The following is a 144,179-nucleotide window of genomic DNA, read 5'->3' on the forward strand; positions in this document are numbered from 1 at the left end:
CTTTTCACAGTCAGAAGATTTAGGTCAGAGGATTTGGAAACTAACCAGTTGATACGTGATCCTAAACTGATCCATAGATTGATAATTTCAAATCTTTCTCCCATGGGGGACAAGAAAGCTGAATAAATATATTATTCACATAAGCATGGTTTACTTCCTTGTAAAGTCTAAAGACTAAGTCCATTTAGAAAGTATAAGTCAGGAAATTCTTAAGAGTGTAGACTAAATAATCAAAAGTTGAGGCCTTTCCTTTCTACTGATGTGATATAACTAACCAACTGAGCTCGTCCAAAAAATAGTTTGTGTAGCTTTTTCAGTCAGTGCCAAAGAGGAAGGGAGAAAATGCAAGATCATGGAGCAGGCTAGAAATTATATTGCCACATGAAGACCTAATTAATTACTAATGATTCATTGGCTTCATAATGGAAAGGGGTCAGAATATATTGAACTGAAGCACAAAAGTTATTATGGACACTTGGTGCCTTTTCAGTAGCAGATACTCTGCCGATAGCCAATGTTTAAATTTAATAGTAACTATGCACCCGAAACGGAAAAGAAGTTCTAGTCCCAGCTCTGCCACCTACCAGCTGTGCAAACTTGGAGAAGATAATTCTTCTCTGGGATTAGTTTCCCAGTCTGTGAAATAAGAAAGTTGAACTAAATGATATTTGAGGTCCCTTCCAGCTTTAAAATTCTATAAATCTATTTATTGGGAACAGAAAAAGGAATAAGAAGGTGCAAAAACTGTATATTTGGGGTCCTGTAGGTGGGATATTTGGGTAGATGATAAAGAATGTATATTATAGTCGTCAACCATTAAGCTTGACCTGCATTTTTATCAATACATGAAAGAGCCTTTGCTAAGTTCTTAAAACATTATGCCAATACTGCTATGAATCACTGAGTTATTCTCATTGCTGTGTTTATGCCATCTACTACTTGCTGTATCTATAATCAGTGAAAATCCCATCTGGTGTCAAAATCCCATGACTTACATGAGATAGTAAGGTAGAATGAATACTGAAGTGACTGACTTTGTTAATCTGGGAGTAATTTTGAAGAGATCTAGAAATTTAGGCATACTAAATTTTGACTTTACCTTTTCTATAATACATAGAAGCTGGCATTTCTTTACTTCTACAGCTAGTATTAGGGCTATAAATGAGAGGATAAAAATGTTTTCTTCATGCCTTTAAAGTGCTTTCAATTCAATTTTCTATCTCTTAGCCAAAATTTTTGTTAATAAAAAGGACAGTATGATTGGTTACTGAAATATTTACACTTGCCTTTAGAATTTGGGGTTGGATTTTTGTTTCAAGAGGTATTCCTAATGCTTAAGGACTTCACACCACGAGCCAAATACTGAAGCTGCATTGCAAAGGACAGGTAAAGAAAGCACTGGGAAGTTTAGCCAGCCCCTCTTTGCTCTCTCTGTGTGTTGAAGATAGCATCTTTCAGAATGATGTATAGACCTAGTTCAAGAGGGGCTTCAGCCCTTCCACCAGGCTTGCTGCCTTTTCTGACCACATCCACCAGGAGGTTTTTGCTATATCTAACTACTGTTTCCAAATATTTTTGTTTCCAACTTTTGTGGGAAAGCCTATTTTATAAGTTGGAGTAGAAAAGAAGAGAAATTGGGTTAATAACAAAAAGGAGTGAAATTGAGTGATTCTGGTAATTCATCTGTCCATAGTGAAGAACTGACTAAACCCATATCATGGTGTGATGGGGTGAAAATTATTAATGTGTATATGTTAAACCCAACTTTCTCCTCTATCAAAGAGAGGTTGGCTTTTGTTTTCTCAGATTTTTACCATGCAACCTCTTCCTTCTGTGTTTGGCAAATTGATTTTTGGCCTTATATAATGAAGAATCAAGAAGAGAAAGAGCAAGAATACATGAGAGGCAGGTGGGAAGTATTTAGGCTGAATTCTAAGTCAATATACATAATAAAGTGCTTGGAGCAAGGGTGATATTGAGAAAACAGAATTGTTCTGCCTGAGGTCCTGGAAAAGTTGGAGGGGGTGATGAGTTGAAGAGAGAGACACTAGAGACCTGTGGAATATGATGGAAAAAAAAAACAGGAGAGAAAGTAGGATTTCAATGAGTTTTTCTGAATCCCCTTCATGGTTTTTGATTAGTGCCAGGATATGAATTATTTTTAAATTACTTTTGGTAGCTAGACTATGCCTTTGACCAAGACACTACTCTGACACTAGTCAACAAGGGTCCTTACTCCATAAAAGTTCCATTAATTTCATAAAATCATCTTTCTCTGAGGTTGAATGCCTTATCCCTGTAGATATGCAATGACACTTCATAGCAGATCTGACAAATTGGTTTTTCCCAGTAGCTAACCATCAAAGCCCTCCCTGAGGCTTAGGCCCTGGTGAGATGCAGTCTGATGGCAATAATACTATCCCTCATCCCTGACATTTGGTTAGAAATTTTAACTTTCTCCAGTGCTTTGACATCAATTTTCTCTTCTTCCATCTTCACGGCATCCCTATGAGGTAGGTAGGACCAGAATGCATATCTCTACTGTCCTTTGCCAGCAAGTAACTGGAAGAGACCACAAATCCTTAGACTCCTAATCTCTATTTTTTTTATATGTTCCTCCGATAATTCAACAAAAAATTGTCTGTGATCCAAAGGATAACTTGATACAGGAGATACTTGAGAGCAGATAAGGATCATGTTAACTGTCCATTCTTCTAGGTTTTCTGTGCCAGGTTTCTATATTAAGCCAGATCAACAGAAAGCAATTTACCTTAACCATAATATCTTAGCTTTTTAAGGGAAAAAGACTCCTACTGGCTTAAGATGTGACATTTTACAGCCGTTTTTTTTTTTTTTTTTAGGGGGAAGCAAAGACATTTCCACTTGAAGATTATATCTGTATCTTTTGTAAAACCACATTGTCCATTATAATAAACACTACTTATTATATAAGGAATGACATGATAAATTCCTCCTAGAATTCAGTGGCAGGGGAAAAAGTCTGTCTAGGCAGATGAACTCATAGTCATTTTACTTTTTTACTTGACAGAGAACGATGTGACTCAATTTTGTTGTTTTCCTCCCTTTCTACCTTAACTGCCAAGAAAGTCAAGAGTAAAATTTAGTGGTCAAAAACAGTGATTTATCATGAGGCTATCTAAAGCTTCTAATTCTGCCTCTCATTACTACTTGTCTGCTTTTAATTTGAATTGGTCTGTTTTCATGTGTTCTTAACATTTGAATACTGCTTTAGTCTATTTTAAGGAGGCATGTTAGAAAATCAAGAACCAAAGACTCAAGTGAGAAGGAATATCAAAAGACCATTTATCCCAATCCTTCATACAATGCTAGAAATATCATCTACTCTTCCTCATGACCATTCAGCCTCTGTCTGAATACTCCCAACAACAGATAGCTCACTGGGCTCCTGGGTGGCTCAGTTGGTTAAGCGACTGCCTTCGGCTCATGTCATGATCCCGGAGTCCTGGGATCGAGTCCCACATCGGGCTCCCGGCTCAGCGGGGAGCCTGCTTCTCCCTCTGACCCTCTCCCCTCTCATGCTGTTTCTCTCTTGCTCACTCTCTAATAAATAAATAAATAAATAAATAAAATATTTTTAAAAATAAATAAATAAATAAACTCCAGAGAGCTCACTATCTTTGAGACCCGTACATTCCTTTTTGGACATTTCTGATTACTAGAAAGTTTTTCCTTATGTTGACCTTTTGCCTCCAGCTTCCATCACTTGATTCAGATTCTATCTCTTGAGGCCCCATAAAACAAAGCAAAACCCTGCTCCCCATCTTATTTTTTCACATATATCAAGAGAGCTATCATGGCCCCCCTTAGTCCTTTAGTCTCTACCTCTCTTGGCTAAATATTATAATTCCTAAAATTGGTTCCCCTCAATGTTTCAAGGGAAAACCGTAGTAAACAATAACTGGATTCTTTTCAATGCATGAATCATCAAAAACACAAGAAATAACAAGTGTTGGTGAAGATGTGAAGAATAAGGAACTCATGGACTACTGGTGAGGATGCAAATTGATGCAGTCACTGTGGAAAACAGTATGGAGGTTCCTCACAAAAATTAAAAAATAGAATTCAGTGCATGAATGGGGAACATTTTTGCTATCAAAGGTTAGTAACCATCAAGAAAAAATAGCTAACCAACAGTGGTATAATAAAAATGTGACTTAATTTATCTCTGGAATTTTATGAGGGGAATATGAAAACACTACTGCTTTTCAGGTTAGAAGGAATATATTTAACCTCAACTTAATAAACATGACAAATACAAAATATACTTTTAAAATAATAGTTAACTAAATTGTATAAATATATCATTTTACATATCTAGAAATAGAGATAGAAAAGGGTAATAGGAGATAAACAGCTGTACAAGAAGAAAAACATGAAAGTAAAAAGGGAAAAGAGATAAAAATGCGCAGAGAAAAGTACACAGAGAGGCATAGAAACATTCATTTATTTATTTAGCAAATATTTATTGAGTGCCTTTTATATGTGTCAGGCACTGTGCAGAGTACGAAGATGACTCAAACATGATTCCTGTCCTCAAGAGGCTGTAACATTTACTATTTTCTCTAGATCAGAATATAAGAGAGACAAGTACACAAACAGCTATTTAGAACAAGTAAGTATTATATAAACATTAAAGAAGTATAGGTAAAATTATTATAGAAATTCAGAAATAGTGACATAATCACTACAGAGAAAAGGAAGGCTTTATGGAGGAAGTAATATTTGACTAGACTTTCAAGGATGGGTTGAATTCAGGCCTGTGGTGGTGGGAAGCAGGGGAGAAATTTTAGATAGAAGGAAAAGCATGAATAAAGGCATGGAATCAGAAAAGGTCAGGGGAAAGAGCAAGTAATAGGTTTGGGCTACAGCATTAACTGTAAGAGGAAGGATAGAGAAAGTTAGATTGGAACTTCACTAAGGAATTTATAAAAATGTACAAACAGTAAAATTTTTGGAACAAGACCTGAACTTTAATCCCAGGAAAGTACACTGAAATACAGACAGAGGTACACACAGAGGGAAAAAGTTACTTCTCTGGAGTAACATAACCACCTTATGACACTCTTTTGGAATACTATCATTATAAACCATGAAAGTAATGCTGTATTTTCAAATTATAGGCATAAATGAGGATATTCCATGTTAATGTTTGTCCTGTGGGACAGTAAGTAACTAAGTCAACCCAAATCTGACAATGGGGCAGGTTCTACAGACTCACAACTATCCCAACGAATTTACTCTGACTTTAGGTTGCTCCTGGCCCAAGAAGGAATACCCAAAAGAATAATCCTGTCTTGCTTCTTAACCACACTGCCACTTGTAAAGAACATAGCTCCATCAGCTAGCCCCCTAGAGGGCTCCCAGCAATTGCATTGCTTTTCCTTTGATCTCTCACTCCAGGAAGGCATGGTCATGAGAGGTTCACCTGGGACTATTCCCCATGATGGGCTCAATCACCCCTGAAGCAGCTGAAGTCAGTGAGCACAGGAGCTAAGTCCCTCTTTGGCTAGCCTATACTCACTGGGTACACAACTATGCCCACAACTCAGATTTCATGGTTCTGGAGGATAAAGGTTGTGTCAAAAATAGTAATCTGAATTAGTTCTTATCTTGCTTTGAAGTTCATGGGCTTAGTTCTCCTCCGACATCCCTCACTATATACTAGAGCTATTATTTGGATGATGGGCACAGTGAAAATATTCCTAAGATGTCCTCTGAAGTCAGGCCCCCTCTCAGATATTTTTGAGGCTAATTCTGTAAATGGGACTAAGGCCATGTACTATAAACTACAAGTGAATCCATAGGGTTGGGAAGAATTGGAGGTTTGCTTTCCATACACTTGGGACAAATCAACTTAGGAATATTTATGGCTATGGATAAGATCCTGTCTGCATGGTAGAGGTGATTTAGGAATCTGCAATCTTTTCTCTCTCTCTCTCTCTCTGGACTGTTATGTCAGTACAGTCACCTAGCTCAAAACACTCTCAACCAAAGTATTCCTGCCAAGCTTGTGCCCATATACATGGTTAGAGGTCTTATCCCAGGTTCTCTAAAAGAAGTGTTCCCAAGGTCAAGGGTTGTCCTTGATAACTGAGATCTCTTTTTGACCTTGGTAAGAGCAGTTCCTCTTCTACCAACTAGATGGTGACCATAAAAATATGACTTCTCTTCTCTGGACCCCAATATCCTTTTTCACATCTCAACAGGGTTGATGATCTCCAAGGCCCTTCCAACTCTATGATTCTATGTGCATATTTATCTGCTTGGAGTTAGGTCACCTTTGAAAAATTCTTAATGGCTCCTGGAGCCACTCTAATTTGCAGTAAGCCAAAGTGAGAATATAGATTAATGGTCACCTCTATTCTCAGTGCCTCCTTGAAAAAGATCCACTATTGCTTGCCTACAGCAAATTCAAATGGGAAAAGAGGTGAGATAGCAGGGTTTTTACAAACAACTCCAGAGAAACCCAAGCAACACACAAACAACAAATATATCATGTATTTTTTAAGGTAACTTGTGTTTGTGTCTGTGGTCTACCTATCAATTATCTTGACCTGAAAAGATGGCACGGACCAGAAAAGGGGTAAGAGAGAGTTTCCACTATTTTAATGGGCTAGAAGCAACCAACCAGATGGAAAATGTGCTTGATTAGGTCAACCAGCTTTAACAGGAGAACAGGTTAAAATAAAAGGTCAATCTACTGTGGCCTTTCATCTCATTAATACTTACTTGATTCAACTAAGTTTTTAAGTTACATCCAATTGTCTGATGTCACATAGACGTGACCACCCTGTGCATGAAGTATTACTATTTGGCTATTTGCCACCTCCCACTCCTTGCAAGTTGATTCCACTTGGATTAAGGATAAGAATGTGATGAGATGAGTAGATTGGTAATAAAGCTGTTTATACTAAGTCTAAGACAAGGTAGACAGAATGGGAGTCCTTGGAACAACACTTTTCGGTAGAGTATCTTTATGTAGCAAACCGAGTTAGAGCTCTCTGATGAGGTATAGCCATCTGCTCTCTCCTCCTGCTTAGCTATGCCAAGAGAAATAAGGAACGAGTGGATCACTGAGAGCTGTCCACATTCTAAGCAGATTCAGCCTCTACCACCAAAAACATGAGTAACGTGGCGAGCAATAAAATGAAAGTAAAACGGGCTAATTTGAGAATCAGCTGACTTAAGGTATTATTTGGCTGAGTGGGTGTTTTAATAACATGCAATAATCTATGAAGTGAGCCCAAACAAGGATAAAATAGAATAAAGGATCTAAAAGGAATCTGAGCAATTTAAATTTCCTATAAACCTTTCTGTGTTTTCTCAATTTTCTATAACGAACCTGCATTGCCATTGAGATCAGTAAGAAAAAAATCTAAAGGACTTAAATGATGTCCCATGGGATGACCATTTTGTAAAGTTACATTGTAAAGTACAGTAAAACCTCAAATAAGCAGAACCTAACTTGCAATTCATTAGCATTTGGCTTTCTTTTTCTAATAATCTATTTTGAGAAGAGACAAATCACAGGGAAACACGCAGATATAAGAGAGGTGATGAAACAAATTCAAATCTGTTTGAAAACATTATTCAAATTGTTTTCTAAATATTTTGTTTTGTACAAGGAATATAAGCTACAAAAGAACTGTGATAAAAAATCATTTTGGTCCCTCTTAACCACCAACTCAAGACACTGCACTAGCAACAGGTGAAGAGAGAAATAATCAGTTGTATATAAGAAGTAGGCTTTACCCCACGATGGTTCATGGGAGTAGAGAGTGTTTTTCTTCTCCACAGATAATTAAAATGCTAAGCAAATTAAAGAGAGCTTAGTTTTGGTCAATGCAGAAGGCCTTAATGAAAAAGAATACAAGAAAGAATAGACTGGTTTTAGATAGGGGTTCATGACAGAATCAAGCAAAGGAAGACGTGATCAGGCACAAGACAGAATCAGTAGGCTATAAAAGGTGGATTTGGTTGACATGCTGGACTTGAGAAATACCAAAGAGGGAAATAAGGGATAGGATCAGACACAGAGCTAATGGATCCTCCTCAGTGGGTCTTGTTGCTCAATATTTTGCAGGCCTAGCCCTGGGGCTATAGTTCCTGCACTAAAGGACTGGACTAGGTTTGGGAGAATCCTGATCCATGGAGCCTATAGCTGCAGCCCCATCCCCCTCCCTTGCCCTCAATGATCCTTCCAATTCATAATAGAGGGCAGTGCCTACCTCCTCTAGGAGAAGTGAAAGCCTCTGTTTTGAGTTGGTATCTTTCTTGGAAACTTCCCTTAGCCCTTGCCTCTCTAGAATTCTTTTTTTTTTTTTTTTGCCTCTATAGAATTCTTAAAAGCTCAGCTTTTGACTGAGACCTAGCCACAAGTAGAGGATGATATTTCATGTCTCCTTCTCCTCTGCCATGTCTAGAAAAAGGAATTAGAAACTCTGATCAAGGAAGCTGAAAGGCAACGTCAGCCTCTTCTGCATCCTCTTGAACAGCTTTAGCATAGTAAATAGACTACCTGAGGCTGAGAGAGGTTAAGCTTCTGTGAAGAGTCCGAGGGTGTTTGTGTTTTGACTGAAAGTGGAGGGGAAACTGCCAGGAAGAGCTTTTGACTTTAAGCTTAGATTCAGGGTGAGTTGATAATGGAAAAATTAAATATGAGTGAGAAAGGTATCAAATTATACACTAGGTATTTCTTTTTTAAAAAAGGCTTGTTCTAAAAGAATTAACTGCTTTACTGGCTGATATGTTTGGGTTCAGCTGTTTTAATAAAGAGATTATTTTTTATAATAAAAGGGAGGAAAACCTTGCTTAACTATTTTAAACATGCCTGTGACTTAAGTCTTATTGCTTTGGTCCATGTGACTGTGGCAAGCCACTGCCAATAACCCCTTGAAAGTAGAATCTGGAAAACTAAAAGCACAAAGTAAAAACAAATGTTCAAAGGGATTTATTTTAGGGGCCAGGGTAGGGGCTTGAAAGGCAGAGTGGGCAGGAGAAGGGAGAAAAAGAATAAAACCTAAAGGGAATTGCTCAATTCAATCCACTACTTCTGTATCTTTTACCCTGACAATATCTCTTACATCTCTTCCGTCATGTTCAGAATTTATAACCCTGAGGCCCAGTGAGCTACTCACCTATCTAGCGAGGACAATTCAATTATGTTGCTTAGATTCTCCTTACTTAGACAGGAAAAGAGACCATGACAGTTGTGGAAAGATTTTGAATAATAAGCAATAAGAAAACAAAGGAACTTCTTAGCCTTCAATTATCCAAACAACACAATTAACCAGACTCTTCTCCTCCCCCCTATTCCCTATGCATTCCAGTCAACTGAGGTCACAGTGGACTGGGATTCAGATGTATGTTTGCTGGAAGTTTTTTTCCCTGGCACTAATCTCATAGTATCTGAGTTATAAATTATACTCATTAAATACTTTCTAGAGATTCAAACGAAATGAAAAAGAAAACAAAGCGCCTCCTACTTTTTCTGTGAAAATAGAGACCTTCTTATCTTAGTCCAAGTTGGGCCTATTATTTTGGAATGACTAAACTTGGAGGTGGTTCTCTACCCTTCCTTAGGGTTCACATCCACTGCAGTTTACATTCAAATGGCCTTTTTGGTGATAGCTGTGTAAAGAACAAAACTTATGAAAGTTACTTCCCAGGGGCCCCCTTACACTGGAATTAGGTTCGAATAACCCCGCAGACTGGTCATCCTCAGAGGTATAGTCATTCACTAATTTCTTGCCCAAGCAGAACAATTTGTTGAACTGGAGTGAGCTTTTCCATTGCCTCACCAATAGAAGATTCCAATCTCACAGCCATTCACTCTTGGGGGGGGTGGGGAGAAAGAGAACAGAGTAAGTATACCTTCTCCATCCTAGGCCTTTCACAGGATTTTAATATGAATGACTCCAAGCCACACAATGCCACTCTACATGAAAAGCTTGCAAATTGCTAAACTTTCCTGGATCACTGAACAAATAAACATTATATTTGTCAGGTTTGCATTAGATGTTGCTATTTATAAGGGTTTTTACAAATTTAAGAAAAAAGGGGGCATGTTAATATATAAGTAATCCTCAACTTACTAATGAGATGTGTCCTAAACATTTATAAGTCAATGATTCGGAACTTGGAATGCCTTGCTCCATAGAAACTGTGTTATATATATGTAGTGGTCAGGTTTCTAGGCCAGTCCACAAAGGCTGATTTAACCCACATGGAGCAGTTATATTAGAGCTCTGGCAGAGGTCCTAGGTCCTGAGAGCAGAAGGAAAAGCATGCTTTCTTCCCATTCTTTGTGTCCAAAGAAAACCCAGAGCAAAGGTTTAAAAGTGGGGGAATCTATAAACTGACTTTCCCACTCCCATACTTGTTTTCACCCTTCTCCCATCTCCCAGGGATCCATTGCTCTTGTGTTGTCTGAAGACCTCCACTATGACCTTCGATTCTCCATAACTGCCAAACTTCCTCATTTCTCCTGGTCCCAACCAAAATGAAATTTCCAGGTGCTCCTGAACATCTAGCTCAGTTCACCTTCACTCTGATATGAGAAATTAATCACCCCTTACTCTCCAAAAGGTATATCTATGATTGAAAGGCTCATCAACCCCAAATAGCCCAGTTGGTGAAATTCTAGGGCAAGTAACTAGATGAAGTGATAACCTTTAGAAAGGTTTGAAAAGTGGTAGATATTTGGGGACATGAGGAAGGAGCTACTAGGGAGACAGCAGGGCCCTGCTTGAGAGGCAGCCACAACAGTCAGTTCACCAAAGCTGTGCCCCTTTCACAGCATCTTTCTTTCCTCCCGGTCTGACCCCAGAGTACACAACCAGTGATGATGAGTCAGCTGCAGTGTCTTCTATAAGCTCCAACACATTCTTAGGAACGGATAGGTTCTTGCACAGTGCCTACAATGCCTAGGCCACCCCACCAAAGGGAAAACCCTTCAAGAGCTTCCAAGACCTTTCTTGCTGTGAGAGAAAGAGAGACAGAGAGAGACGGACTGTGTGTCTATGTGTGTCTGTGTGTTTCCTTCCCCATGGGAAAAAATGCTCCTAGAAATTAGATGAATGTGTGTCCCAGCTGCTTAATCTGCTTGTATTGACCAATAGGAAAAAAACAGAGCTAGGCCCCAGGTGGAAGGATGGCAGAGGATGGTAAAGGGGGCTTCAGGGGAGACACATGTTCAGTACTGAAGCCTTTCTGAAGCATAAATAGTATGATTTACAGAGGGTACCTGTGATAGCTGCAGAAATGAAGATACCCTGGTTTTCCTTAGGAAAGAACCAGTCATAGAGAGCTGACAAAGTTAAACAGAGGTTAATGGGAAAACAGGAAGTATGTGGATGCGTTTGGTAGTTGCTGCTAGAATTGTGATTATTCTGAAACAAGGGAGCAGGAGTGTGTGGAGATGCCTTAATGTTTACTTCAGAATCTTGTGATTTCTAAGTATATGTAGAGGGAGCTATAGGCCTTAGGGTCAAAGTCTCCATAAAAGAGAAAATAAGAAAGCAAGATAGAGAAGAGATGCTGAGAGGAGCCCCAGAAAGCAATGGATTCCTCAGAGATAAATATATGGGGAGAATTCTTGATAATTAGGCTGTTGTTGCTGCTTCAGAATCATACCATTCTAGTAGGAGTAGGAGCAATGGGGGAAATTGTCCTGAATTCAAGCCAGGCAGTCAAGGAGTAAACAGTCTTATTTTGGTTGGCAATGCCAACCTCAGAAGGGATCAAGCAGTGCCTCCAGAGGAAATGACATAATATCCCCTCAAAGATGGTCTTGCCAATGGATCCTGGGAAAAGGGGGTCATCATAATATTGCTGTATTGCTTAGATAGATGTGAATCTCCAAAGATGTGAAGTGGCTCATCATGTGGTCCAGGTTCTTGACAATGAAACAGACAGGTGCTCCTGTCTGATAACTAGATGACATGGCCAGCCTTGTTAACATTCAAATGTGTTATCAGTGCAGGAGGCAAGGGTCTCTCAGGCCAGGGTAGCTGACCTCCCTCAGATGCAGCTCGCTCTGCAACTGGCCTCCCCACAAGGTTTTTGCTCAACTCAGTGGAGCTTGGAAATTCACCAACTTCATCACACTCTGCCAATAGAGTGTAGGCTGAGACTGGCACCCATTGCCAAAGGGAGCCCCAGCTTTGAAAATTTGGCAAACTCCTGTGCTCTGTTTTCCTGCTGGCCATTACCTTATGGCTTGTTTCTCACCAGCTGCCTTTCTGCTTTTCTTCTTTGGAAGGCTGCAATCTCCACTGGTTGTAAGCCATGGCCCACTTGCCTGTGGGGCAGGAGAGACACAAAAATAGTGAAGACAGTGGAGCAGACTAGGGCATAGGAAGACTCTAAGTGTGAACTCTACTTACCCATCTTTGCCCTCTGGTGGGGGCTGAGGAAGGGACTTCGTGAAGCCTTTTTTTCCAACCAGCCAGAAGGTCTCTTCTGTGCCTTTGCCCTTATTATAGAAAATACAGAAAATCTTAAATGTGCTATAACCAATTTTCCCAAAGATGTGCTTCTGATCAATGGGGTATAAGCATTCAGTCTGGCTCAGAAATTGCCTCTGCTTTTCCCTTATCACCACTCCCTGGAGTCTTCCTTCCTACACAGCTTCCTTGCTATATATACCTGTGCCTCAGGCAAGCTCCATAAGCTGACACAGCAGGCAGATGAAAAGTGAACACCATTTGGGGGAACCTGGGTGGCTCAGTCAGTTAAGTGTCCAACTCTTGATTTTGGCTTAGGTCATGATCTCAGGGTCATGAGATCAAGCCCTGCCTTGGGCTCCACGCTGAGCATGGAGCCTGCTTAAGATTCTCTCTTTCCCCTTCTCCCTCCGCCTCTCCACCCTCTCTAAAAAAAAAAAGAAAGAAAAAGAAAAGTGAACACCATTTGAAGCTGTCATCCAGATGTTTTGTCTACCCACTGCCACGCAGCTCCATCGTTGGGAACATGTTGTTGTTTGGCTTCATAGTAACCAAACATCTGGATGCTGAATTCAAGATTTTGTTTGTCATTTTTGCCCTGATCTTTTGGCCTTAGGCATCCCATTGTCTTTCCTGTCTAGAGTAGATACATTCAGAGTCTACCTCCCCCAAATACTCACCATCCAAAGGCTCTCACAAAACCCAAAAATTGGAATAGTAATGGAAAGCAAGCTGTGCAGGCCAGGGCATCCTGGCTGCTTAGAGAGGTCTACATTTCTGCAGTGTTCTTTTCTTCCTGCCAAGGGATTCTTACAGGTAGAGAGAGACCCCAGGGAGGCCTCCATCTACAGCCCAGTTCCTTGGTTGTCAAGAACCATGGGTATGAGAAGAGAAAGGGAGTGTAAACTCCAGCTGGTCACCCCAGAGCCTAAGTGATGACCTCAGAGGAGCCAAGTTTTCTGTCTCTGCTTTGCCCTCCCCTTTTTCTAATAAACCCTCCTCTCAATGTGTTTCACTCTCCTCCTTTCAACTGTCTTTCATCTGTTCTTTCATTTCCTCCAATCCATAAGGAAAAAAAAATGTGTTTACTAAGACTGAGAAAAGTAATGGGATGTGTTTCCAACTCATTAATCTGAAATATGGTCTCACTCTTGGCTGATCTCATTTGGAACAGTTCTAAATTGTTTAACTTAGAAATTCCAATTAGGTTGTCCCCCCTTTAAATATCAAATCCATTGTTCTCTATTTTACATCACATATATTCTTCCCTTAACAACAATGACAACAACCATAATAATAATAATAATAAGCACATTTAATGGAAGACTCTCAAATCATTTTGCAGATACTTGGTTCAAGGCTCGGAACAAGCCCACTATAGGCAAGTAGGAAGAAGTGAACAACTTTAAAATATACTCATATCCCTCATTCTTACATTTATTCTACCCTCGCTGTACCAGGTGTGGAAAAACAGAAATGGCTCTGTCCTTCAGGAACTCACAGTGCAGTTAAATAAAAACACTGTCAAGCCATGCTTTGGGCTCTAAATACAAGCCCAAATCTTCTGCCTCCTAAGCTCTTTTCCTCACAGTACCTAGTGCAGTGTCTCATACAGAACAGTTGCTCAGTAGATAGACTGTTCCATTCACTGGAAAACTCAACCCTTGAGCACTTGGAATACTCAGGTGTCAGTGGACCTCACTTTGCTAAAACATACTCTTAAAGGTCCAACTTGAGGATCCCAACCCCCAGGCACATTTGGCTGTTTGTCTTGAGATCTAGAGGCTATCAGGATAGTGTGCCAATCCCCAAGGGAGATTTGTGGATGCCAGGATTGTCCAGATATTTGGGTGAGTCCTGGGACACACACTGGTATGCCAGAACTAATGGTTGCAAAAGAGAATGGGAGTGTTATGGACTCAGGCAAGCTTCCAAATCAAAGAGTATGCAGGGGAGCCCCAGGGGCTCTCTGAGGTTTTGGAGCCCATCCAGGAGAATTCTTAGAATCCTAGCTCTCTGTTTACCCACCCTATTTCCAAAATTCTGCAGAAGAGAGAGAAAGGGAGGGAACAAGCTGCAACAACTAAAATCTAAAGCACACCCTTGACTTGTTATCAATCCCTAGGCAGTCCCAGAGACAACCCCCCCCACCACCACCAAATAATAGCATCTTCCTTTGGCCTGACACTTTTAAGACACTTTGGCATCTCCTGTCTTTTTTAATTCTCACAAAAACTCTGGAAGGTGCGTTTATTATTAACGTCATTCTGCAAATAGGGACACTGAGTTTCATGGAAATTAAATGACTTGTCAATAAGCAGGCATAGCTGGAACTTGAACCCAATTTTACTGAACTCCAAGTTTTATTTATTTTCTTTTTACTACGACTTAGCTATTTTTATTGAGGTATAACTGACATACAGCATTATATTAGTTTCAGCTGTATAATATAATGATTTGATATGTATATATATTGTAAAATGCTCATCATAATAAGTCTAGTTAACATCTTAGACTCCAAATTTTAAATGCTCTTCCTTCTATACCACATAATTTTTCCAACACACTGGAGTCAAGGGACAGGTCTAGAGGCCAAAAAGCAACTGTTGGGAATTTTATAGTTTGTGATTAATGAGCTTCCTGATAATCACAGGTCAGAAGAGGACTCTATGTGAAGAAATGGAAGCACAGAGAGGATAAAGTTACTTGTCCAATGTCACACATTGAGTCATTGATGGGACGAGAATTACAGACCAGACCTTCTGACCTTCATGACTCTGCCAATACAACCTCATTACTTCTTTTTATTCTTAGAGAGGTAGGTGGGGAGGGGCAGGAGGAGAGGGAGAGAGAGAGAGAGAGAAAATCTTAAGCAGGCTCCATGCCCAGCACAGAGACTGATGCAGGGCTCCATCTCACAACCCCGAGATCATGACCTGAGCCAAAATCAAGAGTCAGACGCTTAACCAACTGAGCCACCCAGGTGCCCCCAACCTCATTACTTCTTAGCTCAATTGCTGGTATGTGTGTGTGTGTGCACCTGCTTACTCATGTGCAAACTTGTGTATGTGAGTGTTGGGAGTTGACAATAGGGGTGGAAGAGGTTGGGGAAAAAAGAGAAATCACAAATAAAACAGGACTACTGCTTAGGGGCCTGAGAATCAAATACTATTTAGCCCCAGAATTCAGAGACAAGGTCACAAGTGTCCACCTCTGGCAAGGACATAAACTGGCTGAGAACAACCATTTAGGAAAGTCTTCTCAGAATGTAAATCTACCTAAGAGGCCCTAGTAAATACAACTGATAAGCCTCAAAATATACAAAGTTTCAGCAAGAAGCTTCGAACTTGTCAGTAAAACAGTAACTAAAATAGGATTCATGTAAGAAAAGAGGTAATAAGATGACTTATCACCAGGTCATTAGGAGAGCAATATTGAAAAGGGCAGAATTGGCCAGTTAAGCACTGATGATTTGTTGCCAGTAGAGTACAAAAGGGGGTTGGAGTGGGCAGGACAACTCCCCAGAGAGGCTGAGCTTGTCATCTCTAATGAGTCCTCCCCCAATCTACCTCAGCTTCCTCAGTTTGATGTCTTTCTTTGTAAACCCCACCCACCTAATTACTCAACTGCACTATGTTCTCTTCTCTCACCCAACCCAATCCACACTTTTTTTTTTTTAAAGATTTTATTTATTTATTTGAGACAGAGAGAATGAAAGACAGAGAGCATGAGAGGAAGGAGGGTCAGAGGGAGAAGCAGACTCCCCGCCGAGCAGGGAGCCCAATGCGGGACTCGATCCCGGGGCTCCAGGATCATGACCTGAGCTGAAGGCAGTCGCTTAACCGACTGAGCCACCCAGGCGCCCCCAATCCACACTTTTGATTCCCACTAGGGGAAACAACTTAAAGTGTCATCACCCCAATGAAGGAGATGGAATGGGAAAAGAGTGTTGTTACTGGATGTAATCCTTGAGCCCAAGAGAAGAGGCTCTGATGAAGGAATTTCAAATATCAGCCAGCTTGAAGGAGAGGATGTTTTCAACCATCGTCTTGGCCATCACACCTGGCAGGCTATCAAATGTGGTCCTTCTGACCCATGTACTAAAGCGATTTTTGCTTTCCAACAACACAGAGTGAATGAGGGATGGAAATGTTGAATCAGAATTTCTGAAGTGTACTGGTGATATGGTCTTATTGGGGATATATTGCATGCCCCCAAAGAACAAGGAATCTCCTGTCCCCCAGTCCTTACTATGTAATGTCCAATACCTGCCTCTGGTCAGGGGCAGGGGTACAGAGGCAGAAAGGATCTCCCATTTTCTCCCTTCCTTCTTTGGTACTTCTTATTCTCTTCTTCACATTGCCCCTTCCTTTCCCCTGGGGCCCCCTCTCTTCTCTCTCAGTATCTCCCTCTCCATCAGGAAGCCTCTACCACCTCAATAAGCATGGCCTGACATGGCCTTAGGGGAAGCCTCTCCCTGCTTCTTCCTCCAACTTGCTGTAGCAGGTTCCCAAATTCCCTGGGGTAAGGGAAATTGTGAAGCTGCAAAGGGCCCTTTTGAAGTAGTCCTGCTTTTGTACTCAAAACACCCAAAGATATAATGCTTCCTGACTGGAATGTGGGGGGCAATAAAAACCATGGGGTGGGGGCATATTTTACTTTTCAGTTTCAAAAGTGTCACCTCTTTAGCTCTTCAGCTTTTAAATGATGGAATCTGTGCCCAGCAATACAGACAGGAAAGTGCCTCAGGAAATAAAGCCACCTTTGTCCTCCTCTGCTAAGAAATGTCAATATATAGAGGGATCACAAAAGCCTTGAGTGATGTGATTCACTGTTCAAGTAATTTTGCCACTCCTATCATCTCACTGAGTTCTCTGCAGAGGTGGGAAAGGAACCTCTGTCCCCTCATAAATGACTCATCCCATCTGCTAGAAGATATTAGGATCTATTGGAAGAGACAAACCAGAATTAGCCAGAAAAGTAACTGATCAACCAGAATCAAGCCTTCCAACCTTTAACTTCTGAAATCCTTTTACACATAAATTGCCACCATTTGAGGAAGGCTTGTTAATGACAGGAACAAATTGTGCATCACTCAGTACCTGGGTTTTGCTTTGCCCAAGCATAATCACTGAGAAAATAATTTTCATGCACAATGGTACCGTAGAAAGGATACTGAGTGGGAAGTCAGACTTCCTGGGTTTTGGCCTGATTCTGCCATCAATTGACTGCGTGACCCTTACCAAGTTACTTCACCTCTCTGGGCTTTGGTTTTTCGTCTAAAAATGAAGAAGTTAGATGATTAGCTCTCTAGAGTCTCTTACAAATGGGGAAGTCAGGGGCTCTGGGGTTATCCAGAGGAAGATGAAAAGAATCCAGTGGAGATGGCAAAAAAGAAAGAAAGAAAAGGGAAAATTATCCTAATCCTGAATCCTAGATCAAGGGATAGTCCTAGCAGAAAGAAAAGGTGCTACAAAATGTTTGTCTTTCACAGGAACTGACTTTATTCCTCCTGGTCCTTTGGGGAAGACATAAAGCCTCTCTGTAAATGGAAGGGGGTCAATGGTGTGGATGAAAAATTAGAAATGTGGCCACTGAGCAGGCAAATGGAAAACCCAAACTCACTAATACTTTAGTTTATTGAATCATGTCTGGAACTGCCAAAGAGTAAACAAAATGGAAGTTAGAAGATCTAAATAAATAATAGTGCAGCTCATTGAAAACCCAAATTCTGGGCAATCCTTTGAGAAAGATGCGGCTCATAGTCTGAAAAATTCAGAAGGAGTTCTAACAATCCTCCTCACTGTGGCCATATTTTAAGGAGAAGAAAATCAAAGCAAAAAGGAACAATCTCTTGGGAACCACAAATAGGGCTGGAAATTCTGCCCAAATTATAGCTCTAAGTCTCAGACATCCAGGTAAACTCTTTCAGCAGACCATGACCTCTCCAGAAGCAGGTGTGTCCAAGTGGTTTGATTTAAAAAAAAAACAAAAACAAAGACAAAAGGACATTATACCCTGAGCTCTGTCGTTCCTCGAAGCTCCACTTCATAGCCTTCACTCAGAGCTCGAAGAATTGTCACGGTGCTGTGACTGACATGAATGCGGTAAGCTGTGAAAGAAAGACAGACATGACTTTGGATCCTTCCAGGTAAAATCAATGAGAAAATATTAATATAATAAATGCCCCCCACTCCTAAATGAATAAGACCCTAAGAAAAGTCCCTGAGAGAGAGCTTCAGTTGGGGTTTCACAGGAGGAGGAATGGGGAGTGGTGGCCCTCCTCACCAGGCCCAAATAAGGTGTTAGTTATAGCACCTATCAGCCTCCTAGACACTATCTCAGATGAAAGGCCATGCAATAGAAAGGTGTTAATTTAACTCGATTGTGATTGAGAAACTGGCTGCCACTACTGTGCTCTCAGCTGAAATGGGACCTCCTCAGAGGGAAGTTAGGTTTCAGCAGCTTCTTCTACAGGCTGCTGCTAAAGCAGAGCTCCCAAGGTCTACCTATCCTACTTAAGAGACAACAGGGTGTCTTTTTACATAGACATCCATACAACTATCTTCCAATATTGCTGCACTTAAAATAGAACGTCAATAAAAAATGTCCCAAGACCTCGGTCAACATTCTGTGGCAACTGTACATTTATAGCTTTCCTTTGGGTGGATGCATCTAGATACACACACGAATGTGTTATTTTCCAACTAGTGAGCCCAACCTGGGATAAGAGTGTTACATGGAGAACTACGACTAAAAATTTTATGTAGAAACTAAGTGTAATTCTTTGGTGAAGAACAATCATTTATTATTAACTCAGGCAGAATCCTTGACTTTCTTGAAAACGGTTATCCTATGAAGTAAGACCTGTTCAAGTTGAGTCTTAAATAAAAGTCCAAGACTTATTCCCACACACTTGAGAAAATAATTCTTTTAGAAGCTGAGAATAATCTAAGTAGGAAGGCATAGGCTGGAAAGAACTGCAAGAAATTTCTGCTATGTGTTCTTATAATACTTTCACATAATAACATAATAACTTTCCTTCCAGCTCAGTACTGTTGTTTGTATCTTCCTCACTAAGTCATGGTCACCCAAAACCTCTGCTCAAAAAGGGTTCCTAAAAGCCACCTGCTCGTCTAGGTGCCCCTTGCCAGCTCCGTGTATGCCATTCTAGCATCTGGTTGTCAGTCATAATCCTACTAGTGGGGAACACAGGTCAAAAGAGAGAGATAGCTCGTTCCAATGAGCACCCAGGTATGTGGCAAGGAGAATCACTCCAGGACTGGGTCACTAGTTACTTCCATTCCAGAATCAGTGAATTCAACTGGGCATAATGGAGATATTTAGGAAATTAATTTTTAATAGACCTCTGACTTGTCCTAGTCTCATATCCATCATGAGGCTACCTCTTTACAAATCTTCAATCAGGTGTGGAGCTTAATGCTCTATTTTGGTCACAGTCATTAGTTTCCAGAAAAGCACACTAACCAGCTCCTTTAGTGCTGAGACCACATGTGTCTGCTTCTTTGTGTCCCTCACAATGCATTCCTTGCATAGTCAGTGCTTAATAAACACCTGCTGTGTATGATTCACTCCATTTTCCTCTTCCTAACTCATCACTGGACAAGGTGCTGCCTAAATCTGAAAATTCAATTTCTGCTCTCAGCTCTATATTTCCAATGTGAAATGAGTGGAGTTTCCCCGGTGCAGACCAGAAGATGACTTCAGTCTTCTACAAGCTTACATCAGTCCAGAGTGCTGTGCCAAATCTGCATTGCGGTTCCATGATCAATTTCACTTCATCTTGGGTTGCACTTCAAGAACAAAGTCATATGCATGCAGCGGTTCCTGGATGACTACTTCCATGGCTTCTGCCATGTCTGTGGAGTTTGAAGACTTTCCCAGATGTCAGAAAATTTATTCTGACAACAGCTTCTAAGTTCCGTGCTGCCTCCTTAATCATGGCTTCACAGGCTAGATTGACTAAGACTGGACCCATTGTGCAAGCCTGTTTCTGCACATGAGTGATGAGGAGTGGGGTCAGATAGGGCACCACCCACTGTGATGTAGGCCACCATATCATCAGAGACTAGTTTGCGTAGACTGCTGGAGTTTGGGAAGAGCTTGTCTTGCCTAGTAGCTGTCAAAACCAGGGCTGCTAAGAGCTTAAGTGTTTTTTTTTTTTAAATAGAAAACCCATGAAAACTGTATATAGAACTTATTATCGTTTTCTATGCTTTCCTATATTAGCATAAACAGATTGCTTTGCTCAACCATGATAAAGGGAAAGACATGTTGTGATTCTGACATCGCCTTAGTAGTGGCCGTAAATAACCAATAAAGAGGTGCCGGCAACAGACAGATGGCATAAAGATTTGTACAGTTTTATTCTCAAAGAAGGCGAGGGGGAAGAAATGGTATCTTTGACACCACGCTTGTTTTGATAAAAACTAAAGATTTTATATACAGGCAAATTGGAATTGACTATTTCAGATTTCCAAGGTTCAGATTTTAGGTTGAGGGACTATTGCTAGCTAAATTCAAGGGGGCTATTTGATAAAACCAGAACTCCTAGGATCCTAACAAGTTCAGAGAGAGGACTAGAGCAGCAAACAGCAGTTGGGTGGGAGGCAGCTGATTCTGGGTGTGTCTCCACAAACTAAATGAAAAACTAAAAATGCCAGTCCCTTACTTTTTCTTTTTTCAACATGACTTCCCCACCAGGCTGGCCAATTTTTTTCTGTACCCAAGGGACATTTTTAGTTGTTTCGATCAAATTGACCGACTTTTTCAGTGTCACTTAGCTACAGCTTCATTTCTAGGACAAGAAAGGTACATGTTTAATCCAATATCACCCCCTACTGGCTTGCCATTAGAGACCAGGAAATCTGTGTATAAAATCTTATTCTTCTCAAATTATTTTTTATTTAAAAAAAAAAAACATTAAAACATCAGGTATCCTGCTCTTCTTCCCCCTCTTGAAAATCACTTTTCCAACAGTAGGAGGTTACCATCCCATCCCATCATTTAGGTACTCACGTAAGCCTGTTGATTCCATCCGAGAAGCTGTGTTCACAGTGTCTCCAAACAGGCAGTATCTGGGCATGGTGAGGCCCACCACTCCAGCAACAACTGGCCCTGTAGAGTAGCAGTCAGTTGGGGTTATAGTCAACAGGTATACATCCAATGCTAATAGAGGAACACTGCCAAGGGAAGGAATGTAGCTGCATAAAAGAACAAAGTTGCTACCAAATAGCTCTGGGAATCTGACGGAAGTCCTACAATGAGTAATAAACTCTTTGCCCTACAAGAAAGCAAGTTTATAATGATGCAGACATGACTACACTTCTGATTTACACTCTTGTTCCAAGTCACAGTTACACCCAAGATACTTATATCTGTCAACAGGGACAAATAAGCATAAAAGCCAAACCAGAAAGGCCCAGGTAGGAACTCAGGATCCAAGCATGTTTGTTGTAATAATAAAAAAAAATGTGACCCTTTCTTATGTCTTAGGGTAGGAAGAAGGGATCTCATGGGGCTATTTATTTCCCAAGAGAATTATTGCTAAGACAATTGGAAAATCTGAAAAGAAGTAGAATTGACTTTCAATCATTTGTGTTAGGGGCATGGACAAGCAGCATATATAGATAAGAATATATTCTATTTGCCCTTAGAATGTGTTTTGTTCTTACATTTTAATATGGCCATGTTAGGTGTTCAGACAGTGAACATTACTTGATAAAACTTCAGCAACCATACTGAAAACCTAATTCAGGAGTATCTAAAAAGTTCTCCACCCTTACTTTTCTGGCCTCTGCTCTCTATTTAAAATTGTTCAGCATTATGTTTTTGCTATTTCCTGAGTTAAAGAAAGTAATTAAGGGCACCTGGGTGGCTCAGTCAGTTAAGCGTCTGCCTTCAACTCAGGTCATGATCCCAGGGTCCTGGGATTGAGTCCCATGTCAGGCTCCCTGCTCAGTGGGGAATCTACTTCTCTGTCTCCTTCTGCCCCTCCCCCTTGTTCGTGAGCACTCTCTCTCTCTTTCTCAAATAAATAAAATCTTTCAAAAAAAGAAAGTTAATTGTTTTTGTTTCAAAAAGTTCTTTCTTTAATTTATAAGGATAAAAATAAGTAAGAACTACAAAACTTATGTTTTTCATTTTAATTCATTTCTCACCATTCATATGCATTCATTGAGTACTGAGCTAGGCACCAAGGGGAATAAAAAAGAAGTGTAACACATGGTCTCAGTTCTTTAGGAGTTTATAGTCTAATTAAAGAGAAGAGACTACTAAACAGGAAGTAATTAAGCAACAACCCAAGACAAAGTATGGTTGAGGTAAGATAAATGGTATAGAAGTGGGACTGGAAGTCAGCATACAAGTGGTAGTTAAATCATAGACATGAATGAGAGGAGAGTATGTAAGGGGAGAAAAACAGTGGGTGAAAGCCAGGACCTTGGGGAATATCAATATTTAAGGGACAGACAAAGACAGAAGAGATTATCAGACAATGGTAGAAAATGAAAGCCAGGTGGGAGTGGGTTGAGAAACAGAAATCAAGACGTGCAGAGAGCAAGGGGACCACAACTCAGAGCTTTGCAGAAAATGGGGGAACAGCCACAGTTAGAGAGCAGGAGTTGCCAAGACAGCCAGTGAATGAAATGGAGAAAAAGCATTCAGAGAGTGAGGAGCATGTCATAAAAGCCAGTTGAGGGAAGTTTTAGGCATAAAGTAATCAGGGGCACACTACCCTTTTTCTAGTCTTCCCTTGAGGCACATAGGAAATGTTGGCTCTAACAAGAAAGGTAGATTGAAAGGGTTTGGTACCTAGAACAAGGACTGCTTCCCACGGGGGTAGTGCAGGTGCTGGGAAGAGAGTGAAAGTTGGGTAGGCATAAAGAAATTAGGCAGCACTAGACACCTGGATAATTCAGCTGCCAGTAATCAGGGAAGCACTACCCTCCCCGACCTTTTCTAATCTTCTCTTGAGGCACATGGGAATGTCTTTTCTCACTTTAGCTGGCTGTGGTTACCTGAATGCAGGCCTATTCGAATCCGGACTGGCACCTCTGGCATGTGTCTCATCTTAAAGGTACCCACAGAGCTCAGGATATCTAGGGACATGTTTGCAATCTCAGCTGCATGCCGACTGCCATTCCTCTTTGGGAGGCCTGAGGCCACCATGTAAGCATCTCCAATGGTCTCTACCTGGGAATCAGGGGAAATAGAATTAGCAGGGAAATAAGTGTGTGTGTGTGTGTGTGTGTGTGTGTTTCACAGTTTAAGTGGTATGAGGGAAGCTTATTTCTCGTACAGTGAGGAAGATGGAGAGAGACTGTCAGAGGTTCAAGGTCTGGCTACATATTAGAATCATTTAAGGAGCTTCAGGGAAAAAAAAATTGATGTCTAGGTCCCACACCCATAGATTCTGACATACGCTACTTTGCAGTTTCCTGGCTGGCCCTCAGGAACTATCAGGCCCCAAGTAATTCCTGGGGGAAGGAAAAGGGACATTTCTGAGAGTATCCATAGATGTCCATGGAAGAACACCCTAGGAGAAGGTGCATAAGGCACTCCTCTAGCAAGCATCTCTCTCAAAGATTTGGTAATGAGCTAGGGCAGCCTTAAGGCAAGTATAGAGAAAGGGAAAGGAATGAGGTGGAAGAGACTGTTCCTTCTGCTTTGCATTGCTAATATGATGAAGTTAGTTTATAGTCCCTTGGGTATGAGAACGGAGTCTTTTTTCCATCAGCCACCCCCTCCTCTCCTAGTGCCACCTCTCAAAAGGGCAGCAGTATCTGCCCTCAGCTGCTTTGAGCTGGACACCTGTAAAGAAAGGCAAATCTGTATTCCTCATTTTCCTAAAAGACGTGTGCTCACTCTTTTAGGTGACTAGTAAGGTGAAGCATTTCAAGTAAATCCAAAAGATAAGTAACCTGGAAGGACTTCCATGAAATGTGCCAGTCAGACTGCTAGTATAAGTTTGGATCTAATTAAAATCCATGCTTTTCTGGAGAAGTGCAATAGTTAAGACCACGAAACTGTGATGTCATACTGCCTTGGTTAGACTCCCAGATGCACCATTTACAAACTGTGTGGCCTTGCCAAGTCACTTAACTTCTCTGTGCTATAGTATCCTTATTTGTAAAATAGGGATAATGACAGTACCTACCTTATAGAGTTTTCTAAGGACTGAATAACTTAATATATGCCAAAGCACTTAAAACCTACCTGGTGGATAAGGGCAAGCTATCATCATCATCATTATCATCACCAAACTGATATGTCTTGACACATGCCATGGGATGGTGGCTATGACTCAGCTCCAGAGAGAGTTTAGTAATCAGCAATAGGCCTCTCATCATGACTTTCTATATAGCCAATAACAGTGATGCTTTGAACCCATGGGACTTTGTACCTCTCCATGCTTCCATCCAGGGCCTCCCTTTCCTGGTGCAATTGGAGAAAGGGATCCCTGCACAGAGGAAGGCAACAGGTACAATGTGAATGTTATATGGGAGGGAGAGACTCACTGGCTGGCCATTATCAAAGAATAGTGGTTGACTCTTCCCCGAAACGAGTCAGTCACTCAGGAGCCCCACAGACATGGATGAGGAGATTAGAAGGGCAGGGAGCATGGGCACTACCTAGCCTTGGTGAGAGACTGCTGTGAGGGACTGTGGGCGGCATGAGCCAGCAGAAGGACACAGAAAGGGCAGAGGAGGTATAGAAAGGGGGCTGGTTGAGATTGGGTGGTAGCAGGAGAACGGAAACTGAAAACAAATCACCAGCTTTGTAATTCTGAAGTAACCTTCTCACTTCCATTTCAGATTATCAAGTGCCAGGGAGGTGATTCCAATTTTACAGGTAAAGAAAATGAAAACACAAACAGGTTTGGTGACTCACTGCTGGTTCAATTTTATTTTCTTTGCACTGTTGTTTTTAATAAGCAGGACTGAAAAATTAGATTTCATTTTTGGATTTGTATAGCCCTGCTCTATTCTGGAAACAGACCACTAACTCCCTACTGCAGCCACAAAGTACCAAAATATCCTATGGCCTCATCCCTAAGACTTCCACCAATTGTCTGAACAGTATCAGCTGCATTGATTAAACCAGTGGCTGTGTTACTGCCCACGCGGAATCATCTTTGATTTTAGTTTCAACTGAATTAGCTTTTGGTGATTTGTTTTTCTCTTCAGGCTGCTTGAGATCAACAAGTTAAGACAGGTAGTCTGATTCCATGGATTTTTTCCTCCACTGTGGTTTCCATGTGTGCTTCTTGATTAGTTTGCAGCTCCGGCTGATTGACAGGTATAATGTCTATTTCTGAGACCTATTTAGGTAGCTTGGCCTAACCCTGAGGCTCTCTACCTGACCTGAAAGGGCCCTGTCTAATCTGAGATAAACATACTGCCCTGTGTGCGATTTGAGAGTTGGAACATTTCAGACTACTGTGAAGGATCCAATGAATGGAGGTACTCATTCCCCAGCTCTACCTTGGTTCCTGGGACAGAGGAGCTGTCTAAAGTTTGGGATGCCTGGGGCATATTTCTCCATCAATAAGACAAGTATCCATGTTGCAGAAACGTGGAAATGGCCTTGCACAGCTATAAGATTTTTAGTCATTTTCTGCCTAGAGATAAGACAACACATAAAAGTCAAGAGTAAGGAAGCATGGCACCCAAATGAGTGAACGTAGCCATCTGTTCTCTGCTCATCTTCTGCAATCTTGGATAGGAAGAATGGAAATTGACAGCTGGAGGGGTGGGGGGAAGGTGGGAGCAGGGGGTTGCAACCTCACGGTTAATGACTTCCCTAGACCTCAGACCACTAGGTGGGCTCTTGGTTACCCTGTAGCAATCCCAAAGAGCCTCAGGTCTAATAGGTCTTTGACCCATGTGATGCCAGAGTTCCCTCCTGTATAAAAATGATACTTAAGGGAGCAAACCAAATTTTAACAGTATGTGTTAGAGCTACACAAGCTTTACCAAGATGAACTCTGTAGCAGTCACCAACTACAGGCAAAGCACCAATCCTTCTTCGGTCTCCCCTTCAGTACCTAGCATGATACTGCCTACACTGTGGTTACTTAGCCACTGAAGTACAATAACCCTTTTGGCTCCAACCTCTTCTTCGTCTCAGTTCCAGAAAACAGTTCAAGAGAAATCTGACTGGCAATCTTTTGCTTGGTTCATACTGTTATTTTGTAAAATGTGAAATTTTATGCATTCTGTCTGGCCTTCATTTCAAATAAGATACTAATGGAACTGGTATACTATTTAAATTTTACTTCCTTAATCAGAGAGGGAGATAAACCATGAGAGACTCTTAACTATAAGAAACAAACGGAGGGTTGCTGGAGGGGAGGGGGATGGGGGGATGGGGTAACCGGGTGATGGGCATTAAGGAGGATACGTGATGTGATGAGCACTGGGTGTTATACGTGACTGATGAATTACTGAACTCTATCTCTGAAACTAAAATAAATAAACAAACAAACAAATAATAAATAAATTTTACTTCCTACATAACAACATTCAGTAAAATTCCACCTTTTAATTTTGGAATATTGACATCATATAAAAATTTCCCTCTAGAATATACTTCTCTGCTCAATAACTTACCTTGTAGACATCATGACTGCCAATGATGGCATCAAAGAGTGTGTACAGGTCATTGAGAAGGTCCACCACCTCAATGGGCTCACTCATGGCTGAGATGGTGGTGAAGCCCACAATGTCACTGAAGTACAAGGTGACCAAGTCAAAGCCCTCAGGTTCAACCGTGCAGCCCTTTTTGAGGGATTCGGCAACTGATCTGAAAAGTAGACACAGCTATTCCTCAGAGGACAGTGGCCTCCCTGCATGCCACACACACATCTGCTAGAACACAATTTCTCCAAAATCACTGCCAAGTAAATGAGGAAGAAGATGTCGTCTGGATGAAAACATTAAATCTTTAATTTAGTCTATTAATATATTTTGAGTGCTTATGATGAGCCAGGCACTCTGCCAGATGCTGGAATACAGCACTGAACAGACAGCCCTGGTCTGTGTTTTTGTGGAGATTTTTCAGCTTTCCTTCTTCCTCAGCTGTCCCTTCACTCAGGGAATGATCCCAGGTGGTTGCTTTGCATGAGACCAGTTTCCCCAATTATCTCCTAGAAGATCATGTTACAACATGATCAGGTGCCTTGGAAATTTTGGAAACAGTATCAACAGGTAAGGCTTTGAACTAAGGAAGGAAAAACCTAGAAAAACAACTCTGCTACTGTCCTCTAGGAGCTCAAAGAACTGACTCCTTTTAATTGGTCAGCTTCCAGGCAAAGTCATGAAGTGACTCATAGAAAAACTGAAGCACCAAAAACTTAAATGACCAGCATGCTCCACAGGTAGTGGGAAATTAGGAAGGTGTGCTCTAGTTCCTTGGTTTCCAATTCATCTTTGATTTGAAGTTGTGACTCAAGCCTACTGGGAAAAGAGAGGGTACAGGACAGGGGGAGGGAACAGTTAGTTGATGGGTAATCTTTTTTTTCTATTTTTACTAGAACACACTGTTACAAGGATTCACACTCCTCAGGTGTTCACACATACGGGGGTAGCATCTGTGTTAGAAGCTTTTCCGTTTTCTGTTTTTCAATTTCCAGCTCTTCAGTCCGTTCCCGAATCAAATCTTCCAAGTTGCTAGAATATTGCTCCAACATTCGAAGCATGGAGTCAATGATATTGGTCTTCTTCCCTTTATTGAAAGTCTTAAACTGGAAGTAAAACAGAACAAGGAGCCAGGGGAATTTTTACTCTCCAAACTCAGAGATGATAGAGTAGGACCCCTTATCACAAATCCCTTCCTCTAAAATGCCAGGGCACAAGAAGTAAACCTAGATATAAATAGGAAAAGTCACCACTCAACCTCATTGTTACCCTGGCCCATTCACAGGGCTCTTTTTCCCTGAGTGGCTCTTCCCCCTACCCTTCTGGCTCTTTGAAGTCTGAGCAAAGGTGCTCTGGGAAGGATTCTCCAGCTCTCAGATGCTTTCACATGAGTAGTAGCCACTTCAAAGGCAATAGGATCTGGTCTTGAGCCCAGGCCATTTGTGAGTTGAATAAGGGGAGAGAGGGCAGGAGAGTACTGCTTTACCCTTCTGGATAATCAACCTACGAAGTCATCCTGACTTCTAATGCCACTGTGTTACCAGTTCTTGGACAGTGGATGGTTCCTTGACCTCTTAAATATGACCCAAGATCTACATGGTTAGATCTACCCCTATTTCTTACCATCTTACCATGGAAGTCCAGGAATAATGATGTGGTCTAGCACCTACCCTTCATGTCAGTCAGGCTCATGTAGAAAGTCAACTGGTCTTGCCCCATTCTATGCTCTGATCCTTTAGAGGTGGCTGCATGCCACAGATTTTTAATGTGCCCTCCTGAGGCCCTGTCCATCTACAGAGACAGGGAGCTTGGCATAGCACTGGAATCACGAGGGGGTAGCCCCTCCTTGCTGATGTGTTCAGCATGCACAAGGCTGTGTTTACAACAATAAGAAGACTGGTGGTAGTTTTGCTGAGCAGACATCTAGGAATCTTGTCCCAATGAACCTTCTTACACAGCTGGGCCACACATGCTCCCCTTAGCACTCAATGCCCCAAAGCTGATACCAGGGGTTTTCTTCTGAGCCTGGTCCACATCGACGTGTCTACCAAGGTCCTGCAGGTAATCTCAGTAGCCTGCTCAAATGTTTAAGGCTCCCCTATTGCCTAACCCGGGGAGCCTCCCTCTCCTCCTCTTCCCGTTTAAGTTTTATTAGCTGCAGGGAGTGGGCAGACTATCCTGGTCTTTCAGACAATTTAAACTTCCACCAAAGCATTTCAGTGAAGGCAGCCCCACCAATGTCTGTTTGAAGGCTGTATGACGTGCACTCCTTCTATCTATCACCAGCTTCTCTGCTGCCTTCTGAAATAACATCTCTAGCATCAACACAAGGGCAAATGCTTTTTCTCTTGCCTCATGGTAAGTTTTCAGAAATGTGACCTTCATGGTCCTTTGCCTTTTCCATACTATTGAATACCTGTTTGAGTGTCCTCAAGAAACCCAGCCAGGCTAATGGAGGCATTGTTAGTTGGGGACATGGATGACTACAAATGCAGGGCCCCTCGGGCTTTCAATCCAACTCCTTTTTTCCGCCTCAGATACCTGCCACTCACAAAGCATCTCAGTGCTGTACTCCAGCCAGGCTCAAAAGCCTCTCCACCAGAGCTGACACAGCACTCACAGAGAGCACCCTCAATTTTGGTATCCTGTAGTTTCAACAAAGCCCTAAGCTGCGTGTTCCAACATAAGAACTGCACCCTAGCTCCCCTTAGCAGGGCTCTCTCTGCCTTTTCCTCATTTCCCCCTTTCTATCCCCAACTCTAGGGAAAAAATTAGCCTCTTCAGAAATTTAGTATCTTAAGGAGAGAGTTTACCATTTTTTGTGCACTCTATTGCCTCAAGTAGTTCCCTAGGAACCTACAAAATCTCCTGCTTTTGTACTCCCCGTTTGCACTTTCTTCTGTCATGAGCATCTTTCGAAGACCCTATGTCTTTCCTAACCCCTCAAAACCACCTGGCATCACTTCAATGGTATACTCAGCAGAGTTCTCTGGGATCTCCAAAGCAAACATGGCTCTATGAGGACCTGCATCTATTCTATGATACCCATTTTTAACAGTCTCAATGCCATTGCCTTGCAAGTGCCCAGTGGTTCAATTCTATTTCTGAAAGGTTGGTTAGGTCAGGTTGGGGATGGTCTGGAACAGAGGTTCATATACAGAAGCACATTAAAATCAACCATTGCGCTCTTGGAGGATGTGCTGGGGATGCTCCAGTATCGAAGGCCTCCAAGTAGCCACCCCAATGCTTCCTCCCCAAGAGGAGTGATTTTTTTTTTTTCTCTTGCAAGAGCTTCCTTTCACAATATGATGAGAACCCAAGGAGTTAGTTTTCGGTAGGCTGGCTTTAGGATGACTTCTGGGCAGTGCTAAGATTCACAGAGTCCTTACCTGATTAAATATTTCATCAAAAGTTGGTCGCTGTTCTGCAGCTTCAGCCCAGCACTGCTTCATCAGCTGGAGACATTCTGGAGGGGCATACTCAGGAGGAACCACTGGTCTGTACACAGGAGGAGGCTTCTTAAGTCTGTCTATGATTTCTGTCCGGAAGTAAGAGGAGAAAGTTGTACAAATCATAGAAAGAGCACCAAGATTTGACAAAGATCATTGAGTTTTAGCAAAGAAAGAGGTTAACCAGGGAAAAAATCACAGAAAGGCCATCTCCTTTGCTTTTTCCTCAAGTGGCTTGAATGTAAATTGTTTCTGAGCAAAGGAAGTATTAGTCAATTGAGGAGGGGACAAGAAAATCAGTTGGGCCAGTAGTATCATTTAGGCACAGCTTTATCCTGCTTTTAGGTTTTAGGTTTTAGATGTGTCCTATCTGATGTCAATTCTAACACTATACCTCCAATGATCTGGCTCCCTTCACCTACCTCCAAATCATCTAAACTTTCCAATCCCCACAGTAGACCCACTTAGCCCTCCCTGAAGTCCCAGGCCCAGCCCAGATGCACACTGTGAGCCCTGCCTGGCCCCTAGGAAAGAGGATTAAGAACTCCAATAAATAGTTCAAGACCTCATCTAGATCCTCCTAACTGCTTGTCCTTGAACTTCACTTTCAGTGGAACATTTACCATGTATCAGACTATGGGCTAAGGACTTTGAATGCATTCTTTCATTAGATTCTCACTACAAACAGATGAGGTAGGAGCCCTTATTTTTATTTTACAGACGGTGAAAATGAGGAACAGAGAGAAAGTAAATTGTTCAAGGTCACATGGCTAGCTAGGGGTGCCTGGGTGGCTCAGTTGTTAAGCGTCTGCCTTAACAGGGTCCTGGGATCAAGCCCCGCATCGGGCTCCCTGCTCAGCGGGAAGCCTGCTTCTCCCTCTCCCACTCCTCCTGCGTGTGTTCCCTCTCTCGCTGTCTTTCTCTGTCAAATAAATAAATAAAATCTTTAAAAAAAAAAAACAAAAACAAAACAAAGTCACATGGCTAGCAAGTGACAGAATTTGAATTTGACCCCAGGCAGTCTCAATCTACTACATTGTCCCGCTTCCAAATGCCTCAGACTTCAACTGGGAGTTCCAAAACTCCCTATTCAGACCCAAAAGCCATTAGTGACTGAGAAGTCCAGATCAGGCAGACTGACAAAGAGTGAAAACTCCCTGGAAGTAGGAGAAAATAGTTAGCCTTCAATGTCCTCAGCAACCCACACTAGACCTCAAACTGTTCTCTCTGCTTCCAGCCTAGCCTTCTATTCTTCTTAAATTTATTTTTAAATTTAAATTTACATTTAAGTATTTAAATGTAAATTTAAATAGATAAATCTATTCTTAAAACACGAACCAAAAAAAAAAAAAAAAACCACACACACACACAAATTTGGCCATGTCACTTTCTTGCTTAAAACCCTTTCACGACTTCTCATAACACACAGGGTAAAATCTAAGCCCTATCTCTTCAGCTCATTTCTTATCCCTAACCCCCTCCCCACAGCCCCAACTCCAACAGGCACCAAACCTTGCTTGCCCCACCAGTGGGCCCTTCCCACCCCTATATTGGCTGTAACACTCCAACAGTGCTGCTTCATACCATAGTAAGTGCCCCCTTGTCTCCATGAAAGAAGGGGAGGTTGTTGCCTCTGACCTCTCAGCTCCTTCTGATATTGCACCTCTGCTCCTTCAACCCACGTTGACCCATACCAGTAATGGTTTCTCCATTGCAGCGCCCTGCTCTCAGTGTAATAGATTCCATGTGAACCAACCCCTTGGAGAGTGACTGCCCTCATCCACTCTCTGGTAAAGGGAGTCCTGATCTTTTTACCAGAACACCACTGAGTTGAATGGGTTACTTCTCCATTTAGGCCCAGCATAATTCATGCCCTTGAGGAGCTTAGAGTTCAATGGAGGAGCTATACAGGGACCAAAAATATGTGTTCTAGCAGATATTCCACACAGGTAAGCACAGAGGGGGCACCTGGCCCACACTGAAGAGGTCAGAGAAGGCTTTCCAGAGGAGGTGACAAAAATTGGACGAGGCAAAGTGGGGAGAAGGTGAGGGCATTCCAAGGACTATGAACAGCTCTCTTGAAGGCACAGAGGTAAGAGAGACCATGGTACTTTCAGTCATGTGGTTTAGCTGGAGTGTAGGGAGTGACAGAACATAAGCTTAGAGAGGTGGCTAGGGGCAGATTTCAAAGAGCCTTGTATGTCACGTGAGGAATCTGGGCTTCATTGACAAGTGATGGGGAACAGTTAGGGAGTTCTGAGTAGAGGAGTGATATGGGACTCTGAGTGGGGGCAAAAGATAGCTAAGTATTTTGGGTTTCTTTGTTTTGTTTTGTTTGTATTTTTTATTTTTTTATTTTGAAATTAAGTTAGACTTCCAGAAAAGTTATAAAACTAGTATAATAATTGCCTGTATACCCTTCACTCAGCTTCTTCTAATGTTAATAGCTTATATAACCATAGTACAATGGTTGGTACATTACTATTGGTACATTACTATTACTGTTCTAGTCTTTATTTGAATTTCATCAGTTTTATTCCTAATATTCCTTTTCTGTCCCACAATCCAATTCAAGACCCATATTGCATTTAATTATCGTGTCTCTGTCTCCTTCAGTCTGTGATGTTTCTTCATTCTGTCCCTGTCTTTCATGACTTTTGATAAATATTGGCCAATTATTTTGCAGAATGTCTCTCATTTGGGATGTGTCTGATGTTGTCTCCTGGGTAGATTGTTATGCATTTTTTGGCAAAAATTCCACAAAGGTGACATTGTGCCCTTCTCAGTGCATCATGTCACGGGGTACATGATGACAGTGTGCCTTGATCACTTGGTTAAGGTGGTGTCTGCAGGATCATCCTCCCCTAGTAAATTTATTATTTTTCCACTTATAATTACTACATATCTAGTGGGTTCATACTCTTAGATTATGCAAATATCCTGTTTCCCCTCAAACTTTTGCCCACTGATTTTACCATTCCTTGATGGATTGTGCCTGATAGGCAATCATTTTGATGAAAAATGAGGATTAAAGCTTATGGCATGTCATAGGGAAAGTATGGAAGGACCTTGCCATCCAGGCGCATCATGAGGGGTACTGAAATACCTGACAGGGAGTGTCTCAAAGTAGAGGAGGCTGCTAAAAAAACAAAAACAAAAAACAAACAAAAAAAATAGTCCAACATAGGTCCTGTAGGTTCTTGGCTAATGTTCCAGTTTGGAAAGGGCCAACTTCTTGGGTTGGGAAACTTCTTCAAAATGCCTAAATCTGTTTGGTTCTAAGTCCCACCTGCACACAACATGGGTTATTTGCAGACTAGCAGGCAGTTAGCACAAACACATAACTGTGTTCACTCTTCTGGCAAATTACAACCGCCTGGGGTAGGCTGATGATGTGGGTCATGGTGGGCCCCTAGTGGCCTTTTTTCACCTCCCGCTTACCTTTGGCAGGCAGATCCATCATGCAGAATGGGGTGCCCCGGACCATCACTTCTTGCATGATGATGGCAAAGCTATAGACGTCTCCTGCAAAAGAACCTAACCTGCTGCCCTTTGGGGCTCTCAATAGTTCAGGGGCCGTCCATAGCAACTCTGAAAAGAAAGCATTGTGTAATGAATGCAGGGAGGATTAACTGACAGTGTTTGCAATGCCCTCAAGGGTTCCAAGGGTGCTGTTTCATTGACTGCTTTATATTTTTATTAGACAGACTAGCATGCTAGTGCCCCCCACCCGGGGTCCAAATCTATGAATCTAAGAAATTGCACACAGAGAAAGCATACTACTCTCCCCACTCCAGGACCATGAAGGCAGATAGAGCGGAGGTGTGGGGCAGGACAGAGAAGCTCAAAGTAGAAAAACTATCTGGCACTTGCTTTCTTGCTCTCTTGAGCCTGCAAGTAGTAATTGGCAGGCTTCCAGGGAAAGGCAAGTGCACAGCCACTCCGGTTGCCATGGATTTGCTATTTGCTGAGATCTATATGTGTCTGGTAATTTGATTGTGCTGGGGCTCAGGGATTCACAAGTTGCTTTCTCCAGGTCTTCTCTAAGAGGATTAGAGGATCTCCAGGCCTCCTCTATTCCTCACAGAGCAAGAAGATGCAACAATTCCTTCAAGTCAGTTCTACAAATATTTATTGAGGGTCTACTATGTACTGGGCACTACACTAGGTGCAGGGATGGCACCAGAGATGAATTAGACCTTGCCTCTGCCCTTGCAGAGTTCACAGAGCAATGGGCAACACAGACATGTGAACCCCCTAACTGCAATACATGGCAGGGCTGTTTAAATAATATATAAAGAAATACACAGTGGGGCGCCTGGGTGGCTCAGCTGAGCGTCTGACTCTTGGTTTCAGCTCAGGTTGTGATCTCGGGGTCATGAGATCGAGCCCTCACCCCCCACCCCCATCAGATTCCGTGCTCAGCGTGGAGTCTGCTTAAGATTCTCTCCCTCTCCCTCTGCCCCTCTCCCCACTCATGTGCCTCTCTCTCTCTCTCCATCTCTTAAATAAATAAATAAATGAATAAATAAATAACACATTCACACATTAGTAATATAAATGGAGTAGTCAAAAGTGGGAGGGAGCATTTTACATGGAATCATATGAAATTGCCATTTCTATGGGTAAAAATGGTTGAATAATGACAATTCCATGAGGCTCAAACTAAAAAAAAAAAAAGGAGAGAGAGAGAGAAAACTGAGCTGATCAAATTAATCCAGGAAGGCTTCCTGGAAAAGTTAGATCTTAAAGGATCTTGTTAAAAAGGTCAAGGATGCTGTTTCCTAGAGCTGAGAGGGTAAGGGCTTTGCAGGGAGAAAGAACAGTACGTGCAAAAGAACAAGAAGTAGAAAGGAGCAAATTGCCGATGGGGGTGGTGGTAAGCAGATTAGCTTGGCTGAAGAGAAGGGCTCTGTTAAGGAATAATGAGAAATGAGAAATGGGGTTGATGAACTGGGGGAGGGAGGGTGGCTAGAAGAATGAGGGCAGAAGGTGAGAGGCCCTGAGAGCCAAATGAAGGCATTTGGAGTGAATACAAAAGGCAGTAGGGGTGCAGGAGCTGGAGAGGGATTTGATGAAAGCTGTATTCGTCAGATTAATCTGGCAACCGGCACAAGCTGGATTGAAGGAGAGAGGCTGGAGTCAGGGGGACCAGTTAGGAAGTTATTACAGTAGGAGCCCAAGGCGAGGTGAAAGGGGCCTGAATGGGGGTGGGGGTGGCAGCCGTAGGACAGGGAGCCAGATACACAGGAAGGCTATAATGGAGAAGGGAGTAACAGGGCTGGGGACGGACTCAATGTGCTCCTTGGCGGGAAAAGGTCTGGAGTAAACAAGGGGTTGAAGTCCAGAAAGGAAGGCTGGAGAAGAGTCTGCTGAGAGTGGGGGTAGTGGGGGAAAAGTGCTGGCTACCTTTTCATCTTGTTAACTTTGAGTATTGGGAAGGGAGCCCAGGGTACAAGTTCCTGTGAAGCAGGAAGGAGGATGGAAAGGTCAGAGATTATTTTGGTGTGTGAGTGAACCCCAGGAAAGAGAAACTCCCCCTGGAAATTCCTATTTTAAGCCAATGCTGATCAAAATGGTGGAAGAGGGAATTCTAGCCTTACCCCCAATCATGTACTCATCTCCCCTCCTTGTCCTCCAGGTGTCCCCAGCCTTTGTCACACACACACACCCCCCACTCTCCCGCCCCCGTGGAAGTCTCTGATATAGTCACTATAGTGGTTTTGCCTTTATGTCTTCTTGCCTAGGAGGACTTATATTTGCAAAGAACTCCCAAAGAGACTGAATGTTACTTTGGTCAAAGGAATGCATTTCTGACTGTGGGATTTCAGGAATACATTTTTGATATGGTTTGGAGGAGGAGGGCAGGAGGGTTATCTCGCAGCAAGGAAAATGCAGCTGTTTCTTCCGCCATCCTCTTTCCTATACATTTAAAAGCACAAGAAGGGAAAAAAGGACAGAACTCTCCAGTAAAAAGCTGGGTGATTAAATACAATCATTACCGAAGAGTATTTTCAAAGAGCACTTACATGTATGTTGTTAATGGCTAAAATGAGGCTTTATCTGTGCTATACTTATGTAATTGAAAGTGGACAGTAATGAATACACTTACAACCCACCCCCATTTCCCCATCCCCACTCTAGAGCCAAGTAAGAGCCACTACCTACCATTAGACTTGAACTCTTAGGAAAACTAGAAAAATTACTTTGGCTTGTTTAGCATCTACTGATGCCAGTACTAAGTCTGAGCCTTGCTGTGGTGATAAGAATCAATTGTGGAGAGCCAGTGCGGTGAAGCGCAAAAGAACAGAGAGCTGAAAGTCAAGAGACCGAGGTTCAAAATCTGAGCTTGGTCACTAAGTCGCTCACCTTACTGAACCTCAGCTTCCCCATCTGTAAAACAGACGTTGAGCCAGACGATCTGCAAGAGGCTCGCAATTATAAGATTCTATTAGCTCTGTCATCTATGGAGGAAGCAGCAAGTGTCCTTATTTCATTTTACTTCATCCATTCATTGATTCACCAAACATTTATTCTGCCAGGTACAGTGAAAGGCACTGAGCGAGGCAAACATGTTTCTTGCCTTTGCAGAGCTTATAGGTTGAGTTGGGAGAGAAGGCAGCTAATTAAACACGTAATACCAACAAAGTATGGTATTACAACAAAGTTCAAAGCCCTAAGGATCATAAAGAGGGAAACTTAGCTGAGCAGAGGGGGTCATGGAAAGTCTCTTGTTGAATCAGTGGTATTTAAGTTGAGCCCTGAAGAAGGAATAGAATCTAGCCAGACTCCGAGGAGTTTATAACAGAGTGGGAAAGGAAGAGTGTCCCAAGGAATGGGCCCAGCGTGTGTGACGGTCTGGGAGTAAGAGAGAGCCTGGGGTAAATAAACAACTGGAAGGAGTTCAGCACTGCTAGAGCCCAGAGATGGAGGGGGAGTTGATTAAGCACGAGAGGTCCACAAGGCCCAAACCACACAGGGCTCATAAGCCATGTAAAGGAATTTGAACTTTATCCTAAGAGCAATGGGAAGCCATTCAGTGCATTTTGGCACAGCTCTAACATGATCAGATTTGCAGTTGAGAGAACTCCCTCTGGCTGCGGTGTGTGAAGAATGGATTGTGATCCCGACTGCCATTGCAATTTGGAGAGTGAAATGAAACAGTAAGAAGGAGAGACAGAGAAAGACACAGACACACGCACGCACACACACGCACTTCCCCCCACCCCCATCCTTTCCCCACTCTAGGACCAGAGTTTCTTAAGTTTGCAAGTTGCCAACCTGTGAATTAAGTGGAACTCTGGGAAGTTGGGCATTGTGTTTTATCTTTTGTAGATGACTCATCTTGACAGGAAGCTAAGTACTTGCCAATCTGCAGCTGCTGTCCCCAACATCCTAGCCTTAATACCAGGCAACTACTCCAAGCTTTCAAATTGGAATTAGCCAAACAATAACCATAAGACTAAGTTGGCAACAAGAACAGGTCCACAGAAAGAGAGAGAGGGAGAAAAGAGAGAATGGTTTTTATTGTGATTACCGGGAGCTTCACGTCCTCCAAAGCATGGATAGGCAGAGAAACGAAGATGTTATTATAAGTTGTAATTTCGCTGCATATAGGGGCCAGTCTTCAAAAGACCTGAATTGACTTTCTGGAACTGCTGCTAAGTAGCTGTAGGACTTGGGAAAAATCTTGAGCCTCACTTATCTCATCTGTAAAATGAGAGAGTTGGACTAGATGCCTCCCCAACATTCAACCCATCCCTGCGCACCATACTGATGCTGCCACTGATGGCTGGGCGGTCTTGTCTGTATCTGTGCACGTGTTTCTCTGTGTCTTTCAGTCTTTGTTTCTCTCACGTCGGCAGTTTTAAAACTTACACTGCCAAAGATTCTTTTAAGAATATATGTTGTAATTTCGATCTGTCCCTCTGTCTGTCTTTTTTGGGTTGTCTGGTTCTCTGTGTTTTTGTGTCACTCTTTTTTCTTCACCCTGGCAATGCTGGTTAAATTTTTTTTTTTAAGATTTTATTTATTTATTCGTGAGAGACAGAGCGAGAGAGAAAGGCAGAGGGAGAAGCAGGCTTCCCGCAGAGCAGGGAGCCTGATGTGGGACTCGATCCCAGGACCCTGAGATCATGACCTGAGCCGAAGGCAGATGTTTAACCATCTGAGCCACCCAGGCGCCCTGCTGGTTAAATTTTTTAATGCCCAAATTTCCTCTATGTATTTAACTCTACTCATTCTCTCTCCTTACTCTTTCTTTTTCTTCCTTCCTCTCTTCTGTCAACTCATTTCCTCCTATTTCTCACTCACCCACTCCCAATTCCCCATCTCAGATTTCTCCCATTTCTTTGATCTGTTACGACCCCTACAGGCATTGTTTGGTGCTGTCACTAGGGCACTTAATAGAAGACAGAAAACACCAAATGCGCTTTACAGGCCTGCCTACTTATTTACTAGAAGGACACAGTTCTGTCTGAAGCCATCCCGCGCAACCCATAGAGTATTTACTTGCTGGGATCCCCCTCCTTGCTTCTTTCTCTCTGACGGAGACAGTGAGGGTAGGCTCTAGGGACATCCCATTCCAGAATGGGCTTTGTGGGGGTCCAGCTACCAAATTACCTTCCATTCAATCTGACAAGTATTTATTGAGCACCTACTGTGTGCCTATTGCTCAGCAAGTTCCTCCAGAGACTCCTGGGGTCTCCAAACAATACAGCCTAATCCTGCCACAGCAGGAACTCAACATTATTGCACCGGCTTTGTTCTGAAGCGTAGGCTGTGCTGAGATTACAGCCTGCAGACTTCATTCAACTCCTTTGGCTTGGAAATGAGGCTGAATTTTCAACAAAAGTGGGGAGTTGAATCAGCCTGAGGCTTTAATTCAGTGCATATTCTCATTTGAATTTTGGAGTTACCTTGTGTGCATCAGAAGGGTATAAATACATTGCTTACCTTCTGCAGAAGGTTCCTCTTGGGAGAGTCTTAGCGTTTCCAAGATGTCATTAAAGCCGTAATCTGTCACTTTTAGTACAAAACGCCCATCTACCACACAGTTCCGAGATTTCAACCTCCCATGAGCAAACTCTCTGTGGTGTAAGTACTTCATGCCCTGCAGATGATACAAACAGGATTTATTTAGTAACTTATTTAACTATTTTGTGCTTTTAGAGCCAGTTTCTGAGCTTGTTAATGGCATGAGCTATTATGGTCCAGAATTCAGTCTCTTTTTTCTTATATGCAGGCAAAGCAAAACTTTGACAAGAATTACTTCCAGGTCCCTTTCGGCTCTAAAATTTTATGCTTTTGATGAAGAATTGTATCTTGTGTGTATGGAGAATTGTATGCTATTGGGAGATTTATTAACATTTCAAACATAGGATGGATCCATACATATATAATTTCCAAGAATTGGAAGATTCTGATTTTCTCCCAAAAAGGTCTAACTCAACTTTCATCCACTGTTGGCAGTAATGGAAATTGGCACATCCTTTTTGGTGGGCAATTTGGCAGTAGATATCAAAATTGAAAGCATGCATACCCTGTGACCTAGGGATTCTGCTTCTCCTCTAAAGAAATGCTTGTACATCTGCACAAGGAGACATACACAAGAATGCTCAAGGCAGCTCCACTTTATAATATTATATAATTAAAAATACAATAAATATCTGTCAAGAAGGGACTGTCCAAATTTTGGTACATCCAAACTATGGAATATTCTGCAGCAGTTAAAAATAATGAAATAGATCTGTATATACTAACATGGAATCATCTTTAAGCCATAAAGTAAGTGAAAAATAGAAAGGTGCAAAACTACATAACAGTATGTATTTTAAAAAACAAACAAAATCTAGAATGTATGTAAACACACATGAAATGAATTGCAAGGTTAATCACCAAATTGTCAGCAGTGATTAACTCTGGGGGAGGATATGAGAGAGGGTTGAGTAAATGTCAATATTTTTCCCATATATACTTATATCTTTTGATTTTTAAATTTAATTTAATACATTATTTTTGTAATTAAAAAGAAGAAAGCTGAATACTGTTGATCTTTGCAGCTTGTTTGGCAACTTTATATGACATTCAAATGTGATCTATGAGGACTCTATCAGATGGGTTTACTCATTCACATATAAATAAAATTCATGTTCTGGTGCAATCATCTCAGAACTTTTTATGCTGAGCCTTTTTAAGTATCTGGCTCTATTTTGCACCCTGACACCCCTTTGTATTTGTATGCTTTACATCTTGTGCTCTCAGAAACTCTGCACTCCCCAGTACTTCCAAGATGAGTCTGCAGTGGGTGAGATTTCCCCCAGGGGTTGTCTAATGTTTGGGTTTCATTCATCATGGGCCTGAGAGGTCTGTCATTTAGAAGCTTCTCCCTTAACTCATGGGACCTTGCTTACAGGTTGAGTGGAACGAGTACTAGAATTGAAATCAGGAGATTTGAATTCTATCATCAGCTCTGCCACTTAATAGTTGGCTGATAAATATTTATTGAGCACTTACTATGTATGGCAGACACTATATAACAAAGTGTACTTCATTTAGCTTCTCTGAGCCTCTGTAAAAGGAGGCTAATCATACTTATTTTATGGAGAATTGGAATGAGATAATGTCTATAAAGCTACCTTGAAAAGGGTTAGGCCACACTATAAAGATCAAGACTGTGGTCAATATGCAAGAAGCTCAACAAGTCATTGCTTAACCAGTTCAGTCCCATAAAAATGCACATAGACACAATTTGCATATTATTTCCAGGAGTTCATGGACTCCACTAAAGCCCATCTATAGATGCATCCATGAACCCCCTTGACTTTCAATAGTCCCTGCCTCAGAGAATGAAAGTGCTGCCTGATAGACCCTATGATCTTTTGGCTTTCTGGTCATGCTGAGTTACATATCTACACTTATGCTGTGCAAAGACCTATCACCTAGTTCTAGACTGAACCACCTTTTAGAAGGTGAAAACCAGGATTTGAGGTTAAGCAGCACCAAAAGGTCTGGGAATGAATACTTTCCCACATCCAGAAAGCAGAGAAATGGGATGGAAGAAAGGGTTGCTTAAGGCAAAGAGTGCTCAATGGCAACAGAAAGCAAGGACAAATCTGGCCCTCAAATTGGGAGAAGGGGTGGGTCAAGTAAGTCCCTTTTATATCAGTACCTTAATAACAGATATGGACAAAGGGACTATGAGAAGGGGTGGGGGCAGACCTTGGGAAGGAAGGTAGAAGAATGAGATCATCACAATGATCCAAGGAAAATAAAATATCCCAAAACATTTAAATTCTAATCTATAGGGAAAATCCAAGATTTCCTCAGTCTTTCCATTAACCTTGATGAGATCGAGCAGAAGTGACGATTTAAACATCCAGTCAAGTTTCACATCCTGATTTGTCAATATGTCTTCTAGGCTCCTTCTGGAACAGAATTCTGTCACAATGGCAAACACCCCTGAATCATAGAAGAAACCCAATAAAGGGTTAATATTCTCATGACGCAGTTCCTTCATCTGGAAACAGAGGGAGAGAGGAAAGTCACAACTGTCCTGTCACAATTGGGGACCAGAGTTGAGGGCACATACCCTTCTCTTCATCCTTCCTATGACTGCTTGCTGTGAAAAGCTGAATTTTGGCCCACATGATCTCCAGTCCCTAATGTTAGTCCTGTGATTGTTATGTTATATGGGAAAAGGGAGATTATGCAGGTAGGCCTAATCTGATTACATGAGCCTTTAAATCAGAAGAGGAGGGAAGAGAGGAAGTCAGAGAGATTCAAAGTGTGAGGACTTAACACTCCGTTGTTGGCTTTGAAGAGAGAGGAAGGAGGCTACAAGCCAAGGACTGTGGGGAGCCTCCAGAAGCTGGGAACAGCTCTCAGCTAACAGCCAGCAAGGAAATGAGGACTTCAGTCCTATAGCTGAACAGAACTAAATTCTGCTGACAACCTGACTGTGCCTAGAAGTGATTTTCCCCCAGAGACTCCAAATAAGAGCCCCAAGTGACTGACACCTTTACTTCATCCTTATGTGACACTAAGTGGAGCACCCAGCTGATCCCACTTAGACTTCTGATCTACAGAAAAATGAGATAATAAATGGGTGTTGTTTTAAGCCACTATGTTTGTGCTATTTTGGTATGGTGATAAAGGTTCTACTCACCAATTCCACTGTGTCTGTTGGGGGAAGGGGTTCCCCACATAACCAAACAATTTTCCAACACCAGCTGGGTGTCCTATAATGCAACTCAATTCTGACACTATCTACCTGGAGATCGCATCAGAGTCCACAGGTTAAGGGTTCAGTCCTACAAGATTGCCTCCCCCCATACACACTTCAGACAATAGTCACAAGCCCAAGTCACCTGGGCATTTACAAACCAGCTATAGATTGGAGGTTCTAACACCCCTCACCTTGGGTTCAATTAATTTGTTAGAGTGGCTCACAAAACTCTTAGAAACATTGTACTTACTAGATGACCAGTTTATTATCAAAGGATATAACTCAGGAACGGCCAGATGGAAGAGACACATAGGACAAGGTATGGGGGAAAGGTGTGGCGCTTACATGCCCTCTCAGAACGCATGCCACTCTCCCCAAATCTCCACATGTTCACCAGCCTAGAAGCTCTCCAAACTCTGTCCTTTGAAGTTTTTATGAAGGCTTCATTACATAGACATGATTGATTAAATCATTGGTCATCCATGATTGATTCAACCTTCAGCCCCTCTCTCCTCCCCAGTAGTCAGTGGTGGGTGGGACTGAAAAGCTCCAACCTTCTAATCAAGTGATTGGTTCCCAGGCAACCAGCTCCCATCCTTAGGTATGATCCAAAAATCTCACTAACATAACAAAAGACACCTTTATCACCCTCCTCACTTAGGAAATTCCAAGGGTTTTAGGAGCTCTGTGCTAGAAATATGGATGAAGACCAAATATATATTTTTTACTATAAATCACAATATCATAGCCAGTGATAGAAAATTAATGCAATGGTCAAAGAGGGAGATTTTAGAGAGAGATCTCTCTTGGTATATTAAGTGAATGCTCGGGCTGTGGCCTTCTTCCTGATTCTTTGGGGACTCTAGAATGGAGCTTGGGGAGCCAGGAAGACTAAAGAAGTTTCATACTATGAAAGGTGGAATAGATTTTCTATTTGTGAATATTTATCTATTAAAATAAATAGCCTACATAAACATCAGGCCAAAATCTTCAAAATTTGTTTCAGAAGAAACATCTAGAATTTTGACTACATTTTCCCTTTGCATCATTAATTTTTTCACTAATGCAAGAATCATTTAGTGTGTGCCCACAATGTCCAAGGAACCGGACTGTGTGCTAGAGATGCAGAGTTAAACAAAATGAAATCCCTGTCCTAAAAGAGCTCATATTCAAACTGGGGGTGATAGACAAATAAGCTGACAGCTGTATTTTACTGTGAAATGTATTCTTATGGAAGGGGGGATGGCATGCTGGGGGAGCTCAGATATTTATTCAGCTTGAAGGATCAGAGAAGGCTTCCCTGAAGAGGTAATGTCTTGACTGTCATGGACAAGTTAAGAGTTGACCAGGTGAAGGTTACAGGGTGGGAGTGGCTGAGAGGGAAAGCATGTTATGTTGAGGAAATTGCAACAGGTTTAGGGTGGCCAGAACAGAGTGCAGGGAAGGAAGATGAGACACAAGGCTGGAGAGATAGGAACCACATCCCAAGCATCTTTGAGAACCTTGCTATGGTATTTGAAATTTATATTATGGGCATTCAATAACAGCTACCTATTATTCTTACTATTTAATAGGGGATGAGAGGGAAAAGGGCTCCATGATCACTTCCAGATTTCTACTGGTATTCCTAGGTAGATAGCAGTGCCACACACCAATATAAGGAATTCAGGGATGGTGCAGTAATGGATATGTTGGTGTCCCACCCATATCACCGTTACTGTGCATTCACCAGCCACTGTGAATGTTGGCTGATAACTCACAGCTGTCCCATTCTTGGGAAAATTGTCCTAGAGCCCAAACCAAATGGAAGCCAACTAACTTTAAAGGTTAGGTCCCTCCCACAGACCTTAGCCAATGACTGACTGCCTGGGGTTGGTACAAAAGTCTAACTCCCTAGCCTCAAGCTGGGACTCATGGTATAACTTGCACTCTAGCATTTCTCCCATGACATTGTACTGAAGCTAGTCTCCAGCAGAGATCACATACTTGCTGAGCTATTACTTCTGCCCTAACCTTCTTCCCTCACTCCCTTTCTCTTGGAGCATTCTCTCAACGAGTAATTTGAATAAGAAACTCCATCTCAGGCTCAGCTTTTAGAGAATCTGACCCAAGACAGATGGGAAAACAAAATTTTGGTGGTGGGGAAGGCTGATTAATTCAGTTTGGGACATCTTAAGAATGAGGTGCCTGTGAGACATTAAGGTGGAACTATTCCAAAGACAGTTCGATATTCAGGGTTTGGGGCTCAGGAAAGAAGTCTGATCTGGATAAATAAACTTGGGAACTGTAAGCATGCAAAGCATGGTACATGAAATTAATGGGAGTAGATGAGATAGCCCAAAGAAAACATACAGAATAAAAAGAGAAGAGGGAAATATCAAAATTAAAAAATGGAAAAGAAAGAACATCCTGAATAGACTTAGAAATAAGGCCAAGAAAGTGGAGAAAAGACTATTTAGAACAATATTAAGAACACCACAGGAAGAGTTTCAGGAAATTGAGGTAAATGCCAGAAAGAATTTCAGGAAAATGTTATAAATACCAGAGAAGTCAGATGAAGATGAAGACAGAAAAATATCTGATGAATTTGACCAGTGATAAATCATTAATTATAGAAACTTAACCTATAAATATGTTTACACAGATATACAAAGATATACACACATATATATTTCATGTGGAAAATAAAGGAAAGGATTAAATCACAAACTATTCTATTTTGAGCATTGGGAGTATGGTGGGACATTTATTGAGATGGAATACACTGACTTAGAATATGAACCTACTTCTCCAACAGGGTGATCCAAGCTGAGGTTAAATTATCCCTGGTGTGAATGGCAGCTATTGACCATTAAAGCTGCCTTTTAAGCATAAAAGCCTGCCACCCATTACAAGCCACTTAGTCCAATGCAGCTTAAACCAGCTAAGGCGGACATGGAAATTCAGCCCACACGTAGCAAAGTGGGCCCTTACTATTAAGGCTTTATTGTGCCATCTCTTATGAACCAAGCAGCCAAAACTATGGGATTCTAAACCTCTTTTGGAAGACAGAATACAAAGTGGTTATGTCTGTTAGCTATTCAACACAAATCTATTTCCTTTCTTATTGGGAAAACAACTAGTCCACATTTTACAGCCTCCCTTGGAGCTAAGTGTAGCCATATGACTGAATTTTAAGCAGTGAAATGTAAGAGGAAGTAATACATGCCATTTCTAGGTTAAGGCTTTTAAGAAGTAAATATATGCATTTCATGTTATTTTTCACTTGTATAGATGAATGCAGATGATGACAGGGTCCTAGGAGATGGCAGGGCCATAAAATGGCTATATCCTGGGTCCCTGAATCCGTATATTGGAAGGAAGTCACCTGCCAACAAAGAACACCTACCTTGTACTATTATTTGGATGAGAACTAAACTTCTGCTGTGTTTGAGACATTAAATATTTGGGAGTCTATTTGTTACAGAATCTAGCTTAACATTAGTAGCCCTAGCATGGAGAAAGTTCAGGCCCAGGTTTTCCCTAGATTGTTACAGTCATATGTCCTCAGCTACAACCAATAGATAAGAGCCCATATAGGAACCAGGTAGATACCTACATGCTGTCATGTCCTACTGATATTTTGGACAACCTCAGGAAAAAGAGAATGTCTGGAACACTTTTTTTAGCAAGAAGGTCATCTGAACATTTACTGGATAGGCATGTACTTTAATCCTTCAATAATAGGCCCCTAAGTGGTTATCATCAAATGTTCAAGAGTTAAATTGTCCTGTCTCCCAAAATGTTCGTTAGTACTGCATCTGACGTGTAACCTTTAAGCATACAATCACCAGAGAAACCTGCTCCTGAGTCAAGCATTAGCTTAAGTTATCTTAAAGATGCCTTTAACTGCTTGACAATGTTTCTGGGACATTGTAACATCAGAATAATTCCTACTTGCACTGCAGCTGCAATACTATCCTAGTGTTAGGTATGGACCCTTATGAAAATTTAATTCTCCACATCAGTGCCTGCCATTGCTTTATCAGCTGTTGGTACCTACTTTGGCAGTAAGATTTTCTACCTCCATGGACTAAATGGCTGCTATGTCTTCTTCCTCTATTTCATTTTGTTTTGTTTCATTGTAGAGAGCTGTTGTTCAAGACCTCCTACCCTTGTATCAGTCTATTCACTCTTTACCACCAGAGGTCAATGGTCATATAGTAGATATTAACCAGGTACTAGTGGAAGATTCCTGATGCTATGTTTCCTGCCAGTAACACTTCATTAATTTAACAAACATGTATTGAGTACCTTACTATATGTTAGGCCCTGAGGTAAGGGTTAGCGACAAATGGGTGAACAAAATATTATACGGTCCCTGACTTCTTAATTAAATAATTACATAAAGAAATATAAACTTGCAGGGCACCTGGGTGGCTCAGTGGGTTAAGCGCCTGCCTTCAGCTCAGGTCATGATCCCAGGGTTCTGGGATCGAGCCCTGCATCAGGCTCCTTGCTCAGCAGGGAGCCTGCTTCTCCTTCTCCCTCTGCCTGCTGCTCCCCCTGCTTGTGCTTGCACTCTCCCTCTCTGTCAAATAAATAAATAAAATCTTCAATAAAAAAAAAAGAAATGTAAACTTGCAACTCTGACAAGTCCTATAAAGGAGAGATACATAATCTAAGTATGTATAACTGGGGCTTTGACCAATCAGAGAGGTTGAGGGAGGGTTCCTGGTAAGTGACAATTGAGCTGGGAGCTAAAAGATAAGTGGAATTAACCAGGCAAAGAAGGGAGAGGAAAGTATTCCAGAGATTGGAATAGCATGTGAAAAGGCTCTGTGCTAGGAGCATATCACAATCCAAGGACAGAAAAAAAGCCAGTGTGGCTGATGCAGAGAGGGTAAAGGAAATATTGTGGTATGAGATAAGGCTGAAGAGGCAGGGCAGGGTCACACCATGGAGGATCTAATAGACCATTTTAAGTAGCTTTTTCTTGATATTAACAGCAATTAGAGGCACTTCTATACCATGTAGGATATAGTAAGTCATGGCAGACTACCATTCCCAATACCACAACATTAGAAAGCCAGATAAATTGCAAAAATATCATATTTTAAAAGATGACAAAGATATGTATAAACAAAACAAAACAAAAAAGGACCTGAAATTAAGAGGGGCAGGAGCCCTTCTGAGATAAGCAGATTGTTGCCAGCCATTTTCTTCCCTGGGGACATTTGCTAATCCTTGGAAAAGCTGAAGATCAGGTTAGCCCAGCTGAAGGGCTTTGCTGGGAAAAAGAGAAAATCAGCAAAATAGACCAAAACCCCCATAACATATGGACCAATATTTTTTAAACCATGAAGACAGTGGAGAGTGACCAAACACACAAATGGAGGTAAAAGTAAACCTGAAAAACACACTAAAATTGGTACAATTTGCATTTTTTGTTTTTGTTTTGTGAGACTGTATTCCCCAAACTGGACAAGACTTGAAGGTAGAAACTGTATCATTCATAATATTCAGCAATCAACCAAAAAGCCTTAGATATGCAAAGAAACAGGAAAATGTGACCTATACTCAAAAAAATAAAAGCAGTCAGTAAAAATCAACCCTGAGATGATATAGATGTTGCAACCAACAGAAAAGAACTTTAAAGCAGATATTCCAAATATATTTGAGGACTTAAAAGACAATATATGCAAAATGAATATACAGATAGGGAATATCAGCAGAGACACAGAAACTATAAATATGAATCAAATGGAAATTCTATAGCTAGAAAATATAAAATTCACTAGATTGGCTTAGGAAATGACAGAAAAGTCAATGAACTTGAAAGAGCAATAAAAAACACAATAATCTGAACAACAGAGAGAAAAAAGATTGGGGATAAAATGAGTAGAGTCTCAGGGATCTGTGGGACAATATCAAGCAGTCTAGCACATACAAAACTTCAGTTTCAGAAGGATACAAGAGAGAATGGAAAAGAAAAAAATATAAGAAACGGTGGCCCTAAACTTCTTGAATTTGTTGAAAGACGTCAATTTAAATATTGAAGAAACTGCACTGAACCCCAAACAGAAGAAACACAAACAACTTAGGAACATAATACTCAAACTCCTGCCATTTGAAAATCAACTTAAATATCCAAGAAGTTCAGTGAACCCCAAACAGATTAAATACAAAGAAAGCTACACCTAGACACATCATAGTCAGACACCTGAAATCTAAAGATGAACTTTTGAAGGCAGAGAATATATTTAAAAAACTCCTCATGATTAAAAAAATTTTCACAGAAAATCAGAAACAGGGACATGTGTGAAAAACCCTTCAGGTAACATCAAACCCAATAGTAAAATATTAAATCATTTTCCTCTTGAGTCAAGAGCAAGGCAAAGATGTCTTTCTTCACCAATTCTACTCAATATAATGTGAAAGCATCAAAACACTGATGAGAAAAATTAAAGAAAACTTAAATGAAGATCTATACCACATTAATGGACTAGAAGATTCAATATTGTTAAGATGTCCATTGTTGCTAAGTTGTTTTATAAATTCATACAATTATTATCAAAAGTTCCTGAAGCCTTTGCTTAAGTAAAAGAAGCTAATTCTAGAATTTATTGAAAATTAAAATGAATGACGCTATCCAAAACAATCTTGAAAAATAACAAGTTGGAGGAGTTTACACCACTTGACTTTAAGACTTACTCTAGAGTTATGATAATTAAGCAGTGTGATATTGGCAGTAGAGTACATTAATGAGTTTGTGAAACATAGTAGTGTCCAAAAATATACCTACATATATATAGTCATTTGATTTTTACCAAACTGAGAAGCTAACTCAGTGGAGAAAGGAAAGCTTTTTTTAAGCAGTTGCTGTAGGAACACTGGATATCTCTATGGAAAAACAGTGAACCTTGTTCACTATCTCAGCCCATACACAAAAAGTAATTCAAGGGGCGCCTGGGTGGCTCAGTTGGTTAAGCGACTGCCTTCGGCTCAGGTCATGATCCTGGAGTCCTGGGATCGAGTCCCGCATCGGGCTCCCTGCTTGGCAGGGAGTCTGCTTCTCCCTCTGACCCTCCTCCCTCTCATGCTCTCTGTCTCTCATTCTCTCTGTCTCAAATAAATAAATAAAATCTTTAAAAAAAAAAAAAAAGTAATTCAAGATGGGTCATAGTCCTAAATCTAGAATCTTGGAATAGGCAAGGATTTATGGGCAATAAAATGAAATAAAAATAAAATAAAATAAAATAATAGATTGACCTTCTTCAAAATTAAAAATTTTGCTCGTCAAGAGATACCACTAAGAAAATAAACAAGCCACAGACTGAGGAAAAATATTATAAAACATGTATCTGACCAAAGGTTTATATCCAGGATACATGAAGAATGTCTACAGTTCAAAAATTAAAAGACAAAAAACATCCCAGTTTTTTATTAAATGGCAAAAATCTGAATGGGCAATTCACAAAAGAAGATACACAAATAAGTTATAAACATATGAAAAGGTGCTCAACAACTTTAGCCATCAAGAAAAAGCAAATTAAAACCACAATAAGATACCATTTCACACACACCGGAAAGGCAAATATCAAAAAGATGCTGCTGAGAATTTAGAACAAATGGAACATCCATACATTTCTGATAGTAATGTAAAATGTTATAACCAATTAGAAGAACTGTTTGGATGTTTTATATAAAGTTACACTTGTATCTGTTCTATGACTCATTTAGTCTATTCTTTTTTTTTTTTTTTTAAGATTTTATTTTCTTAACTGATCTCTACACCCAACATGGGGCTCAAGTTCACAATCCTGAGACCAAGAGTTGCATGCTCTACCGACTGAGCCAGCTAGGCACCCTTCAGTTAGTCCACTCTTTAAGTATTTACACAAGAGAAACGAAAATATATGTTCACAAAAAAACATTAAAAAATTTATAGTTGCCTATTAAAAGATACTCAACATCACTAATTATCAGAGAAGAGCAAATCAAAACCACAGTGAGATACCATGTCACACCCTCTAGGGTGGCTACTATCAAAAAAATTTTTTAAAAATGAAAATAACAAGCACTAGCAAAGATATGGAGAAATTAAAAGCCTTGTGTACTGTTGATAGGATTGTAATTAAATGGTGTAACCACTGTGGGAAATTGTATGATGATTCCTCAAAAAATTAAAAAATAGAGCTACCATATGATACAGTAATCCCAGTTCTGGGTATATACCCAATGAATTAAAAACAGAGTCTCAGAGAGATATTTGCAAACCCGTATTCATAGGAGCACTATTCACAGTAGCCAAGCAGGGGAAGCAACCAAAATGTCCATCAAGAAATGAGTGAATAGCATACAATGGAATATTGATCAGCCCTAAGAAGGAAGGAAATCCAGTCACACGTTACCACAAGGATGAACCTTGAAGACATTATGCTACATGAAATAAGTCAGTCACAAAAACACCAATGCTGTATGATTCTACTTATATAAGTTGTCTAGAGCAGTAACATTCACAGAAACAGAAAGTAGAATGCTGTTAGTAGGAATTGGAGGGAGGGGAAAAAGAAAGTTATTGCTTAATGGAGACAGAGTTTCAGATTTGCAAGATAAAAAAGTTCTGGAGATCTGTTTACAACAATATGATTGTACTTAACAGAACTGAACTGTATATTTAAAGATAGTTAAGGAGGGCACTTGTTGTGATGAGCACTGGGTATTGTATGTAAGTGATGAATCACTAAATTCTATACCTGGAGTTAAAGTTGATTCTTTGAAGGAAAAAAAAAGTTAAAATGCTAATTTTGTGTTTTTTCACAACTAAATAAAGATTATAGTTGCCTTATTCATTACACCAAAAAACTAGAAACTAGCCAGGTGTTCATCAGCAGGAGAATGATAAACAAATTGTGATATATTTATAAAGTGAAATACTACTCAGTGATTTTAAAAAATGAACTAGTGTTACATTCAAAAACATGAATTAACCTTAAAAAGTACTATGTTGACAGAGAAAAGCCAGACACGTAAGAGTACATATTGCATTATTTTATTTATATGAAATCTAAGAATGGAAAAAAATACTAATTTATGATGACAGAAATCAGAACAGTAGTTGCCTCTGGGCTAGGGGCAATGACTGAGAAGGGAAATGGAACTTTCTAGGATGATGGACAGATTCTATATTTTGTTTTGGGGAGTGGTTACAGAGATGTATGCAATTGTCAAAATTCATTGAATAGAACATCTAATTAAACCTGAATAAAAAAACCTATTTTAAAAACACAATGATACTACGTAAAATAAGCCAGTCACAAAAAAAGACAAAGGCTGTATGATTCTACTCATAGGAGATAGCTAAAGTAGTCAAATTCACAGAAACAGAAAACAGAATGGTGGTTATAAGGAGTTGGAGGGGGGTGGGTAAGGGGAGTTGTTTAATGGATACAGAATTTCAGTTTTGCAATATGCAAGAGTTGTGACAATGTGTTGCAAAAATAATGTAAATATACTTAACACTACTGAATTGTATACTTAGAAATGGTAAATTTTGTTATGTTTTTATCATAATTAAAAATAAAAGTTTAAGAGGTGCCTAGGTGGCTCAGTTGGTTAAGTAAGTGTCCAACTCTTGATTTTGGCTCAGGTCATGATCTCAGGGTTGGGAGATCCAGCCCTGTGTTGGGCTCTGCACTGAGCATGGAGCCTGCTTGGGATTCTCTCCCTCTTTCTCTGCCCCTCCAACCCCCACCCCTGCTGGTGTGCTCTCTCTCTCTCTCTAAAAATAAAAATATAAAAAAATAAAAATTAAAAATTAAGAAAAAAACCAGTGAGGGGGTACCTGGATGGCTCAGTTGGTAGAGCATGCAACTCTTTTTTCTTTTTTTTTATTATGTTATGTTAGTCACCATACATTACATCATTAGTTTTTGATGTAGTGTTCCATGATTCATTGTTTGCGTGTAACACCCAGTGTTCCATGCAGTACGTGCCCTCCTTAATACCCATCACCAGGCTAACCCATCCCCCGACCCCCCTTCCCTTCTAAAACCCTTTGTTTCTCAGAGTCCATAGTCTCTCATGGTTCATCTCCCCCTCTGATTCCTCCCTCTTCATTTTTCCCTTCCTACTATTTTTTTTTAACCTATTAATGTATTATTTGTTTCAGAGGTACGGGTCTGTGATTCATCAGTCTTAAACAATCCACAGTAGAGCATGCAACTCTTGATCTCAGAGTCGTGAATTCAAGCCCCACCTTGAGCACAGAGATTACTTAATAAAAAAAAAATTGTTTTAAAAACCAATGAGATACCCCTATAAACCCACCAGAATGGCTAAAACTATAAAGGCTGACAGTATCAAATATTGCTGATGATGTAGAGCAAAGGGAACTCTCATAACTTGCATGCAGGAAATTAAAATGGGAAAAGGTTTGATAGCGTCTTATAAACTTAAATGTACACTATACTTTAACATAGAAATTCCACTCCTAAGTGTTTAACCAAAAGAAATTAAAATATGTGTCCATAAAAAGACTTGTGATTAACATAATAAAATAAAAATAAATAAATAAATAAAAGAGAGACTTGTAAAAAGCATATTCCTAGCAGCTTTATTGGAATCAGCCCAAATGTCCATCAACAGGAAAATACATAATTAAATTGTGCTGTATTCATACGATTGAATACTATTTGTCAATGAAAAGAACAAGCTATTTATACACACACAATAACACGGATTAATATCAGTTGGGGTGTTGTATGATGCCACTTCTATGAGGTTATAGAAGAAGCAAAATTAATGTAAGATAGGAAAAACCCTGGAACAGTGTTTCCCTCTTTGTGGGAGACACAAATTTACTGAAGAACACAAAGGAACTTTCTGGAAAGAAAGAAATGTTTCATATCAGGGTCAGCAATCTTTTTCTGTAAAGGTACATATAATAAATATTTTATGCTTTGCAGGTCGTATACTGTTTCTGTTGCATAATCTTTGTTTTCCTTTATTTGTTGTTGTTTTTACAGTCATTTAAAAATGAAAAAACATTTTTAGCTTCCAGGCTGTGAAAAACAGGCCATGGCCAGATTTGGCCCATGCGCCATAATTTGCTGACCCCTATTCCATATCATGATAACGTCTAAACTATGTGGGCATATCCCTTTATCAAAATGATAGATCTATAATATGGGCATTTCAGTGTGTACAATTGTACCTCAAAAATAGAGGACTGCAAAATAATAACAATAGCAATAATAACCAAGTTAGAGATGAAATAATAATGGTAGAATGTTGATAAATTTTGAAGCTGGGTGATGGGCATACGGTGTTTGGTTATATTATTCTGTTTCTTTTGTATATGTTTGCTATTTTCCACAATAAAAGTTTTTAAAAAGAGAAGAAAGACTTCCAGGATGTAGCTGAAGCAGTATTTAGAAGGAATGTTCTAGCTTTAAGTGACTATATTAGAAAATAAGGAAGATTTCCAGTTTAAAAAATTAAAAAGAGCAACGAATTAAAAACATAGAAAGTAGGGGCGCCTGGGTGGCTCAATAAGTTAAGTATCTGCCTTCAGCTCAGGTCATGATCCTGGGGTCCTGGGATGGAGCCCCATGTGTTGGGCACCTTGCTCAGCAGGGAGTCTGCCTTTCCCTCTCCCTCTGCCCCTCCCCCCACTCATGCTCTTGCTTGCTCTCTCTGTCTCTCTCAAATGAATAAATAAAAAATCCTTTTAAAAAACCACAGAAAGTAGAATGAAGGAAATAGTAAAAATATATAAAAAGCACACATACACTAAAGAAAAATCAACAAAACCAAAAGTTGATCTTTGGAAAAGATTTTAAAAATCCATAGTCCGCTAGCAAAACTGATCAAGAAAGCGAAAACACAAATTATCAACATCAAGAATGAAAAGGGGGCATCACTATAGATCCTAAGGCTACTTAGAAGATTGCATGAGCTTATTAGGTACATCTTTGTGCCAGTGAGTTTCACAGCATATATGAAATGGACAATCTTCTTTTAAGCCATAACTTACCAAAAGTGGTACAAAAGGAAGTAAAAGGTTTGAATAGTCCACTATCTATTCCAGAAATTGAATCTGTAATTTAAAATCTCCACACAAAGAAAAGAGCAATAGGAATCTATTTAAAGAGATTTAGGTAGAAAACTGACAAGATCAGATTCTATTTTGAAAAGACCACTTTGCGGGCGCCTGGGTGGCTCAGTTGGTTAAGCGACTGCCTTCGGCTCAGGTCATGATCCTGGAGTCCCGGGATCGAGTCCCGCATCGGGCTCCCTGCTTGGCAGGGAGTCTGCTTCTCCCTCTGACCCTCCTCCCTCTCATGCTCTCTGTCTCTCATTCTCTCTCTCAAAATAAATAAATAAAATCTTTAAAAAAAAAAAGAAAAGACCACTTTGCAAAGTGGAGAAAAGATTGAAAGTGATAAAAGTAGATGTGGAAAGAGTAGTTAAAAGACAATTGCCAGTGGTTGTCAGGCACTAGGGAGAGGGAGGTATGAGTAAGTGGAGCACAGAGGATTTTTAGGGCATTGAAACTATTCTGCATGTTACTATTATGATACACGTCATTATACATTTCTAAAAACCCATAGAACATACAAAACCAAGAGTGAACCCTAAAGTAAACTACGGACTTTGGGTGATAATGATGTATCAATGTATGTTAATCAGTTATGACAAATGTACCACTCTGGTTCAGGATGTTGATAGTGGGGGAGGCCATGCATGTAGTTTGGGCAGTGGGCATATGGGAACTCTGTACTTCCTATTCAATTTTGTTGTGAACCTAAAATGGCTTTTAAAAAATTACTTTAAAAAAAGACAATTGCAATAGTTCCGGTGGAAGTTGGCGGCTTGGAGCAGAATGGTAATAGTAAAAATAGAAGAAAAGAAGAACATTGAAGATTGAAGGAGCATGGAGAATCTTTGAAGTATGAGTTGTAGAAAGTGAACTAACCAATAAAGTATAATGGACTTAAAGGACAGTGGTAAAGGGCATTTTAAGAAGAGAAACATGAATTTATAGTGAAAACAATATACCTTGTTGCATGACTTTCTGCTACAATACTTGGCTGTTTGAGTGCAGGTGCAGAGAAAGTCAAGAGTTAGGATCATCCAGAATTTGGATTTTGTAGATGTGTTTGACCAGAAAGTCAGAAATAAGAATGTGTTCAAATGATGGATTATGGAATCTAAGATGGATACAAAACAAGGGTTTATGGGTTGGAAGAAAGCAGAAGTCAGTAGACAGGAAGACCTGCTGTAAAATACAGGCACGAGTGAAAGAAAAGGAGGATACAGTCAAAGAGTATGATGTCTGAATCTATGATTTTGGAGGTAAAGCATTTTCAGTAGCAATTATAGATGATGACAAAGCCGAAGGTATAATGATAGCAGTGGATGGCCAAAGTGGAATGGAAGAAAAGATGAGTACAGATTATATGGCAAAGAACTAAGTAGCCAAGGTGTTAGAATATGCCAATCGGCTGCAGATGATGGTGAAGAACATGAGCCTGGGAGATACTGCCTGATTTTCCTACACACATTTTTGCAGAAATTCAGGCCCTAAAGGGATGTTGAAAGTCATCAGTCCTTTGGCCTTCTGACTCCAGCTGTTTGCCTTTCAAGAACATCCATCTCATTGTGCAGGGCTCTTTTCTATAGCTGGCTCACCAAGATCTGCTTTCCAGTCTGGCTCCTGATAGCCAGTCCCAACATTTTAAGATCATGAAGGCACATAAGAGGTCAAGGCAGTGTTGGATGCATGCACAGTGATGGCACAGTCAATTCTGTCTCCTGCTTCATAAAAGCACTAGAAAGGAATTGGGGCCTTTCACATGGTAAATTCTGGAAAACTCTGTCCTTCTCCCTAGAGTTGAGTTGCTATCTGCACCTGACATGGCCACACGAGTCAGTAAGGGGACACGTAAAAAGATGTCATGAGAATAATGGGAGCCAGTTTTCTCACTATTAAAGAACTGAGTCACAACATGGAAAGGGTTAGAAAAGACAAAATGAACTCTGTGGCATTCAATTATAATTGGAAGTATTAATATGAATTCATGGTTTTAGATAGATGATAGATAGATTTGAATAAAATTAAAATCCATACATGCACGCTGATATAAATACATGAATAAATAAATAAATGGTAGAAAAGGTAAGGCTCTTTCTTAACACTACAATACCAACCGATAAACACAGAAAGAACCCTGGAGTTAGAAAATCAATGGGTACCTTTGAAACCAATATAAGACATTATATGTTAATTAATTGAATTAAAAATTTTTTTTTAAAGATTTTATTATTTATTTGAGACAGAGAGAATGAGAGAGAGAGCACATGAGAGGGGGGAGGGTCAGAGGGAGAAGCAGGCTCCCTGCCGAGCAGGGAGCCCGATGCGGGACTCGATCCCGGGACTCCAGGATCATGACCTGAGCCGAAGGCAGTCGCTTAACCAACTGAGCCACCCAGGCGCCCCAATTGAATTAAAATTTTAAAAATATTTAAAAAAAGAAAATCAATGGGTATTAAAATTAGTGAGCAAAAGTTTGATGAAAAGCAAGATATTTACACAGACTTAAAGTATCTGTTTACAGATTATGTGCTAATTACAATGGGAAGAAGATAGTAACTCTATACTGGAGAAATTTAGTAGATTTTGAGACCATCTAAACCAAGTAATCAAAATTAACATCACAGCTGGGACAATTGATATTGTGTGCATCCTGATATAAAGCACTGAAAAGGATAACACATCACTTCTGTAGTATTCTGCTTAAAGATGCATAACCTAAATCTAACCATGAGGAACATGGGATAAATCCAAATTGAGGGACCATCTACCAAATCACTGACCTGAATTCTTCAAAAAATATTCAGGTAAAGAAAAAACAAAGAAAGTCTGAGAAACTGTTCCGGATGAAAGGCACTAAGGAGACATGACAACTAACCATAATATGTGATCCTGGATTGGAAATTGGCCTGGGGAAAATTAGCTATCATGTATTTTTGACCATTGACAAAATTAAAATATGGACAATAGTTTCATATTATTGTATCAATGTTTAATTTTCTAACTTTGATAATTATACCATAGTTATATACAAGAATGCATTTTTTAGGAAATACACACTGATGTATTTAGAGATAAAAGGGCAGAATGTCTACACCTTACTCTCAAATGGTTCAGAAAAAATAATATACAAAAGCTTATAAACAGAGAATGAAAAGTAATTAGGCAAAATGTGAACAATTGCTTAATCTGGGTAGGGTATGCAAGAATTCCTTGAATTTTTCTTGCAGCATTTCTGTAAGTTTGAGGTCATATCAAAATCAAAAATTACCCAAAAATCATGGACACATTCTACCTTGGGTCAGTACCCATCTTCTTATTTCCATACTTCTAGTTAATCAGCTCCCCTAAGTTTGAGCCTGTTTGGCTCCCAACTTTGAAGTTAGCTCTCTGTTTAGCATTCTGGATCATCAAACCAGTGTGGATTGCCTATTCTAGCTCTGACATTGGTCCCCCTTCTGGATTCATCTCTCATTATTTTACCATCAGCTCCAAGCATCAAAACCACACGTAAGAGAAATACCAAATCATAACATCTCATCTGATCCCCGGGGATACATCCTGTCCACGGTGAGCCACATATCTCCCATTTCCTCCTTTCCTTTATTTTCTCACTTGTACAGGGCTCAGGATGTAGCAGGTGTCTGATTCATACCTGTTGGATTGATTTGAACTTGCCTGCTTCATAGATGTGAAGAAATCTTTTATTACTTTCCTAAAATTCCCACTCTCATGAGTCTGAAGGAACCAGAGACAGTCTCTGTGAAACATTTATGGACTCAAAGCTCAAGGAGGAGCCAAGATTTTAAATGGTTTGGGAGGAATCATCCTCATCCCTGCCTTATTTACACACTGCTCCCTTAAACAAACCATCCAAGGACTCTTTAAACATAATTGGTGGGACTGGGGAAATCACCATTTTTCTTATGCAAGTAGTAATTACAAGATGACTTTTCTAGGCCTGGCAACTGGAGATTTTGAATGATTATGGGATATATACTTAATAATAATCATAATAGCTACCATTTTATAAAGAAGCTATGTGTCAGAAAATGTGAAAGATGCTTTATGTGTATTATCTCTTTTCATCCTCATGCCAACCCTGGGAAGTACTTCCTTTACAAATAAGGAAAGTAAGGCTCAGGGGGGTTAGGTGACTTACCCAAGTTAAAATAGCTCTTAAGTGGGTAGAGCTGGAAATTGAATCCTTCATGTCTCTTTGATTTCAGAGCCCATACTTCTGCCATAGCATCATATCAAGCCAGTAACAACCCTGCAGTTTCTCCACACTGACTTGTTAAGGGGTCTTCCTAACAGCTGATGTTAGTTACTTTGGAGAAAGGATTAATTTTAGTGGGAATGTACATAAACCAGGGTTTCTCATACCATTTCAAACATATAACTTGCACTCGATTTGATGGACTTAATGTCTCCAAAACCTCCAGAGGGGAACTTTTTCAGCCACACCCAATCACCCTAGAAAGAAAAGGCAGAGAGGAATGATCAGACTTAGTTGCCAACAGCTTTAGAGCAATGTCCCTTCCACACGAAGGGTTTATAATCAGACCGTCAACTCAAACAGGTTTTGTTCTTCCTCCATCACCCTCCACCACATGGACATTGTGTATTTGAGCTAAAAATGAGGTCATGCAGGGACGCCAGGGTGGCTCAGTTGGCTAAGCATCAGACTCTTAATTTCACCTCAGGTCATGATCTTAGGGAAGTGGGATCAAGCCCAGCATCAGGCTCCATGCTCAGCGGAGAGTCTGCTTGAGATTCTCTCTCTCTTTCTCCCTCTGACCCTCCCCCACTCACTCTCTCTCTCTGTCCCAATAGATAGATAGATAGATAGATAGATAGATAGATAGATAGATAGATAGACAGATAGATAGATAAATCAAATCTTTAAATATGAGGTCATGCAGAGAAGTGAAAGGTAAAAATTCCAATTAACTAAAGACAGGAAACCATTGCAGGTATGCAGGCCCCAGAAAGGGAATGATACCACTCTGCAATGACTCCCTTCACTAACTGCAGAAAGTGCTAGGTCATTTCACTTATTCATAGCTAAGTGATATAGCACCAGGTCCCCTGCGATTAATGATGATGGTTGGTGGTTGCAATTCTTACTGCCTTGAGGCATCCATGGTGGGAGATGTAAGGCCGGAGATGTAATGCAGCAAATGTTTTCTGCATTTACCTTGCTCCATTTTTCTCTTGTGGGACAGGCCATTTTGGGGGCCTCTTATGCTTCAATCATAAACCAATTGGCTTCAATGTAGATTAAACATTTCTTATTTGGATGCACAAATGTACTACCGTAGTAATACAAGTAATCTGGACTCTTTCAGAAGTCTATTTCTGACTTTTTAAGTCCAAAGCAGCTATTTCTAAGGCTGCTGTCAAGTCAAAAACAACAATTATTTTATTGTCTTCACTTTAACACCAGCCCCTGATAGATAATTTTCTTCTCCTTGCATAGCCCAAGGATTCATCAGTCATCAAGCCCTATTTAGCTTCTGTCCGACCCAAATTTTTTAAAAAAGCAATACAAATATAGATTCCTTTTTCTCCCTGATAATAATAATGCCTTGCATTTGCACAGTGCTCTTTACCCTTCAAAGTGCTTTCATATCTATTACCTATAGCCTGGAGATTCCATTTCAGCCTGCACCAATTTGTCATCAGGTAGAGATAATAAAGCAGAGAGCTCTGTGCAGTCAAATTCCAAGAATAAGAGAGTGTAACCACTCTCTTATTAAGGAATATATCCAGCTGTGGCACTGCATCTGGAGACCCGCCAGAGGCAAAGGCTAATAACGGGAGCTGCGGACATCTGAGTTACACGCCCGCACCTTGGGTTAGAGGGTATCTTCGAGCCAAGGAGCTTGAAACCCGTTAACTAGGGAATGGCTCTCAGAGGCCTTCAGCAGCTGAACAGAACTGGGCCAGCCAGGTTCAGTGCCCACAGAGCCCACCAAGGCTAAGTCCAGGATCTGCGCCTGCCTGTAGCAGAACGGTCAAGCACGAAAGGCAGCCTTCCTGGTCTCTTGCTCAAAAACTCCCTGAGCGTGGCCCCAGACCAGCTGCATCATGGTCACCCGGAAACTGGTTAGAAAGGCTGAGTCTCACGCTCCAACCCACACTTAATTCCTTAATCACCGAAGTCATGAGGGCCAGACATGAGCTCAAAGTTTTAGCCTTCAGAGGACTTTGCCCTTTAGTGGGATCAAAGCCAAGGTTTAAGCTGAAAGGAAAAAAAAAAATTCTACCTGGGAATTCACAAAAGCAACAAATGTGTGGGAGATAGCAGTAGGCAATAAAGCCTCTCCAAGCACCTTTGCAACCATATTACTTGGCCATGGTCACTATGAGCTGTAATGGCACCTTCGTGCTAATTAGAAAGGGTGCTTTCCCTCGAGGAAAAATAAATAAATAGACAGACAGACATGTGAGAATATTATTTTACAGCCTGTGGCAGCCCTGCCCTGTTGGGCAGCAGCCCTGGCTGTATACATACGTGCGTGTACCACACTCTCATTTACTCATACATCCTCCAGACACCAGGGAACACATTCCACTCACAGCATGGCTGGTCTGCATACCACCGAGCCCTGCCTGCCAGGTGGAGCCCCTTTGTCAGGTTTGGAGTCAGGCTATAGAGGTGGAGGAGAGAAGCTGAATTTGGACCCCCAAGAATATTGGGCAGGAGAAAGGAGTAACTTCAAAAAAACTCCTGGGGAATAGTCAAGGGAGCGTATAATCAGGTGTGCATATGTTTACCAGTGACTATGTATGTGCATAGTCGAGTGTGCTAGTATAAATGTAGATATGAGAAGTAGCCCCCTCCCCTCCCCCCGATCTCATTCCCAAACTAGGCTGGGAGGTCAGAACCTCTTTGCCCACTCCTGCACCTCTAAGTTAGTACATGTCTATAATGTGAATAGCACCATCTTAAATATGGTGCCCTTGTGCAGTGCACAACCTGAACATCAGGACTGGCAGCCCTGACTCTGCCTCTAGCCAGTACCTGACACTTTCTTCCTGGAGTCAGCCTTATTACAGACAGGGGTTAGCCTTCTCTCTGGCTTATTAACTTTTAGAGGTAATTAAGCCAAGCTTTTTTTTTCCCAGCCAAATCACCAAATTTGAGAGCTGGAAAGGGTCTTGGGTATCCCTGTTCTAATCCCTTCATATTTTGATAAAGAAACTGAAGTCTGAAGAGATGAAGTGACTTGTACAAGGTCAGAAGGCTAGGTAGTAACAGAACCGAGGTCTTCCACTTTCCACTTTATTGCTCCTTTCTCTCATGGCTTTCTTTGGTTTGGGGGATTTGTGTGTATTTATTTTAAGATTTAAATAATTCTCACAAACTTTATAAGCAAATTTTTATTGAGTCTGTGTGTGTCCTACTTCATGAATAATGAGGAAGAGGAATAATGAGGAAGGGCAGGTTTTATCTTCACCACACATACATTATTTGTTTTGTTTTTTCTTTTAAGAGAGTGAATGATAAAACACTTCATTCATCATTCACTTTTTAATTAAGAGGAAGAAACATCAAACTCTATCCACTAAAGTTTTTAGAAGTAATTTAAAGTCCATCAGTTTTGCACTAAGGCCATGGAGCCTTAACTAAGAGTCAAGAGAACTAGGTCCCGGACCGGGCTGCGCCTCAAATTCAGGGGTGGCCTTCGAGCAACCACTTTGTTGGCCCGAGCCCGAGTTTTCTAATGGACAGAGCTGGACAATTCTGTGATGAGCGAGGTGGTTGGTGGGAAGGATAGGGGGATGGAGACAGAGTTATATGAGATATAGAAGAAGGTGGGAACATAGAAGAAAAAGGGCTCTGGGAAAAGAATATGAATGGGGAGGGTATGCGGTGAGTGGGGAGAGAGAATGGAGATAAGAAGGAAAACATAGGGAGAGGTTGAGAGGCAGAAGGAGTCAGAGATGAAGAGGGAGGGTAAATTCAGTGGGTTCTCGCTGAGCATATCAGTGTTGTGTTACTGCCCACCTCACCCCTCTCCCCTAGACTGTGGCTATTAGAGCAGATGGTGACATGTTCCCACGGCATCTGCTATTCCCAGTTCTCTCTCCCCAGCAGTCTGCTCATCTGACTTTCCTCTCTTCTCTCAAAGAGCATCTATGAAATAAGGGCCAATTTTCTGGTCCAGGTCCTAAGGTGATGCATCTCTGCATGGAATCGAAGTGGGAATCTGTATCAGTTTCAGACCATGTGATGGCACATCCTAGGGAAGCCTGTCCTTTGCTATTAGCTGTCTGCTACTCCAGGCACATTAGCTGGAACTTGCAGATCTTCCAGTAACAATTCTTATGAAAATCTGATTTATTTTAAACAGAAACTAGATAACGAATCTTCTTTAAAATGCTCCCAACAGAGGACCGTTTCAGAAGGCACACTGAACCTCTTTGTTTGATCTGTTGATTCAATTAACTTAGGCTCCTTCCCAGGCAGTTTTCCAGCTTCGGCTGTCTTCCCTCGCACCCCGCCATCAGCCTAATCTTGACTTCATGGTGTGGTATTATTCCCACTAACACCCTCCTTTTGTGCAGATAAAGGCCCCCTTTGGCCTATACAGTTCAGAAATACTCATGAGCTGACTGACCAACAGTCATTATGGGAACTAACTCAACTCTCTGCCTCCTCCCAAGATGAGGAAATATCTGACAGATTCTTAAAGGCCAGTTACATACAGATGTTTATTTTTTCCCTTCTCAATTCTACACTATAACCTTCTGTCTCCACCAAATAAAACATACTACAACTCAACACATAAATTCTTCCCCAGAATCAGAGAGCCATGGCATATCTGAGCCAGAAGAGGCCTTTGAGATCTCTTAGTCCAGCCATCCCCAGTCCTGGATGCGCACATAGGGAAACTTGAAAAAAAGTCCAATGCCTGAACTCACCCCATACCAACCGAAGCAGAGTTACTAGCAGGGGAGGCTAGGCACAGGTATGTTTTTCACTTTCCCATGGAGATTCCAATGAGTAGCCAAGATTAAGAACTTAGTTCAACCCCTCATTTTACAGATGAAAAACCAAGAGACTGCCTTATGTTACTGAGATTTATTTCAGAATCTTCGAGGTGTCAGTACATTCATAGAGCCATCAGCCCACTGCATTTGACATTCAAAAGCTATATGATTGTCTTGGTTTTGCTCTTTGAGAGAACAGAGCTGTCAATTCCCCAATACCGCAAGTTTACATTTGAAGCAAATCTCCTCTTTGATTAAATGAGCTTCAAGGCAAGATCTAGAGGTTTCCTGCTACAAATTTAAGTCAGAGTACTCAGGTACACTGAGCAAATATATACCATGCCAATCTTCGTGTTTTAGGCGTCTGTCAATTATTTGGCCAATGGAGAGCACTCACTTGGAAAATTCAATATGTTGGACAATCTAAAAACTCATTCTGTCCTGTTTTGGACTTTCTTTGTAGTTACTATTGAAGTTGAGAGTGTTTGCTGCTTTTGGGAGTATCTTCAAACAAAACAAGGAAACCACACTGGGAAGGCATCACTTGGGAGGGACTAGTTTCCCTCTTACCCCCTGCTTAACTCTTTCCTGCTGAGAAGAAACAGTTCATCTCTCCAACTGTTGCAAGATTTGTTCTGGTTGCCAAATTCCAGTATCTTAGAACAAGGGGTCAGGGGTGGCCTCTTTAAAGCTTGTAAGACAGAAATTTAAATGAAATTTTTAAAAAAGGAGATTTCTATTTTACACAGCAGAAGGTCACCTGTTACTCCAAAAGGCAGCAGCAGCCCAGGCTGAGAAAAAAAGAAAGAATCTTTAAAAGATTTTAGTAATATCAGAGGATAACGGGGATAGAAGAACAACTAAAATTTGAAGGGAGGGATTTGCCCCAAACTCTACACAAACATGTTTCTAGACATTCCATCACAAACAGGTGACTCGGGAAGTCATTTCTTCTATTATTATACCCATATCTTCTAGAACGAGTGACATGGTTAAGTGTATGGATCTGCTGACTTTTTTTCACATGCACAATAAATAGATGGATTTGAAACATCAATGAAATTATAAGTAAGTAGATTAGTTGCTGAGGAAAATCATTGTCCAAAAGGTCATCCAAACAAGTCCATGAGTGGATAACGAACAAAAAACTGGAAAGACTTTCCAAAAGCCTCAATGTTTTCACCCAAAGACTAAGTCTTAAATCACTGTCTCATTTTAAAACTCAAGAGGGCAGCAGATTAGATAGCTGTTGGATATCCTACCTCATAAATTGCTATGTTGGAGTTTTCATAGGAAGCTGGAGTTAGACTCCCTGACGAAAAGGAGAGCCTTGGGGATCTCCCACTTTGGACTTCTGAGGTGATCTGGAAGCTTACACTGGCACGACTTCCTCTCTGTGAAAAGATTAGGAAAAAAGGTTACAAACAAAACTCTCATGATTTAGGACAAAGCACTGAACTGTGGTATAGATACTGTGCTTATCTGGCTTTTCATTTTCTTTTTTTTTTTTTTTTTTTCCCTCGGAGAGTAACTATATGAGCTGAACTTTGTAAACATGAGATTAATTTACCTATCCCCCAGCACAACTTTTTTTAGGCTAGGGTTGCTATCATGCTTCACCTCCATATAACACAAAAGAAAGGTAAATATTCGCAGGTACCTCTATCTCTTAGAAAGGATTAGAATCAGAGTTTTGGGGGACACCTGAGTGGCTCAGTCAGTGAAGCATTTGCCTTCAGCTCAGGTCATGATCTCAGGGTCCTGGGATCGAGCCCAATGCTTCTCCCTCTCCCTCTGCCCCTCCCCCCTGCTTGTGCTCGCGGGCACGCTCTCTCCCTCTCAAATGAATAAATAAAAAATCTTTTAAAAAAATAAAAGAATCAGAGATTGGGGTGCCTGGGTGGCTCAGTCGGTTAGTTGGCTGCCTTCGGCTCAGGTAGTGATCCCAGGGTCCTGGGATCGAGTCCCGCATCAGACTCTCTGCTTGGCGGGGAGTCCCTTCTCCCTCTCCCCCTGCCTGCAGCTCTGCCTGCTTGTGTGCTCTCTCTCTCTCTAATAAATAAATAAATAAATAAATAAATAAATAAATAAATAAATTCTTAATAAAAAAGAATCAGAGATTTGGTGGGGGGGGGCAAGAAATAACACCAGTCATAATTTAATCTGGGACCCTCACTCTATAGACAAAAATAAGAACATAAGCATCTAACATTTTGAAAAAATCAATAGCAGAACTAGCACATAATCCCACCCTTCTGGCTCTCAGGCCTGGCTCCTTTTGTTATACCATCTTGAATGGCAGTCTTCTTTGTGCAGGCAAGATTAATGGCAGAAGGTATCCCACAAAGCAATAAGACAGTAGAGAGTGAGTAGATCGTCTGCCCATGATTTATGAGTCTGATGCTTAAATAGGCCAAGTTCCTTATTCCTTGATTTGTTAACTTGTACACATAAATCTGGTAAGAGAGGACCAGGAAGTGTACCATTGAATGACAAGAGGAAGAGCTATCTGCAATCTGTGGTAACCTTTAAAATCGACCAGCTTTATCTTCAACTAAACCAGTAGACTTATTTCATGTGAGGAAATCATAAAAACAGGTTCCTCATATTCTTCTCCATGTCTCCAAATGTGCCTTTCTTGGAATTACAGTAATTCAGAGCCAGCAATTACATTTGGTATTGTCTAGGCTAGCCCCCGCCCCCCAACTCTAACACCCCCATTTTACAACTAGGAAATAGAGACTTAGTGAGGGATATAGGGACTGGAAGAGGAATGTGGATGTTATATCCCGGTCTTGTGTTTTTTCGAACACACCATGCTCTGTTTCACTCTTGCTTGCCAATAAAAATGAATCTTAAGTACTTTGACATACTCTGCTCTTAATGGTCTTTGATAAACTGAAGATCACTAGTTGATTTGGCCCTCGAATTAAGTTCATTCTACCAAGACAAGACTATAACGAAATTCCAAGGCACTAGTAAACTATACCCAACTCCTAATGTGTTGAAATCCCAACAGCTCACGATTCAGACAAGATGTAAAACTTGACTCTTCACATAACCCTTGCATAAACCTGAACTCTCCTCAACAGAGCGAGGCCAAGGAGGAATCTACTTCTCTTTCATTCTTTATTTTCATATCTCAGCAGGAGCACCTAGATCTGTATATTGAGACATAGACCTCTCCATGAAGGGGCACAGGAGAAAGCAAGAGAATCTGCCAAAATCCACATAGATTTGGGCTTCAGCTTTACTTTCTTCTAAAAACTTCCTTTCCTGACCTGACTTCTACTGACCTGCCAATTTTTCTAGACTGAATTAATTTTATATTCACCAAGAGTTTACACTTTCAGACATTCCATTTGGATGGAATTCTTGGCTTGGCTTCTTGACTGATTAGACACAGCCAGCTGCAAGTTTGTGACTACACAGCAATTAAGGAAAATGTATGCTTCCCCTACCTTTTCCCATCAGAAACTCTGATAAAAGCCAAATGCCAAAAGGGACCTGGAGGCCAAGAGCTATGTTCTAGAATAATGCCATCCTTTTTGCACCAGGGCGAAAACAGTAAAAAATAAAAGAAACACTCCCTATAAGGCTATCAATCCCTGTTGCTCTTCATTTTTCTCACTCATGCAATGAAAAGTGATTATTGGGTTGTTGTTTTGTTTACTCTCATCATGTCAAAATGTATGCACAAGTGAAAGAAAAGATCTATCATCATGAACAAGATTTTAAAAACTTAGACACTTTGTTCATCTGAAGGTAGCACTATTCTATTATTTATGGTGATTTTCTGAGACTACAAATGAAACCCAAACATGTTTTGTGTCTCAGTAGGAAAGAGAGAAGGCACAGGTGGAGATTTTACACACTTTACTGGACTATTGCAAGGCCTATACAAAGAGAGGGTTAATTCAGCCCGAAAAGTATCTGTTTGTTGTTTTGACACTCGAGAGCCAAAACATCCGGGCAATCGACATGAACTGTCATTTTGACATGGATACCACCACAGAAGTAAGATTTTTAAAAACAGGTTTAGTGCTCATAACCAAAACTTTAGTAAACATTGCTAGGTTTGAACAACGATTTCTAATCATCTGCTTTTACTACTGATTACCCATTTCTGGATAAAATATCTTGTCATAGAATTAAATACTTGTTTTCTCAGTATCGGGTTATCTATTGAGATTGCTTCAGAGCTTGCACTTCAGTATCTACCCTTTCTGATTAAGGTGGGAAATTTCATACAAGGCATATGGGATTATAGCAAATCCAGACAAAATCTACCACCCCGAGTGAGTCCCAGGGTCCTCTGGTGGCTTCAGAAATAGAGACTAACATCAATACGTTTTTATGGCATGAGGGTGGAATGTAGCTTTCAGCCACAGTGATAATTTTGGCATTCAGCAGTACATTTCCAGGAACATGATATCAACCTTACAAAAAATATGTGATGATTTAAACAAATAAGAGTTAGAGTTGTAATTGAGAATTAAACTAAACAGCTGAACATTTCATCTGATTCCAACTGCACAGAGTATTGCCATGTAAACCCATAGTCACCCAACCAACTAGTTCAAGTATACCGTTCAGTGCCACATTTAGGCAAATGATCAATTTGGTCACAGAGATCATTAATTCTCAGATCTGGTACACTGGTTTAGCACAAGTAAGTAGCTCATGGGGGACAAATAAGATGTGTTTGCATTCTCTCCTTACATCCTGCTACCACTATACTAGAATTTGCAAAAATGAATGTCTTTATTTTGGCCACATAGACTGGACACAAAGAGGCATCCTCTCCTATTACTACTACAGTTGACAAAACTCTTCCCCACACTTTCTTTTTTCCAAGCTTGTGTTTACGCTGTTTTCTCTGCCTACACAGGTCAGGAAGGTAAATATAAATTGGTGACATAGGCTGAGTATAAGACAGTAGAGAGTGATGGGAACTGGGTCAAACTGCAGAGAACATGCTTCTTCCAAAAACAGCAACTACTACTGATTCCCAACCAATTGCCACGATGATACCCAAGGCTGACGGATCTTCCAACCTTTAAAAAACACCCAGAGGGACATCTGGGTGGCTCAGTCGGTTAAGCGTCTGCCTTCGGCTCAGATCATGATCCTGGGGTCCTGGGATCAAGCCCCACGTCAGGCTTTCTGCTCAGTGGGAAGCCTGCTTCTCCCTCTCCTTCTGCCTGCTGCTCCCCCCTGCTTGTGCTCTCTCTCTCTGTCAAATAAATAAATAAAATCTTTTTAAAAAATAAAAAACACCCAGAAATCCAGATTTTTATGTGTAATCTCCCAATTTCAAAATTCTGGGTACTATTTTTTTATAACTATAAGGGTCAAACAAAAGTGCTTACCAGTTCAGGACCTGTGACATAGACAAATCCTATCCATCCTTGTTTAAGACCCAGCTTTAGTGCTGGGTTGCTAAAAAAAACCTTCTTCCACTGATATGTTTCCTCTGACGTTTACCATATTTCTAGTGTCTTTTGTGCAATATGGCAGCTATCAGCTCTCTTGTGTGGTATAATTTGCCTCTCTAATTTAACTATAATCTCTTTGAAGGCAGGGACTCCATGCTATCGCTCACAAAGTCCAGCCCAGGGCCAGTATAGGCATTCAGTGAAGAGCACCAGTTTTAATACAATCACCATCAGAACAGAACCCCAGGGGACATTCAACTGATTTTCACTAGTTGATTCATTCACCAAACTTTTACGAGCACCTATTATACCATCAGCAGGAGGTCAGTTGCTATGGGCTAACATTAAGAGAAAATGTACCTCTGCCCTTGAGGAACAAGCAATCAAATGTGGAGTTCAGATAGACTAGAGAAGGGTTATATGAAGTCAAAGCTACATTATTGCTCAAAGTGCACTGCATCGCTTTCACAAAACTGTTCTAAGACAGCACTATCCACTAGAACTGTAACCTGAGCCACATATGTATTATAAGCTTCCTAGTAGTCACATTAAAAAACATAAAAAGCAGGTGAGATCATCAGTGGCTAACTGAACATAATAAAAATTAAAATTTTTTTAATTATATGCTTTATTTAACCAACTACATCCAAAGTATTATCATTTTGACATGTAGTTGATGTTTTTTTAATTTAATGAGATATTTTACATGTTTTTGTACTAAATCTTCTAAATCCAGAGTGTATTTTACTCTTACAGCACATCTCATTTCAGACTCACCACATGTTTTTAAAGATTGATTGATTGATTGATGTGAGTGAGAGAGAGACAGAGACTGAGAAAGCGTGAGTGGGGGGAGGGGCAGAGGGAGAGAGAGAACCTCAAGTGGACTCCACGCTGAGTGCGGAGCCCAACACAGGGCTTGATCTCACCACCCTGATCATGACCTGAGCCGACATCAAGTGTTGGAGGCTTAACCGACTGAGCCATCCAGGCGCCCCCAGACTCACCACATGTTAAGTGCTCAGTAGTCATTTGTGCTTTGTGGATACCATATTAGACAGTGCAGCAAGACAGGGGGATGCTCCTTACCTTACTGCCAAAGTGGGGATTGATGAACGTCACATCCTCCAAAGTAAGTAGAATTCTGTTGGGTCCTTTAATCAACTGGATTTTATTTATACGATGCCTGAAACAAGTGTAAAATCAGAGGGTCACAGGCGGCTGGGTATTTTGCAAACCCAGAATAAATTTGCCCCATGATAGAAGTTTTAAAATATACCAGATAATGGGAAGACTAACCGCACATAGGTCTTTACCTTAGCACCCACAGCAAAGAGAAATAGCAACCCTGGTTCTCACGACTTGCAGAGTTACAAAGACCAAAAGAGAAAAATGAAGATGCTATTGAAGAGGCATCAAAAGGGAAGAATGAGGATGCTGCATGGGGACAGTAAGCCAGACTAATAAAATGGTGATCCCACATCAAGAGCACATTCAAAACAGCACCTCGTAATACTCGTAAAGAACTCAACACCCTTTCTCATACGCCACAGTATATATTCTAATAATACCCAGGCCAAGAAGCATTAATCTCTGTTTTATAGACACAAAAACACATTAAAGAAACAAAACAAAATTAAGCAAATTGTGAGATCCCCTGGGCCAAGGCAGAGCTGGGACTCCAATCCTTGGTCCCTGGCTGTGGGCCCAGATTTCTGCCCACAAGACCACTTGTCTTGCGAAGTAGCGTCTATGCGTTGCCCAAGCGACAGGTTGAAAAGTGGAAAAATTCAATCAGTTGGTTGCTTTGTCTACATGATTCCAAACAAGTGGGCTGACCGGGTTTGTTTTTTTTTTTTTTTTTTTTCTTTTACTGAATTGGTCTCTTGTCTGAGCATTACACAGACACAGTTTAAACCTGATTCTCTTCAAACATGCCCATTAATTTGCAGCAAATATAATGATTTCCTACAAATCAGTTACTAGACACATAGAAGTTTTTGATGTCTACCCACACAGCCAGGTAGGTCATCTCAGTTGAGCCAACCTGACAACTTGAAGACCTGAAGGATACCTTGGATTTAGTCTGCGTGGTTGTTTTGTTTTGTTTTGTCTTGGGGGCGCTGACGGCTACAGTTTGGCTTCGCTTTTTCCACAACCCCTTAATGATCACCCTGTGGAATGTATTAAAGCCCAGTGCCAGAGCTGGGAAAACAACCACTGAATCAAAATGCTTTGTCAAGTTGCTGTAAGGAAGTCTTCGATGTCACTGTAGCTTTAAGCACCAGCAACACAGTCTGCTTGTCTCAGTGATTCCACTGGTTTGTAAACAAACAATTAATGTGTTTCTAATTGTCTGCCAACAAATATGTCCCTTATCACTGTGGGAGCTGCTGCCCTGCAGGGAAAATTAAAAGAGCCCTGTAGTGAATTCTTGGGTAGAGCACATGAATCTTTTGGCAAAGTAAAGCATTACTCCCTAACTTATCCGTTTCATATGTGTAGTGAATTGTCTTAAAGTAGGCACACCTGTGAAAATAACCACGCTACACACTCTAGTAGAAAGAGAATCAGACTCCCAATGCAGAGACCTGGGGTGTAGTGCAAATTCTGTCATTAATTAGCCAGATGACCTTAGATAAAAATTTAACCTCTTCACGCCCCCCATGGCCTCATCTGTCTAGCAGGATAATGGTTCCTGCGTTACCCGCTTTATAGAGTTGTTTTGGAAATCAAATGAGATAATATATGTGAAAGTGCTCTGAAAAGCATGAAGCACCATGAAATTATAAGAGCTCATTATTATCATTATCATCATTAGTTTTACAAAGCACTGGAGAGCTTTATAGGAAGGCGAGGCAATCTGGTTCAGAGTCCGGAGAAAGGAGGAGTTCAAAGAATCCTTTGTTTTGGGGTGGTTGGGTTCTTTGCACATCTTTCTTTCTGGAAAAAAAAAAAAACTTAAACAATCAAAACACAGAGAAAAGGAAGGAACAGAGAGTCACTCTCCTGCAAGTAATCACCATCTATTACAGAAACTCATCAGACGCTCAGTTCTTCTGATTGCAGCCGTGGTGGGCAGAGAGAGGGAGGCAGGCAGCAAAGAGAGGGCATCTTTTGTGCTTTGTTAGCTGAAGAACCAAGGACCAAGTGACTCTGGGAAATGATGTGCCTCTCTCCCATCTCTGAGTTTTCAGTACCACTTGGAGTACCAATTGTCTCAAACTCATTTTCCTCTCCAATCATGTCCCTCTCCAGCCTTCTTGGCCCTTCAGCCCACAAACTCCAAACAACCCCCTCGTGATTTTACAGACTTTTTATCCTTGCCTTCCCAAGAATTGCAGATTGAGCTCACTCTAAGCTGAAAGAACCAGTCCGTTCCATGGGAAAGACCAGTGAGGCCAGTCATAGGGGGTGAGGTGGGAGGTTGACAAGTAACCTAAGCAGCTGAGTGACTCCATTTTCAACCTGGCCATGGGATGTTTTGGCATCAGGCAGCCAGAGACTATTACTCTTCAAATCTCCCTAGAGAGGGGAGCTTTCTGGTTGGATAACATTTATTTTCACTGAGCATCTAACGATGTTAACTCAATACTTTGGCCTTTGACAACAGCTAAACTCAATACATTAAATTTCTGTTCTGAGCAGGAGTATGTCACAGTCGCAGAAATTAAAAAAAAAAAAACCTCCTTTGAACTAATGTCTTTGTCAAGTGTGTTTTAGCAATTCACAAGCTACCCACCACTCTGTATGGCTTTATCAAGTTTCTAATATGAGGAGATTGAATAGTAGTGGTTTCTCACAGTGATGCCAACATACTAAACACTAAGAGTACCACCTGTTAGAGTTTCAAGCCAGGATTTCACGGACTTGTTAGAACATCAGAGCTGGAAGGGCTCTTAAAGATCACTTAATCCAATCCCTTCATTTTACAAATGAGAAAATTCTGGCAGAGAGAGGTTTAGTGTCTTGTCCAGATTTACACAGCTGCTTAATACACTCTGGACATTTTTTCTCAGAACTTGCCAAAGGAGCTCCATTCTATTCCCCACCAAGTTTGTATCATATTTTTGTCAGGACCACTCTTACAAAGAGATAACAAAGGTGTGGTTAGCAGGATGGAAAAGGTAAAGTGGGAGGGTCGTGGTTGATTTCATTTTTTACTTTCCCCAAATCATCTTAATATGGGGAGGGTTCAACCGTTAAAATGCAAAGATTATGAGAAAAGAGCATCATATTAAGCCATCTTCAGCCATTTATCCCCGATCCTGAACTCATTCATCAGAGTAGTTGGTCACCTCTCATGGGATCTCAGGGAGAGGGACAAAGACGTAATGATAATGATGATATTGGTGATTAGCTAGGATAGCTTTTGTTCAAGGAAGCAGGACAATGTGGCTCTGGAGTATAATACCCATGGCAAAAAGTATGAGCGTCAAAGTGAGGATTCTGGGCTCCCAACAATCAGCAGGAGAATCCCATGTACCTGGGAAGGAGGTGAGACCTTACTACTTGTTGAGCACCTACTCTGAGTCGGTATTATTATTCTAGGTGTTTTACTTACTTTAGTTTATTTAATAATCCCTGCTACAGTCCTGTGAACTAGTACCATTATTCCCAACTCCTAGATTCTCACGAAAGTCTGACTAATTCTTGGACCTGGTTAAAATATCCCAATTCTATTTTCTACTAGTCCATACCATTTGGGGAAAGAGATGGGTAGTGGAGACTCTGCCAGTGGAAAAGGGAGCATAGATAGGGAGTACACAGGCCCTAAACTACTAGTTCTCTTATTTCACAATAATGTGGCAAGCCAAATCTACTCACAGGCAACCACACTGATAACACAGCTGAGGAAGTTATTCTTGGCATCATGAAAACACTTCACTCTAAATGGGGCCAGTAGGGACAGTAAACTGCTATGGAAAACAGAAAATCAGTGGGTCACGTAATGAGGAAATTGTACTGAAACATGACTTCCTGGAAATAAATATTCACAAGGCTATTACGGGCTTGTATTTTAATATCCAAAAAGAACAAAAAATGTACCTTATAAAGTAAGCAAATCCATTAATAGACAGCAGGGCTATAAGCAAAGCAAGGCAGACCATCACAGCAAAGGCAGGGTCAATGCCTGTAGAAAGCGAGAGGAAGAATGGCATTGTCAGAGAGAGGCTGTAAATAAAGGGCACCACGGAGTGGCTCCTCATGCTTTCTGGTGAGACTAAAATCAAGCCACATCTACCTAACTTAATTCCATTTTTCTACAGCACAGTATGTCTTGTTGACTTTATGGACACAGAAAGCAATTTCGCCATTCTGAGGCAAAACCACTCACCATTCTGACAATAACAAATCACATGAATTAAGGCTGACCCGGGTGTCGCTTTGGAGGAAAAAGTCCACGAATAGAAAACTTTGAGTACCTTAATTTAAGTTGGATGGCAATAGAGTTCTTGAGAATAAATATGTTATCTCACCTGTGAAGGGTAAGTATTATGTCACCTTCATAAAATAAAAGACCTTTAAATTCACTGGAGCCCATAGACCTTGTGAGTTATAGATGAGTAACATAGCACTTGTCTTTCAAGGGTGAGTCTGGTTTTGATAATTAGGGTTTCAGTGAGATGTAAATTAGCCTCTAGAAAACCTAAACATTTGGATGGATTACTAAGATTTCAGAAGGAAATATATGATGACGCTAACATCAAGGTAGTTGGGTATGTCACACTCAAGCAAACTAGAAATTGAAGTCCATTTCAAATAGATGCATGTGGTTTTAGAAGGGTGTGGTGTACACTCACATAGGAATAATATGGATCCTCCCAAAGTTCCCCTCTGGCTCTCAGAGATATAATGGAGTTTCCACTCTTCCTCAAGCTAGAGGAGTTCCATCAGTCAGTCAAACTGCAAGTATATTTTGGATGCCGACTGTGTTGGTTGGGGGGTGGCGCATAAGAACTATTAGCTATGGTCCCTGCCCTCAAGGAGCAGTATGTTTGGGAGGGGGAGACACAAGAAACAACTGAAAAGCAATTTTGTGCTAAGCTGTGAGGTACAGACTTTTAGTTCAATGGGAGTTCAGAGAAGAGAAGGTATAGAAATGGTATCTCTGTGGGTGGACCTGACTGACAGGATTTGGATACAGCAAGGGAAGGACAGGTGATCTTTCTAGCAGGGGAAATGATCACAGGTCATAGTCGACAACAGACCAAGGAGAAGACTCATGGCTTCCTCTTCTTAGAGTAAACCTCCTTGGGAGTGGGATCATTTTGAAAATGAGTGGGGTTGGCTTTTAAATTGTAGATGATTATCCAAGGCTGCAAAGTACCTCTCATTGTCCTCATTATTTTAATCTAACTACCTGGAATGCCAAGATGTTTATCTCCCCTGAATGCAAGTGACTGATTCTATGAGTGTTCCAATGTTAAAATACGCCTTCCCTTAAAGAGGTTCCCTTATAACCCACACTGAGCCAAATTGACTACCAGTGATTTTTCCATTCCTTACCTCCTCGACAGATCTTCCCTTCTGCAAACCAGCATTTTGCATCTGCTCGAGGGGGCCTGCCACCAGGGAAGTGAATGGGGGTCCCTCGGAATCGCAGCAGCTCCATTTCCATGTCCACAGTGTAAGTACTATAGAGTTCCCATTCTTTCCAGTTGGTGTCCAGGATTACATATTCTGCGATTCCATTTCCATTTGAATCTGTCCTTATCAACTGGTTGAATCCATAGAACTGCATGTTTCTGGAATGCTGAACCAGGCTGGCAGCACTAGCCCGTCCATTTTCTTTCATAGCATTATTCATGGCTTGTGCGATAAAGTAAATTGAATTGTAGATGGTTCCAAACAACGGTGAAACCTATTTTTAAAAATTACAATTAGCTTGAGCCCTGGTCACCCTAGAGCAATCTCAGAGTGTATTCCAAGCCTGTGTTCATTAGTATGGGCTGCACGTCTGAGTGGAGGAGAGCTATGAAGACCCAGAGGAAATAAACAATTGTTTCTGAAGACTTGCTTGGTTTCTCCCCTGAATTTTTCTGTTTTTCTCCCCCAGGCCTTCACATCTTTAAATATATCAAATATGACAATTTTATGAGCAAACCAGTCATACACAATATATTTTTATGCTCCTAGACTAAGAAAGTGATTTAGAGTTATAAAGGGCACTAAAAAAACAAGTATGGAACAGACAAGAGGCATCCCAAAGAAATTTACCAGGTTAATGACCAGTACATTATGCATGAAAAAATCATTTTGCTGGCACTACTAGAATAGCAGGTGAGTGTGGTGAGGCTGTAAATAATGTGTCTCCACAGTCCCTGTCTGTGTCCTGTCTTAGTCCAAAATGGCTCTTCTCCTAGACACGTGCTCCCCACATATACACATGCAAACATACATACTGACACATAACACCCCCCAAAGACAGAGCCAAATGTTGTAATGTATGGAGAATGTGGGTTTTAACCAAGAAACCCTATATCCTGTTGGTGTCCAAAGTGGCAAAGCTTTGGTGAGAAACCACTGTAAAGCAGTAAGGCTTCTATGGTGGACAGCATAACTCTGCCTGCTATATAAATATAGTAAAAGCAACAGCATTTGGTGTACTATGCCTGATGCACTGCTTATTAACCTAGTAAATTTGGTTTGGGAACAAACTTGTATCTATTCCAAAAAGGTAGGGAGGAAGAGGGAACGATCCCTCCCTAGCCCCCCCACCGCCCATGGGCCATGGCTTCAGGGTTTTCCATAACATTTCACCTCTAGGATGGAGTGCAAGAAAGCTATGGTCATGCCATTTTACGGAGCTTCAGAGAAAGCTGATACTTGCTACTTTGGTTTCACCAGGTCTAGAAAGCTATCCTCCTCCTTCATCTGAATAAAAGGGTTTAAAATTGAGTGAATCATTTTCGTGTTGGAAAGACAAGTCAAGATGCAGAGAGGTTTGGTAGCAGCTAGCAAGACACTGCCATGCCCTGTCTACAGAACAGTGGGTTGTCAATTACCCAAGGAGTGTCAAAAATACCAAGGCCAAACCCAATGCAGACCAACAAAATGAGATACTTTAGGTTTGGGACCTAGTAATCAGTATTCCTAAAAGCACCCCAGGTATTCTAATACACATACGGGGTTTAAAACAGTACAGAAGAAGAAGACACACTGGCCTGTGGTCTCTCCCTAAAGCCAGAATGTTAGGCAAGTCACTTAATCCCCTCTCCCTGGGCTTCAGTTTCTTCCTCTCTAAAATGTCTAGAACCATAAATGTCTAAACTTGGAGATCATCTGGCCTGGCTCTCTGTCTCTTTAGACAGGAAAGGGAGGAGCAAAGTAGTTCAGCGATTTGTCAAGGTCACTTACCTGGGCATAAAATCCAGACTAGAAGCCAGGTTTTCTGTTCCTAGTTTAGCATTTTTGCTTGAAATAGGCATTACCTGTGGTCTTGTTTAAGCGTGAACTCCTATGAAATTTCCCAACACTTGGTCTAGTACAGGGACCAAATTTAGCTTGCAGACATTTCCGTTTGGACTGTATATGGGGTTTTTTTCCCCTTCATCTCTCTAACCTTTTAACATGAGAGCGTTAAACAGCTCAGTCCTTGGTCCTCTTCTCCAGCAACACTTAACTCCGTTGGGGATCTCTCCTGGTCTCATGGCTTTAAATACCACATCTATGCCATAAAGCTCAGATTTATACTTTCAGCTCAGACCTGTTTCCTAAATTCCAGACTCATAAGTCAACTGCCTACTCGGATATCTCTACATGGATGTTAGATTTCAATGTACCCAAAATCGAGCTCCTGATTTTCACCTCAAATCTTCCTGCTTCATCTATAATGAGTCTTCCCCATTTTTGTTAAGAGCAACTCCATTCTTCCAACGGTTCAGGCCAAAAACCCTGCCCCAGATAACAAAGCTAACTAAGATCAGGGCAGAAATCAACACTTCAGTTCCTTGAGTATTTATCCAATGATCTCTCTCCACTGCCCCGCCTTAACACATGTGCAGGCGAGAGCCTGCCTGTTTTCTGGGGCTTTGGTAGGTTATGACAATAAGTTAAGGCTGGAAGGTGGAGTATAAAATCAATACTAGTAAAACAAATGAGTTAAAAAAAAAAAAAAAACAACCACAGGGCAGCAAGCCCCTGAAAGCAGAGAAAATGCTAGTATTCTGTTTTGAAAGGCACAGAGCCTTCTGGGAAAGAGATTGTATCTACCTACAGCCAAGAGCAAAGATTGAAACTATTAAAAAACAACACCCTCACCTCTGAGTTGACCCATCTCACAGGGTTTTCAGCTGGCCAGGCTATGCTGCCCTTTATGTTCTTGGAGTGACCCCCGTTAGAGCTGACTGACAGCAACTCTCCAAGACGACTGAAACCCTGAAACCTGAAGCCTGTTTTTCAGGATTCTCCAGCCTCCACCACATAGCACACGCACACACACACACACACACACACACTACACGTGTGCATGTGCACAAATGCATGCACGCGCGCACACACACACACACACACACACAGAGCCACAAAAATATGGTAGAGGGACCTGAAGCTAAAGGAAAGAGCATAGCTGTATCAGGGTTGTAAAAGAACTGTCACAACGGCCCACGCTCACTGTGAGGGCTTGGATTTGTGTTCCAGCTGGTTTGTGTTGCTGTTTCACCCACTGGGCCCTTCCGTGCCCTTCAGCAGTAGAAATTGCCCCTTTCCATAAGTCAAAGGCACACTCTGTGAGTATTGGCCATAAAAGGCCTCCAGCTGCAGCTGCTGCAAATAATGAGAGAGAGAAGAGGTAGAAGGTGGGGTGAGGGAAGAAAGGGCCCTCTCCATAACCTCTGTCCCGGCTTCTGACTACAGCTCCAGAGAAGCATGATGGGATTGGCGGGAGTTTCTGTCAGGCGGATGACCTTGTTGACATCACAGCCCAGAATGGTGAACCGACTCATGACTCCATCTATTAGTTTTGCCTGCGGCCTAGACCTGAACCTGATTGAATGAATTATGAATAAATGAATGACAATTGATCGTTCGTTATTCGGCAAATGTAGCTAGCTCTACCTTAGGCTTCTTGGAGCTTGGTATCCAAGAAAACAAGGTCTGGGTCAGGAGCAGTGATTTTCGAATTTGTTAAATTTAATGGTTCATGCTGTTGTTAAGTTGACTGTCATCAGTTGAGATTTACTGTGCTTGCAAGACACAAACCTGGCTTCCAAAGCATTTTGTCCTTAGAAGCATACATTGAAACATACCTGGGTCAGAAAGCATCATTTGAAGGACAAAATGGCAACATCACTTTTGAACAAAAAGCCAGGCACATGCAGAGATCACGAAACCAGATGGTAATCAAGTTCCTGCTATTCAAGGTGGTACCTCCAATAATGCGTGGTCTCAGCACTTGGACTTAGCCAAGAGATGGCGAAAACCCAAACTATTTGATATGATCCTCATGAACACAATACCTTTATTTTTTATAGAATGATCACTCTATTTTTTTTTTTATAGAAGATGTACAAAGCCAACTATAGCCACCGTAAACTGCAGGCAACCTTTCCTGACAAGTTTCTGGTGGCCCCATCCTGGAATGCTTCAGCCCTAACCACATCCCCTGCAGCCCGCTAGCCCCCTGCCAGGCACCTATATTTAAGGTAATAGAAAGCAATGGGTGCCAGGAGCTTTAGGTCCCCCCCCCCCCCCCGCCCCGGGCTTGCTGAGAAATCCAGAGGATTTCCTTTGCTTAGGCAAAAAAGGCCACATTTGGAAGAATTATCCCAAATGTGTGTTCCAGCAATATGCATTTGTAGCCAATAGCATTTTCCTGAAAACAAGCATTGGGAAGACAGCAAAAGTAAAAGATGCGGGCACTAAACCCTTATTTCAGAAGTCAAAATTTAAAGGTACAAAGTGATAATCCTTGCTCAATCATCCTGAGACTAAATTAGGAATTTTTTCACTGGCTTCCCACCCCCCAATCTCTCCATTCTGATTTATTGTTCTCTCTTTTTTTTAAAGATTTTATTTACCTATTTGAGACAAACAGAGAGAGAGGGAGTGAGAGAGAGAGAGAGAGAGTATGAGCAGGGGAGAGAGGCAGAGGGAGAGGGAGAAGTAGACTCCCCGCCGAGCAGGGAGCCCAATGCAGGGCTCGATCCCAGGACCCCAGGATCATGACCTGAGCCAAAGGCAGACACCCAACCGACTGAGCCACCGAGGTGCCCCTGATTTATTGTTCTCATTTCATGGGTCCTCATAAAGCCCTAGCACCTCCTAGGTTAGAGGAAAACAATCTGAAAAACGCATTCAAATCAAAGTGTTAGTTACTTAGTAATATTACTTTGGATAAAGCACTGGACATGGACACGGTGTAATTTTTTTTAAGGCTCATGTGTGGTTAAATGGTCAGGTTCTGGTAGCGGATTAGTGTTGGAATCCCAGCTCTGCCACTTGCCAGCAGCTGTATGACCTTGGAAAAGTTACCATGAGCCTCAGTTTCATCATCCATAAAGTAGAGATAATGATACCTAATTTGTAGGCTTGATCTACAGATCTGATGAGACCATTTATGTTAATTACCTGGCACAGAGTAAGCACTGAATACATGAGAGCTGCTATTATTTGCACTTCAGAAGAGGAGCACAGAATTCTAGTAATATCATCCTGGAAAGCATAGTGGTCAAGTACCTTATCCCAGTCTTGAATTTGTGACCAAAAAATAAAAATCTCAATTTTATTTTATTTTAAGATTTCTTATTTGTAAGTAATCTCTACACCCAGCATGGGGCCCGAACTCATAACCCGGAGATCAAGAATTGCACACTCCACCAACTGAGGCAGCCAGGTGCCCCTAAAAGTCCTAATTTTAGACCTAGTGTTCTTAGCACCCTGAAATGGTAAAACTGTTCCCCTTCATTGGGGGAGAGATCTTATTTCTATTTCGTTCTCCATGATATCACCTGCAGAGTGCCTAGCACATAGTAATAATAAAAAGAACAACAACATTAATAACACTAATAATAAACATTTATTGAGGGGTTATTAGGTGCCAGGCAAGCTCTTTATGTGTATTAACTCATTTAATCCTCACAACAACTCTATGAGGTAGGTACTATTATTACTCCCAACTTAAAATAATTAAAAGAAGATGCAGAGAGCTTAAGTAAATGTACAGCACTCTGCCTTCAAAGCCGATGCTCTTAACCACCATGTTATACCTGAGCTTAATAAATACTTGCTAAGTCAATTAACTGACTGTGATAGATCCACCAATGACTTTTTTTGTAACTTCTTTTTTCTTTCATGACTTCCTGATTGAGGCTAGTGAGATCAAGATTTTCTTCCTCACTCTCTTCCTCCTCTCAAATATCACTCCCAAACAAGGAGAACAAGGAACAGAAACACCAACCCTCCATATCTGTCAGTAATAGGGGATATCTGTAACTCTGACCCACTGAATATGAAGATGGAAAGTGATAACTGATTTAGCAGAGTGGGGGGCAATTAAACCTAAGTACCCGAAGAGGGGAATGTTGGTAAGCAACAAGCAGATTTCCCCCTTGAGAATCCCAGAAAGGCTTAGGAATTAGAGGCACCAAGTACTATAGAAGTGGTAGTGAGGCAGAACTTTAAAGGAGGGAAAGCCCTTTGAACGTCCCTGCAAGGAATGATTAGACATCTGCCATCCCCACCTCTATTGAGGAGAGCCAGACCCTGCTGGAAACAGGTTAAATCGATTCAGAGCAGCTCTGGAGCTGGGACACTCAATCCAAAGGAAGGTAAAATTTAGGTGGGCCACAAAAAAGAGTGATGACGTTAAAGTTTTTATACTTAATAATGAGAGTCCCAGGCTCCTTCCCCCAACATGACTCCTAGAATAGTGACAACCAGGCTTATGACTCCCAAGAAGACGGGAGTATTCTTCCCTGGAGAAAGTGTAGCCCAAGAGGCAAGATCTACAGATATTGACAGAAAAACTCCAGCTGGCTAGCCAATTACCCTATGCTGAAGCCCACTGGTCAACAAACACACAATGTACATACACCTTCAAATCTGTCTCTTAGAGCTTCATTCTTAAATATGGACAACCAGGATCACCAGAGAGTTAAAGAAAGCTTCCAACATGAAATAGAAAGACCAAAACAAAGAAGCATGAAAAATTAGAAATGGAGAAAAACACAGACAGCAGAAAAAAACTTCAAAGAAAGTACAGTGACTATTTTCTGAGAAATAATAGAAAATACCATATTTACAAAACAAAAGCAGGATGCCATTAAAATAGAATAATCAAACAACAAGAACCAACTCTTGGAAATTAACAATATGATAGGAAAAAAATTTTTTAAATTAGTAAAAGAGAAGGCAAAATTGAGAAGCTCTTTTAGGAAGAGTAACATAGCAAAAATATGGATGATACAAGAGAAATAATTAGACAATTAAAAAAATCAACCCAGACAATCTTATAAAAAACAAATAGTATTTCCAGAGAGAACAAAGACAATGTTGTTGAGGAAATTATCAAATGAATAATATACAAACATTTCCCAGGTGGACTGAGATTGAAAGGCCCCACAGTAGATACTGCATAATATATGTCAAAGACCCAGACATCATCATGAAATTTCCTAACATCAAGAATAAAGAAATAATCTTAAAAGCTTCTGGGGGAGATGGGGAAGAGTAAAGAGTTTGCATCAAAGACTCAGGAATAACAATGGCTTTGGAGTTGTCAGTGCCAACAATGGAAATAAGAAGACAGTGTGCCATGTCTTCAAAGTGCTAAGGGAAAACGATTAGATTTGATCTGATTTGATTGATTTTAAGTAATCTCTACACCCAATGTGGGGCTCGAACTCACAACCCCGAGATCAAGAGTCACATACTCCTCCGACAGACAGCCAGGCGCCCTAGAGAAAATGACTTTTTAACCTAGATTTATATACTCAAACTATCAATCAATAGTGAAGATAGACTAATGACCTTCAGACATGCAAAATTTCAAAAATTTACCTTCTGTGTACCTTTCTCACTAGAGAATGTGCTCCACCAAAACAAGAGTAAACTGGGGGAAAAAATGGGAGTCACAAGATTCATGAATAGTGGATTCAGCACAGAAAAAAAGAGAAAGGGACCTTCCAGGGTGATAAAAAGGGAGATCTTAGCATAACAGTTGTGCAGAAGCTTTAGAGAGCAATAAGTTTAGATTGGAACAGGAGGACAGAGAGCCTCAGGAAAAACAAATGAAATTGATAAGGGGTTTTTGCCATGTATAAAATTGTTCTGTGAGCATTCTACAGCTTTATCAGACAATGTGGAAAGACTTCGAAATTCAAATTAAGGTAAACAAATTTAAAAATAAAGCAATTATCAACCCCAGTAAAAATCAAAAGTTACATGCAGAATGAATTGTTACCGTAGTATACCACATGGGTCAGCAGTCAATGATATTTAGATAGGTATAATATTAAAAATGCCAAATATGAATTTAACAAAAAATTGCGGTGTACCTATATTGAAGGTCTGAAGGCGCATAAGGAAGTATGTAAGAGCTAAAAATACTCAACTGTAAGAGAAAGTCAACAAATAATGTCTAAATTTGATTAATCAAGGGGTGCCTGGTGGCTCAGTCCATTAAGCATCCAACTCTTGGTTTCGGCTCAGGCCCCAATCTCAGACTCATGAGATCAAGCCCTGCATCAGGCTCGGTGCTCAGCACAGAGTCTGCTTAAGATTCTCTCTCTCTCTCTCCCTCTGTCCCTCTCCCATGCTCTTACCCTCTCTTTCTCTCTCTCTCAAAATAAATAATCTTTAAAAAAAATTCTCTCTGCTTCTCCTTCTGTCCCTCCCCACTCACTCCCTCTCTCTCAATATTTAATAAATAAGTTGATTAATCAAGATACCAAAAGAGAGAGAGAGAGAGAGACCAGTGGCAGTATGGTATTTACAAACCCAGAGGTAAATACCAGAATAAAGAGCTAAAAGACAAGAAAGTGGTTGCTTCTGATAAAAGGGGGGGGGGGGAGGCCTAGGAACTGCTTTGTTGTTGACACAAACTTTTTAGCATTTCTTAACCTTTAAAACTATGTGCACATATTACTTTGACAGTCTTTGGTTTTACTTTTTAAAGAAGTAAGGGCATAAATTAAAAGAGATTGCAAACCACTGCTATCTATAGAAATTTCAATTCCACTGGAAGTTATTGGGCAAGAGAGAAATATGGCCATGTTTTTCATACATTTGTTTATTCATTTACTATCTCTCTCACTGGAATTTACACCCTATAAGATCAGGAACAAGAGATGTGCTAGTAAGTGTTTAACTCTATGAGAAGGAAAATAACTCTTACTTGTATCATTTACCAATTTCTGTGGTGTAAATACTCCCGATGGCTGGTTTCTAGCTACCAACACAATGTCACTAAACACAGAACTGGGAAAAGGTACACACCATCAGCTTTTGTAAACCGGCTCCAACAAACCACTGACAAAAATCTTGTCTTGTTTACCATTCTATCTGGAGTTCAACATAATGCATGGCACATGGCAGGTGCTCAGCAAATAATTATTGATCTCTTGACTGAACAGGGCAAAAACAACAGGAGCCCAGGGACAAGCAAACAATGCACTACATCATTTGATCTAAGAAAATACCATTTGGAATTCTGAAAGCAAAATAATCTTGAAAGCTGAAACTATTGAGAGATTTTTTTGCCAGGAATCAGAAAACTTCAAGACTAGGGGGCTGAAATCAGATTGTAACTTAGATGGTAAGTATGAGGTCATTCTGGCCCTCTGGAAGAAAAAGTGGAAAGGAAGGTAGCTGTGAGCCAAACATTCTGCTAGTTACCTTACACGTGTGATTTGTTTAAATCTTTGCAATAATCCCAGAAGATGTAGATCACTAACCCATTTTACAGATGGAAAAACTGAGACTCAAGAAAGTGTAAGTAGGGCGCCTGGGTGGCTCAGTTGGTTAAGCGACTGCCTTCGGCTCAGGTCATGATCCTGGAGTCCCTGGATCGAGTCCTGCATCGGGCTCCCTGCTCGGCGGGGAGTCTGCTTCTCCCTCTGACCCTCCTCCCTCTCATGCTCTCTGTCTCTCATTCTCTCTGCCTCAAATAAATAAATAAAATCTTTAAAAAAAAAAGTGTAAGTAATTTGCCCAAGGACACACAGCTAGTAAGAGTGGAACCCTGGGATTTCAACCCAAGTGTGGCTAACTCTTTATCATATGCTCTTTCTGCTATACCAGCTGCCTTCAAAAATTAGGAAACTAATTTTTAGGTAAAAGGGGGTTTTGTTTATCAGAAATCTGAAGATAACTGTCTCATCCTTCTCTCAATCTTTGGTTATGAGGGTATACCTTAGGCACCTGCAAAGTGGGGGTGGAAATGCATCCAAATAAGCTGTTTTATAAGATCTAGATTCTTTGTTTTAGCTCTATTTTCTTGTCTAAAGCAGAGTGCAGGCTGCCTAGCAACCAAGATAAAGGTGTCTTTTTTTTTTCCTTGCCTTAATTACCTTATGTTTTCCACAAGCACAAAGAGATTGGATCAAATATTAAGAGTAGAAGATCTGAGTTTTTTGTATCAAAATATCTGTTCATATGTATGTATGATTTACAATACAGAAACACACACATCTTTCTCCTTCCCTCAATTTCGTGATTAAAGTAAAAAGACTTAGTCTGTATCGATGTGGTGCCATATCATTGGCTAAAAAGTACAAAAATTCACCATCTGCTTGCCTATAAATATACCAAACAACTGGTTTGAGCAACAATTCTTAGCAGTTTGAGGGATTCTTGCAATTCTTGACCAAACTGACCATTTGTTTTTAAACATGTGTGTGTCTCCTAAAAGAAAGATTTATTATAAACATCTCAGTAGCAATCAAGTTCAAAATCTGCCCTGTTAATATCTCTGCTAGTCACTTTTTTATTAGAACAAGAATCAGCAAAATCTTTGTTATCCATACTTAAACTAAACCTAAGTCTTATCTGAATCATTTGTTCAGAGGCAGAAGCAGTCCACAGGATAAAGAAATAAAGGGTGGATATAAAGGAGAATATCATGGAGAACGTTGAGTGTTAGACATTATCAGCTGCCTACCTGACAGCCTTCTTCCCTGCTAACAGAATTTCAATTCTGTTCACATTTTTCCAACAGCCATAGGGTTGATCATGATGGTCTTGTTCCTCTTTCTAAAGTATTGATTTAGGTATGCATATGAGACATGAATGTGATCAGGAAAGTATGGAGAGAAGTCTGCTTGAGGAGCTTCTGGGAAAGATTTCCTCACTCTTAAAAAGAGGCACAAGAGAAAGTCATTCCCCATTTTTATCTGGAGACCATTCCACCTATAATATGTGATGTCTGGAACTGTGGCAGCCATCATGGGACCATAAGACCAACCAAATCACGATGGCAAGACAGCATGCTACGGCTTGTAAAGTGGAACGATGAGTCGAACCTGGTTCATTGATAACATCATTGAGCTGATGAATTAACTGCCCCTTGAGCACCCATACCTTCAAATTTTGAAAAGAAAAATCACTTGGGCCATTTTGCGTTGAACAGTCTATTACTTACAGCCAGAAGCATTATAACTAATACACTATGCTAGCAAATGCTAGAACTTTTAATCCTACTTACGTGTTATTCTAAATACTTCTAAAAATGACTGCCTTCTTCTACATCTAGCCTCCAACCTATAAAAACCCCCTCTGTATTTTTTCGAATCTAACTGGTATTTTCGGCCTCACCACCTTCTTCCCATATTCCTTGTCTTTTTTGGATGTTTCCTCTTTGTTTTTGTCCTTCCTTTCTCTGCTTTCTTCCCCTCCCTACTCCTTTACCTTTCTCCAGCCCTTAAGTGTTTGTGATTTGAATCTGAAATATGTTTATACATATATTCATTTATACGCATGTAAATATCATGTCTCGCATATTAGAAGGGAGGAATTCTTCCCCATTCCAAATGATTCCTTTCATACCGAGATAGCTCTACTAGCAAAAACACACCTGACCTCTCTTCGTCCCCTTACTCATTCCTTCCCACAAAGGAGTGACTTACCTTACTGGTTAATTTGGAAGGAGAACTAAAGATGTATGGCCCAGTCCCTCCTAACTTCTTTCTCTTGGGAGCCAGCTACCTATAGGAAGCCCACACCCACTATGCTCCTCCGGGCTGTACATTTTACAAAAGGCATGCCTTTGTGGTGCCAGAATATGGTGGTCCTGCAATGCTGTTGACTAGGTGGAGAAGTCTGGGTAATCCTCAGATTCAGTACTGGGAAGCTCAAATGCCTACAAACAGAAGCCGCATTCTCTAATACCAGTTTTATCAATGATAAAGTTAATATGGTCTCATATACCAGCTCTCTTTTATTTTGAATAGATTTAGAACTATTCAAACCAGCTGAACTTGGGTCAGAAATAAGACTTCTCTAGCTCCCTTGAACAGCACTAATATATATAAAAGCTTTGTTCCCCTATTCTTAAATATATTTTTATTTATTCTTCATGGCTGCATGCTGTCATTGTGGGTGGCTTGACAATAAAAAAATGCTTCAACGATGTGTCTTTGTTTTAGAAATGTTTTCTGCAAACAAAAGGTGTTCTTAATTTGTGGGTGGTTGCCTGCTCTTGATTGGGCTGCCTGTAGAATAGAGGCTTTTCATAGGAACAATATTGACCTTCCTGATGTTTGAGGGCCTCTGCTTATGATAACTTGTAAATCTGCACTTACTTGATCTGACTCCAGCGTCTCAGGAATTTCATGGCTAGCTGCTGCCTCAGTATAGGCTTGATAGAAGGTCTTTTCTTGGGACTCCATTGTAATGGTCAACACAGCATCATAGGCTTCCCGGAGTTTTGGGTTGTTCCTCAGGACCTGGTAGGGGGTATGCTTATAAGGTAAACTGTAGAGCAGGGCATCATAGGGAACAAAGACATAGGTTCCATCAGCCATTTTCAGATCATGAGCCCATTCCAAGAGATGCGTCTGAGTTTCTCCCCCAATCAAGGCCGAATGCATACACATGATGATTACTGAAACCAACAAAGCAGGGAGGTTATGGCGGTAATATGTTAGAAAAATAGAATTCCAAAAACCACAGAGGGGGAAATAAATAAATGTGTTATAACCAACTGGTAAACGATTTTTATCTTATGCCTCTAAGATGATCAAGATGTTGAAACCCTGAGCTAAGGCTGAGGTATGTTCAGGGACTCTGGATTAGGCATAGGGATGTCACAGATACGTATATAGCCTGCAGAGCCTACTGCTAGACAGGAACAAGAACGTATTTAGCAAATGGGAGGTAGCATAATGAACAGGCTTTGGGATTGGAAGATTCAGGTTTATATCTTAAAATCACTAATTACTGTTAGCTGTATACCCTTAGGTAAATTGCTTTACCTCTCTCTGCCTCGTTTATAAAATGGAGATCATAAATATGTACTTCATGGGGTGGTAGTGATGATTGAGGGAGCAATTCGTATAATGGGCTTAGCACATAGCGCTCAAAAAAGAGTAGCTATTATTAGTACCGAAGAATAAGAAGGCTAGAGGGAGAGGATGGGGGACATTCTCAGAGCCACCACCGCTACTTACGGCCCGGCTCCTGCAAACAACATTCCAACAGATTTTGCACAACTGCTCCCACCCTTACCGTGGCCATTGTAGACAATGAGTGGCACTAGCTCACACTGACCTCTAAACGCTAATAATATTATGGGTGATATGTTCAACTTTTAAAAATCTAACTTCCCTATAATTGGAATGACTTTGCAGTCTATTTAATTCTTCCTAGACTTACGAAACTATGTTGTTTGGCAAGGCCATGCTAGAATAGAGTGGATTAGAGGAGGCCACGGTTGAAGAATGGCAGCAAGATCATGAGACTGAAAGTCTTCTATCCAATTTCGCCCTTGGCATGCTAAATGAGTTTAGTTTAAGCCCACTTGTGCTTCAGTGCCCACATCTTTAAAATGTAGATTCCAAGGCATTTCACAGGTACATTGAGTAGTTTAATTAGATAATGCCTGGCAAGTATTCTGAGCTCCTTGAAGAAAGGCAAAGGTCCTATTGCTATTGGTAAATATTAATTATACGTGCTTACACGGAACCTTTCATCTCAGGGATTGAATACGCTTAACTACGTTCAATGACTGGTCTTTGGCGTTTACATATTTCTTCATCTGTTTCCAAAGTCATTTTTTCACACTGGTTAAATACCCCCAGAAACTTTCCCCTTTGACTTAGAGCTGATGCCTTCCAGTTTTTTAAGGTGTAACTGGCAAGTTATGAAGATGATTTAAATCACATGCACGCACACACACATACAGTGTAACTTTGAGTTTTCAAATGACCATTAGTTCCTTCAATATAATTGCCCTAAGAGGTTTTACATGTATTCTGATCCTTAAATCTTCCTTCAAATACTCTGGGATATCTTTGGAGCTAGTTCATGAGCCACACAAGGAATTCAGCCTCCTTTGTTCATAATTACATATTGCATAATGGGTAAATGGAGTGCCAGAGAGGTTTGACAAGCAAAGAGCTGGATTTAGATGGAAAATCTAGAACCAAAGACCTCTAAGTCCTTAAACTTGGTTACACCATTAAACGTGAATCAGTTTGGTCAAATTAGTCCAGTAACAGGTCCACTGAGGGGGAAAAACGAGTTAAGTCAGGTGTTTTCAGTTAGTTGGCCAGTTCATCCACCAGGATCCTTAGCAAGCAAGTCAATATTGGCATCTTCAACAAAAACAGAGATTAGGTGACTTGACCAAGATTACCCAACAGAGATAAAATTGTATTTACTACATTTCAAGGAACATTAAAATTACTTCGCTAGATGGAACGCTAAATGGAATTAAGTGCTTTGTGTTGGTTGAAACACAGCAAATACTTTAACATACACTATGTGCAGTGGGTGCCGTGGTGTACCTCCCAGCTGCAGCCTTCACGACTGAAGCTCTCATTCTCCTAGCTGCTGGGGGTGGGGCGGTGTTAGGAGATGATAGCTAACACCTCTCTGGGAATTGCCTTCAGCTGAGGAGAGCCACCTCTCCCAAGGTCACACCCCTTCAGAAGTATGCTGGAGCTGGTTGGTGCTGGTTCACAAGAGCCTGTGGTTAAATTTTCAGGGATTTTGTGCGCTAGTCAGTGTCAGACTGATAGCTTGAAATTGGGCATGGTGGGAGTAATTATGGAAATCACTCCATGAAAATTGGCAAACGTTACAAATCAGGGCTATTTTCCTTCCACGAACCAGCTATTAAACAATCATTATCAGGGGCGCCTGGGTGGCTCAGTCGTTCAGCGTCTGCCTTTGGCTCAGGTCATGATCCCAGGGTCCTGGGATCAAGCCCCGCATTGGGCTCCCTGCCCAGCGGGAAGCCTGCTTCTCCCTCTCCCATTCCCCCTGCTTGTGTTCCCTCTCTAGCTGTCTCTCTCTCTCTCTCTGTCGAATAAATAAATAAAATCTTGAAGAAAAAAAAAACAATCATTATCATACTGTACCCCTTTCTCAGCATCAGCCTGTCCCCAATGACTGGTCAAGGACTGTGTCTTCTTTATCTCTGTATCCTGGTACATCTTATGCACCCAATGAACATTGTTTAAACGAATGCCTGAAAAATTCAGAGAGGTTGTACACTTGGGTATCTTTTGTGGGTTCCTTGAGATGAGAGGCATGGTCATATTTTGATGGTTAGTATGGAAAAACAAGTTGAAGTGATATTTACTGGGCAGGTAAATTCTACCATACTTGTCCTTAATGCTTAGTGTCATTAATTATGCTCAAGACCTTACCCTCAACCTTAATCTCTCCTTGTAATTTTTCTTTCATTGGCCCATACTAAGGATATCTTAGACAAAGAGTCAGAATTTTTATAACTGGGAAGACTCTTTGAGACCTACTAGTTCCTTTCATTCCCCTCATTATTTTACAGATGAGAAAATGGAAGCCTTGAGAGGGTATGATCACGGTCTCCTCCATTTTTTGTATGGCAAGACCTTGCCATTGAACATGACTAAAGTAGAAAGCATAAATACTGAATTCAAACAACAGCATCTTAATTTAGTAGATTGAGTGCTTTGTGAACAGGGATTTGTGGATGCATCTGTTCTACATGATGATTTTACTAAATAGCTTTATTATCGCAAAATTACATTCATTAAAATGGGATTTTACCTGTAAGTTGTTGTCAGGAAAGGATTAGTGGACAGAAACCTTAAATCCTAGACAAGGCCTGGGTCAATGGGTGATCATTGAATAATACTAATTTGTAACTTTCCATCCCGATTGTTAACAGTCAGCCACTCTATAGCCAAAACAAGGATCAGGAGATACATCCTGCTGAGATCCCAGCTCACCACAATATGATACTGGCACTTTCTCTAAGCTTCCTGAGCCCCACCGAAGACATCCAGCGGCTATGTCTTCATACTGTGGTACCCACTAGGGCAGCCTGTCCAGGACCTTCTCTTTCACCCTCAACACTAGCAGCAAGAAACATCATGAAACTCCAGGAAAAGTCTATTACTAAGTCGCTCAACTCCCACTTTTCTTCTTATATTGAAATATTCTGTCTGATAGTTCCTTGAGATAGAGGAACTGTGTTTCTCAGAAGGCAAAGTTCACTTCTTTATTTCTCACAGATTACTGGCTATAGAGTCCTTAGTGGAGGAAAACGGGCTCAGTCTCACACCCAAGTCCTTAGTCCTTGTCGTATTCACACTGTGAGCCCACAGTATTGCTCCCAATCCACAGAAACACCCCCCTCCAAATTCTACTGTTCTTTATCTTCATTTTAACCCTTTTGTGACATCTCCTATCACTGACATTTATTTTAACCTATTTTGTTTTAACAAATGTTGAGGGGGGGGGAAGGTACACAAGCCAGAGGAAGGGAGGGGACATGCTCTGTGATTTACCCCAAGTCTCACATTCCCCCAGGATTCAGCCATCTGGCCATACATTTCTGTGAAAGAAGTACATCCAGACCCTCTCCCTGTCAGCTTTCTTCTATTCAGTCTATAAAATGGATGCATAAGAAGAGAGTGGGAGGCTCTGGAATCTGACTGTTTCCAAGCTCCGCCCCCTAGTGTGATTGGCTTCAAAGCACAATGTAAGAACGTGGCTCTGGGCGCTGTGTGACTGTTTCTATCAGCTAAGGGTACCCCCACCCCGACACACACATTTTTGGCTTTAAGTCCAGAGACCACCACCTACATCAGATCGTGTTTTCTCATACCCAATAAAACTGGTACTGCAAGTGCATTTATTGCTTTCACATCGCTGCCCAGCTTGAGATAAGTTTTTAATATTTCTCCACACCTTGCAACATATGTTTTCTTCAACTTTTTACAGCTGCTACACAGATAAGGCCTCTTAAATGTTGAAAGCTTAGATGCAGGATGCCTCTTTAGAGACTTCCTCTTGTGCTGGGTCTTCAATAATTTTATCATTACTGATATCGGACCCATTCATGAGAGCAGGTGGTCTTTCACCATTTACATTTACTTACGCTTTTCCATACCAAATGCCCTATCAACACGAAGGCTCTTAGCCACAATATTATCAGTATCACTGTTGTCATTACTGTAGGAAAATAAGGCCAACACCGGCTACCTTGGGGCGCTTCAAAGAATTTCATCAGTGGACCCAACAATTAAGAAAGAAAAATGGAAGAGCCGAATTATACACCTTATCTGGCACACACGATCTCAAGTGAGTATGCTTTGGGGACATACTTCAGGTAGACAGGAGGCAGCAGAGTATAAGTCTTTCATTAGACCAGTGGTTTTCCAAGAGTGATCCCTGGACCAGCAGCACGGGCCCCACTGTGAACTGGTTAAAAAGGCAAATTCTGGGGATGCCTATGTGGCTCAGTCTGCTGAGCGTCTGCCTTTGGCTCAGATCATGATCCCAGCGTCCTGGGATCAAGCCCCACATTGGGCTCCATGCTCAGCGGGAAGCCTGCTTCTCCCTCTCCCTCTGCCTGCCTGCCTGCCTGCCTACTTGTGATCTCTCTCTCTCTCTGTCAAATAAATAAAATCTTTTTTAAAAATGCAAATTCTGGGGCCCTTCCCCAGGCTTGCTTCCTTCCCGAACCAGAAACTCCGGAGGGGGAACCCCGAAATCTGTGTTTTAACAAGCCCTCCAGGGGATTCTGGTAAACACCAAGGTTTGAGAGGCTCTGCTTTGGACCAACCTGAGTACATAGCCTGGCTTTCCCATTCACTAGTTGTGTGACATTTGGCAAGTTATTCAACCTCTTTTGGCCTCTGAAATCTCATCCATAAAGTGTGTTAAATAATAACCTTATTACATAGAGATGTTGCAAGAACTGAATGAGATGGTCTGTACAAAGCCCTTGCAAAATGACTAGCACGCAATAAACTCTCAGGAAATATTAGCTATTACCAATGTTGCTATTATTTCTTTGTCTTTTTTTAATGTACAATAATTTTCAATAGGTGGGAAGAGGCTAGCCAGATCCCTGGCAATAACATAGTAATAAGGTCTTCAATTTTGGACAAACAAGAGAAGACCATTCTGTGTTCTATTTACTAAATATCATATTGTAATGAAGCATTCCTAATTTGAAAGGATTTAAAGGCATTCCCAACGGTTCAACAACCCGGTAAGCCCAAATGGAAAGGATTTCACAGTCAGCCAAGCATCCGTAGGCAAAAAGGTGATGAGAGGAGAGGAGAATTTGAAATAGCCATTTGAAAAGTTCTCCAAAGAGCTTTTCAGTGGGGCCTCCTGTTAACCTTTGTGAGAATTAGCAAAAACCAAACCAAACCAAACCAAACCAAACCAAACCAAAAAACCTCTTCTGGGGAATTGCAATCCCACCGGTGCTCCACGCGGTGAGTTGATGCTCTTTTATACCATGGGATCAAAACGTCCACCAGGGCTCATGGTTTAAGTAGAGAATGAACTGGGTTTTGGCCCTCCTGCCCACTCAGCTAGATCCCCCGGTGCCAGGTACAACCTCCATAAATATGTACAGCAGCCCCGACTGTGAATTGAGGCCTTTTGTCTCTGATTACGATCTTTCCTATTTGACTCTGTCAGAAACAAATATTATTGGTAATTGCTTCTGAAGCTTCAGGGAAAGGAGCTGAGCATCTGGGAGAGGCCGAATCTCCCCTTCTCTGGGACTTCACTTACCCCATTGTTTGTTGTTAAGAAGGCCTACACCTACCTACTTGTGAGGTGAGGCTCACAGGTGTTGTAAAACTTGAAAGGAAATACCTATCTTCTGGGTAATCCTGAGGATTAAATGAGATTAAACATATGCAAATACCTTGTAAACTGTAGAGAGCTGTTCACATGTAAAGTAGTATTATGGTTGCTTTCATTGTCTCTATGGCAGCATGAAATAACTCCCCTGCTGCTTCCGGTCCAAAGAGCCCACAGCCATTATTATTGCTATTATCATCTTTACTATTAAATGTCAGTACTGCCTCGGTATTGTGTAAGCACAATTTAGACCTGTTTCTGAGAAAGACGGTTCTTCTGACTCCATTGAGGTGCCAGCGATACTTCTTAATTGGAAACCTAAATTTACAGAAACGAGAAGCCACACACCAGCCCGTAGTAGACTCGCTTTCTCTCCCCTTCCTCCCCACCACCATTCCTCCATACCACCACCACACGGGGCTGGGATCACTGTTATTGTGAGCAGCAGATCAGACTAAAACCATCTTTTAACTATTTTTATTACTGCCAGATTATTGCTGGGCCTCTCCGAAGGAAAGGATCTGTTTCCACCGCATTTTGTACATCACAAAAGGTCCTTCTCTGAAGGTTCAGGTGGGGGCCCACAGTGTAAGGAGTAGCCTCATATCCAGCAGAATAGAGAAGAGGCTCAGCTGAGCTCACACAAAAAGTTTAGTGCCTTTTCTTTTTTTTTTTTTTAATTTTTTTTATTCTTATGTTAATCCCCATACATTACATCATTAGTTTTAGATGAAGTGTTCCATGATTCATTGTTTGTGCATAACACCCAGTGCTCCATGCAGAATGTGCCCTCCTCAATACCCACCACCAGGCTAACCCATCCTCCCACCCCCCTCCCCTCTAGAACCCTGTTAGTTTTTCAGAGTCCATCGTCTCTCATGGTTCGTCTACCCCTCCGATTTCCCCCGCTTCATTCTTCCCCTCCCGCTACCTTCTTCTTCTTCTTTTTTTTTTTCTTAACATATATTGCATTATTTGTTTCAGAGGTACAGATCTGAGATTCAACAGTCTTGCACAATTCACAGCGCTTACCAGAGCACATACCCTCCCCAGTGTCGATCACCCAGTCACCCCATCCCTCCCACCCCACCCCCCACTCCAGCAACCCTCAGTTTGTTTCCTGCGATTAAGAATTCCTCATATCAGTGAGATCATATGATACATGTCTTTCTCTGTTTGACTTTCAATCAAGATAGGTAACAGCTAGGAATACTTCAGCTGTCTTGGCCCGACCAGATAAGAGGGGCTAGAAAAATCAGTCAGAGATTTGATCTGGTATATGCTGTGCTTCATGTGTTGTAACCTTCCTCACTGCCCTGTCGCCCCAGTCCATATTCACTGGCCTCTGGCTCAGTTTCTCACCAGATCTCCCACTTTCTACTGGGACAGGAATTGAGCCCTATACCCCAGGCCGCTTGGTTCAAGTCCTGAGAGTCTATTTATGTTCATACTCCGGATCCTGTTTCTCATGCTTCTACTGGCGGGGACACTGTTCTCACCCGACAACAAGGCTATCTTACTTTGACTCACACCCCTTCCGCAACTCCTAGCGTCACACCCCACCCACGGCTTTGGCGTGCCCTCCGATGCCACCAACTGGCTATAGCAAATGTGAGCACCGCACACCTTTGGATATGCCACACTGTCAGAGGTCATACTCAGGCCACAGCCCAGCTGATGGCTCAATGTCCCTGCTCCCCACCCCTACCCACATTCCGACTCCTGTCACTGAGGTCCCAGCATGCCCCATCTGAGTCTGCCTGTGTTTTGTCAGAAACCAGAGGCAAAATCCTGCAGTGCAGAGCTTTGTCTTTGCTCCGTTTTCTCTCCCTTTCTGAGTCCCTACTTCACTTCCCCTTGCTGTCCTCCCTACCCAGGGTCGGCCTCTGCTCCATAACCACAGACCTTCCTCCCTAGGCTTCTCCCCCACCCCATCTTAAAACTTCCATTCCTTTAATGGGCTGATGCAGACTGTTACAAAGAAAGCAATCTGATTAAACAAAGTTATATTAAGACCAAAATGACTGGCAACCCGAAGTAAGGAACATTTATTTGCATTTTCATTAACTGAAAGCAGTGGTTCCTTTTTTTTTTTTTTAAGATTTTATTTATTCATTTGAGAGAGAGCGAAAGCAAGAGAGATCACAGAAGGAGAGGGAGAAGCAGATTCACGGCTAATGGAGAGCCTAATGTGGGCTCGATCCCAGGACCCTGAGATCATGACCCGAGCAGAAGGCAGATGCCCAACCGACTGAGCCACCCAGGCGCCCCTATAGCGGTGGTTCTTAACCCTGGCTACATTTTACATGCACCTGGGAGGCTATTGAAAATACCTCTGCTGGGGCCCCACTGCAGACCACCAGAATCTCTGGAGGTGGCATTCTAGCAGCAGTCATTTTGAAAAGATGTCCAGGTAATTCTAGCGTGCAGTCAGAGTGAGAACCATTGACCTAAAGGAATGAATCTCCAAGAGGAAGGCAATGATATGTACATTTGCTACCTCTCTGCCTCACAGGACTTGTGGGTGGTGAGCACTCAATCCTAACTTCTCTCAGTCTGACAGCCCAGAGAGTTTTAGAGCCTGGATTTATTTAACATTTCATGGTAGAGGCCAAAATGTCATTTCAAAGAGTATACTATTTAGAATGGGCAGGATGTGAAACACTCCTGGAATGTAAGCTTGCAGGAGACACTGGGCTTCGTGAAGATTTGTAACATATTCTAAAGTTACGATACGAAATCTGTGAGCCTGCTTCTGGCACGACTTCTCTCTGGAAATGGTTTTATATCTTTCAAAATGATTCTGTGCTCTGCTTTGAAAGTATCAGGCTCTATTATGAAGTAATCAGAGCCACACTGATTGCTTAACATTACAGGATCTCGTAGGCCGGAGCTGGAAGCGGACTACTGTAGTTCCAGGAACTAAAACTTCTTGCCCTCATCTTCCCATAATGATCATAATTAAGGTCCAAGACTGGTGATGCTTGAACCTTAAAATGGGCTTCTGTGTATAGGCCGGGCTAACCCGGACCATTCTCTAACAAACCCATTGTTATGTTAAGAAAATGACTGGGACCAGGACTAACCCTAGCAGTAATCAATTTGACAAGTAGTTTCTGAGCTGTCCGTTCTCAAGCGGGGGAGTGGCCTGCAATGGGGAAATGAGCAGTGTTCCCACAAATCACTGCCACTTTCCAGAAAAAAGTCGAGCCTTAAAGAACTGAAATAGAGGGGCGCCTGGGTGGCTCAGTCGTTAAGGTCTGCCTTCAGCTCAGGTCATGATCCCAGGGTCCTGGGATCGAGCCCCGCATCGGGCTCCCTGCTCCGCGGGAAGCCTGCTTCTCCCTCTCCCGCTCCCCCTGCTTGTGTTCCCTCTCTCGCTGTGTCTCTCTCTGTCAAATAAATAAATAAAATCTTAATTAAAAAAAAACTGGAATAGAAAATATCGAAACCAAGTGCCACAAGGGCTTGGCAATAAGAATAAGTAAGAGACACCGGATTCAAGAGGACCAGGAAGGGCTCCTCTTCCCCCAAATCTACTCAGCTCACTCTGGTGATGGTAGCTTTGCTGGGTCAGCCCTTTGCTTCATGCTTTGTCCATTGTCTCTGCAAGAATCACCTTTGAACATCAACCTTCTCTTGGAAGGGGAAAGGTTAAAAACTGGGCTGTCTCCTCATTTTATTTTATTTTATTTTTTTTTTTAAGATTTTATTTATTTATTCATGAGAGACAGAGAGAAACAGAGGGAGAAGCAGGCTCCCAAGGAGCGGGAAGCCCGATGCGGGACTCGATCCCAGGACCCTGGGATCATGACCTGAGCCGAAGGCAGACGCTTAACGACTGAGCCACCCAGGCGCCCTGTCTCCTCATTTTAATATGCTTTTATTTATCAGCTAGGTCCCTCCGAATCAGCTAGTTGTGTGCTGCAAACAGATAAGCCCTGTTTGGGGAGGCCCGGGGCGCCGGGAGGGGGGGGGGAGGCAGAGGACAGAAGGGAGATGTATACTGTGGAGTCCAGAGAAGACAGGTTCCAAGTGAAATGTGATGAAGCAGGTGACAAGAATGGACCAAACTGGAGCCATAAGAGCACCCCTCTCTGGCTGATCTGAAACTATTGGGGTCCTAAAGGCGTGTGTGTGTGTTGGGGGGTGGCTGCCATGATGCTGAGAGTAGGCACTGGGACCGAAGGGCATTTTAACCACCGAGTTCTTTGTACCTTTATCTCGTTCATCAAGGAGGCTCCCTTGAAGCTGGACGGTCTTGGAGCCTGAGTGTGAGTGAAAGAGGGTGGCCGCCTGAAAACCTGGGGAGTAATGTGCTCTCCTAGGGTGCGAGGGTAGGAGACCTTGTGGAGATTGTAATATTAGCCCCCCCACCCCCGCCCCCACCCCCGCGCCGCCCCAAGCCGCGTTTAAACCTCCGCGGGGAGAAAGCACTCACTGCGAATTCTGTCCGCCTGGCGAATCTGCTGGAGAGCCTTCCGAATGCTGTGGCTGTCTTGTCCTGTGGTCAGGACGACCCCTACAGGTAGACCACGGCTCTGAAGAGCACTTGCGACTCGGTTGGCCGTGTGCACCCAAACGTCTTCAGCGGAGGAAATGACTCCGGCGTGAGCCCACTGGAAATACTTCATGACCGTTACCAGCACCCGGATGGGTGAAGGGATTGTCCGAGAAAAGGTCGGGTGGCTGTTTTGGTTGTCTAATTCGTAATTCACGCAAGCCCAAGAGAAAATCCCTTTGTTCCAACCGTTTGCCAGGAGCGAGGCGGCCTCGCAGTAGCCAGGATTGGCAGGGCCTATAAATCCTGAGGCCATCTGGTGGTGAGAAATGAAACCGGAAAGGGCTCGGGCAGTCTGGCAGTCTTCATTGAGAATCACATACTCAAAAGAGTAACCCAGGTCAAACGATGGGTCCCTGTTGATCCGCTCAATGGCTAATTGAGCAGCAACCTCAGGCAGAGCCTTTGAGAACAACGGATCACAAGCCCAAGGGCCCACTACCCCTATCTTGTAAGGGGGCGCCCACACCTGCTGCGGGATGGTCGTGAGGGCCAGGAGGCGCAAGCACCACAGGAGCCTGAAGGCCGCAAGGCCATGGTGTCTTCGCTGTCTTCTGGGAGCCACATACCAGAGCATAAGGTGACAAAGAGGCCAGGGTCCCCAAAACATAGCCCTCCTGCTTCCAGCAAGCTAGTGAAGAAATGTTGGAAGATTAGCCTGCTTTCCTCAGGCGGTGTTTCCAAATGTCTGTCAATTAGAAGGAAACATTCATTACTTGCCTTATTCCTGAAGCTTCTGGAAAGATTCACTACAAAAGAATGGCAAGGAATGGCAGTCCCCAAACTGAAAGTTTCTTCCCACTACCTTGACCAAAACGCCTCTTCTTCTTGTACTGCCTGTACTCATCTCAATAGATGGCACCTCCATCCACCGTTGGCCCCCTTGCTCCAGTCAGAAACCTGGTAGTCAGCTGAGATTCTGCCTTCTTCTCTGCCCCCACATTCAATCTATCACCAGGTCCTGTTGATTCAACTTCAGCAATAGCTACCCGCCTCACAGCATTTTGAGGATTACATGGATAAACATACAGCAAGCGCTTATGACAGGGTCTGGCATATTTTTAGCATTATATTAGCGATATTACTATCATTATCATTATTATAGTTTAAAATGTGCTCATTTTTCTCCACCATAATGCCTCTTGGAGAGAGACACAGATAAAAAACCAATAATGGCAATGCAGAGTAAAAATATAGTATGATTTGGGGCACTTGGGTGGCTCAGTCGTTAAGTGTCTGCCTTTGGCTCAGGCCATGACCCCAGCGTCCTGGGATCGAGCCCTGAATCGGGCTCCCTGCTCAGCGGGAAGCCTGTTTCTCCCTCTCCCACTCCCCTGCTTGTGTTCCCTCTCTCGCTGTCTCTCTCTCTCTGTCAAATAAATAAAATCTTTAAAAAATATATAGTATGATTTAAGTAGCTCAGCAGAGGAAGATAGAGAGGATCACCCAAACTCCGATTTCATGGAAGGTGAGAAGGGAGAAGGGACTGTCTCTCCAACTTGAGTATTGGAAGAAAGGTTAGCCAGGTTAATGGGGTTATGAGGGGGTTGGTGCTAAGCGCCTTCCAGGCAGAAGGAACAGAGTACAGTAAGACCCAGAGGTTTTTTAAAAAATGTTTTTATTTTTTTAAAGATTTTATTTATTTGAGAGAGAAACAGAGAGGGCACTAGCAGGGGGAAGGGCAGAGGGAGAGGGACAAGCAGATTCTCCACTGAGCGCGGAGCCCTACTCGGGACTCGATCCCAGGACCCTGAGATCATGACTTGAGCCAAAGTCAGACACTTAACCAACTGAGCCACCTAGGCACCGCTAAAAATTATTTTTAAAGAAAAGGATCTGGGGCGCCTGGGTGGCTCAGATGGTTAAGCGTCTGCCTTCAGCTCAGGTCATGATCCCAGGGTCCTGGGATCCAGTCCCACATCGGGCTCCCGGCTCAGCGGGGAGCCTGCTTCTCCCTCTGACCCTTGCCCCTCTCATGCTGTTTCTCTCTCGCTCTCTAAAAAATAAATAAAATCTTTAAAAAAAAAAAAAGAAAAGAAAAGAAAAGGATCTGTTAGATACTTGGAATTCCAAGACATTTGTTCTGTTCAAATCTATGACATCAGCTAAGGCAAGGGACGGGTCACCAAGAGCCTTATATGTCATTCATAGGTTTTTAGATTTAATCCTATAGACAATAGTTTTAGGCAGAGAAATGGCATAACCAGATTTCCATTTTTAAAAGATTGCTCAAGGAGCAGTGTGATGAACAGGTTGGAAGTGGGTAAGACTGGAGGCTTCCAGGTTGGAAGCTGTTGTAGTAATCGCATATGGGAACTGATGACAACAAGAGAGGGGTCGTAAAGATGTAGAAGAATGGAATCAAACTCCACCAAGATTAGAAAATGTCAAGGAGATTAAGAAAGTAGGACCAACAACAACTCAGTGACTGACAGGATGGAGAAGGTAAGGAGAAAAAGGACTCTGGGGTGATTTTGAGCTTTTCAGACCTAGGCAACTGCTTGGAAAATGATACAAGTCTCTGAGATAGGAACATTGGAGGAAGGGGATGGAGATATAACACATTCAATTAGACATGGTGAACTGGTATTGTCTGTAGAATATACAAGTGGCAATACCCAGTGGACAATTAGACACACTGGATCTCATTATAGAAAGCTGAGCTAGAGATAGAAATGTGAATGTAATCAATTGATAGAGGATAATGGAAGACATGTAGAAGATTGACAAAAGAGAGCTGTGAGGTAAAGAAAGAAGACAGGACAAAACACTGAGAATCCATGTCACTTAAAGGTCAGGCAGAGAGGAAGGAGGTCATAATGAAAACTTACATGACAAGTCCAGTGAGACAGCAACATCCAAGAGATGGGGTGGTATCTTACAATCCAAGGGAGATGAAGTTTGGAGGATGAAAAGTGTTTAGCCCATCTCACGCTCCACTGAGAAGTCAAGTAAGCTAGAAATAGAAAAGGATCTGTTCATTGGATCTGGATTCAGAGTAAGGCTGCGAGTTAAGGGACCACAGTGAGTCAAAAATGAATGGGAATTAATGGAGTCAGTAAATGTAGAGAACTCTTTCAAAGTGATGCATGCAAAGCCTTTCTCCATCTAGCCCTTGCCTTTCTACCCCCATCGCCCACTGTTTTCACCTGACGCTGCAGTAAATTTCCTGCAGTTCTACAAACATATATCACATAGCCTGTCAGGCATAGGATTTGGAAAATGCCATTCCTTCTGCCTGGAATTCCCTCTTCCCTCCTCTCACATTCCACTCCTGTGTTCTGATGAACTTTACCTTCAAGACCCAATTGAAGTCTTCCCTCCTCTGTTGTAGCCTTGGTTAACACTTTCAGATTGAGTTCATTGTTTTTTTCCATCTGTGCCTCATACTTATACCCATTAGGGAAGGTGTCACTCTGACTTATAAATTGCCCCTATTTCTGGTCTCTATTGTGACATGGATACTGTTGGATATCTCCACATTTATGGGACCTCATACTTTCAACCACAAAGGATGAGCAATAATGAGCGCAACTCCCTATGGGGAACAGAGCCCCCTGGATTGGGAGCTCCTAGAGGTCTTCTTCATAGTCCTAATGCCTAGCCAAGTTCCCAATACAGTAGCTATCAGATAAATGTTTGTGAAATGAATTAAAAAAACATTAAGGTTGATCCAAGGTCAGAAATAACCTCTCCACCAGACATAAGAAGATGAATGAATTGCTTAGGTGGGGGAGATGTTAATGATGAAAATCCTTAGTGAATTTTAAATTCTAACCAAAGATCAAAATAATGGCATGTCTCTCTCTTCAGGGCTGATAATCAGTGCTGGTGTGTACCAGTAAAGCTCAACTGGTTGTTTATTACTGGCAAAAATTTTGCCTGTGTCAGCCCTGTTGGTTATTATCTTGAGTCTCATTCCTAATTTTGTGGGAAAGTCTGATTCCTCAAGAGACCAGTCAGGGGCACACCTGCAGGATCTTAAAGACCTACCACAACAGTATACCCCAACATCTGTAAACAGGTGAAGTGGGTTAAAATGAGGGTCAAGAAAGACTTAGGGAGGAAATGTCTCACAAAACAGCCTGATCCAGAGGCTGAAGGGTGTATATAATGGAGAAGGGAAACTTCCAACTTTGCTTTGGGGGTAGTGGAAAGGTGGTTCTGGGCTGATTATATCCATAAGGTCCTCAAATCTATTCCCAGATCGTCAGAGTAATCTAGCCCCAATCTCCATTCCCCCAAATAGATTTATTCTGTGTGCTGACTGTGTTGAAGGCGTGAGGGTGAGATTCACAATGGATGAGGTATGAGATGTAGACTTAGCCTTCAAAGAGCTCCCAGCCCAACACTACAAGCTGAGCTCTCTACTCAAGAGCTCACATGCTTCTCTTCCCACTGTCCCCCAACCCAAATCTTTTATCTGTCATGGCAGAACTTGGGAGCCAGGGCACTCTCAGGGTAGCATGGGAGAGGTTCTTATTTCTGGTCTGAATTGTGACAAGGTTATTGAACTCGATGATATCTCTGTCCTTAGAGGACCTCGCTCTTTCAACCACTAGGGGTGGACAACAGAGAGGGTAACTCTGTATGGGGAAGAGAGTCCTGTTCACAAGCAACAGGGCAAAGAGGCCACCCAACGGCCTCTTCTCCCCCAGACACACCCAGTTTTGTGAGTTCTCTCCCAGAAGTGGTACATTTAAGCCAGAAATTAGCATTTGGGTAACAAAGGTTAAGATTTACTGAGTTCTTGCTATGTATCAAACACTGGGCTAAATTCACATATTATCTTATTGTCAAAACTCAATCAAAAGGAAAAAATTCACCATAACCCTTTGAGGCAGATACTATTATCACCTACACTTACAGATGATGAAACAGAGGCTCAGAAAGGAGAAGTAACTTGCCTGAGGGCACACTGTGGTAGAATGGGGATTTGTACCCCAACTGATTAAGCACTGAAATAGACTGTTGACTGCCCCTAATCTGTGAAGTCACTGAGACCACTATTATTATACCTTCTTTGCTAGCCATACCAAGTTTGAATAATTCATTTGTGGTTGTAAAAATTCCCTTAGTCCCCCCATGAAAGAATAAATTACATAATGAGGGGGAGGGGCAGAGTAAACTAGAAGGAACGAACACATTCATTATCCAACCAAAAGGAATTTACCTCTGCTGTTCAAGCCCAGTCTTGGGACAGCTCTCTGAATCAGGGTTCAATGTTGCACAACTGGGGGTGGGGGGTACCAGTCACACTGTATTCTATATAGAGCTAATCCTAGTCTTTGAGAATGGAAGTTTGGGGAGTACAATTTTGGAATGTTCTGATTCTCAATTTCCTTACCAGCAAAATGGAGGTAAATTTAATTTAATGCTTTTGAAGTGAGGGATTAAATAAGATAGAACGCTGAGCTCACAATTTTCTTTCAATAAATACTAGTTCTTCCTTGCTGTTTAAAAAGAGGACTGCATTGGGAATCAGAAGGCCTGAGCCCTGAGCCCAGTTCTGCCACTGACTTGCCATGTGACATTGAAGTTATCATTCCTCCTCTCTAGATCTCTCTTTTTTTCCTTCGGCTGGACTAGAGGATCCACAAGTCCCTTTCTTCTCTGATATACATTGATCCTGGGATTCTGTACTTCTTCCAGGCAGTGACCTTATTAAACCTCTGCACCTGTTAAACTGCTTTCTGAATTCATTCAACGTTCTCTAGCCTTTGCTGTTCTAATTAGTTTTTTCACTGGTGTTGTATTCCCACAACTGGTTTGTACTTACTCTATCTGGCAGGTCCAGTTCCTGACTGTTTTATAATTTTGGTCTAGAATCCTCTATCAAATACCTCCAATGTGAAGTGTGAACCCCCACACATAGACCAAATGTTGGAGTTATGCTACACGGAAAAATCTGGGTTCCTAAAACCATTCATTTTCTTATCTTCATTGTTAACAAGTATACACTGAGATCCTTATTTGTGCTAGGCCTGAAACTCTAAAAGTGGGAAAATATATGGCCTGAAATTTCACCAAGAAATGCAACTAGGTACATCATAAGTAAGAGGACAATAATGTCCACCAACATGGCTCACATGTAGGTAAAGTTTGTACGTTCCCTGCTTGCTTTTCTCATCATTGTATGTCCAGTGCCCTGCACAGTATCTGACACATAATAAGTACTCGACAAATTCTTGCCGAATAAATAGTGAAGAAGAGAAATGGAGCACAAATGAAATGTTTTATATTACTATGTTCTTGAATAGGCTCTATTTTAGGCCTTAGTCAGGAATCACCTTCGACAAAATCATCTAGTACATAAAGTTTGTCATCAATCTTCTAGTTTGACTCTCTCCACCCTCTCTATTAATGGAAAGAAAAACAACTCTAGAAAAAAGAAGCTCTTTACATAATTTCCACTGATTTGTAAAAGATTAATAATACTTGAAAATTTCCCATATTCCTCCCCAACCAATGGTGTTTCTTTTTTTAATAGGGGGTCAAGAAAATTTATGCCAAAGGAATTAATCTCCAACATTATAATTTCAATTTTGAGTATCAGTTGCAGATAGGCAAAAGGGAGAAACCACTTTTGGAGTAGAAAAATGAGGGACTTTTGGTGTTCCTCAGATCAAAGTGATTAGCTGTCTATTCCAGATGTAAGGCTGGCATTTTTATGTTATAATCCATGTTCCTAAGCACATTCCTCCTAAGCACAATGCCTACACATCTCAAGTTCTAAAAACTTTGCTTTCAACACCACATTAAAAGGATCATACACATGATCAAGGAAGATTTATCCCTGGGATGAAAGGATGGTTCAAAATACATTAATCAATAAATGTGACACACAACGTTAACAGAATGAAGGATAAAAATCACATGATCATCTCAATAGATACAGAAAAAGCATTTGACAAAATTCAACACCCTTTCATGAATAAAAACTCTCAACAAACTAGGTATAGAAGGAATGTACCTCAATACAATAAAGGCCATATATGACAAGCCCGCAGCTAACAACAGACTCAATGGTGAAAAACTGAAAGCTTTTCCTCTAAGATCAGGAATAAGACAATGATGTCCACCCTCACCATTCCTATCCAACATAGTACCAGAACTCCTAGCCAGAGTGGTTAGGAAAGAAAAAGAAATAAAAGGCATCCAAATTGGAAAAGAAGAAGTTAATTATGTCAGGCCCTAGATTGCATGATCTTATATGTGGAAAACCTCAAAGACTACACACACACACACACACACACACACACACACACGCAATTAGAACTGATTAACGAACTTGATAAAGTTGCAGGGAAAAAAATCAACATACAAAAATCAGTCGCATTTCTATACACTAACAATGAATATTCAAAATGAAATTAAGAAAATCCCATTTACAAAAGCATCAAAAATAAAATATTTAGGAATAAATTTAACCAAGAAGGTGAAAGACTTGTACACTGAAAGCCACAAAATGCTGATGAAAGAAAAAAGGAAGACACAAATAAATGGAAAGACATTCCCAGCTCATGGATTTGAAGACTTAATATTGTCAAAATGTCCGTACTATCCAAAGCAATGTATAGATTTGGTATTATCCCCATAAAAATTCCAATGGCATTTTTTTACAGAAATAGAAAAAAATTCCTAAAATTCATATGGAACCACAGAGGACCCTGAATACACAAAGCAATGCTGAGAAAGAACAAGCTGGAGGTATCATACTTCCTGGTATCAAAATATATTACAAAACTACAGTAATAAAAAACACTATGGTACTGGCATTAGAACAGACATATGAATCAATGGAACAGAATAAAGAACATAGAAGTAAACACACACACCTATAGTCAAGTGATCTTCAAAAATGGAGCCAGGAATACACAAAGGGGAAAAGACAGTCTCTTCGATAAATGGTATTGGGAAAACTGGATATGAACATGAAAAAGGATGAAATTGGACCTTTATCTTACACTATATACAAAAATTAATTCAAAATGGATCAAAGATCTAAATGTATAAGAGCTAAAACTATAAAACTCCTAGAAGGCAATAGGTGAAAATCTTCTTGGTGTTAGTCTTGGCAATGATTTCTTGGATATGACACCAAAAACACAATCCACAAGGCAAAATAGACAAATGGGACTACATCAAACTAAAAAGCTCTGTAAGGCAAAGGAGACAATCAACAGAGTGAAAAGGCAACTTACAGAATGGGAGAAAATATTTGCAAACCCTATATGACATAAGGGGTTAATATCTAAAATATATATGGAACTTCTACAACTCAATAGCAATAAAACAAATAACCCAATTAAAAAATGGGCAAAGGTCTGTGATTCAACAGTCTTACACAATTCACAGCGCTCACCATAGCACATGTACCTCTGAAACAAATAATACATTATATGTTAAAAAAAGAAGAAGATAGCAGGAAGGGAAAAATGAAGGGGGGGAAATCGGAGGGGGAGACGAACCATGAGAGACTATGGACTCTGAGAAACAAACTGAGGGTTCTAGAGGGTGATGGGTATTAAAGAGGGCACATACTGAATGGAGCACTGGGTGTTACATGCAAACAATGAATCATGGATCACTACATCAAAAACTAATGATGTAATGTATGGTGATTAACATAACATAATAAAAAAATTTTAAATATAAAAAAAAATGGGCAAAGGACTCGAATAGATGTTTCTCTGAAGAAGACATACAAATGACCAGTAGGAAGGGGCACCTTGGTGGCTCAGTCAGTTAAGCATATGACTTTTGATTTTGGCTCAGGTTATGATCTCAGGGTCCTGGGATTGAGCCCCACGTCAGGATCCATGCTTAGCAGGGAGTCTGCTTGAGAATTCTCTCTCTCTCCCTCTCCCCCTCTGCCTACTCATGCTCTCTCTCTCTCTCTCTAAAATAAATAAATCTTTTTTTTTAAGATTTTATTTATTTATTTGACAGAGAGATAGAGCACACAAGTAGGCAGAGTGGTAGGCAGAGGGAGAGGGAGAAGCAGGCTCTCTGCTGAGCAGGGAGCCAGACGTGGGGCTCCATCCCAGGACCCCAGGATCATGACCTGAGCCGAAGGCAGCCACTTAACCGACTGAGCCACCCAGGCGCCCCTAAAATAAATAAATCTTTTAAAAAATGGTCAGTAGGTATAAGAAAAGGTGTTCAACAGGGCACCTGGATGGCTAAGTCGGTTAAGGGTCTCCCTTCCCCTTTGATTCAGGTCATGATATCAGGGTCCTGGAATCATTTCTCGCATCGGGCTCCCTGCTCAGCGGAGAGCCTGCTTCTCCCTCTCCCACGCCCCCTGCTTGTGCTCTCCTCTCTCTCTCTCTCACTGCCTGTCAAATAAATAAATTAAATCTTGAAAAAAAGAAGAGAAGGTGCTCAACATCAGTAATCATCAGGGAAATGCAACTCAAAACCACAATGAGATATCACCTCACACCTCTCAGGATGACTATTCCCAAAAAACAAAAAGAAATCAAGTGTTGGCAAGGATGTCGAGAAACCAGAAACTTTTGCACACTGTTGGGGGGAATATGAAAGGGTACAGCAGCTGTGGAAAATAGTGTGGACATTCCTCAAAGTAATAAAAGTATAATTACCATCTTATCTAGTAATCCAGCTTCTGGGTATATATCCAAAAGAATTGGAATCAGGATCTCAAAGAGATATGTGCATGTTTAGGTTTTTTAAGGCTTTAATTCCAGTTAGTTAACATACAGTGTACCATTAGTTTCAAGTGTACGATATAGTGACTCAACACTTCCGTACAACATCCTGTGCTCATCATGACAAGTGCCCTCCTTAATAGCGCCCATAACCTATTTCATCCCCCTCCCCTCTGGTAACCATCAGTTTGTTCTCTATAATTAAGAGTCTGTTTCTTGATCTCTCTCTCTCTCTCTCTCTCTCTCAGTCTCTCTCATTTTTTTCCTTTTGCTTGCTTGTGTGCACATTTGTGTTTCTGCAGCACTATTCACAATAGCCAAGATAGGGAACCACCTAAATGTCCATCGATGGATGAATGGATAAAGAAAATGTGGTATTATATGTCAAAGAGAATATTAAGCCCTCTCTCTCCCTCTCTCAAAAAATTCATTCATTCATTCATTCATTCATTATAAAAGGGGAGCCTGGTGTCTCAGTCAGTTAAGCATCTGACTCCTGATTTCGGCTCAGGTCATGATCTCAGGGTCATGAGATGGAGCCCTGAGTCGAGCTCTGCACTGGGCATGCAGCCTGCTTAAGATTGTCTCTCATGCCCTTCAACAGATGAATGGATAAAGAAGATGTGGTCCATATATACAATGGAGTATTACTCAGCCATCAGAAAGGATGAATACCCAACTTTTTTTTTTTTTTAAGATTTTATTTATTTGACAGAGAGAGAGACAGCGAGAGCAGGAACACAAGCAGGGGGAGTGGGAGAGGGAGAAGCAGGCTTCCCGCTGAGCCAGGAGCCCGATGCGGGACTCGATCCCAGGACCCCGAGATCACGACCTGAGCCGAAGGCAGACGCTCAACGACTGAGCCACCCAGGCGCCCGAATACCCAACTTTTACATCAACATGGATGGGACTGGAGGAGATTATGCTAAGTGAAATAAGTCAAGCAGAGAAAGTCAATTATCATATGGTTTCACTTACTTGTGGAACATAAGGAATAGCATGGAGGACATTAGGAGAAGGAAGGGCAAAATGAAGGGGGTGAAATCGGAGGGGGAGATGAACCATGAGAGACTATGGACTCCGAGAAACAAACTGAGGGCTTTAGAGGGGAGGGGGGTGGGGGAATGGGTTAGCCCGGTGATGGGTATTAAGGAGGGCACATACTGCATGGAGCACTGGGTGTTATATGCAAACAATGAATCATGGATCACCACATCAAAAACTAATGATGTACTGTATGGTGACTAACATAACATAATAAAATTAAATTAAAAAAAAAGAATGTCTCTCTCCCTCTGCCCCTCCCCCGACTCTCTCTCTCAAATAAATAAATAGATAAAATATTATTAAGCCTTAAAAAGAAGGAAACGTTGCCATATGCAACAATATGCATGAACCTGGAAGTCATTATGCTTAGTGAAATAAGCCAGTCACAGAAGGACAAATACAGCACATTCCACTTAAATGATATGCCTACAATAGCCAAACTCATAGAAGCAGAGAGTAGAATAGTGGTTGCTGAGGGCTATGGAGAGAAGGAAAATGGGGAGTTGTTCAATGGGTATAGGGTTTTAGTCAAGCAAGATGAATAGATTCTAGAGATCTGCCACACAACATAGTTCATATAGTTAACACTATATAGTGCCCTTAAAAATTTGTTGAGGGCAGACGTCAGGTGGAATGTTCTTATCACAACAAAAAAGAAGTTAACTAAAAATTTTGCTTTTTTAAAATAGCATTTTCCAAGTTTACACACTTACAACATGGATTTTTCCTCAACCCACGTGTTAGAAAGTAGCTCTTGCTATTTGTTCTCAGTTGTTATTGCTCTTTGTTAAACAACCCCCATGCTGACATTTTGTCCCTCTATTTTTTTGGGGGGGGGCTCTATTTCATGCATTGCGTGGTATTTCAAACTCTGCTAGGACTCCCTGTAGAACCAGAAAGTTCTATATTACTCTAGGATTTAGTCTTGTTCCTGATCCCAAGATTTTACAGAAGGAAACTCATTCTTAAAAAAAAAAAAAAAAAAGTAGGAAACAGAGAAGAAAGGAAGACAAGCGAAAGAAGGAAGAGTGGAAGGAAGGGAGGAGGGAGAGAGATGCCCTACGCCTTCACTTGCTGATTTGGACTTAAAGACAAAATTATAAAGCCCTTTGTAAAAGACACTGTCTTCAAAACAAGCTGGCTGAAGCCTCCTCTAGGGTTAATGGGAAATTTGGACATAACTAAAAGCTCGAGGTACGAAATTTTGGAAATAGAATACTACTGACCCACAGCTCTTGTGGGGCCGTTGCTTAGGTAACTCAGATTCAAACACCTGCACGGAATCAGGCTTCCGCAGAAAGTAGCTAGAGCAGAGGGATGCATCATTCCATCTCAGGTGGCTTTCACAATCTGGTGGGAAGGCTGACTTCACAAGGAAAACGACTGTTCTTTAAACATGTACAAAGACAGACTATGACAAATAGCTCTGAGGAAAATGGTTCCTCATCCTAGGTTGTCAAGGCAAGGACTTCTATGGATGATCGATATTTGCCATCACAGCCTGAATCAACTTAACAGCTTGTGTAAGACAACCTCAGGAAGAAATAAAAAAGAGTCATGAGTGAATCTAAATGAAAGCTGGGGTGAGAACCTTTAAGCCCAAATCTTGATTTAAAGTGTTGAAAGTTCTTCCCCCCTCCCTTTCTTTCCTTCTTTTTCTCTCCTTCATTCTTTCTTTGGCTTCATTTATTTTTACTACATAGTGCAGTAAAACTGATATACCTCAGTCAAAAGTCTCAGCTCCCACGTGGGCTGTCTTTCTTCCCCATTACAATCTTTCTAATAAACAAGAGCTGTCAACTACTCACCATGTAATTCACTGTTCAAATGTCTTCAATTTGCCTTCTGTGCGTGCAAATCTCTGGCATGGTTACCCAGTGGGTTCATTTCAGTGCATCCTCTGTAGGTTCATCATCCTGCCAAGGACTCCAGTCTGCTGATAAATTCCATTAATGGGGTAAATAATTGAGAGGGATAGTAAACCTTCTTGTAAATCACTCTTCAGCATCCCCAGACCAAGAGCGGGATTAGGACTTAGACAGACACTTCTAATCCTTTAAATTGATCCCACCTGTAGCAGAGTTAGTGCTGACCTAAATGCATTGACCCAGAGATTAACGAACAATTAGAGTCCTCTGGATAAACGCGTCCTCCACGGACTACTGCCTTCTTCTGCCTTTCAAAATCAGACTTACATGCCCTCGGATTTGCCTCTGTTTTCTTCCTTTTTCCTTTCTGTCGAATAGCCACACATCGCCCTTTCAAGGACAACTTGAAATGCCAGAACATTCATCAGCTGTGATTTCAGTCCAGGATATGAAAGATGGTCCACGCTGGCTCCCTGCAAAATTCAAAGTAGGTATAGTTTGTCTCTCCTTCTAGTCCCCTTAAATGCCTTCACTGCCTTTCCCTCCGACTTAACCCACACCTCTGCAAACCTCCCATACTCTAGCTCTATCCTTTTTCCCTGAGTGGTCCTTCTGTCATGGGCACCATTTGTTCAGGGCCCTGTTCTAGATTCCTAAGGTGTGAGCTGAGGTGTTGGTGGCTGAAAATTACTTGTATTAAATTAGGGCTACTATGTGGCAGACATTTTTAAAAACACAACAACTTTATTGAGACATAATTCACATACCACAAAATCCACTTGTCTAAAGTGTACCATTCAGTGTTTTTAAATATAATCACAAGGTCATACAACCATCACCACTATCTGATTCCGGAACATTTTTGTTCTCCCCACCGCCAAAGAAATCCTGCACCCATTACGGGCATTTTATATAAGTGTAAACACAGTATGTGGTCATTTGTCACTGGCTTCTTTCACTGAGCATGTTTTCAAGGGTCATGTGTGTTGTAGCAGGTGTCAGTACTTTGTTCCTTCTTTATGGCTGAATAATATTCCATTTTATTGGCTTTACCACTTCTGTTCATTCATTTATCAATGGACGGACATTTGGGTGGTTTCCACTTTTTAGCTATTATGAATAATGCCTCTGTGAACATTAGGTATACGTTTTTGTGTGGACATATATTTCGATTCTCCTAGGTATATGCCTAAAACTGGAATTGCTGGGTTATGAGATAACTCTATGTTGAACTTTGTGAGGAACTGCCAAACTGTTTTCCAAAGATGCTGTACCATTTTACCCTCCCACTAGCAATATATGAGGGTCTTTTTTCTCCATGTCCTTGCCGACACTCATTATTATCTGTCTATTTTTAGTATGGTAGGCATTTTCACATGTACATCATCTCATTTTATATTCACAACAACCATGAAGATAGATATTATTCTCCCCCTTCTGTAAATGAGGATACCAAGGTGCAGATAAAGAAGGCAATTTGTTATTTACCGAGTGCTGATGATGTGACAGGCATTCTTAGAAGCCCTGTATCCTTCAAGCTGCACAACGATCCCATGAGGTAGATGCTATTTGAATTCCAGATGTGCAGCGAGGTTAAAGTAACTTACCGAAAGTCACATAGCCACTAATCAGTGGAGCCAGGATTTAAACCCAGACAGTCTGATTTTGGTGCAGACTTTAAGCCCAAGGCTGTGTGTGGGGCTCCAACAAAGTCCATGCACATAAATAAAATTTCTAAAGTGATTTCTTTAAAAAGAGATCCATAAGTCCTTGTGTCTCTCTGTAAATATTTTTTTAAAGATTTATTTATTATTTTAGAGAGGGGTCAGAGGCAGAGGGAGAGGGAGAGAATCCTCAGGCAGACTCCCCACTGAGCATGGAGCCCCATATGGGGCTTGTCCCTGGACCTTGAGATCATGACCTGAGCTGAAACCAAGAGTTGGATGCTTAACCCACTGAGCTACCCAGGTGCCCCTCTCTGTAAATATTAATAGCTAACAGTTATTGAGAGTTCACTATATGCTAGGCAATGCTGTATTGGCCCTACATATACTAAATAACTGAATCATTACAACAGTCCTATGGGGTTGGTATTATTATCATCCACATTTTATAGATGAGGAAACTGAGGCACAGAGAGTTCAAGTAACTTGCCCAAGGACACACAACTAGTAGGTGGTAGACCCAGATTGTGAAGAAAATAAGTGGTCTAGATTTAGAGACAAAGCTCTTAACCACTGCCCCATAAAAGAAATCACAGGGTGGGTTCACTGGATTTATACATAGACTCAAAAATACCCATTGGATCTCCAGACTTCAGGGACAGTATAATTAATGATCATTTTAGAACAACTATTTGGGTTCCTTGTGAGTCCAGCAATATTCAAAAACTCCACATCCATGAGTATAATCAGGGATCATGCCTACAGACTTTTTAGAACCACTGGGTCAGAAAGCTCAGCCACACTATCTGGTTAAATATTGTCCTACCGGAACGTTAGTGGGATCCTACTGGATTTTATTGAAACATATCAGTTCCTGTTCTACATTCCCAATATCGAAGCCTAATAATTTACAGAATACAGTTATCTCTGAATGATCTTTACTTCCTAAGAAGCCGTGGAATGAAAGCATCCAAAATGACCCTCTCGCCCCACAAGACTGATTGCGAGGGCAGACACATCTTTCTGGCTTCCTTCTTAACTTTTGTTGCAGAGACAAAAATACAGTCCCTTCACATTTAATGACTTTTTTGGTACTGCTAGACACTACAAGGAACCCCCAATTATATACCTCGTGGGAAAGTGGCAAAGGCCCTCCGTGGCATTAGCCTGGGATCTACGTATTCCTTTTGAGACTGAGACACAGAATGAATAGCTAGCTCTGCAGGGCTGGAACATGGACTATAAAAATAAGTCCAGAATGATGTGTTCCTAGTTAATCATCCAGAATGAGGCTTGGACAAGTAGCTCCTTGCAGTCAGGAAGTCACGTGAGAACCTGGGGAGCAAAGGAGGTGGGGGAAGATGAATGAGAGTAGGAGAGGAAAACTACAAGAAGGGATGCTAGACAAATGTACACATTTTGCCACAAGGGCTGCCATGTCACGTTTAACCCCACTGAGGATGAGGAGGAAAACAGAAGCTGTGAGCTCTACGTGCCAATCACTGTGCAGGAGCATGAAAGGCACTCTCTCATTTCAATGGTCATGAAGACTCTGTGATGCATGTCATATTACTTTCTCCATATTAGGTAAATGAGGCTGAGGCAGAGCGGGTAACCTGCCCAGGCCAGATTCAAAGCCGGATCCGCCTGATTCCAGCACAGGCTCTGAACTGCAATTCTCAACCTCTCTTTAAATGTTTCACATAAACCCTACCCCACTGAAAGTTCTTTGGTGAATTCAGCAGTAATAACGAAGTTTTCTCTCCACTTACGGCACTCAACAAGTTACATATATATATTGTTTCTTAAAAGAAGGATAGTTTGCGGTAGGAGGCAATATAATAATTACCAATTATCTCTTCTCAACTGGCACTATTGGTACTCTCAGTATAGTTTTTCATTTATTTCTCATAACAACTCTAAGAGGTGGAGGCAATTCTTTTTTGGTTTTATTTTTTAGAAATATATTTTTCTAATTTTTAAAAAAAAATTTTATTTATTCTACATATGAATGAAACCATATAATTGTCTTTCCCTGACTTATTTCACTTGACAAAATCCCCTCCAGTTCCATCCAAGTCAATGTAAATGGTAGGCATTCATCCTTCCTGACAGCTAAGTAATATTCCATTGTAAATATGAATCACATCTTCTTTATCCATTCATCTGTTGTATGTGGAATATAAGGAATAGCACAGAGGATTATTACAGGGACAGTGAGGGAAAACTGAAGCGGAAGAAATCAGAGAGGGAGACAAACCACGAGAGACTCTTGACTCCGAGAAACAAACAGGTTTGCGGAAAGGGAAGTCGGCAGGGGGATGGGGTAACAGGGTGATGGGCATTAAGGACAGCACGTGCTGTGATGAGCACTGGGTGTTATATGCAACTGATGAATCATTGAACACTACATCAAAAACCAATGTTGGGGGGAGGAGCAAGATGGCGGAGGAGTAGGAGACCTAAATTTCGTCTGGTCCCAGGAATTCAGCTGGATAGGGATCAAACCATTCTGAACACCTATGAACTCAACAAGAGATCAGAGAAAAGAATAGCAGCAACTCTCTGAACAGAAAAGCGACCACTTTCTGGAAGGTAGGACGTGCGGAGAGGTGAATCCGAGGCAATATTCGGGAGGATAGACGGCGGGGGAGGGGCCTCCATCGGCCGCTTCTGGGAAGTGAGAGAACCATGGAGCACAAAATCGGAACTTTTAGAAGTCGGCTCCGCTGAGGGACATCGCTCCAGGGGCTAAGCAGGGGTGGAACCCTTGTGGGACAGGGTGGTCTCAGGACCCTCGGGGTCACAGAAAGACCGGGGGTGCCTGAGGGCGGCAGAGCTCCCAGGTATGGGAGTGGGGAAGCCGGCTGCAGAGACAGAACCGAGGAGCGGGCTCTCAGCTCGGCGTTGCCATAAACCGTGATCCCCGGCACAGTCGGGCCACTGCTCCTCCAGCAGGGACCCAACAAGCGGCAGATCCGGGGAGACTCACCTTCTTCCCTGGGAGGAGCGGCGCGGGAGTGCACTGCAGGGATCTGCTGGGTTTGGAGACTCCACCCGGGGTCGGGTGCCAGAGATAGAAACGTGCGGTCACAGGCGGGGTGAGCACGGAGTGCGGCCGGAGACCGGGGAGACGGGAGTGACTGACGGCTTTTCTCTGGGGACTCACTGAGGAGCGGGGCCCGGAGTTCTCGGCTCCTCCGGGGCGGAGATTGGGAGGCCGCCATTTTCACTCTCCGCCTCCAAAGCTGTACGGAAAGCTCGCAGGGAACAAAAGCCCCGGAGAGCAAACGCGAGCAGATGACTTAGCCGGGAGGGGGCAAGGGCGGGGCAATTCCGCCTCCGGCAGAGACATTTGGAAACCACGGCAACAGGCCCCTCCCCAGAAGATCAGCGAGAACAGCCAGCCAAGACCAAGTTTACCGACCAATGAGAACGGCAGAACTCCAGCTCATAGAATTCATGGCTTTTTTACCATGATTCTTTAGTCTTTCAAAGATAATTTTTTTAACTGTCTTTTTTTAAAAAATTTTCTTTTTCCCTTTTTCAACCAACATCTTATCAATCCCTTTTTTAAAAAATCTTTTTTATTTTTCATTTTTAGAGTCGTATTCTATCCCTTCATAGTAGTTAACCTTATTTTTGGTATATATATAAGTTGTTCTCTCTTTAAAATTTTGGGATACAGTGTCTTCTGACAGACCAAAATATACCCTAAATCTCTACTGTATGGCTTTGTTCTAGTCTCCTACCTGATCACATTCTCTCCCTTTTTTTTTAAATCCTCTTCTTTCTTTTTTCAACCAACTTCTTATCAATTCCTTTTATAAAATCTTTTATAATTTTCATCTTTACAGTCACATTCCATCCCTTCATCATATTTACCCTTATTTTTGTACATATATAAGCTTTTCTTTCTTTAAAATTTTGGGAGGCAGTTTCTTCTAACAGACCAAAATACGCCCAAGATCTAATGCGTGGCACTGATCTATTCACCAGCCTGATCATATTTGATCATATTCTTTGTTTTTTAATCTTTTTCTTTTTCCTTTCTTTCCCTTTCTTTTCCCCTGGTTTCAAGTCTCTTCTGATTTGTTTAGTGCATATTTTTCTGGGGTCATTGTTACCCTGTTAGCATTTTGTTCTCTCATTCATCTATGCTCCTCTGGACAAAATGACAAGATGGAAAAAATCACCTCAAAAAAAAGAACAAGAGTCAGTACCGACTGCCAGGGACCTAATCAATACGGACATTAGTAAGATGTCGGAACTAGAGTTCAGAATGATGATTTCAAAGATACTAGCTGGGCTTGAAAAAAGCACAGAAGATATTAGAGAAACCCTTTCTGGAGAAATAAAAGAACTAAAATCTAACCAAGTTGAAATCAAAAAGGCTATTAATGAGGTGCAATCAAAAATGGAGGCTCTAACTGCTAGGATAAATGAGGCAAAAGAGAGAATTAGTGATATAGAAGACCAAATGATGGAAAATAAAAAAGCTGAGAAAAAGAGAGAACTACTGGAGAGAGAAACAACTACTGGATCACAAAGGCAGAATTCAAGAGATAAGTGATACCATAAGACGAAACAATATTATAATAATTGGGATCCCAGAAGAAGAAGAAAGAAAGAGAGAGGCAGAAGGTATATTGGAGCAAATTATAGCAGAGAACTTCCCTAGTTTGGGGAAGGAAAGAGGCATCAAAATCCAGGAGACACAGAGAACCCCCCTCAAAATCGATAAAAATAGGTCAACACCCCGACACCTAATAGTAAAACTTACGAGTCTCAGAGACAAAGAGAAAATCCTGAAAGCAGCTCGGGAGAAGAGATCTATAACCTGCAATGGTAGAAACATTAGATTGGCAACAGACCTATCCACAGAGACCTGCCAGGCCAGAAAGGACTGGCAAGATATATTCAGAGCACTAAATGAGAAAAATATGCAGCCAGGAATACTATATCCAGCTAGGCTGTCATTGAAAATAGAAGGAGAGATAAAAAGCTTCCAGGACAAACAAAAACTAAAGGAATTTGCAAACACGAAACCAGCCCTACAAGAAATATTTAAAGGGGTCCTCTAAGCAAAGAGAGAGCCTAAAAGCAACATAGACCAGAAAGGAACACAGACAATATACAGTAACAATCACCTTACAGGCAATACAATGGCACTAAATTCCTATCTTTCAATAGTTACCCTGAATGTAAATGGGCTAAATGCCCCAATCAAAAGACACAGGGTATCAGATTGGATAAAAAAATAAGACCCATCGATATGCTGACTGCAAGAGACTCATTTTAGTCCCAAGGACACCTCCAGATTGAAAGTGAGGGGGTGGAAAACCATTTACCATGCTAATGGACACCAAAAGAAAGCTGGGGTGGCAATCCTTATATCAGACAAATTAGATTTTAAACCAAAGACTATAATAAGAGATGAGGAAGGACACTGTATCCTACTTAAAGGCTCTGTCCAACAAGAAGATCTAACAATTGTAAATATCTATGCCCCTAACATGGGAGCAGCCAACTATATAAGCCAATTAATAACAAAAGCAAACACATCGACAACAATACAATAATAGTAGGGGACTTTAACACCCCCCTCACTGAAATGGACAGATCATCTAAGCAAAAGATCAGCAAGGAAATAAAGACTTTAAATGACACACTGGACCAAATGGACTTCACAGATATATTCAGAACATTCCATCCCAAAGCAACAGAATACACATTCTTCTCTAGTGCCCATGGAACATTCTCCAGAATAGATCACATCCTAGGTCACAAATCAGGTTTCAACCAGTACCAAAAGATTGGGATCATTCCCTGCCTATTTTCGGACCACAATGTTTTGAAACTAGAACTCAATCACAAGAGGAAAGTTGGAAAGAACTCAAATACATGAAGGCTAAAGAGCATCCTACTAAAGAATGAATGGGTCAACCAGGAAACTAAAGAAGAATTTTTTAAAAATCATGGAAACAAATGAAAATGAAAACACAACTGTTCAAAATCTTTGGGATGCAGCAAAGGCAGTCCTAAGAGGAAAGTATATAGCAATACAAGCCTTTCTCAAGAAACAAGAAAGGTCTCAAATACACAACCTAACCCTACACCTAAAGGAGCTGGAGAAAGAACAGCAAATAAAGCCTAAACCCAGCAGAAGAGAAATAATAAAGATCACAGCAGAAATCAATGAAATAGAAACCAAAAGAACAGTAGAACAGATCAACAAAACTAGGAGCTGGTTCTTTGAAAGAATTAACAAGATTGATAAACCCCTGGCCAGACTTATCAAAAAGAAAAGAGAAATGACCCAAATAAATAAAATCATGAATGAAAGAGGAGAGATCAAAACCAACACCAAACAAATACAAACAATTATAAGAACATATTATGAAGAACTATATGCTGGCAAATTAGATAATCGAAGAAATGAATGCATTCCTAGAGATGTATAAACTACCAAAACTGAACCAGGGAGAAATAGAAAACCTGAACAGACCTATAACCACTAAGGAAATTGAAGCAGTCATCAAAAATCTCCCAACAAACAAAAGCCCAGGGCCAGATGGCTTCCTAGGGGAATTCTACCAAACATTTCAAGAAGAATTAATACCTAGTCTTCTGAAACTGTTCCAAGAAATAGAAATGGAAGGAAAACTTCCAAACTCGTTTTATGAGGCCACCATTACCTTGATCCCAAAACCAGACGAAGACCCCATCAAAAAGGAGAATTACAGACCAATATCCCTGATGAACATGGATGCAAAAGTTCTCACCAAAATCCTAGCCAAAAGGATCCAACAGTACATTAAAAGGATTATTCACCATGACCAAGTGGGATTTATCCCTGGGCTGCAAGGTTGGTTCAACATCCACAAATCAATCAATGTGATACAATACATTAATAAAAGAAAGAACAAGAACCATATGATCCTCTCAATAGGTGCAGAAAAAGCATTTGACAAAGTACAGCATCCTTTCTTGATCAAAACTCTTCAGAGTATAGGGATAGAGGGTACATACCTTAATATCATAAAAGCCATCTATGAAAAACCCACAGCAAATATTATTATCAATGGGGAAAAACTGAGAGCTTTCCCCTTAAGGTCAGGAACGCGGCAGGGATGTCCACTATCTCCAATGCTATTCAACATAGTATTAGAAGTCCTAGCCACTGCAATCAGACAACAAAAAGAAATTAAAGTCATCCGAATCGTCAAAGTAGAAGTCAAACTCTCACTCTTTGCAGATGATATGATACTTTATGTGGAAAACCCAAAAGACTCCACCCCAAAACTGCTAGAACTCATACAGGAATTCAGTAAAGTGGCAGGATATAAAATCAATACACAGAAATCAGTGGCATTCCCATACACCAACAACAAGACAGAAAAAAGAGAAATTAAGGAGTTGATCCCATTTACAACTGCACCCAAAGCCATAAGATACCTAGGAATAAATCTAACCAAAGAGGCAAAGAATCTGTGCTCAGAAAACTATAAAATACTCATGAAAGAAATTGAGGAAGACACAAAGAAATGGAAAAACGTTCCATGCTCATGGATTGGAAGAACAAATATTGTGAAGATGTCAATGCTACCTAGAGCGATCTACACATTTAATGCAATCCTTATCAAAATACCATCCACTTTTTTCAAAGAAATGGAACAAATAATCCTAAAATTTGTATGGAACCAGAAAAGACCCTGAATAGCCAGAGGAATGTTGAAAAAGAAAAGCAAAGCTGGTGGCATCACAATTCTGGACTTCAAGCTCTATTACAAAGCTGTCATCATCAAGACAGTATGGTACTGGCACAAAAACAGACACATAGATCAGTGGAACAGAATAGAGAGCCCAGAAATGGACCCTCAACTCTATGGTCAACTAATCTTCGACAAAGCAGGAAAGAATGTCCAATGGAAAAAAGACAGTCTCTTCAACAAATGGTGTTGGGAAAATTGGACAGCCACATGCAGAAGAATGAAACTGGACCATTTCCTTACACCACACACAAAAATAGACTCAAAATGTTTGAAAGACCTCATTGTGAGACAGAAATCCATCAAAATCCTAAAGGAGAACACAGGCAGCCAACCTCTTTGACCTCCGCTGAAGCAACTTCTTCCTAGAAACATCACCAAAGGCAAGGGAAGCAAGGGCAAAAATGAACTATTGGGACTTCATCAAGATAAAAAGCTTTTGCACAGCAAAAGAAACAGTCAACAAAACCAAAAGACAACCGACAGAATGGGAGAAGATATTTGCAAATGACATATCAGATAAAGGGCTAGTATCCAAAATCTATAAAGAACTTATCAAACTCAACACCCAAAGAACAAATGATCCAATCAAGAAATGGGCAGAAGACATGAACAGACATTTTTCCAAAGAATACCTCCAAATGGCCAACAGACACATGAAAAAGTGCTCAACATAGCTCGGCATCAGGGAAATCCAAATCAAAACCTCAATGAGATACCACCTCACACCAGTCCGAATGGCTAAAATTAACAAGTAAGGAAACGACAGATGTTGGCAGGGATGCGGAGAAAGGGGAACCCTCCTACACTGTTGGTGGGAATGTAAGCTGGTGCAGCCACTCTAGAAAACAGTATGGAGGTTCCTCAAAAAGTTGAAAATAGAGCTACCCTATGACCCAGCAATTGCACTACTGGGTATTTACCCCAAAGATATAAATGTAGGGATCCGAAGGGGTACGTGCACCCCGATGTTTATAGCAGCAATGTCCACAATAGCCAAACTGTGGAAAGAGCCAAGATGTCCATCGACAGATGAATGGATAAAGAAGAAGTGGTATATATATACAATGGAATATTATGCAGCCATCAAAAGGAATGGAATCTTGCCATTTGCAACGACATGGATGGAACTGGAGGGTATTATGCTGAGCGAAATAAGTCAATCAGAGAAAGATATGTATCACATGATCTCACTGATATGAGGAATTCTTAATCTCAAGAAACAAACTGAGGGTTGCTGGAGTGGTGGGGGTGGGAGGGATTGGGCTAATTGAATTTAAATAAAAAAAGATTTTATTTATTCATTTGACAGCGAGAGAGAGTGCACAAGCAGGCAGAGGGGCAGGCAGAGGGGCAGGGAGAAGCAGGCTCCCAGCTAAGCAGAGAGCCTGATGATGTGGGGCTCGATCCCAGGACCCTGGAATCATGACCCAAGCGCAAGGCAGATGCTTAACGGACTGAGCCACCCAGGAGCCCCTATTTTATTTTTTAAAGTAAGCTCTATGCCCAGTGTGGGGTTTTAAACTCCTGACTCTGAGATCAAGAGTAAAATGCTCTACCGACTGAGCCAGCCAGGCACCCCAAGGTGAGGACAATTCTTATTCTCACCTCAGAGGTGGAGAAAAAGATAAAATCCAGAGAGGTTATGTATTTGGCCAAGTTCACGCAGCTATACATGGTGGAGTCAGGGATCAAATTTAAGCAGCATGGTTCCAGGGCTCAGAGCTAAATAACTTTGCTATATTGCTACCGGATGCAAAGAGGCTAATTAAGGGTATTTAGTTTATCTATCGAGCTATTGATTTATCGATTTATTTATGGCAGTTTTGAGGGGAGAGGTGGAATCTTTACCCAATTTTCTGCCACCTTCAACCCCAGAAAACTTGACCAGAATGAGGCTCAGTGCTGCCCTCTAGTAGCCAGCTCCCAAATTGAAATTAAAGGAATTTCCCAAGTACTTTTGTAATGATCCCTTGTAGCCACGCGATGTCACTATTATACAAGAGTTCTCAAACTCTATGTTCTAAAAATTAATGTGCTACATGACTGTTATAAAAATATTTTAGAAAATGCAGAACAGTAAGAGAAAATATTTTTCTTTATTTTAATATTTTATTTTCAATGAATACTGTATTGTTTCTAAATTTATAATTAAACCATGTAAACAATTTTGTAAGCTTTTTGTTAAAAAAAGTTTGATGCTATAACATATGTCAGTTCTCATTAAAGGCTCAGCATTTGGAGTCAAAGCCACCTGCCTTCAAACTCCAATTCTACCTTTCCCAGCTATTGTGGGGATAAAAGAAGATGGTGCAGGGGCACCTGGCTATCTCAGTCAGTAGAGCATGTGACTCTCGATCTTGGGGTTGTGAGTTTGAGCCCCAAGCTGGGTGTAGAGATTACTTAAAGAAAAATAAGGCGCCTGGGTGGCTCAGTCAGTTAAGCATCTGCCTTCAGCTCAGGTCGTGATCCCAGGGTCCTGCTCAGCCGGGGAGCCTTCTTCTCCTTCTCCCTCTGTCTGCCGCTCCCCTACTTGTGTTCTCTCTCTGTCAAATAAATAAATAAAATCTTTTTTTAAAGAAATAAAGAATATGGTGCATATTAAGTGTTTGGCACATAGTAGGTGCTCAAAACATATGCAGAATATTTTAAGACAATGCTAAACCCTAAGCACTCCTGCTTTTGAAAGTGCCACCCTACATTTTACCATTTATACTTTAACACGTACACATATCCTACATTAAATGTATCTTTTCTTAGAATTTTGAAGTAAATTTTAAATTTTGTTTTTTATAGTATGGAGGTTCCTCAAAAAGTTAAAAATAGAACTCCCCTACTATCCAGCAATTACACTACTTACTATTTACCCAAAGGATACAAAAATACTGATTTGAAGGGACACATGCGCCCCAATGTTTATAGCAACATTATCAACAATAGCCAAATTATGGAAAGAATCCCAATGTCCATCGACAGATGAATGGATAAAGTAGAAGTGGTGTGTGTGTATAGATAGATAGACAGATATATATATATATGCCATTTGCAATGACATGGATGGAGCTAGAGAGTATTATGCCAAGCGAAATAAGTCAGTCAGAGAAAGACAAACAGCATATGATTTCATTCATATGTGGAATTTAGGAAACAAAACAAATGAACATGGGGGAAAAAGAGAGAGAGGCAAACCACGAAACAGACTCTTAACTATAGAGAACAAACTGATGGTTATTGGCGAAGAGGTGGGCAGGGGGATGGGCTAAATGGATGATGGGTATTAAAGAGGGCACTTGGGGCGCCTGGGTGGCTCAGTTGGTTAAGCGACTGCCTTCAGCTCAGGTCATGATCCTGGAGTCCCTGGATCGAGTCCCACATCGGGCTGCCTGCTCGGCAGGGAATCTGCTTCTCCCTCTGACCCTCCCCCCTCTCATGTGCTCTCTCTCACACAAATAAATAAATAAAATCTTAAAAAAAAAAAAAAAGAGGGCACTTGTTGGGGTGTGCCTGGGTGGCTCAGTCGGTTAAGCGTGTGCTTTCGGCTCAGGGCATGATCTCAGGGCCCCGAGATCGAGCCCCTCATCAGTCCCCCTGCTCAGCGGGGAGTCTGCTTCTCCCTCTCCCTCTGCCCCTCACTCAGGCTCTCTCTCTCTCTCAAATAAATAAATAAATTCTTAAAAAAAGAAGAGGACACTTGTTGTGATGAGCACTGGGTGTTATATGTAAGTGGTGAATCACTAAATTCTACACCTGAAACTAATATTATACTGTATGTTAACTAACTGGAATTTAAATAAAAACTTGAAATTATAATAAATAATTAATTAATTTTGTTTTTGAAATTTACCATTAGTTATGACTTCTTGGCAGAGATTATATACACTCAAGAATTCTTACAAACTGATACAATCCAATCAATTTTTCCAAAGTATTAAAGTTTTTCTGAATATGAAATGTAATAATTTATAAAATGGTCGTGTTACATTTTTCAACCTTTACTTAAACATTTATTGACTTTAATTTTCTAGTTAGCTTTATGTTTCCAAGCCAGTAATTTTGGTCAAGCTTCAAATACCTTTGTAAAGGTCCTTGAAAAGTTCATAGGACTTAGGCATTGTGCCTATACTGACCAATGGATTAAAATAAAAAGTCTCTGGTAACATAATGACCATTTCACTAATGCATTATTTTATGGCTGCAAAATGTTTAATTTTGTATATGTTCCAAAATTTACTTATATTATTATATTTAGGTTGTTTACAATTTTTTCCTATTATAAATGATGCTACAGTAAATATTTTTTAGTATAAACCTCTTTTCAGTATATTAAGAATATTATCTTAAGATAGTTTCCCCAAATTGTAATTACTGGGTCACAGCATATGACTATCAGTAATGATTCTTGACACATATGGTCTATTTCTTTTCCAAAGTATTTGGACTGCTTTATGCTGTCTCCAGCAGTAAATAAGTGTCCATTTTATTGCTCTGTCACCAGCTTCAAGTTATCTCTAATTTATGTTAATTAATTCTACAAGCCAAAAAAAAAAAAAGATCTAATTTTACTACTGATTTTGAATTACTGGTGAGTTGTTTAAAAATTCTTCTCCCATAATTTTGTAAGTCATATGCATTTCCTGTTTTGTGAATTGCCTCTTTGTCTCCTCCCTCACTTCCAAGGTCCAGTGGTAGGCAGTGAATAGCTGAAATTTGTGTGTTATCCAGGCTTATGCAGAAGTGGGTAGTTAGTAATACTATATAATAATCACAGACTGTGCTAATTCTATGGATTGGTTTCCTCCACTTTCACTCCACCTCTTAATGCCATGCAGCTCCGGTTTTGCATGCGAATTAGAGATCACCAATTAGATGCACTTATGTGATGTCTGGCAGGTAGAAATGAATTCACAAGCTGGAAAGAGCAGTCCTGTTTGTATATATGCAGTTTTTCTGCAAGGTTTCTTCTCCAGCTTCTCGGCTATCAAAAACAACAACAATAACAACAAACAAACAAACAAGCAAAAAACAGGGGCGCCTGGGTGGCCCAGTCCATTAAATGTCTGCCTTCAGCTCAGGTCATGATCCCGGGGTCCTGGGATCAACCCCTGAGTCAGGCTGCCTGCTCAGCAGGGGAGTCTGCTTCTCCCTCAACGTCCCTGTGCTCATGCTCTCTCTCAGATAAATAAATAAAATCTTTAAAAAACCACAAAAAAACCGAGGGGTTACCCCTAGCAAAGGCAACAACAGTGGTTTCTTGATCTGGTTTCTAATCGTTGGATCACAGCAATAGATACTCTTCATCTAGCTCTCTGAGTATTCAGAGACAGCTGTGACATCTAGAGAGGTGACAATGGCAGGTTCTTGACTCTTGACAGAGCTCTAGGGGTGACATCAGAGGTAGTAGCTCCCTTGAGGTTTCAGTTCTGTATTTTTCTGGACCTATTCTTTTAAATCCAGCCTATACCCCACTCCTTTAGACCTTCCAGCCATTTTGTAAGGATTCAGTTCTCTGTTTTAAACCCATTCCCATAAATTGTTATAAACTTTTTGGAATGTAATCTAGTTCTGTCTCTTACAGTTTGAAAATACGTATACCCTTCGACCAAGGCAATCTCACTTAGAAACTTCTACTGCCCAGCAATAAAAGTACCACGACTCACTGTCACAAAGACATTTACCATAGTGTTATTTTTAGTGGCAAAAAAAAAAAAAAAAACCTGGGGACAGCATGAATGTCCATCCGTAGCAGAATGGCTAAATTCATTACAGGACATCCATACTCTGGACTATTACAGATTGCCCTGAAGCAGAAGCCTGCATAAGTACCACCCTGACAGCATGCCATAATGTATGATCTATTTAATGAGACAGGTTGTATAATTCCATTTTATAAATAAAGAGGTGAAGGGCATCACTGACGTCTTAAACTGTTTAGAGTGCTTTCTGTTTCCTGCACTGAACTCTGAGTATGGTGATAGTTGATAACTACACTTATTGTGGTGGGCATTCATAATGTAGAGTAGTGTCTATGCTCTACACCTGAAACTAATATGTTGTATATCACCCATACTTCCGTAAAATATACTGTAGTGCCCAAGAGACTTCTGCTTCAAGCTGGGATAACTTGGGGGCCACTGGCTGGCTCAGTTGGCAGAGCATGTGACTCTTGACCTTGGGGTTGTAAGTTCAAGCCCCATGTTGGGTGTAGAGACTATTTAAAAAAAAAAAAAAAAGATGGACTAACTTGTAGCAGACCAACACCATTCTGAGAACAACTAGAAAAATTAGGTAAGATATGAAAAAGTATTTTTTTAAGACATCAGAGAGCTAGGACTTCAGAGGTGAAATCCCAGGAAGAAGGGAAACTCACCTGAGTAAGCCTAACTTCCCCCATGTTGCTTTTTTCCCCTTAGAATGCCTGCCAATTCTTGTACCAGACACTGTAGAAAGTGGCTCCCAAAAGGCAGAGAAGCCACCAGAGCTTTCCGTGATATCACAGGACTAGCAGGATGAAAAGTGGAGTTTAAGGTCTGTGAGGCCAGCTGGAATTTGGGTGGCCAAGATCTAGAGAGAGGAGAAACACAGAAAAGTGAACCTGACACTCAGCATAGGTTGTGCCCTCCAGGAAATTGCCCATTCAGTTGCACAGGGTAACAAATGAGAAGCCAGGGGCGCCTGGGTGGTTCAGTTAGTTAAGCGTCTGCCTTCAGCTCAGATCATGATCTCAGGGTCCTGGGACGGAGCCCCATATGGGGCTCATTAGTTCCCTCTATCTAGATCCCAGAAGATGTCTTGTTTCTGAGACCTGGCTGTTTAGTTTTTCCTTCTGTGAGCTAACCCAGTGCCTTCCAAATAAATTCCTTGGTTGGCCAATGTCATAATCTGGGTAAGTAATAAGCAAACTCCCAAATCTTAGTGGCTTGAAAAAATGTGTATTTCTCATTCATGTCCAATCCAAAGTGATTCAGCAGGAGGATTATGTTCCACAGTTACTCAGGGACCCAGTCTCCCTGCATTCTTTGGCTCTGCTCTCCTCTAGGTCTTAGGAGTTGCTATGCATTGAATGTTTCTGTCTCCTCAAAATGTATGTGGCGAAGCCCTAATCCCCAATGTGATGGTATTTGGAGGTGGGGCCTCTGGGAGGTAATTAGGTCATGAGAGTGGATCACTCATGAATGGGATCAGTGCCCTTATAACAAGAGGCCTGAGAGAGATGATTTCTCTCTCCACCATGTGAGAATACAGCAAAAAGGCATCATCTGCAGACCAGGAAGAGAGTCCCCACCAGGAAGTGAATTAGTCAGCACTTTGATGTTCGACTTCCCAGCTCCAGAGCCATGAGAAATAAATTTCTGGTGTTTAAGTCACTTAGTTAAGTCACTTAAGTCCTTTTGTTATAGCAAGTTGAACTGTCTGCATTCAGCTGGTAGGATCAAATGGGGGAAGCTTTTTATGGAAAATGGCCCATATCACTTTTGCTCATATTCCATTGGCCAGAACTCAGTTACATGGCCAAATTTTGCAACATTGAGACCAAGGTTTGATTAGTGGACAACTAGTGCCCATCCCCAGTATGTGAGTCCCATCACATTCAATCTTGAATCCTGGGAGAGTGCACTTCGGTCAATATATTTGCCTCAACTAATCTTACATTTCCTCCCCTTTGATCTAATACATTCAGAGAATGGTAAATATGGGTGCCTGGGTGGCTCAGTCGGTTAAGTGTCTGCCTTTGGCTCAAGTCATGATCCTGGGGTTCTGGGATCGAGCGCCACATCGGGCTCCTTGCTCAGCAGGAGCCTGCTTCTCCCTCTCCCTCTACCTGCTGCTCCCCCTGCTTGTATTCTCTCTCTCTGTGTCAAATAAATAAATAAAATCTTTAAAAAATGATGAAGCTATAAAAACTAACTATAATTATAAAACTATGTTATGGATACAAAATATAAAAAGGTATATATTTCATGACATCAACCATAACATAATAAAGCTCAAAACCACTAACAGAAAGAAAACTGAAAGATTCACATATATGTAGAAATTAAACAACACACTCTTAAACAACCAACGGGTCAAAGAAGAAATCACAAGGGGAGTTATAAAATATCTTAAGACAAATGAAAATGAAAACAAAACATACCAATTCTCATGGGATACAGCAGAAGTAGTGCTAAGAGGAAAATTTATAGCACTAAACACCTACATTAAAAAAGAAGAAACATATGAAATCAAAATCATAACTTTACCACTTAAGGAATTAGAAAAAGAAGAGCAAATTAAACCTACTGCCAGCAGAATAAAGGAAATTATAAAAATTAGAGTGTAGATAAATGAAAGAGAATAGAAAAATTAATATGGAGAATTAATAAAATCAAAAGTTGGTTCCTTGAAAAGATTAATGAAATTGGCAAACCTTTAGCTAGACTGAAAAACAGAACAATAAAGGTCTACTCTCATAGCAACTTTCAAGTATATAATACGGTATTGTTAACTATAGTCACCATACTGTTCACTTTTATTATTTTTTTAAGATTTTATTTATTTATTTGACAGAGAGAGACACAGCGAGAGAGGGAACACGGCAGAGGGAGAAGCAGGCTTCCCACTGAGCAGGGACCCTGATGCGGGGCTCGATCCCAGGACCCTGGGATCATGACCTGAGCCAAAGGCAGACGCCCAAGGACTGAGCCACCCAGGCACCCCTACTGTTCACTTTTAAATAGTTAATTTCATGTTATGTGAATTTCACCTCAATTGAAAGAAAGGATTTTCAAATTAAAGGAGTTTTGTTTGTTTTGGTTTGGTTTTGCTGACAGATGCGCACTATAAGACATATGAAAGGGGACACTTGAGGCTGATGGCAAATGATCACAGATGGAAGCATACTGCAGGAAGGAAGAAAGATCACTAACTGTTTAAAGCAATGATAATAATGTCCTGTAGGGTTTTTTTTTTATTGTGGTATAATACAGATAACATAAAATTTAACTCCCAAACAATTGTAAACATACATAGAAATACAATATCTAACAATAGCACAAAAGATGAGAGGTCAGCAAATGGAGTGAAACTGTCGAGGTTAGCAAATGGAGTGAAACTGTCATACGGTTCTTACATGTTTGGGGAAGTGGTAAAAATATGAATTTAAGATGAACTGGAATAAGTCAAGGATGCATATAATAATCTGTGGGATCACCACAAAAGGAATCATAAAAGAATGAATAACTAAAAAGTTATAGAGAATAAAAATGGGGTAATAAAAATTCTTGAGGGGCGCCTGGGTAGCTCAGTCGGTTTTGCATCTGCCTTCGGCTCAGGTCATGATCTCCGGGTCCTGGGATGGAGCCCCATGTTGGGCTCCCTGCTCAGCGGGAAGCCTGCTTCTCCCTCTCCCACTCCCCCTGCTTGTGTGCTTTCTCTCTCTCTCTCTCTCAAATGAATAAATAAAATATTTAAAAATAATACTTGAATAACAAAAAGAAGGCAAGAATGGAAAAATAAAGGATTAGACAGATGAACAAGCAGCAAGAAGGTAGCTAGAAACCCAACTGTATTCAATGATTACTTCAAATGTAAATGAATTGAGCACCTTCATTAAAATACAAAGACTATCAGGCTACTTTTTCGTCTATAGAAAACAAAACGCAACTACATACTGCTTACAACTCAGATTAAATAAAAGGATACAGAAAAGTTGAAAGCAAAAAGGGTGGGCATATATACAATGCAAACAGTAAAAAAGAAAGAGATGCAGTTATTTTTAAAGAGGCCAGCAGGGCCCTGATACCAAAACCTAACAAGGATGCAAGAAAGGAAAATTTCAGGCCAATCTCTGTCCTGAATACAGGTGAAAAATCCTAAACAAAATATTAACAAATGAATCCAGCAATGTACAAAATGAATCATGACTAAGTGAGGTTTATCCCGGTAATGGAATTTTGGTTAAATATGTGAAAGTCATCCAATGTAATTTATCATATTGGCTGAATAAAGGAGAAAACTGCCAACAGATGCAAAAAGGACATTTGATTAAAACAGGTATCAGGCAAAAAAAAAAAAAAAATCCAGCTATATGCAATTTACAAAAGACACATCTCAACCTAAGGACTCAAAAGATGGAAAGTAAAATGATGGGGTAAAAGTTATGGCAAGAAAATAATAACAAAAAATTGTTGTAGATCTATGTTAATTTCAGGCAAACATATACTTAAAGGTAAAAAAAAAGTAAGTGACTACATGAAGCCCCTAATATTTTTTCTTTCTTTCTTTCTTTCTTTCTTTCTTTCTTTCTTTCTTTCTTTCTTTCTTTCTTTCTTTCTTTCTTTCTTCTGGAGGGAGCACTTTTTATTTTGCTTATTTTTGGTTTTGTGTTAATTGAGTTTGTGGGAGCAGGAAGAAGGTTGGAACTAGATAGGAGGGAGAAGATGGAGAAAGAAATAGGTGTTTAGTATAAAGGTGACTTCTCAGAGTCAAGTAAGATAAGGAAATGTTCAGATTTTAATTCCTCATCTTATAAATTAAATGTATGCCCGTGTCTGAACCTTACGTGGTGATGTCTTGACAATGATAATTCACATTTGTTTAAGAAATTTGCAGAGTGGGTGAGCCAGGTTCTTGGTGGAATTTCCTCAAACCTGAGACCAATACAAACCTTACAAAACCAATACAAAAACCTTATTGTACGTTTGCTTCTAGAAATAATTACTTTAAAAAAAGATGTTTCCAGCAGAGAGATGAAAGAATTGTTCTCCCCTGAAGATAAGACTTGTGAATACCCCATAGAGGAGGCAATTGAAAAATAATGAGGTGACAATGGATTATTCTCTCACTTCTTTCCTGACGGGAAAAAAAAAGTTCCCTTTATAAGAAACAAGTTCATAAAAAAATAATAAAAATTTTAAAATAAAATTTTTTGAAAAGTGGGGGGGCGCCTGGGTGGCTCAGTTGGTTAAGCCTCCAACTCTTGGTTTCAGCTAGGGTCATAATCTCAGGGTCAGTGGATCAAGCCCCACATCAGGCTTCAGGCTCAGCATGGAGCCTGCTTGTCCCTCTCCCTCCGGCTCTGCCCTTCCACCTGCTTGCACATGCTCGCTCTCTCTCTCTCTCAAATAAATAAATAAATAAAATCTTAAAGAAAAAAGAAATTAGCTCACACCTTCACTCCCTTCAGAATGGATTCAGAATGGGGATAAAAGCAAGCTAAAAGGAGAAAATCTCATTTGGTCATTCTCTTTTAACCACCTATTTTGCCTAAGTTTTTACTCCATGCCAGTGGTCTGAAGTAAATGTTCAATATATGAAAAGCACATAAAGTTAGTCCCTCAAAACCCGGCAAATATATCAATAATAAAAAGGCATCCAGTAATGGAGTCTTTCAAAAGATATACCAAAGTGCTATCTAGGCAGACCTTCTGAAATGGCAGAGTGAGGACCTCTGTATATTCACACCTCCATAAAAACAATGAAAACACCAACAAACATTGTCAAAATTAACTTGTCCAGAACTCCTAGAAATTAAGCAAACACTAGCAAAAATCTGAGGAGCATGTATTCAAGAAAGACTACTGAACACCCGTAAGGACATCAGCGTTTCTGGTGATGTAACTGGACCTACTCACCTACTCACCTACTCACCTGTTCCTATAGCCCCCTCCACAGCTCTATGGTAGTGAAAAGACAACCCCCAGAATGAGACAAAATATTTGCAAATCATGTATCTGATCGGGGACTTGTATCTGGAAAATGTAAAGAATAATTAAAACACAATAATGAAAAGACAAGCTGAATTTTTAAATATGTGAAGGATTTGAAGAGACATTTCTCCAAGAAAGATAAACAGATGGTCAATAAGCTCATGAAAAGATGTTCGAGATCATGAGGCATCAGGGAGATACAAATCAAACCCACACTGAGATATCACTTCACACCCCCTCAGATGGCTATAATAAAAAAGATAGACAATGACAAGTATTGGTGAGGATGTGAAGAAATTACAATCCTGATGCATTGCTGGTGGGAATGTAAAATGGTGCAACCACTGTGGGAAACAGTCTGGCAGGTCCCTAAAACATTAAACAGGCTAAAAACAAGACAAAAGCTGCCCCCCCCCCAAATGGAGTTGCTTATGCTAAGCCCCATATCATCAAACAAGACTTAATTAGTTTTGGCTCTCCCGGAAATGGAATCTCAAACCAGTCAATCAGGAGTCACCTGATCAGCACCTAGCATCGCTAGGTGATGTGACTGATAGACCCCTGCCATCCCTTAAAGGAAAGTAACCTTGCCATAACCAATCTGCTTTTTTGCCTCATAGAACTTCCTTGTTCCTTCTCCCTTCTGCCTATGAAAGTCTTTCATTTTGCACAGCAACTCAGAGCTCCTTTCTATCTGCTAGATTGGATATTGCCCAATTCATGAGTTGTTGAATAAAACCAATATTCAAAATTTACTCTTGAATTTTATTTTTTAACACGTAAGTTACCATATGACCCAGCAATTCCACCCCTAGATATCTCCCCAAGAGAACTAAAAACATATAACCGCACAAAAACTTACACAAATGTTTATAGAAGCATTATTTATAATATCCAAAAAATGGAAACCACCTAAATGCCCACTAATGGATTGAATGGATAAATAAAATGTGGTACATCCATACAACGGAATACTACTCTGCAATTAAAGGAATGGGAGTAGGGATACATGCTACAACATGGATGAGCTTTGAAAGCATTATGTCAAGATACATACTGTATGATTCCATTCATATGAAATGTCCAGAATAAGCAAATCCATAGAAGCAGGAAGTATATTGGTGGTGCCAGGAAGTGGGGGGCAAGAGGAATGGGAACCGCTAATGGGAAGGAAAGGGGTTCTTTTCAGGGCATTGAAAATGGCCTAAAATTTCATGGCAATGCTTGCATGACTCTGTGAATATACTAAAAACCACTGACCTGCACACATTAAATGGGTAATTTGTAGGGTATGTGAATTACATCTCAATAAAACTGTTTTTAGAAGCGTTACCTGATGTGAACCGGCCAAAGGTGCCTAGCTAACGTACTTGGTAGGGCATGAGACTTAATGTGAACAGGCTGAGACTTAACGTGTACAGGCTGATCGCCAATCAGAGACCTAAGAGGAAGGGGCTGACTGCTCGGATCACTTCCCTCATTGTTCTAGACTAGTCCATCTCAAATCCAGAGCAAGGTGAAGATTCAGATAGGGATGGTAGTAACTCCAAACAGCTTTAATTCCATTAGGTCACCAGCAGTCCGAATCAACCCAATTTATTGCTCCTACAGAGCACCCAAGCCTAGCCTCTCCTGAACTATACTGATGCCTCCCAATACACCAAAGCTACCTAATATGTCTCCGCTTCATATTCTCAAATAGCTGGCTGCATAATCTCAGCCACGGGTAGGGGAAAATAACATTCCTCAAGCAGGGACTGCATGCCCATAACAACAATGTTACAAAACATGCATTAATATTATTATTTCTATTTTACAAATTGGGAGACCGAGGCATGGAATGGTTAGGTAGTTTGGCCAAGGTCACAGAGCGACTCAGCGGCATGGCCAGGATTTGAACCCGGTGCTGGTGCCAAGGACAATGTGCTTAACGAGGATGCCCTTCTGTGTTCCAAGAAAAGCCCTTTCACACCTTTTCCTACTCGATTGCCCCACTTTTTATACCTGTGCAGTCATCTAGCAAAGAGCAATTCCGTGTCTGGTTCGCCTGGTTCCCATTTGTCCCCCCAAACATAGTTTTCATATGGTTTAAATTCACTGTTCTGACCAACCAGAGCCCAACATTGTTTCCAATGTTGTTTTCCCAGCCTCCCACCCCTGTAGCACAGCAATAAAAGTGCACAAAGTTCTGTGCAAACATTCAGTGCAAAACTCAGTCTTCCCTCCACCTCTAGCTCGGCTGTCCCCCTTTCAGTACTCTCAACACTCCTGTAGTCCCCAGCACTATTGCCCCCCACCAGTAGCCACTCATCACGGCCATAGGACAGGTCACAGCCTACGGGGCAGGTAGAAATGTAGGGAATAAACACTTCAAAATAAGGAAGGCTGAAGCACACGCATGGCTAGCAGAGTGTCTAAGAGCAAAGACTTTGGGACCAGCCAGCCGTGGGTTGAAATCCCAGCTCCACTAGCTGTGTCATTTTAGCCAACTTACTTAACCTCTTTGAACTGCAGTTTAAATTCTTCAAAATCTAGGTAATAATGTGTCTCTCTCCAGGGGTCCTGAGGATTGAATGAAATTATAATAAACACCAGAGACATATTCTGAACTTTCAGTTAAGAAATACAATCACCTAGGGCGCCTGGGTGGCTCAGTTGGTTGGGCAACTGCCTTTGGCTCAGGTCATGATCCTGGAGTCCCAGGATCGAGTCCCGCATCGGCGGGGAGTCTGCTTCTCCCTCTCCCACTCCCCCCTCTTGTGCTCTCTCTCTCTCTCAAATAAATAAATAAAATCTTTCAAAAAAGAAAAAGAAAAAGAAATACAATCACCTATAAAGCAGTAAACATGAGTCATTTCTGGCAAACCGCAGTAGTTAACTTTGCCAATGTTGGTGAATAATGGGAGAGAAGTCTGGAAAGGCAAATTGAGATCAAAACCAAACCTTTAAAGATGAGGAAATTTTTGGAAAAATAAGAGTGATAACGTTTGGGTATAGAGGAGAGAAAGAGAGGAGAGGAGAGGGGAGGGGGACAGGAGGGGAGGGGAGTGGAGCAGAAGGGAGAGGGGGAGTGGAGCGGAAGGGGGAGGGGGAGAGGGCAGGGGAGCGGAAGGCGGAGGGAGAGGGGAGGGGAAGGGAGTGGAATGGAAGGGAGAGAGGGGAGGGGAAAGGGGGGAGGGAAGTAGAAGGAAGGGGGAGGGGAGGGGAAGGGAGCAGAGTGGGAGAGGGTGGAGGGGAGGGGAAGGAAGCAGAGTGGGAGGGAGGGGGAGGGGAGGGGGAAGCGGGGGGAAGGGAGCAGAAAGGAAGGGGAGGGGAGAGCGGAGAGGAGGGGAGAGGAGCAGAAGGGAGGGGGAGAGAGCACAGAGAAAGGGAGGGGGGAGGGAAGAGGGGGTGGGGAGCAGAAGGGAAGGGGGAGAAGGGGAAGGGAGCAGAAGGGAAGGGGGAGAAGGGGAGGGGAAGGGAGTGGAAGGGAGACGGGGGAGGGGAGGAGAGCAGAAGGGAGGGGGGAGAAGGGAGGGGGAGCAGAGCAGAGCAGAGCAGAAGGGATGGGGGAAGGGAGGGAGGGAAGTGGCAGGGAGGGGGGAGAAGAAGGGGGGATGGGGAAAGGAGGGGTGGGGAGGGGGAGAGGAGAGGATCGGAGGAGAGGGGAGGTAGGGAAGAGAGAAGTTGCTTAAAAAAATGAGCAGAATTGAGCAAGTTACTTGGAATTCCTCTGTAGTTCATTAATATTTTGTTTATTGTCTAGCACTCCCATTACACTGTGAACTTTACGAGGATATGAATCATGTCTATTTTATTTACCACTCTATATCCAGAACCTTGCATAATGTGGTAGTCCATACTAAGAGTTCATTATTTTTTGAATGAACAAATGAATTAGGTGATGGGGGGGCTAAAAATAAAGATTCCAAGAATTCGAGCATAGATAACTGAAAGGATACAGAAGATTGGACATGCAGAGGAAATGAGTTTCAATTCTGGACTCTATGAGTTTGAGAAGACTGTAGCGCATTCTGGTGTTCATATATAGCAAAATTCCATATGCGGAACTGGAGGTGAGGGGTGCTGGAGATGTGTATGAAGATTCATTAGCATACGGGTAGCAGTTGAAGTCACGTGGGAGGAGGGATGTTTTAAATTAGAGACAGCCCCCGGAAGTGACGCCAGTAAGAGGGGCGCAAAGGAAGGAAGCGGATAGGTTTGCAGTTGAAGGTGGTCTGAACGGCGGCGGAGAGCTAGGGGGGCAAAATACCGCTGAAGTATGAGAAAGTTCAGGAGAGACTCCTCTCATGGCAGAGACTCAGGAAGACACCATCGAAGAAGGGACTATGCTGATGAGGAGCCACATACCAGTCATTCGCGGTAAGACTATAGAGATGGCTAATTGATTTGACCACCCAGAATGTGTTGGTGCCTTTGAGGTGAACGGTTATTAAAGGATGCTAGAGAGTGAAATCAGGTTGGAGTGGTAGTTAAATCGCTTGGGCTTGAACCCTAACTAGTTTGTGACCCTGAACAGGTTACTTAATCACATTTTGCCTTAGCTGTAAACTGGAGATGATTATCTAATAGTGTTATTGAAGTAATAAGTGAATATGGATTGAAATGCTTAGAAAAAGTACTTTGCTCGTGGTCACCACGCAATAAAATTTTAGCTGTTGTTAGAGTAGGTTGGAGAGAGTGGTGAATGGTAATGTATACTAATCTTCATTTGAAGTCTGAGACAAAAACCGCATGTGCATGCTAGAATGAAGGAACTTGATAAGCCTTTACTTATGAATAGCAGATAACCAAATCTGTGATTTGTGAATAATTTTAGGAATGCTACTGAGACCGTTGGGATTCAGTTCAGTGAGGCTAGATTCTTCCAGAATGTTCCAGAACTTTAAACCGTTCTCCACCAGTCATGCGCAGTGTGGTTGCATACTTCGCCAAACTCCACCCCTTTTTCCAATAGGCTACAGATCTAGTAGGGCTTTCCTCGCGTCTCTCATTGGTCTTCGGCTAGCCTTGGCCCCGCCTCCTGGAGCAAAGAAGCCCCCCTATTGGGCCGTTTGGATCTTTGCTTGTCCCGTGTCCCTGGGAAAATGGATACTTTTGGTTAGAGTATCTAGTTTATGAAAGCCGAGGATTTTTTTCTTCCCAACGCAGTAGATAAATAGCTAACAAACGAACACAGGAGGCAGATGGGAGGGTATGGTCGGAACTGAAAGGAAGTGTACTTAAGGTTGGAACATCGGGGTGCTTTTAACAACGGACCGAGCTACTTCCGGGAGAGAATGGGCGGGTAGAGAATTCGGCGTTTGGCGGGTTTAGCTGTCTTCCTAAACATTTGGTCCTGCAGCAGGCAAGGGCGCCCGACACGTGAGGAGGTAGTGACGCCGCCACTGCCAGAAAAGGCTGCTTCGGGCTCGCTCATGGCCACGTCTGTGGTGAGTGCCGGGGCCGCGGCAGGGTGCCGGGGCGCCGCGGCTCGGGCAGCTGAGGGGAGGGGCGCTGGGGCGGGCTGGCTGGTGGTCACGTGGTCCAGTGGCGAATCAGGGCCGGGCCCGCTGGGCTCCGGGGGGCGGGACTCGCTCTCTGTAGCCCCTCTTGGTCCGTAGCCCACCTATCCCCCCACCGCCACCCCAGCTCCCGGCGTCTGTGCAGTCGCTTTCGGATGCTGGAAAGGACCCCGAGATGGGAACTGGCGAGAGGCGGGAATGTTGGCTTCTGTTTATGGCTTGCGATCTTTTATTTTATTCTCCCTTATTTCCCTCTACAAATAACTTTCGGTCACCTGACAGAAATGAAACGGATTCTTAATTCAAATAATAGGCTGGGTTCAGTGAATGGCCGGGGAAAAGGTACTTATTAATCATTCGGCAAGAGAAAACCCCAACAGCATTTCTCGTCTTCGGTTCTGCAATTCTTTGCAAACGCCGGTGAATTTTTTACGTAATGTGAGCAAGTTCCCCAAGTATGTAGTTTTTCAAGTATTTCATTGGCCTTTATTTCGTAGTCTTATTATAATTTTCCCCACGGAGCAACTCCTTGTCATAACTTCTGATTCAGCGCTCCATCCCCCGCCTTTTTAAAGGTTCAGACCACATCATTTTTATTAAGGTGAATGTTTTGTAAAATATTGGAAGCCTACAGTACTTACAGCACCAGTTACCAAGCAAAGATTATCAATTCCCATTTGAAATGAGAAAAAATTCACTGAAGAGGGATGAGTGTGTCCCAAATACACGTACTTTAAAATGGGGGAAAAATGTAAAAACTGGAAACTCCTGAGCCCTGAACTTTACAATGTCCAAATTTATATAGAAGAATATGGACTGTGTATGGAGCTACAAAGTGATTGAAATAAATGCTCAGTTTTTGTTGGTGGGTTTGTGTTTGTTAGGAGTTGGAGGGGTGGGTAATGTACACGTCTAAATTTTTTCTCGTAGGATTTTAAGACTCATGTAGATCAGGCATGTAGAGCTGCTGAGGAATTTGTCAATATTTACTATGAGACAATGGACAAAAGAAGACGGGTGAGTGTTATAGACTCTACTACTCTTTGTTAAGTACCAGGGGTTTTGGGGTTTTTTGTTTTGTTTTGTTTCATTTTTTTCTTAGCCAGCCCTTCATCCGACTTGCGTAAGTGATCATTGTGGACTTGTTCTTTAAAAGTGCATTGTTTAGAGAAGGATGGGTATGATATTATGGAAGTGCGAGCTCTGGGATCCTGTCTCAGCTTTGCATTTACCTAGTTCTGTGACCTTGGGCAAATTGCTAACCTCTCTTAACCTCATTTTATTTATAGGGTGGTAAATGGCAAGTAACTTACTGCACTTTGACATGGGGCTTGACATATGTTTACTTAAATATGTTACCTTTTTTAATCCCATCATTCAGCCAGTATGCTTAAAAAAAGCATTAGTGCTAGTGAAGGAGTCTGACATTATAGGGAACGTTCCTTGATTTGCTCATTTAATTTCCTATATTAGTAATTTCTGATTAAAGCTCACAGCTGTAGTTAGCACTCACAAATAGGATCCACATGGCTTGGATACTTTTAGTTTTCAACAGAGCAAGTTCTCTTGTCATCAGCTTTTTTGTTGTGATTTATCCCTGAGTCATATCTTCTAAGTAATGGTTTCAGTATGTGCTGGAGTCTTGCCTAGGTCCCTTATCGGCATAGGACTGCTTTAGAGAGCTTTCTTTATGCTGCAGGTACAGAAGTTAATCTCACAAAATTTCTATTTTCTATTTCTAAATTTTTATTTTTTTTTTTAAGGCAGAAGATAAAAGAAGTTTCTGGTACTGATGTTTGACAAGGGACCTGACAATGGATGTTTGTTGTGTCTTGCTGCTTTCAAAAATAAAGTAGCAAAAAAAAAAAAAAAAAGGCAACATAGTTTTATTACCAGAGTCAAGATAAGGGGCTGGTCTTTTCATCCAAGTGAAATTTTAGGATTAAGCAAATAATCTGTCCTGTGACATACTAACTCCTGTGCCTAAGGGGTTAACTGTTGAATTCTGCCTTATGTGGGGCCTTAACTTACATGACTTAGCAAAGACTCTGCACTAGCAAGTACTTGTGATTCTTTTGAACAAAATACCGTGTTTGAGTAGTAGTAAAAGAAATTCTTCCTAACACATACGACATTAAATGGTTCAAACATTCGATGATTCACGTGTACGTAAGCACTAGAGTTGGAGTGTCCGGGTAGGACCCGATTGACAACTTTAATTCTCAGAATTAAAAACTGGAGGGAGACTAAACCTGGTTTGGGGCTGCATGTGCATGAAACTCATAATCATTTAATTCATTTTAACAAACAGAAAGTAAAACTTCAAAACCCTCTTCCAGTTTGGATGCAAAGTGTTCTTGTGGCTGAAGTAAAATCATCTCTGTTAAAGCCAAGATTATGAGGCAGACCTTCCTTGCTCACATTATCTTCCAGCGGGAGGGTCAAGGAGATGGAGGTGGAACTATGGAAGTGTTTATATGCCACCTGTAACCCTTTGATCCATTTCTGTAAAATGCTTCCCCAGAAACAAAAATCTTTACCTTTTTTTTTTCTTTTTTTTCCTCTTTAAGGCACTAACCAGGCTGTATCTGGACAAGGCCACTTTAATATGGAATGGAAATGTTGTTACAGGGCTGGAAGCCCTAACTAATTTTTTTGAGATGTTGCCTTCTAGTGAGTTCCAGGTCAATATGTTAGATTGCCAACCAGTGCATGGTAAGATCACATTCTTTCAACTTCTTTTGTTTTCCTTTAGTGAGCACTGAGCTTGACCACCAAAAGCAACAAGCAACTTGTAGCGACAGAAATAATTACTTTTTGGAACAAGTTAAAAATGAAAAATTCAGTCAGATCAAAGTTTTGGTGTTCTTTTAGATGCGTCTAATTCCAGAGGACCACTAGTAGGTTTTGTTGGATAATATGATTATGGTTTATTAAAAATGAGTGAGAAATTGAGGTTCAATGTGCTTTTGGTTGATGGGAGAGGACTAATTATCTATTGTCCCTGAAGAAACAGCTGCCTTTTGTGCCTTGAAATGTTTCCAGAGAAAAATTAGAACAATTTCTGGTTAATGTTCCTATCTTACAACCTCCTAAAATTTCACAGAAGAAACTTATTCTGTTATGGGGAAAAAATGATTTGGCAAGAAGGAATTTGATTCAAGGTAGATTGATGCGATATGTAAGATTGACCTCTAGGTGGGGTCCTAAGCGTCAGAAGTAGTAGTTTAGGGTGATTTTTTTCCCTCTTTCATAGTTTTTGAAAAGAACAATAACTTAAGGCAGAGTAAGAAAAAGCACTTTTAGAAGCCCAATGAAGTATTAATAAATGCAGAAACCAAATGGTCCTGTGTTAGATATAAGCTCTTCATTTTGAAACTTTAGAGTCCCCAAACTCCTTCTGGACTGAAAATTTTAATATGCTTTGGAATGATAATTCAGTTTTCTGCCTTTGGGTACGCATGCTCAAGGTAAAGAAAGTTTATGAAACTTGTGTGTGTGTGTTAAGTTAGAAGCAATGTCGTTTAAGCCTGAAAATCTGCTTCTTTAGAGATAGAAACTGTGACCTCTTCTCTTTTTTTTATGTGGGTAAAGAGCAAGCTACTCAGGCCCAGACCACAGTTCTTGTTGTGACCAGTGGAACTGTGAAGTTTGATGGAAACAAACAGCACTACTTCAACCAGAACTTCCTGCTGACTGCCCAGTCGACTCCTAACAACACCGTGTGGAAGATCGCAAGTGATTGCTTCCGTTTCCAAGATTGGGCTAGTAGTTAAAAGGGGGCAGAAGTCCATTCTTGTTTGGTCCATTAGTTCCAGCAACATAAATTTATGTGAAGTAGTTCATTTTATTGTGGAAGCACTATAAACTGATATGTGCTGAAACTCTGTTTTCTTTAATACTTTTTTATTCCTAGCAGCACCTTTTCTAGCGGCTGCCCGTTTGGATTGTTGCCCTTAAGAGCTTTAATGCTAGTTTTTTACATGCCTTATATACATTTCACTAATGACATTCTTGTGGTAATATTGTACACATGGTCTCTGTATTAACATATGCACTGTGAGCCCAGCCTATTGCAAAAATGAAACCCTTTTCTAATACTATCTATGGGATATCAGCACAACATAACTCTCTGGGAGGAAGTGGAGTTTTTTTTGTTGTTGTAGCTTAATTTTTTAGTAAGACACATCCCTATTTTCAGTAAATGCTGGTAATGAAGTTTTAATATAAGGCTTATCCAAATCAGTTCAGTGAAAACATTACTAATTTAGGTTTGCATAGCCGCTCTGACACATTAGCATGTAGAGATGTTCAGTAGTCTTTTTTCGCGTTAAGTAATTGTTTCATGTAGGCATGTTTTCTTATGGAGTGAATTAATCTACTAAAAAGTTCCGAGTTAATACTTGAGTATTAGATATACTCAGTGGTTTAAAAGCAAAACTACTTAAGATTTTTCTTGGCAGCTCCAAGTTTATAACTTTAGGTAACGGATGGTAGTGGCAGTAATAGCTTTAATGGGAGAATGGGGAGTGAGAAATGGAGAGGATCCAAGGTGGGCCAAAAGTTAAGGAGGGTGGCCAAATGGTAAATTTTTGGTACTTGTTTTCTACCTCCTAAAAATGTAGCCTATTTTTAGGATTTAAGTCATAAATTATCCTTGCCAAATGGTCCTGAGTATCACTTTAGTTCAAAGAATGCTTTTGAAAGGTTTTTCCCGTGCACCTCATACTTTTCACCAATCTACGTCTCAAATTTATTCAAAAACTTCTGGGGGTAAGATGTCAGTAATAATGCTGACCCTGTAGGGTCTGACAGGAAAGTGGGAAACAAAGCCATTGCTATCTCTTCGGGACACCCTTAGCTTCTAAGTCTTCCATGTGAACTTCAGGCCAAAAGTCTCCTATGTATTACCCATCCCCCAAAGTTAAGTGATTTGTTCTCTGTGTTTTACACTGTCAACTGCATTTTCTTTCTTTCTTTTTTTTTCTTATTTGAACTTAAAATTATTTAATTTGATGATTCGTTCTTCTGTTGAGCAAATAGAACTGTTTTAAAGCATGTTCCTGTCATGTGGCTAGCTCTTGGTCTTTTTAAAGAGAAAATAGGGGACAGCAGATTTTCATAAGCTCCTAGGCTTCAAAGGAACAACTTGATTCCTGTTCCATCTCAAAATCTAAAGGGAAAAAGCTAGCTTTGGTTTTTGTTAAACTTTAAATTTTTCTCCATTCTTGTGTTTATTGTTTCAGTGTTTTTAAGATAAATGTGCCAGCTTCATTTCTCCATCGCACCTCAAAGTTATGGTTTCTCATCACTTATTCTGAAAACCAGCAATTCATTTACTCTTGCCCCAAACGACACATTTTACTTCTGATGTGTTAACAGAATAGAATTAAATATGGGAGAATGGGGTGGAACCGAAATGTAGCCCTCACTCTCTTGTAGTACTGATCAAAACTTCCACGTTCTAGTCTACTCCAAGCGAGCTCATTCCAACTTTGGATTGGCCGTCGAATCCTACACCTTGAGCAGCAACAGGCAGTACCCGAACACTGGCCTTTCCCTTGTAGAGAACGGTCTCAAGTAAAAGCTGCACATAACTAGCAATAACTGAATTGAGCGGTTATATTGTATGTTTTAAGACTTCTATATACATTGCTTTTTCCAAACTCTGTAGAACTTTTAAATGGCTGGAACTACTCTTGTATGGACTAAGACTGTATTTTTGACATGATATTTTTGTAACTTGAAAAAATAAAATAAAATTTGCCTTGTGACAAGTTTTCTCAAGCTTGTTTTAAGGTC

General features: G+C 41.2%; 2 protein-coding genes across 4 annotated transcripts; one reads left to right on the forward strand and one right to left on the reverse strand.

Moving 5' to 3' along the window:
• Positions 1-12,255: 12,255 nt before the first annotated feature.
• GUCY2F (guanylate cyclase 2F, retinal) lies at positions 12,256-99,771 on the reverse strand. Its single transcript, XM_064574852.1, has 18 exons — positions 99,042-99,771; positions 88,084-88,385; positions 75,854-76,208; positions 74,393-74,477; positions 70,433-70,529; positions 65,168-65,299; positions 59,289-59,378; positions 41,939-42,115; positions 39,553-39,709; positions 34,039-34,188; positions 30,538-30,686; positions 28,091-28,254; positions 27,122-27,314; positions 23,528-23,702; positions 21,528-21,626; positions 18,506-18,600; positions 12,429-12,517; positions 12,256-12,343 (listed from the first exon to the last, which is right to left on the reverse strand). The coding sequence occupies exons 1-18, from the start codon at positions 99,769-99,771 to the stop codon at positions 12,256-12,258; spliced, it is 3,327 nt and encodes a 1,108-aa protein (XP_064430922.1).
• Positions 99,772-137,929: 38,158 nt separating this feature from the next.
• Positions 137,930-144,164, forward strand: NXT2 (nuclear transport factor 2 like export factor 2). Of its 3 annotated transcripts, none has more exons than XM_045881441.3 (4): positions 137,930-138,305; positions 139,308-139,394; positions 140,948-141,092; positions 141,972-144,164. In XM_045881441.3, exons 1-4 carry the CDS (start codon positions 138,291-138,293, stop codon positions 142,151-142,153), a joined length of 429 nt encoding a protein of 142 aa, XP_045737397.1. In that variant the 5' UTR covers positions 137,930-138,290; the 3' UTR covers positions 142,154-144,164. The 3 variants fall into 3 exon arrangements, with proteins under 3 accessions (XP_045737397.1, XP_045737407.1, XP_045737415.1); XM_045881451.3 differs by lacking the exon at positions 137,930-138,305 and adding an exon at positions 138,428-138,719; XM_045881459.3 differs by lacking the exon at positions 137,930-138,305 and adding an exon at positions 138,706-138,832.
• The last annotated feature ends 15 nt before the right edge of the window (positions 144,165-144,179 follow it).

The sequence above is a fragment of the Mirounga angustirostris genome, unplaced genomic scaffold (genome assembly GCF_029215605.1).
Source record: "Mirounga angustirostris isolate CCGP_5_RB_7025 unplaced genomic scaffold, mMirAng1.0.hap1 SCAF_11, whole genome shotgun sequence".
Classification (NCBI taxonomy): domain Eukaryota; kingdom Metazoa; phylum Chordata; class Mammalia; order Carnivora; family Phocidae; genus Mirounga; species Mirounga angustirostris.

Coding starts and splice junctions, on each gene's coding strand:
- GUCY2F (XM_064574852.1), bottom strand. CDS start 99,771: ATGTTTTGGGGACCCTGGCCTCTTTGTCACCTTATGCTCTGGTATGTG. Junction 76,209..88,083: donor AGACGCTGGAGTCAGATCAA/GTAAGTGCAGAT, acceptor TTTTAAAAATAG/GTTTCACCGTTGTTTGGAAC. Junction 12,518..18,505: donor GAGGAACGACAGAGCTCAGG/GTATAATGTCCT, acceptor TTCTATAATAAG/GGCAAAGGCACAGAAGAGAC.
- NXT2 (XM_045881441.3), top strand. Junction 139,395..140,947: donor CAATGGACAAAAGAAGACGG/GTGAGTGTTATA, acceptor TTCCTCTTTAAG/GCACTAACCAGGCTGTATCT. Junction 141,093..141,971: donor AGATTGCCAACCAGTGCATG/GTAAGATCACAT, acceptor ATGTGGGTAAAG/AGCAAGCTACTCAGGCCCAG.